This window comes from Acomys minous, assembly GCF_964271855.1.
Source record: "Acomys minous genome assembly, chromosome: 7".
In the NCBI taxonomy this organism is placed as follows: domain Eukaryota; kingdom Metazoa; phylum Chordata; class Mammalia; order Rodentia; family Muridae; genus Acomys; species Acomys minous.
In genome coordinates this window covers 96,071,221-96,193,116 of record NC_140488.1, presented here as the reverse complement: position 1 = coordinate 96,193,116, position 121,896 = coordinate 96,071,221, and the positions used below count along the sequence as shown (strand labels likewise).

The window sequence follows — 121,896 nt, the reverse complement described above, 5'->3', positions numbered from 1 at the left end:
TGGCTGCTCTTTTGGAGGACCCAGGTTTGATTCCTAGCACCCGCATAGTGACTCACAACTGTCTGTATCCAACAACCTTTCTTGGCCTCTGAGAGTATTGAATGATGTGCTACACAGACACACACTCCGGCAAAAAAAAAAAAAAAACCATACACATAAAATAATAAATGGCATTTTTAAAAACTTTATTTTTTTATTTTTATGTACACTTTGTGTTTGGCCTACATGTATGTCTGAGTAATGGTGGTCAGATCCACTGGAACTTGAGTTATGCACAGTTGTGTGCCACCATGTGGTGGCTGAGAATTGAACCCTGGTCCTCTGGAAGAGCAGCCACGTGCTCTTAACTACTGAGCCAGCTCTCCAGCCCCAAATAATACATTTTTCTGGCTACTAGATTGATTGTACATGACCAGCCACCGTGCACCAGAGAAAACAGTGAGATGAGAAAAGATGTGGTCATTGCCAATAAAAGCTGGCAGTCAACATTTTTTCTTTCTGATATTGATGCAGCATACATTAGCAAAGCCAGCCTTGTTTCCATTTTGAGACTCATTCCATTGACATAAATGAACTAATTTCCTCTAGGTTACGGCATGTCCCAAATGGTAGAATTTCTCATGGCCTTTGAATTCAGTATTCTGATAGCAGGCTTGAGTTTGACAGTGAAAGAGGTGCTGATCCCACCAGCCACTGTTTTCCTGCAGGGACCACAGAATCAGGGGTCCACCGCTCATTTCTTTAGGTAGGTTTGGCCTCAGCAGAAGGAACTATGCTTGGCTGGCTGGCTGATTCCAGTTTTTAAATCATTTTCAGAGGGAGGCATTGTATTGGGTCCTGTATTTACTGACTATTGCAAACTTATTTCTGGATCCTTCATGAAACATGGATATGTGCACCTTCGGGTTTGTGGTTCTTGTTCTCCGGCCTCCCTTTGTCCAAGTGCTGGGGTGACGTTTTCATTGCTTGTTCTCGGTACCCTTTGGCATTACCTAACAATTTCCTGACTCCGGCTCCTGTGAGAGAAGTCAGCGTCAGACGCTGGGCTTCACCAAGATATTTGCTTGTCCTTTCCAGCACAAAGCTCTAGAAACAAAAGGCAGGGTTATCACATGTCCCCAAGAGCTGCCTGGGAAAAGCAGGAGCAGCAGTTATCAGGGTTTTAGAGCCTTTCTGAATTTTGCCTTTGTCTCCGCATTCATTGCACTCAATCACATCAACAAGTGTTGGCTAAGTGTTGAGCGTGGTTTCCTGTAGGATTGTGTAAGGCCCTGCAGGACAATGAGTGCTTCGGGGGCAATGAGTCGTATAGTCATTTCTGACCCAGGAGCCAGAAAAAAAAATGTGACACAATTCGCTGCTGCCAGAGAGAGGACAACTGAGGCTTAGATCTTGCAGGCGCGCACCTTCGCTTCACTGTGGTGGACCCCAGGGAAGACAGAGCAGCCTAAATGGTACGTTTGAGTGGCCTGCAGCTATGCGGTGTCACATCCTACAGACTAGGTTCAGACCCATGTTGTGGGACCTGGAGTTTTTAAATATCTGGAGACCTTCATCTTAGTTAAAAATAATAGTAAAATAATAATAATAATAATAATAATAATAATAATAATAATAATAATAATAATAATAATAAATAACCACAAAATTATGAATAAGGAGGTGCTGGGCTGCCCCAGGGACTTGAGAGGGAGCTTGTAATTTGGGGACCAGAGGCTTTAAAAAATGGCTACTGCGTCACTGTGAATTCTTCACCTTGCTCAAAAATCTCACTCTGAGAATCTGCCTGACTGGATGCCCAGCCCAGCCAGCTGCATCTGGCTCTGGGCTCTGTCCTCTACTGATTTTCTCCACTCTTTTTGTTTCCCGTACGGCCCTTGCACGGCTTTTCATGTTTCTTTAGAACTACTCTAAAGGACAGAAATTTTAGCTGTACCTTCCTTTCTTTCTATTTTCGTCATGTCCTTTCAGCTACGACTGTTTGTTTTTAGCTTCCTGAAGTCTCCCTACATGAGAAATCATGAATGCTCATAATGGAAAGAGAAACGCACAAGGCAAATGGTCCATTTGGTCCCACAACCATAGAATTAAAAGGTTCTTGATAGCTACAGTGATTTCATTTTACTTTAAAAATACCACTAACAAATTGGGGTTTGTGCCCGTGCCTCTGAAACTCTAGTGTACTCACGAGTTACCAGCGTAGAGTGTGCTGTAGATCTGGGAAGGAACCAGAGTCAGCTGGGTTTGTTTGTTTGTTTGTTTGTTTGTTTTCGTTTTTAACTTACTCTTTGATACGTTTATACACGTATGTGAAGTATTTCAATCAAGTATGTATTTAGTTCAGCCCCGACTACCCTCCCTTGGTTCCCCTCTCACTCCCTCAGAATCCTCTCTTCTTCTGAACAGGTCTCCTTTCTGCTTCCATGCCTTGTTCCTGTTACCCACTGAGTTTAATCGGGTTGCTTGCATGAGTCTGGGGAGCGGGTTCTTTACTAGAGCAGCTTACCAGTGAAGAGTCTGTTTTCTAAGCAGCTCCAGGAGGTACTGGTACTATTAGACCATGGACCGCTCTTGGAGTCAATTCCAGGTATGTGTTTGGATAAGTGGTTATGGTAGTAGTGCAGCTGCACCACCCACAGGGCTGAATCAACCTGATTTGAAGGTATAGTGCCCAGAGATACCCCGTAACAAACCTAAGGCACAGGTGCTTGTTGACTTGAAAATACATAAAGAGCTTGGAAGCAGGGCACGAGAAAGGAAAATTTACCTCTGGGGAACACATCATTGTCTTCAATCTTCTAGCTTTGCTGTGGTCTATTTTTCAATGTAACTACAGAATGTTGTGGAGAAAGTGCATCTCCCAGGATGCTGGGCAGTACACTGCCATTTTCCCATGACTTCTTAAAACCCTTCAAGGCAGTTATTGTTTTTACACCATTTACAGATGGGGAAGCTGAGGTTAAGCAGGGTTAGGTAACATGTCAGGTTGCACAGAGGCAGAGCAAGGATTTGAACCCATCCATATGTGATACATTTATTTGCCTAGGCCACTGCACATCTAAACAGTAATAGATGCTAAACCAATACTAGCTGATAGATTTACCATTTTACACTTTTCTCCCAATAAAGATGCCCAGAGAAATTTCCATTGCAGGGGGCAGGGGGGAGGAGGCAAAAAGGAAGAGGTTGCTCAAAATAAGAAACGATGCCTTGGAAACATTCTGGAAGGCACAGAGGGTGGATCTTATGTGCAAAGCAAACTCTATCTCTAACAGAAGTAGTGCTGGAATTTTCTCTTTGTGAGAGTACAGTTTGTCTTGTGTTTATAAGCTTATCTCAGAGCAGTTAAAGTTTTGTCTTCCAAAATGCTAAGGATGTGAGTGTTGACATTAGTTTTTCTGTCTATCCCATGCCAAGATCAACTGTAACCCTCTGACCTGCACAATGTCGTGTGAAATTGGGACTCTTCTGGGCCCTACAAGGCTGAGAGCCAGCATCACAAGCTTTGTTCAGCCACTTCACCTGATTCCAAATTATACTTCTTGCTCTTGCTTAAGCTCACCATTGTATTATGTTCAGTTGTTTGGCAGAAAGATAAACAGGGCCAACCTTGGGCAAATATTTGACTATTAAAGTTGTCACAGGAACTTCCGGTTTCTTTTTCAGAGCCCTGCCCACTCTTTGCTTGGAGTACCTCCCTTCTCCTGCCTAGGCTTCCATCCCCACTGCCCACCCAATACATTTATCACTTTACTGTCTTATCACCAATCAAAATCAATAGCTAAATGACATGTAAAGGAAGGCAATGAAACAAGTAGAGGGGAAGAAACTGCTGCCTCAGCTTACCCTTTTCAGGACCAAGACCTTAAATACACCTTCTTGAACCATTCAGGGAAGAGTTTTCCATTGCCAGAGCTACTCCCTGGGCTCATTTAATGCATTGTAACTTTTCCTCTCTCTTGCTTCCCCCACTTTCACTCTCTGCCACTTACTCCCACTTTTAAGGCTGCATCCTTTTAGAGATATTCAAAATGTAAATTATAATTCATCTGCAGTTTCTCTAGCCAAGGATGAGCCTTGTACATGATGGACGAGCATCCTTTACCTCCATGCTGTATCCTAGCCTGGAGTTTTACTCTCGAACCCTGCTCTGAGGGGTTCGGCTGAAGGAGTATTTTCATGTCACATCTTTCCTAGAGTTTCTCATGAAGGCTCCCTGCATAAGTCTCATTAGACCCAGGTTTATGTCTAGTTCCCTCAACAGTGTGTCTTATTAAGGTGGAAGTAGCTTTGGTTGAACACAGAGATCTCTCTGTGTGTGTCTCTCTGTCTGCCCCACGGGTGTGTGTGTGTGTGTGTGTGTGTGTGTGTGTGTGTGTGTGTGTGTGTGTCCCTGTCTTTGAGACAGGATCTCACTGTATAATCTTTGCTGGCCTGGACCTCAGTATGTGGACCAGGCCGGCCTTGAATTCATAGAGATCCTCCTGTCTCTGCTTCCTGAATGCTGAGGTTAAAGGCATGTACCACAACACCCGGTTATTTCTGAGTATGTCCAGTGTCATAGTATGAATGTATCTAAGGCAGAACAGCAGAATCTTGCTCCCTAGGCTATTAGATCACTGCTTTGTCTGGTTCTGCATCTCCTGGAAGGACTGCCAGATGCCCCTTGGGCAAGAGCTGTGCACTTCTCTGCAGGAAGAGCCAGGTGCCTTAGGTCTCCAGGCAGAAAAGAAGCGCAGGGTCCCGAGTGAGGGTGGAACAAAGTCTGTGTCACATGGTCTCCGGTCCAACCAGGGGTGCTGGAAAAGGAGATTTTCGCTGCAGTTACTGCTCTTTTTATTTTTATTTTTTATTATAATTTAATTCCATTACATCTCGATTGTAACCCCTGCTTCTTATCTTCCTGTTCTCCTCCCCTAGACTCTGACTGGTGGGGTCCTCCTCCCCCACTATCTGACCACAACCTCTCAGGTCTCATCTGGATAGCCCCTTCCTCTGTGTTCCCACAGAGTCTCTCCATTAAAGGGCCATGATCAAATTGCAGACACCAGAGTTCATGTCAGAGGCAGTCCCCTGCTCTCCCCTTCCCTTCTCCACATGGAGAATGAGTTGTCCATCGGCTACATCTGGACAGGAGGTCAAGGTTCTCTGCTTGCAACGTCTTTGGTTGGTGCTGGTTGGTGCATCAGTTTGTGCAGGACCCTTGGGTCCAGATCTGCCGGCCTTGATGGTCTCCTTGTGGGACTTCTGAAAGCCGCCCCCTCTTTCCATCCCCCATCTCTTTTATACAACTCTTGACCCAGAGTTCTGCTGTGAATTCCAGGATCTGTTCCAATCCCCCAGTAGGTGGAGTGTCTCAGAGGACATCTATGTTGGGCTGGTATTCACTTATAAGTGAGTATGTACCATGCATGTCTTTCTGGGTCTGGATTAACTCACTCAAAACGATCATCTCTAGTTCCATCCATTTGTCTGCAAATTTCATGATTTCCTTGCCAGGTGGCAGCGGGAGCTCAGGTCTCTGAGACCAAATCAGGTGGCAACTAGGGCCTGGGCTGGTAGTCGCTTGAGGCACAGCCGAAAACTTGCTCCCACAGATCAGATCGGCACTGTAGCAGGCTTTGCAGCAGAAGCTCGCAGTGGCCAGGCAAGCAGTGACTCCAGCAGTTCTGCAGTAATTGCCTGGCCAACAGTTGAGTCAAGCATGGGGATCCAGGGATGAGTTCTTTGAGAAGAAAGGGAGCCCTGCTTTCACCCAGGGTTACAGCTCTGAATAAAGAGGCAGTCTCAGACGCACTTCAGTGAAGTAGACGGTGCTCATCTACTTGTATTTTATTTCATGTGAAAGAGGGACTTATAAACCTTGGGCAGTGAGGAGGGGTTTGAGGATGAATGTGTTTCCTTGGCTGGGACTTAGGACTCTGGCAATGCTCTATTTGCATACTGAAAGATAACAGGTGACAATCTTAGGTGACTGACCTTTGGAGTTATGTCACATGCTCCTGAGGCAGGCATGGAAACAAGAAAAGAGTTTTGTCCCACACTTTTCTTTCTCAGGATGACATTTTAAATATCAAGTTTGAGATTCCTGGGGTTTGAACGTGCCCTATCTTGCTAGTCCCATGCCACTTCCCCTGAGGGCACAGTCCATGACCCCCACAGATTTATGGTTTTGGCAAAGTTTCTTAAGATGTTAGAGGTCAGTATTTCATTAGTAAAATGATTTTGAGGGTTACCGTCTGGCTGTTTCTTGTGTTTAGGTTGAAGTCTTCCCAGGTCTGTGTCACATAATGACCATGTTCTTTTCTGTCACTGGTATCATAGTCAAGAACATAGACTGTGGAGCTAAGTGACCAGAATTCAAACCCCAGCTCCAACACATTTAGCAGTGTGACTTGGTGTTCTGTACAGTTCCAAGAATCATCTACAATAGCTGTATTTCCCATTTCAAATGAGTGTGTGTGTGTGTGTGTGTGTGTGTGTGTGTGTGTGTGTGTGGGTAGTTTCAAGACAGGATTTCTCTGTGTAGCCTTGGCTGTCCTGGAACTCGCTCTGTGTAGACCAGGCTGTCCTCAAACTCACAAGATCTGCCTGCCTATGCCTCCTTGAGTACTGGGATTAAAGGTGGGTACCTCCACTACCCGGTGAGTGTGTTTTAATTTGAGAACTTAGCAAGCAAAAGTAAAAACTTAAAATAAAAAACAAATTGCCAGTAGCAGATAGACAGAAGCGAGACATAGATAGATAGTAAAGCACCATCAAGCCAGGCTTTTCCTGCATTCAACAGAGACAAGTGGAATAGCCCAGTTGAAAGAGCAATCAAAGGTGACACCACCAAATTGGAGGCTGGCAGCATCTTGCAACAGATGCCTGGAGTTTCTGATTGAGTCCCTCCATCACTGAGCTCCCAGCTTCCCATTCCCATGGCAGGAATTTTTATACCGTGGGATAAACAATAGTAACCTCTGTTGGAAATGGTTTATCTTTTAGCTATTCTCAGGGACATGGGTTTCTTTCGGGAGTGGGGGTGGGGCAGACAGAGCCTCTCTGTGTAGAGCTGGTTGTCTTGGACTTCACTCTAGGCCTCAAAATCACAGAGCTCCACCTTCCTCTGTCTCCCAAATGCTGAAATTAAAGGCGAGCACCACCATTGCCCTGCCAGGCTGAGTTTTTTGTTGTTTGCAGTTTTTTTTTTCTTCTTTCTGTTACAGAGCCTAGGGGCCAGCCTGACTCAGGACAGGGAATTTGGAGGACACTTGGCAAAAACATGCTTGAATATGAGACCAAGGAGGTCAACTGGCTCCCAGGATCCATGTTTATTAAGCTTAAACAGCACCTGACAATTTATCAATATATTGTAATTCACAACTGGGTTTTTCTATTGCAGCTTTGTCACCTACAGGTAGGGACTGAAGTTAAAATATACTCTACAATGTGACTGTTATAGGATAGACATTTCACAAACTACCCTGGCAACGGATGGTTGTGCCAGGACATGCCTAATAGGATTGAGTTACAATAGCCTACTCCTAAGGTGTGTATAGGTGTGTCATTCCATCACCATCACCCTGGTGATTATAACCAACAAATAAACATTTCTCAGATGTTTAAATCATGCCTGGTATATAATGAGCTCTCCTTAAATGTTAGCAAGCATCATTAGTACTAAGGTTTTTAAAACGTACTTCAGGGTTCATTATCAATGTCTCCGTCATATAATAACTTTCATGACTTATTTTTTTTCTTTTGGCAACCAAAGAAGGGGTTAAACAGTTAAGAGTATATACTGTACTGTCTTGCTTCCCAAACCTGAGTTGGATTTTCAGCATTTACATTGGACAGCTCACAACTGTCTTAACTCCAGCTCCAGGGGGATCCTACCATGGCACCCATACTAACATGTGCATATCTATACACACACACACACACACACACACACACACACACACACACACACACGCAGGCACGCATGTATGCACGTACAATCACACGCACACATGCACACACACCATTTTAGAATAAAACAACTTTTTTTAATTTTTTTCTTCTTCAGGCTGTTTATACTAAAATGAATGAGCTCTATTCAGTCTGTCATCCCATATAGATCTTTTTGAAACCACAATCTGGTGCCCATAGCATGCCAGGTATTTCATTTCATTTAAGTGGCTTTATGCAAGAGGGCTGTGGCAGATCTCATTTCATAAGTCAGGACAGTAAAACTGGCTGCCTGGTCCAGCTGCCACAGCTGGCAAAGGACTGCTGCTACACAACAATCTTCTATATTAATTAGTCATGAAACCCATCTCACATATGTTTGTTGTCACTCAGGGTCATGGAGAGGTGACTTTTATTTCTGGAAGAGTGATTCAATGTTAGACACCCTGCAGGGTGGAGGTCAAGGATGTCAAGTAGAACTGCCACATTGCACTTACTCTCACAAGACTATTTCCTTGTGAATCTTGTTTGTTTGTTTGTTTGTTTGAGTCAGAGTTTCTCTGTGTAGCCTTGGCTGTCTTCGAACTTGCTCTGTAGACCATGCTGGCCTCGAATTCACAGCTATCTGCCTGCCTCTGCTTCCTGAGTGCTAGAATTAAAGGCATGCGCCACCACTGCCTGGCTTCCTTGTGCATCTTAAATAACCATGGTGGTCATGAGTCATACTAATTCAGCATGTAGCTTTTATGTATGTAATTAGTAACATGATAGTTACTGGTTTCGTTGTACTGATTTCTGCCAGGTTTTGGGCTTGCCTCCTTTGTGTGTAGTTTAATACACTTATGGAAATAGGCAGCATGGATTATTTGGTAAGCAAATTGATGTTTCTATTCTATGTGGGTGGTATTATGAGAGTCCAGCCAAATAGCACCCATTCCTGTATGGAAATAGATTTATGTTTAATACTAACTAGGTTTCGTGTGGCAGTGTATTATGAAAGGGGTTCCATTTATTCTTTCTTTCGATTGTGACATCCTTTTGATAATGGTGGTCATATCAGACATTGCCAGTCACTGAACAGGCACGTGAATCAACAGGAGTGCCTGAGCCCTCTTTAGCTGCTATCGTAATAAGAAGGAGACGTTGCATTTCTAAAAATTAATCCGTATCGAGTATCATTTTCTGTATCAAGTGGGACCACAAAAATGCTTTCAGTTTGGACCTCTGTTTAGCTGTAAAGAAGAATGAAATTATGACATCTGCAGAATGAAACTGAGACAATAAATGCCACATTTCTCTTACACACAGATTCTAGATTTAAATTTCTCTGTGCATATGCCACATTTCTCTTACACGCAGATTCTAGATTTAAATTTCTCCATACATGTATGTATAAGTATACACATACATATATATGTAGAAGATGAAAGAGTAGAAAGGAAACTATGAAAGAGGAGGAAGTGGTCTAAAGGAGGAGGGAACAAAGGAAAGTACTGCAGTGTATGTGCAGAAAAGCAAGAGAAGGTCGTACTTAGGGAAAGGTAGTTGGGGACAAATAAAAACAAAGTGTAAATGTGTGAAAATGCCTTAATAAAACTCTCTAAACTAAGAAAAGTTTTGGGTTTTGTTTTGTTTTGGTTGTTGGTTTGGTTTTGCTTTTTTTTAGAGACAGGGTTTCTCTGTGTAGCCTTGGCTGTCCTGAACTCACTTTGTAGACCAGGCTGGCCATAAACTCACAAAGATCTGCCTGCCTCTGCCTCCAGTGCACTGAGATTAAAGGTGTGCACCACCACAGTCAGCCAATTTATTTTATTTTTAATTATGTGAGTGTACATGAGTGCAGTGCCCATAAGACCAAGAGGATCCCACACCTCTGGGTGTAGAGAAGTCCACAGAGAGGAAAGAAATAAGAAGATGGAGAAGGGAAGGCCAAAGACTGGACAGAAACCATGATAGTTTGTTCAAAGAAACTGATCTGGTGATGACAAAAGTGTGACTCATCAAAAGGGATTCTTCATGTCTTCAAAAAGACCTGAGAGTCCGCCTTAGGGACTGGAGCCTGGAATGCCTGACCTCTGTGACTCGAATTTCACAGACACATGACTTCAAATGCTTGGTACACGAGAATCACACAATACAGACCACTGTGAACAGAATGTGAACCCATCTTAAAGACACTAAACATGCTTGCCTACATATCTCTCTCTTTCTTTAGCTTCCTTGAGTTTTCAGCTTTGTAGAAGAAGCATGCACCGTGTTGATTCTTACGTGAAAGAAAACATCACAATGGGCAGGATTAAAGGAACCATGATGCTGAAAGTTGACAACTTATACCTTGTCCTGGAGCAGAAGGCTTGTAAACTCTTAGAAACTTCCTGTAGAATGTAATCGGAAGCCTGCTAGCCCTCCTTTCTATGCCCTGCTCTTCCCTTCAGCATATGGAAGACTCTTTCTCTTACTCCTCTCTATAAAATGTCTCCGAGAGCCATCTCTAATGAGAAGTGTGTGAAAGTGCAGTAAACATCACAGTATGCAAATCATCGCGCTGTGCTGGAGAAGACAGCCTCTAACCCAGCCATGAAGCTCTGCTTGTTGAAAACAGTGCTCTGGTCAGATCTGCTAATTTGAAGTGATCCGATCTGCTAACTTAGTAGACGGCTTTGAGAAATATTGTTTTAGCTGAGCATTTATGAGAACATTGGCAAGCGCTTTTAATACTTTTAATGTACAAAGTGAGTATGATATGAAAGTTCCCTGCAACCATGCCTAGGGTTTGACTACCCCTTATCCCTGTGCTACATTCACAAAGGAATTATCCCTTTTTCAAAAAAATCATAAAACAATATGCAGAGCCAAAAGTGTGCGACGTTTTCTTCTGTTTAATGGGCAGGGATAGCTATAATCTGCCCATAAGTCAAGCAATGCTCTTGAGACTGTATTTGATAGTCATAGTCTCCTGACCTATGTACATAAATTTAAAGAGCTGCTTTTCTTTTCTTTCTTTCTTTTGATATGGAGTAGTTTACTATAATGGTAAGGGTATGAGAGAGAGAGAGAGAGAGAGAGAGAGAGAGAGAGAGAGAGAGAGAGAGAGAGAGACTTGAGCTGCTTTTCTTAATTCCCAAATTCCCACTTTTAGATTTGTGTGGTCTCTATCAGGAGGAGCAACTGGTGGTGATTTATTGAATCCTAGCCTGTGTCTCTTAGTCCTGGGCTCATAGGAAGGGCTTGCTGGCTAGTGACTAGCTGGGTTTGCTTCTGCGCCTGTGCGTGCTTCCGTCCTGAGAGAACAAAGTCTGTGCTGGTGCTTCCTGATCAAGAGTGTTAAGAGGATGCAAATATTTTCTCTTTTAATGCATGGTCCTGGCATAGTCAGGGAGAACATGAGGGGTGGTGCCTCAGAACAATATCCTTTTCCCTACAGCTTGAGAGTTAAAGTTAAGGCCCACAGGTAGACTTCAGCTCTACGGAGTCTAAGGTAAGTACATGTATCTTGAGTGCATCAAAGATAGATCTTAAGTACTGGGCACCTAATTGCAAATAATGCTGCCGTCTCACAAAGCTAAGAACGAGCTCTATCTCTGTGGCCCACGGCTCAACATCAGTACTTTCCTTTAAGAGACCTGATACCAGACTGAGGGCTAAAACTGTCTGCCTTAGTAGAAAGAGAGAGTCAATGCACCTCTTTTTCTCCATATATAGTCTAAGTTTTAATGTTTTCCATAGTTTGGGAATGAAAAGGTTTTCCTTTGTAAATGCACTCACTCTATTCTCTTACATCTCTTTGGATGCCATTTTGTTGCCTTTTCACCCTTTTCTTCCTTTGATTTAATCTTGATATTGTTAATCATACCTGCATCCTTTATGTCAGAAGACCCATCTGGGGTGGTGAATGTCCCTTACAATGATACTGCTGTTTAGTGGTGATTTGGATAATGCGGTGAAACTACTGGCCACAGGCATGGAGGGGAATTTCAGTTGATCAGTTAGTTACTTAATACATGATGAGCTTCCTGAAGGGCAGTTTACAGGATTTCACTATCTCCAATTCAATTCGATAAGTGGGTACAGAATGTTTAAACCATAGAGCCTGTTCCGATGAGGCAGTCAGGAGGATGGTGCGCAGATGACGACTTTATGATACAGAGTGAGACATGGGGTGGGTAAGAAGTAAAATACTGTAGAACCACATACTTGCAAAACCCAGAACAAAGGAGACAGAAAACAAGGAGGGGTGTGTGATCTAGTCTATAACCCTAAATCAGACTTGTTTATAGAAGTTGACAGTTTTATTCCCCCTGAACCTAGCTACATACTACAATCATTTCCTTTTCTTTTCTTTTCTTAAGGACGACGATATGGATAGCAAATCCATTCTAGAAGAACTGCTTCTCAAAAGGTCACAGCAAAAGAAGAAAATGTCACCAAATAATTATAAGGAGAGGCTTTTTGTTTTAACTAAAACAAGCCTTTCCTACTACGAATATGACAAAATGGTAAGGCTCTCCTTCCTTCTTTTGTGCTATTTATTATTTTTCCTAAGTCTCCACAATGTACTTGACTATAATGAAAGAATACCAAGTTTCTTAGCTAAGAGTAAAGAGAAGCTTGGATCAACATACTACACTGCCTCTCCTAAAATATTTATTTTTATTAAGACCAATCATAATACGTCTTTAAAACAGTAGTTCTCAGCTAAAGTAACTTGTATTTCTTGGAAGACGTTGGACAATGATTAGAGATATGCCAGCTGTCATAACTCGTTCTGGGGACAGGTGAGTAAACAACACTGGGATCCAGTGGACAGAGACTGAGGATGCTACTGAAATCCAATACAACTCACAGATCACACTTCATAGCAAGAGGTATCCATCCTCAAATGTCAATAACAGTGCTGAGCGTAAGCAATGTTGCCTTAATATAGTAGTGGAAATTGAGAACTCGCTTGTGGGGAAACCCGAAGCACCACTGAATAACTGAAGTGATGTGGACACACTACATGACCTTAAACCTTGATTTCTCTATTAACCACTGGGCAGGTAATTTGAAAAAAAACATTACATGATTCTCAAATCAGATGTTTAATTGTCACTCAGATACTTGCTTTTGGAGAAGCATGTGTGTGTGTGTTTATTTAAAAATATGATTCTAAACCAGGCATGGTGGCACACGCCTTTAATCCCAGCACTCTGGAGGCAGAGGCAGAGGCAGGCGGATCACTGTGAGTTCGAGGCCAGCCTGGTCTACAGAGTGAGTCCAGGACAGCCAAGGCTACACAGAGAGACCCTGTCTCGAAAAACAAACAAACAACAACAACAACAAAAAAGAAATATGATTATGACGGCCATAGAAGAGCAGAACATGTGTCTCCGTGGGCTTCCACATCCGTTAGCCTCCCTCCAGACATCAACTTCAGCTGTCTGCTTTTCCCTGCTCACCTTGACACACCAACGTGATATAGCTTGTGGTTTGTTTTTGAATTCAGAAAAGAGGAGGCAGAAAAGGATCAATAGAAATCAAGAAAATCAGATGTGTGGAAAAAGTCAACCTCGAGGGGCAGACACCTGTGGAGAGACAGTACCCGTTTCAGGTAAAAGGGGGGGGGCGGGCAGTTTCTTTACTATTTTCTATTATTAGGTCACTGTGCCAAGGAAAAGAACAGTATTGCAAAATGATCCTTTAAGACAGTGATAATGTTTGAGGAAGGGGAAGCCTGATGAGACCTACCTGGTCTGACCTGCTTGGGTCTATCCATCTCTTTTTATAAAACACTCCTCTCTCTCTCTCTCTCTCTCTCTCTCTCTCTCTCTCTCTCTCTCTCTCTCTCTCTCGTTACAGCAAGTAGGAAGCTATGTGGGATTAAATACCAACCCTTCCTTCCCTGATGCATCTCCCAGGAGGTGGCAAAATAGAACATCATAATACAGTGAGAGTAGCTGGGTATGGTGGCTCACGCCTTTAATCCCAGCACTTGGGAGGCAGAGGCAGAGGCTGTGAGCTCGAGGCCAGCCTGGTCTACAAAGCGAGTCCAGGACAGCCAGGGCTATTACACAGAGAAACCCTGTCTCGAAACAACAACAACAACAACAAAAGAAAGAAAGAAAGAAAGAAAGAAAGAAAGAAAGAAAGAAAGAAAGAAAGAAAAATACAGTGAAAGTGAGTGTTAAGATGCAGGTTGCTGTATATTCCTCAGGCTTTGCTCCTCACTCTAAGGGGTCAGGAAAATGTTCTGTTGGGGGTGACACTCGGGTTGAGAAGGGCAAATAGCCCTTAACTAGCAAAGATGGCGGAGGCAGCAGAACAAACTAAACGCAAGTGCCAAGGTACTGGAGGTTAGTCAAACAAGCGAATGAAAGAGAAGCCAGTGGTGCTGTACTATGAAGGGCTCTGCATACCGTGCTAAGCAACTTAGTTTACACCAAAGAATTCTCTTTCTAACACTTATTTGTTTGTTTGTTTGTTTGGTGTGTGTGTGTGTGTGTGTGTGTGTGTGTGTGTGTGTGTGTGTGTATACATGTCCCCCCATGCCACAGCATGAATGTAGAGTCAGAGGACAGCTTGTGGGAGACAGTTCTCTCCTTCCATCATGCAGATTCAGGGGTTCACAATCATTTCATCAGACTGGTAGCAAGCACTCTTATTCTGAGCCTGCCTGCTGGCCATATGGCCCCCGGAGAATTTTAAACAGTTTCACACTAGAGAGAGTGCCTTTGTGAAAGGCTTGAGTGGAGTCAGACCTGCTACAAAACTATCATTTCGTTGGGGAAAACTAAGGGAGAGGGCGCCCATGGAGGCAACCTCAAGTACATCAGGGACTCAGAGACTACTCAAAGCTATGAAAGATTTCCAGCCCTACAGAGTTCCTAGCCCACCACTTGCATTTGTATAGCCATAAAGATTCATCACAATGGGCTGGTGGGGGTGCATGCCTTTAATCCCAGTACACAGTAGGGAAGTAGAGGCAGGCAGATCTCTGTAGTTTGAGACCAGCCTGGTCTACACAGCAAGTTCCAGGACAGCCAAACCTACACAGAAAAACCTTATCTCACCAAAACAAACAAAAATCAAAATCACAACTTATCTCTGAGAATATTTGCTTGTTTAGTATGAAAAATGCATAGTCATATGTATCATATATAAATAAAAGGAAAAACTATTAAAGTAGGATAAGCCCAGCTACTGGGAGATCTTCCATAAGTGGTATGCATTGTTTTTCAGTTGTAAAATAAGCCCGATCCAGAAAGAGTATTGCAATTTTCAAACTGGGGCAGGTGTATAAACATGTGCATACAAAAGGGGGGAATGGGTTGTCCTGCATGTGGAGGCAACAGGACAACAGGTGTCCCACTCTATCACTCTCCACTGTATTCCCTTGAGATGGGATCTCCTAGTGATCCCGCAGCCCCAGTGATCCTCCTCTCTGTGATCGCCAGAGCGCTGAGCTTGCAGGCTTGTGAGGGAACACACCCTGCTTTTCTTACCCATCGAGCCATTTCCACATAGTGCGGAGTGCCTGAGAGGCCACATGATGTGACAGATTGACATAACAAAAAGACGTAGTTCTCCTTAATATAAACACAAACTGTAAACTGACAGAATATGGGGAAAAGATGCGTCATCCCTGGAAATATGTTTTAAGGGTACAGAAGTTAAACGTTTTCTAATTGTGAAGGGAAATATCTAGTGCTTAGAAAAATGGACCACAAGTCTAACGTGTTATAACACTTCTTGGTCCCCAGCATCCTAATGAGGCTGTGTTCACCACTGTCCCAGACTTCATCGCTGTAATTTTTTTCCCCAAGTGTTGAAGTGTCTGACATAAAATCAAATTGAGATATGGAAGGTTTTTTTAAATGACAGGTTTTTTACGTAATTTCAAACCTAATCTGTATTGTATGAGAAAAGCTTTATTTCTGATGACATAAAAATTTACAGGTACAGCAGATCGAGCCATAAAATACTTCTATTAAAATTCATTGTTTTCCTTTCCAGATTGTGTATAAAGATGGGCTGCTCTATGTCTATGCATCAAACGAAGAAAGCCGAAGTCAGTGGTTGAAAGCACTGCAAAAAGGTAACAAAAACGCTATCATGAAAGCTTGAGTTGGTTTTTGTTTTGTTTTGTTTTGTTTTACCAAGCTCAGGCAATGGGCTCTATTCATGCTTGCTTTTGCATTCTCAGTGTTACAGGCCGGAAGCCTGGGGATCACCCTAGCTTTCACACAGAGCACAGAGCTAGCTATTGTGTCTTTGGGCGAGAGTGGGGGGCTGAAGGGGGAGGTGCAGGCCAACTGGGCTCCCTGCTGTGTTTCAGCTTCTGCTGGGCCCATACTTCCAATGTTCAAAAACAGTGCTGATAAGTACTTCCGCCTCACCAGCTACGCTATCAATCACGTATGGCATGGCATTACATAAGCCTTATGACAACTCTATGGACAGAGGTACCGTTAGTCTTCATTTTTCACACAAATTTAAAAGACAAGAGCCAAATGCCACAAACCTTGGTAACAGGAATCTCAAAATTCAATTTCCTTAACCCAACTTTTAAAATCACTATATTGTAACCTAAGTCACTGTATTTTTGCTTAAAACTAAGAATTTGATGAAGATTTTATTTGTGATTTATTTTTTGGCGGGGGCAGCTGCAGGTAATAAGGAAGAGAATTGTTATTATTAATTTAGCACCATGCTGCTTTCTTCTACAGTCATTTTGCTTTCAAAAGGGTCATGTTGTAAGGATAACATGTAACTCGAATCCGTGGCTCTACTAGAGCAGCTTCAGGTTTTAAGATCCCAGACAGAGGAAGAGTTGGTTTTCACACTGAGTTTCGATGGTGGCGCTATCTCAATAGACCTCACGCTGCACACACCCATTCCACATTAATGCAAATACATCCTTTCTCACACACAGTTCTCCATTTTCCCTTTTTTGTGTAAGGATGGAGCAGTCTACTTTGCAGAGTAGTGAAGTGGTCTGTTAGGGAGAGAAGCTTTCCTCATGACCCACAATCACCTCTACAGCATATAAAACATCTGGGCCTCCATGGCCTGACCTATAAAAGGAAGAGAGTACTTCTTCTCTCCTATAGTAATTACATGTATTAGTGACTCTGATATATGTTAAAACATTCTCGTACACATAAGCCACTGTGCTTAGGAAGAGCCCTAAGGTTTTGCTTCCCAGCCATTCATCTTTTGGGGACCCTCCTAGAACTCAGTTTGCATGTAGCTGCCTCGTATATTCAGCTGTTGTCTAGCCCCTGTGTTTTCATTTGTGGGTTCATCTGGCAGGTGCTTTGTAACACACAGGGAGCTCGAGGCAGGCAGTCTTGGGATTGGGCAGGCTTTAGGGGATGACAGAGTACGGGTTCCTTCTAGCTTTCTGTTTTAACATTCTTGTTTGTTTGCTTGCTTGCTTGTTTTTCAAGAAAGGGTCTCTCTGTGTAGCCTTGGCTGTCCTGGACTCACTTTGTAGACCAAGCTAGCCTTGAACTCATAGTGATCCGCTTGCCTCTGCCTCCCGAGTGCTGGGACTTATAGGCATGTGCCACCACACTGTTTTACCATTCTTATGTTACTGGAAAGTTCTAAGTTGTCATATTAGCTCCCCACTAAAACTTTTGTTCATGCTATGTTTCCCAGAACTATGGCTCATATTCATCTCTATGTACCATAGACACTGGAAAACAGTACCTGTGTTTGTAAACAGGATTAAATAAAGTCAACCATAGGTCAAGAGGCAGAGCAAGCAACTAGTTGACAGGAATTAAACATAGAATTATTAAGGAAAAAACACAGGAAGTAAGAGGAAGTCAGGAGAACAGGTAGAGAAACACACAGAAAGTACAAGGGAGGGACATTCAATTTGAGAGGGCTTTGAGACAGTTCAGGAGAAGAGGCATAAGCTGAAGAGGAAAGTTACCTGGATGTTTTTCTGCCTCTCTGAGATAGCAGGCTTTCACCCCAGCATCTGACTCCCTAGTCTTTATTGGTAAAGTAGAATGATTGAGATTTTGTTTAAAAAAACAACAATCAAATATGAAATATATATTCAATTTCCTGATTTTGACAATTTGCTTTCTAGTTAGGTAATAGTCACTGTGTGGGGAAATGTTTCTGGGTGGTATTATCCAATCACTCTAAATTATTAAATTAATAATAATGATCAAATTTTGGCACAGTAATGATGTGTCTAATGAAGAGAAAGAAGAAAATACATTTTAAATTTAAAAAAAAGTTTTAAAAAAGAAAAAAAAGAAACAGCAAAATACTGTTAACAATGGTTAGCAAAATAGTTAACCATTGCAGATTTAAGGAAAGGGTGAAAGGAGGATATAGGGCACGGTTCTTGCAGTACCTTTGAAACTTTTCCAAATGAAAACCCATAGTAAGTGCCTGCTGTCAGAAACTTCTTTTTTCCTAAGGTCTAGTCCTACCCCAGACTACTTCTTCAACCAAAGAACATCTGGGGCTATAGCCCATTCGAGACCAATACATATGTATTTATAAAATCTTAATGGCAAGCTAGCCAGTGTATGCATTTTTACTAATTCTTTCATGACAGAATGACACATGATTATGCTATGGGAAGTTGGTGGTTATGCTGTGGTTCCTGTTCATCCTTTCGGTTTATTAACTTCCGAGTGAAAATCACCAGCGTCAGTAGATACTGGCTCTTCCCTCGGTTGCTGGTAAATGACATTGTCACTGTACTGAGATTATAGTATTTACTTACTGCACTGCTTCTCTTGGGCCAGTGTCTGCTTATATCTTATATCCTTCTTGCTTGTCCCCCAGAGATACGAGGCAACCCCCACCTGTTGATCAAGTATCACAGCGGCTTCTTTGTGGATGGGAAGTTCCTGTGCTGCCAACAGAGCTGCAAAGCAGCCCCTGGATGCACTCTCTGGGAAGCATGTATGTGTGACTCCCTGTTGGGCTGGGGGAGGTGGGGAGCACTAGGTTAAGCTTGCCCAATGCCAGATTAGTTTTCCAAGAGCGAAATGGACCATATTGATTGACATCATAGCAATACTGCTTTATGAATGCTAAGTTAAAAGTGAAATCTAACTTTACTGTCAATTGAATCATATGCCCTCAATAGTAATATATGCCTTTTTTCATTTCATGAGAAATGTTTTTAAAATTGAAACCATAACAAACAAAGAAAAAAACAAAGAGAAACAGAACATGAACTTGGATGGGTAGGAAGGTAGGGGAGAATCTGGGAGGAGTTAGGAGAGGAGAAAGAATATAATCATATATTTTATGAAAACATTTTAATAAAAAATTAAAAACATGACCCAGTAATACCTCTCATAATTCTTCTAGCTTAAAACAAACTCCTTAGAATTAAAATGTGGTGAGCATATCACCATGAATCAAACATCTAGTTTTCCCACTTGATAAGAAAATGAGAGACTTGAGAGATGCTCAGTGGTTAAGAGTATCATCTTCTCCTCTTCCGGAGAGGGTCTGGATTTGATGCCCAGCACTCACATGACACTTCACCATACTCTCTAACTCCAGTCCCCATAGGTCTGACGCCTTCTTCCAGCCTCTTTGGACACCGCGTGCATGTGGTATACAGATACATCCAAGCAAAACACTCATCTATAAAATAAACATAAAGGAAAGCTTTTTTTAAATCAAAGGCAAGGATGGTGGCATATGTTTGTAATCTTGTTACTCAAGAGGATGAGGCAAGAAGATCATAGTTTGAGACAAGCCTGAGCTACATAACAAGTTAAAGACTAAACCCTCACACACACACACACACACACACACACACTTACACACACACACACACACACACACACACACACAGAGAGAGAGAGAGAGAGAGAGAGAGAGAGAGAGAGAGAGAGAGAGATCAATTCTTTCTTCTTATTAAAAAACATTTCATAAAACAACCCTGCTTTTTAAAAAATATATAAGAAAAATTACAATTTAAATAACAGTTTTAATTATCAGATATACCACTATGATAATAGATATCCTTACAAGATTTGTTTAAAGTGATTGGTCATTCTGTAAGAGTGTGTTGATCTCCTAACATGTAATAAATGAGGCATAAATTGCTTATAGGATTTAGAGGAACTTGAATTTTCTTTTGCGGGGGGAAGGTGGTGGTGGTGGTGAGACACAGTTTCTTTATATATCCTTGGCTGTCCTGGACTCACTGTGTAGACCAGGCTAGCCTTGAACTCACAGAGATCTGCCTGCCTCTGCCTCCCAAGTGCTGGGATTAAAGGTGTGCGCCACCACGCCCAAGCAGAACTTGAACTTTCAATCCAGGCATTGCAGTATGTCAGTTGCTGGAGGTGCTATGTGAGCTGAGCATTACATGAGAAAGGCCCAGAATCAAGTCTAAGTTCAGTTGATGTGGTGTATTGTTCATGGGAACTGGCTCATTGTTCTGATTCCCAGTGTTGGGTGTTTTCCTTGGTTCTGTTTGCTTTTACTTTTCAGATGCTGATCTGCACATTGCAATCAGTGATGAGAAACACAGAGGCCCCTCTTTCCCAGAGAGGGTAGTAAGTCCATTTTAAATTATTTTTAAGTATAAAATGTTTGTACATATATGTTATTCTATTTGTCCTAATTCATCCTCTCTCTTCTCTCCCCCCCCCCCCCGTGTTCCCTTTCATATTCTTCATGTCTGTTTTGTGTATTTCATTACCCTGTTGTTTTCCCCTTAAATTCTCTTCCTCCCTCTTGATTATTCTTGTTCTTGTTTTATGATCTAAGCACACACACACTCTCACACACACATTATGAAGCCATACACACATGCACACATAATTCTAAATTTAGGTTCTGTACATAAAATAACACATGCAGCATTCGTCTTTCTGGGTCTGGCCTATTTGACTTCACATAATAATTTCCAGTTCCCATGTATTTCCCTGAAAATGTCATGATCTTGTTGTTCTTTACAGCTGAATAAAATTCCATTGTACATATGGATCACATTATGTATCTATTCATCTGTTGATGGGCAGCTATGCTTCTTCCATTTCCTATATATTGTAAATAGTGTAACAATAAATGCACAGTATACATGGATGTATGCTGCAGCTCTAGTTGGCTGCATGAACCTGGGAAGTGGGGCCGAAAAGTGTTGTAGCCTAAAGTCTCATGCAATAGCCAACTTTATGCCGAGCGCCAGACAATTTGTATTCTGAGTTTTTTCTGATAGTTAAGGAAGGCCAAATGAGCAAAAGTCACATGAGTTTAAGCTGTAAGGACAACCCATGCTAGAAAACTTCTTTGAACTAACAAAAGTAAGATGATGAGTAATATGAAATAAGCCCACTCCTATTTACTATATCTGGGAGGGGCACAAGAGCACATTTCAAGAACAACCCATGTTATGGAGAAACAGCCTACAAGACTTTTGCCTTGTTTCCTTGGGATTACGTCACAAGCTCTCAGAAGTCTCCTCACACAGCTTCATTCATGGACCATATTCCAACAGCTGTGCAAGTATCTCTGTGCTAAGTCAACAGTCTGAAAAATATTTTGTGGACAGGATATAGTAAATAAACCAACAGTTACCATATTCAAGACTAGAAAATATGGACTTCATACAAACTTCTCAGCAGAGAGAGAGAGAAAACTATCACTTATACCTATAGTTAGCATTAAGTAATTTTTCAAGCATAGAATCATTGTAACATTTTATTGTTTATTAACTACTAGATCTTTTGTCTAACCATTAACTAGTCACCAAAAAATTCGTATATGTGAGGTGAATCTTTGTGATGGCATGGCTCATAAAAGACAGTATTGCTTTTCTTACAAACATGGACACAAATACTTTGTGAAAGTGTCCTGGTGTTGACATGGCAGTCTACGGAACAGAGCATTAAACAATATAATTCACTCCCTCTGTTATTCTCCCCAAGGCATTTAATGCAACTCCACTGCCTCCAGATACATTCTTTGACAGACTCCGTAGTTTTTCAGTCACTGTAATATAAAAATCTCCCCAAGTGCCTGTCATTAGAACAGTCTCCAAAGTGAACAGATCATAGTGGCGCACATCTTTAATGCCAGCACTTAGGAGGCAGAGGCAGGTGTTTCTCTGAGTTTGAGGCCAGCCTGGTCTACAGAGAGAGAGACACACACACACACACACAAAGAGAGAGAGAGAAAGAGAGAGAGAGAGAGAGAGAGAGAGAGAGAGAGAGAGAGAGAGAGAGAGAGAGAGAGAGAGAGTTCCAGGACAGCCAGGTCTTCACAGAGAAACCCTGTCTCTAAAAATAACAAACCAACAATCCAATAGTAATAGTAATAATAACAGCCTCCAAAGTGTCTTCATCTGTTGCTGTAGCTACCTTATTCTAAGTTACAACCTTTTCCCTTTACCTTGCTCTGGTCTGTGTTAACTGGCAGCCTGCTTTGGGGCAGAGATCATGGATCTGCTGGACCTTCTGACACTTTCAGGGTAAAGCCAAGTTACAAGACTATAATGAAAAAGAGACATTTTACATAGCTATACATGGTCCTTTTGTGATCTGGTAGCGATAGCAGCTGTACAAAATTTCTTTATCTTATGAGAGAATTGTGTCAATTTACTGCTGAGGGGGCAGATCCAAAAGGAACTTATGATAGGAAAGATGTCTTGATACTCAGCTCTTATATTTGCCAACCCTCAAGCATTACATTGGGTTATCTCAGCTATTTTAGACATAGTCCCTTCAAGATGGTTTCTAGCCAACTTGTCTCCTGGGATGGAGCCTTTCTATAGGAAAACAAACAATACTTTGACACTTCTAGATCATGAAAATATATGCAACTTGCCCCTTCTTTCTTCTGTTGATAGCCATAGTCCTCTACTTTTAGGATTCCCAGGTAGATGGCAGCCTCTCCACATTCTAGAAGGTCTTTCAAGTGGCCTCCCGGCTCCCTAGGATGTCATCTGACATGGGCATCTCTCATCTACGGTGTGTTTTAAGTTCTGATTATTTTTCTCCTTCTGACAAAAACCTATATCAATTTCCTGAATCAACACAACTGACCAAAGTAACTCATGAAAAAAAAAAGCATTAGGTAGCATTCTTCAATTTCATGTCAAATCAGAACTTCAAAATGTGACATTATTTGGAAATAAGATGTTTTCAGGAATAATTGATAGCTAAAGGTCAGAATGAGATCATACAGGGCAAGAGTGGGCCATAAGGGCAAAGACTGGTGCCTTTGTAAGATAGGGAACACAGGGAGATAGATCACAGTGTAAGGACCTATGCAGACACTGGGGTTATAATACCACAAGTGACTCATGACCACCAAAAAACTAGGGCAGGCAAAACCTTCAAAGAGAGCATGGCCAGGCTAAACTTTAAATTGGGACATTTGGACTACAAAAGAAGTATCTCCACAATCTTTGCCTGCCAGACATGTGGCAATGTGTTATAGCAGCCCTTGGAAATAGGGTGGTTTGAGGCTTTTCTTTTGTGTTCAGAAACACGACCATTTGAGCTTGGGTATTTGCTGCAGTCCTTTGGCTTGAAACTCTCAGGTCTTGGGCTAAGAGGTAGCTCAGTAGTCGAGCACTTGTCCAGCATGCATAAGCATACAAAGCAAGCAAAGAACAGAGAGTCTAACAACAATGTCTAGACTAGAAAAACTTACAAAGACAAGTGCAGTTAATATTGCCCGGGGCCAGAATGGAAGTGGAAAGTCACTGCAAATGGCCAGGAGGCATTTTATAGGAGTATTAGGAATATGCTAATAATGGATTGTAATGATGGCCACATACTCTGATACATTTACTAACAGTCACTAAGTTCTACACTTAAAAAGCATAATTTTCACTGAAGTTTATTTCAAACAAATATAAGCATAGGATATAAATTAGGAGCTAGAAACCATCAAATCTTATCTCTTGTAAGGGATTTTTGTTTTTGAAAATGTTTAAAAAGAAACAGCAGATAAGTCAATGGCCAAGGTTCCAATTCCTTTTATAAAACATAAAATATTTTATTCATTCTTTGAGATTATATCCTGGGCTCCCAACGGCACAACTTTGTGTCCTCTTCTCATTTTCTTATAACCTACCAAGTTTAATTTGTGCTGTCACATACTCATGAGTATGGAGTCATCCACAGGAATGTAGTCCACCTACCAGGGACACACCCCTGAAGAAAATTGGCCTCAGTCCTTCAGCAGTCATCAATTGCCAACAACAACTTAGCTAGGGGTAGGGCCTTGTGAGCCCTTCCTCCTCCATGCTGAAATGTTGAGCAGCTTGTCTTCTGAAGGTCTTGTGCAGGCAACCCCAGTTGCTGTGTGGTCATGAGTGTAGCAGCCATGCCATGTCCAGAACACACTGCTTTGCAGCAGGCCTTCCCAACCTCTGGCTCTTATACCCTTTCTGCACCCTCTTCCTTAATGTTCACTGAGCCCAAGGCTGGCTTTAAATATAAGCTACTTAAATTAACCAAAGATCAAAGAGAGTGTCAGGAAAAATATCTTCTTCTCTCCTCTCCCTCTTCTCCCTTTCCCTTCCTGCCTTCCCCTTCCTCTCTCCCTCCACCCCAGCTCACATATGTGTGTGAGTGTGTGTGTGTGTGTGTGTGTGTGTGGTGAGAGAGAGAGAGAGAGAGAGAGAGAGAGAGAGAGAGAGAGAGAGACAGAGACAGAGACAGAGACAGAGACAGAGACAGAGAGACAGAGAGACCATAGTACCCAGTAGAGGACTTATTTTCCGAATTGTGGAAGGAAAAATAGCCCTTTAGTCATTCTACTCGGGTTGCATTTCAATACTTTTATAACGCATTTATGTTAGGAAAGAACCCTTCTTTGAATTTATCTACAATGGGATCGTTCATAACAAGTAGTTCAAGGACAGTAAATCCTTAACTCCAGATAAATTATATTCCTGAAACAAAAAAAATGAAAATACAATGCAAGAAAAAAAAATCAAATAATGCACACTTAGATACAAATGACTTCCTTCATCTTCAGCACTGGGCGGACAGCAGCTTCTCTGCTCTCTGCCTAATCCCTGACACTTCTGATTATACCACACTCATCTCTATCTCTCTGAACAATCCCTCCATGACACATACCATAATTTAGTTACAGTCAGCAGAATCCCTTTCACCATGGAAAGCATTCACAGATTCTGCAAGTTAGGACATGGACATCTGCGAAAGCCATTTTTCAGCCTATTGCAGCAACAATATACTTACTATTTTATCATTTTGATAAGTATTTTGGTAGTTTCTAGTTTTACCCAATTCCATTGATTCTACGGTGACCATTATTTCACACATCTTTGGGTTTCACTTCAATATATATAGCATAAACTGCTGGCCTATAAGACATAAACACCCAGCCTTACCACATTATGCAAGTGAGTTTCCAACTAGCAAAAGCATGAGTGAACAGTGAATGGTTCTACATCGTTATCAACGTTTAATCTTGTCCCTATGCCTCTCTCCTTTCCTTCCTTCCATCCTTCTTCTTTTGTGCAGGGACTGATGTATTTTGTTCCTGGATCTGTGCCTCATTTGTAATAGTATAAAATCTCTTGTCTTCCAAAGCTGAAGATTCCAAGGGCAGTTCCTGTTCTCAAAATGGATGCATCTTCCTCCAGTACCATTCTACCCCAATACGACAGCCACTTGAAGAAAGGTTATGCTTCCCAGCCAGCCATCAACATACGCTATATTCCAAGGGAAGACTGCCCTGACTGGTGGCAAGTGAGAAAACTGAAAAGGTAAAGCTACGCATTTTAGCTGGCTACCCGCAATATAGAACAAGCATTGCCCCATAGCCTCAGACCACAGCCTCAAAGCTGGTGGTGCAGCCCTTAGCTGAACTAAGGTGGTCATCTCCAAAAATATTCAGTATTCAAACTAGAAGAGTGGGGAAGCCAAGTGGCCCCCCTGGAGCTGATACAGATTTCAGTTATCCTATCTAACTTCCCTCAGGATAGCCTCAACATTTTAGTCTTTTACCTTTCTGGTCCCTCTTCCCCCAAAATAGCTGCACAATCCTAAACACAGAATGTAAAATGTCTCCCTTATATAAAAAAGGGAGTTTGGGGTAGGCTTGCTTAGTCGGTTTTTTTCAAGTTTTCAACCCAATGATGCTATCCAAACTCCTAATTGAAAGCACGTTGAAAGGGAGCGTATGTTTGGGTTCTGTACCATACCTGATGCTCGATAAATGTTTAACGGAATGGCAGCCAGATCAAGTGTTATCCTTTCCCTCTTTGCTGCCTCAGCCATCAGCCCCACCATACTGTCCACTGTCTGTCATCCTCACAGGGTAGTTGGCTTCCTTGCAAAGTGCTGCTGATGTCTGTCTCCCTGACACATTGGCTATCTCCTCTTGTGCTCTTATTCCTTGACTCTTCTCACCCTCATTATTTTTACTTAAAGCAAATGCCTTACTGTGCCTATGATGCAGCCGCAGAGTCATGTGGGACCTGAAAGAATGTAAGTGTGTACCATTGAATTTAAAGGTCTTTAAAATATAATAAGTTGTGGTTTTTCACTGTATGGCACAACTAGTTTCCAACTGTATTGTCTATACCTGATTGCTGAGGAAAGGGTTCCATTGCCCAGAGCTCTTATAGCTCTGGGCTGGCAAAATGACTCCATGCCTGACTACTGAGTTCAATCAGGTCACCTCTGGTCTGGTCTGATCTGATCTCAGATCTCCTTCAAGTTGTTGTAAGTTGTTCTCTGTCTCTGTCTCTCTCTGTCTCTCTCTGTCTCTCTGTCTCTCTGTGTCTCTGTCTCTCTGTGTCTCTCTCTCTCTCTCTCTCCCTCCCTCCCTCCCTCTCTCTCTCTCTCTCTCTCTCTCTCTCTCTCTCTCTCCCTCCCTCCCTCCCTCCCTCCCTCCCTCCCTCTCTCTCTCTCTCTCTCCCTCCCTCCCTCCCTCCCTCCCTCCCTCCCTCCCTCTCTCCCTCCCTCCCTCCCTCCCTCCCTCCCTCCCTCCCTCTCTCTCTCCCTCCCTCCCTCCCTCCCTCTCTCTCTCTCTCTCTCTCTCTCTCTCTCTCTCTTTCTCTCTCTCTCTCTCTCTCCCTCCCTCTCTCACACACACACACACTGAATGTAAAAACAACAACAAGGCTAAATAAATAGCTTTAACTTTCTTAATGAGAGGTTTTTTATAGAGGAGGAAGGCAAATGGCTCTTTTGCACGCAGGGGTGGGGGCTGGGGGTGAGTGGGAGGCTGTTTGAGCAGGTGAGGAGGAGGCATTTGAGCTTTTGAGAGCATTAAGAATTCTCTAGGCATTTCTTGAAACAAAGCCAGAGGAGGATTTCCTTGCCAAAGCAGCTTGTCCCTGTGAATTGTAGTCTGGGGGGAAAAAAGGGCTGACTGTGAAGGCAAACAGGAAATGGGGTATAAATTGTAGACAAAGAAATTTTTGGACTTTGGGAAGAGGTAGATGGTTCTTCATGCCCTTAACACTCAGAATAAAAGAGATAAAGTGATGGACGGCAGAGGACTATACAAATCTTGCTCCTCTCTCTGTGTCCAGATGAGTCACAAGTTCAAGATACTTAGCTCTAATCACACCAACAGAGAGGAGAATACTTAACAAATATGTCCACAGGACATGCCAAGCAAACCTAGTCAGGTTGCCTGGTGATGCAGGTTTTCTGCCGCTGGCGTAATTTCCATCAGTGATAGCAGTTCTCACTTGTTCAAGATCACTGCTTCTCTGGAAGGGGAAATTTCAAGTGAAATCAGTTAAAACCTGAAACAAACCCCTTTGTCCTGTAACATTCAATAATCATACATTTGTAAATGTACTGTCAACACACACACGCACACGCGCGCGCACACACACACACACACACACACACACACACACACACACACACACACGGCACAGCTGTTACCTCAAGGGGGATAAGAGTTTATTTTGGAGCCAGATATAAGTGTCAATGGCCAGGAGCACAAATTGAGGTCACCCCAAATTCCATATTCTAATGAGGTAGCAGTTTCATGAAGTTTTTATAGAAATAAAACACAAAGTCATTTAAAAAAATTTTTTTTCAATGGGTGGAAACATCTGGTAGCGGGGAACTATAGCAAAGTACGAGTGCCTGTTTGTAGGCCTCAGACGTTGCAAGAATTTAGCTTTGGGGTTTGTGGAAGCGGGTGCTTGTTAGGTCTCAAATAAACTGGAGACAAATGGCTCATTAGCATATCAAAGCAGATGTTGGTGAACTCTGCCAACTCTCAATACTTGTTGCTACTCTTAGCACTTCTCACCCCACCCCATCCTAAACCTCTCCCTCCCTAGGAGAAGCTTCCATTTCCCTTCCCCCAGCGCCTCTTCCCTGCGTTACAGCTATTTTGGCTACACCACTCTTGGTTGGTGGCTCCTCTTTTGCGCTCGCTCTCTCTCTCTCTCTCTTCTCTCTCTCTCTCTCTCTCTCTCTCTCTCTCTCTCTCTCTCTCTCTCTCTCTCTCTCTCTCTCTCTCTCCTCTCCTCTCATGGTCCACTTTAGTCTTCAGACCCTGTTCAGCCACGACTCTTCCCTCTGCCTGCTTTCTCCATTGAATCTACAATAAAAATCTTCTCCATACTATGGGAGTCATCATGTCCTTTTATTTCCTTTTTCAGTGGTCTGTTAAGTTAATACATTGAGAAAGGCTTTTACTGTCAGTCACAGGGATGATAGGTCAGGCACAGAGATGGACAAGAAATGGCTAAGAAGAGATAAGTCAAAATTATTTCTGGGCTAGGTGGGGTAGCATATGCTTCTGATCCTAGCATTTGGGAGATAGAGACAGGCAAATTTCTGTGAGTTTGAGGACAACCTGGTCTGTAAAGTGAGTCCAGGACAGCCAGGGCTGTTACACAGAGAAACCTTGTCTCAGAAAACAAAACAACAAAATTAGGTTCTGGACATGCAACGTTCCAATTTTTCCATAATCACTGATGCTCTGATCTGTTGGCCTTGCAGAAGGTTCAGTGGAAGGTATGACTGCTTTCCAGGAACTTTCACGTTTGCCTCATTAACCATGCATCTTTATGTGCAGTGAGGAAGATGTTGCCTGCAGTAACCAAGTGGAAAGAAATATTGCATATCACAGCACCTCAAAGATGTCATGGTAAATCCAATCAAGATGCTATTTTATACTCAAAATTTACTTCCATTTGCAGAAAAACTAACCAAATTTGAAATAAGTTTGCAATGAGGCTTTACATGCAAGCTAAATATAATCCAAAAAGGTCCATGTAATTTGCCTCTGAACACATAGGTGGATCTCATTGTGGGTTTGTTGGTTAAAGTTTTCTCACACTGATTATCCCTACTTATCACTCATGAAGTATTCTGGTACTACGATACCCTGGCTCAGGCACCTCTACCAAGAGAAAAGGCAAGGCAGAATAAATCATTACCCTCTTAGAATAGCTCTGTGCACATCAACAATATTTCAAAAACATTCTACTTTATTTGTGTGTGCATGAGTGTTTTTGCTGCATATATGTAAGTGTACCATATATGTGTGGTGCCCACAGAGGCCAGAAGAGGCCATAGGATCCCATGGAAATGGAGTTACAGATGGGTGCTGAGAACTGAACCAAAGCCCTCTGCAAGAGCAGGAAAATCTCTTAACCTCTGAGCCAGCTCTCCAAGTCCAGCACCAACATTTTAAACTTCATACTGTGACCATATTTGAAGGAATCTTCATGTGTTTCATAAGTGTGTTCTTATGAACAATCTAAACAACCTGATTGAGTACCCAGCAGCCTCTTGTGTTAAAGAGCCATTTTCTTATTGCACTGACTACAAACTCAACTTATGAGTGACTCCTTTTTCACTTTGTTGATACCTTTCCCAAGTGCAAAGGAGAAACCTAGAAGTCTTAAGTTTGTAATAGGTATAAAATAAGTAAGAGATGTGGTATTGCTATACTAGGCCTTTGGATAGTTTCTTGGTTTGCTTGTTTGGCATTCATGCTGTTTCTCAACTGTTCTTAAGGGGATTCCCTGAGTCAAGTTCATCTGAAGAAGAGGAAAATCTGGATGATTACGAGTGAGTGTGGAAAGTCTTCTATGTTCTTCTAAAACTAGAATTAGATAGTTTTATTTGATTCCTTGAAGGCATTAAAATAAATGGCTTGATCTTTCTCAGCAGGCTGTATTTACCTGGCTAAATTCAGGTGAGGCTCTGGACCATTTTTCTAAGTGGTAGCTGGAAGTGAACTTGGTCATTATCAATGAAGATATTTCCCCCTATCAGAAGCATCTAAACCTATTTCATATATTCATTGGATTTATCACATGCTCAGTATTTTCATTTTTTAGATAAATAATGCAATGTTTCTGTTCATTTGTTATTTGCTGAAGCCCTCTAATCAAGGTAATGTTTGAAAGCACTTACTGAGGCATTTGAAAGCACTAATTCCACATAATACCACACTGAGCTACTCAAGATAACAGCATTTATGTTTATAGAGTCTTATTCACAGGGTGACCTTATTATTTGGCATTCAAGTTGGGTTCCCTGACAGAGAGACAAGTTCCAATAGACATCTGGCATAAATTGATCTGTTATGGAAAATATTAAAGTTCTTTCCAAAATTCAAGATTTTTTGGCATTCTATAAATATTGACATTATTGTCTCCTAGATTTAAAAATTTGTGTTAAAGAAAAATTAGAATAATATAGTATTTTATATTTTGCAGATATTCAATATTCAAATCCCTTCTCAGGTGACTATATGCTATGCCTAAGGCTAACTGGGACAATGGAGGGTATATACCATCTCACCTTTTATATCCAAATCCATGTATTTATTCTTGAACCTTTCTTCCTTTTATTTACCCATAGGTATATATCCTAGATCAAGAAATTTTTAACTTTTTCTACTCACAGCCTTCCCCCTTCTTACCAGAGAAAGTTTTGTGACCCTAAGTATATAGAGTTATAAAATAAATGTAGAAACCAACCTTTTACTGACAATAAATCGTAAAGGATTTTATTTTAAAGCAATTTTTAATATATATATAACTTTGCCATTCATTAAAGTTGAAGGCAAATTTACTTGTTTATATTACATAAAGAATTAGACATTGGTTGAATATCAGATAATGAGGGAAGAAAGTTTTCAATGTTTTACAGAGTTGATTGATTTTTTTAAAAAAATATTTTGCATTATCTCATTTTATATGTATGAGTGTTTTACCTGCATGTATGTGTACCACTTGCATGCCTAGTACCCAGAGAAGCCAGAAGAGAGTCTGAGATCCTCTGGAACTGAAGTTAGAGCCAGTTGTGTGCCACCATGTGGGTGCTGGGAATTTAACTCAGGCCCTCTGGAAGAGCAGCTAGTGTTCTTAGTCACTGAGGCACCTGATCAATATTTTTGGTTTTATAGTTATCAGTGTTAAGAATACTACTTTGCATGGAGACATAGTATAAAATGTAAAATGGTTAGGGTCATTTTAGGAATTGTTGAAAAGTCTGCTCTAATGGTAAACCAAAATTCATTGAATAATTGTTTTAATGAAACTCCAATAAACAGTTCAAATAAAAATTATTAAAATGAAATAAAATGCAAAGAGAAACTGATTTGATATTCACATGCCAAGAAATATGGTAGAAAAAATTAAATCTTTGTTTTCAGTAATTAAACTACTATGTTTTTATGAGAGCAAAAAACTTAGCACATATAGTACAAATACTGTGATCCATAAAACACAGTAGCCTTGACTCTGGGATATGCTGTTTCAGATAGCATCTATTGGTGTTATGAGTCTGGCGAGACTCCCATTGCAAAGTGCACATATTATAGGTTCAAAACAAGGCTACAGTGAAGTTGTATGATACAACAAAAGCGAGCACTGTCAGAAATAACTGATTTATTATAAAATTAAATTTTCTTTGCTATGCTTTCAGGAACCTTTTACTATTGCCATGTCTGCGACCCGACCCCATATTCAATTATTCAATCCTACATGGGAGTCCCAATCCATGTTTTAAGAAGCTATATTCTGTTTGGTGGTGGTGGCAGTGCACGCCTGTAATTCTAGCACTTGGGAGGCAGAGGCAGGCAGATCTGTGAGTTCAAGGCCAGCCTGGTCTACAGAGTGAGTTCCAGAACAGCCAGGGTTACACAGAGAAACCCTGTCTTGAAAAACAAACAAACAAAAACAAAAACAAAAAAGAAAAGAAAGTTTTGGGTTGTTTGTTTGTTTGTTTGTTTGTTTAATCCCAAGTGCTGGGATTAAAGGCATGCGCCACCATGCCCGGTCCTATATCACATTTTTAAATGGCCTTTTGATTAGCTGTTATTAGATTGAAATGTGAGTTAAAAAGGAAACTATCATTAATTCCTCGTGTTCATTAAACATTTGTAAGGGTAGAGTTAAAAGGGGCTTCTTAAGATCAGGCCCATAATAGTGAAAAGTTGGTTGTCAATTGGGAAGAGGGAGCCTCAGATGAGGACTTGCCCTCCCACTGTGGCCATGAGGCATTTTCTTAATTGCTAATTGAGATGGAGTGGCCAGGCCACTGTGGACTGCACCATCTCTAGGCAGGCAGGTCTACATCATATAATAAAGTTGGCTGAGTAGACCAGCAGAAGCTAGGCAGTAAGCTGTGTTCTCCACTGCTGTCTACTTCAAGCCTCTGCTTTGCGTTCCTGCATCGGTTTCCCTTGATGATGTCTGTAACCTGAAAGCTCAAATGAACCATTTCCTCCCCAACTTGCTTTTGGTATTGTGTTTATCACAGCAACGTAAAGTAAATTGGGATATCCTCCTTCCTACTCTAGTTCTTGTTCACTGGGAGGACACCTTCTACCTTGCTTTTCTCCCACAAGCCTTCCTGGCCACCTTCACTCTTCTTAGAGCATGGCTTTTCTTTTCAGGTGTTACCTTCTAGTCAGTTCCTCCTGGTTCTCCAAAGCCCGTGCACCTCGTACCCTACTCATTCCGATATGTGACATTTTAGCCCAAGCCAGAGGGCCACAGACATAGCTAAACTCAAACAAGACACAGATTTTTGTTGCGCTTCGCATACAGAGTAAGACATGATGTTCCTAGCTCACTAATTAGAAGATCAAAGGTTACTTTTTTTTTTAAAGAAAAAGAATTCTACTTGGCTTTCCCACATATCTTTGCCTCCTGTCTGGATATCATCTTAGATGTTTATCACTTCCTGTTCTAAAGAAGAAATTTTAAAAGTATTTGCTTTGAAAATAGTTTATATAAAATGTGTTTCTATTGGGTTATTAAAATAAAACGATGGAGTTGAAAGATAAGAGTGTTTATCATTGGCCACCCTGTCTTTCCCATTGGAATTGTCATTGGTCTAATCTCTGGTCCTCGTCCAAAACAGTAAAATGTAAGCTAATTTACAAGTCACCAGGAAGTACTCTCGCAGCCTATACACAACTTGATATTATGTAGGCCTCACCCCAAAAGCAGAAGTGGGTGACAGAGACTAAGAATCTGTGTTTTGAAAATAGCCTTAGGTAATGCTAGCTAATAAATAGGTTTTAAAAAATCAATAATACAGGCTGATGCCCCATTTTATACACTCAAAAGTTGAGGGACAAATTGTATAATTTTAAAATTATTAATTCTCAAATCTAGAATTCTTTTGCAGCTGGTTTGCCGGGAATATGTCCAGGTCACAATCTGAGCAGTTACTGAGACAAAAGGTAAATAATAATATAGTCTTTCCCTTACATAACCCAAAGAATCTGTGTGCATGTGTGTGTGGGTGCATGCATGCATGTGCTTGTGTGTGTGTGTGTGTGTGTGTGTGTGTGTGTGTGTGTGTGTGTGTGTGTGTGTGTATTTTAAGCATGCATTCCTACTACTAAGCTACACCTCCAGCCCAAGAATGTCTGTTTCTGGCTGGTCCGAAGGTGAATGCATTTCTCCAAGAACCATTTTTGCTAATGTTTCCACTCACTATGGCATTGGCTGTCCAACCTTTGGGTTACTAGCATCTTCTGTTGTCTTATCTGTTGCTGTCTAATGAACACCACAAGGTGTAGGTGGCACTCTAGTTACTGAATGGCTTGCTGTCCCTTTGCCATGTACTTAAAAACCTTTCTTTAAAAACAAATAAGCCACCACTAAAAACAAACTTAGTGGCTTGAAACTGAGAGTTTGGATTTCTCACAGTTCTGTGAGTCAGCTGATCCAGTCGAATGTTTTGCTGATGGATGGCTGAGGATGGGTAGCCATGACTGGCAACTGGGGTGGCACATTTTTCCTTGTACAGCCTCTCCAAGTGTCTGGTTTGGGTCCTCTTCATCGAATAGAAAACCTTCAAAAAGGACAAGCTCAGCAGTGCAAGTACGTAGGGACTCTCTGCTTCGGCAGAGCTTATTCCTCATTGCAAGTCACATGACCCAGGCCAAAGTCAAAGTGGGAAGAGATATCACAGAATTACAAATAGGAGAGACAATTCCATGCTTCAGGGCTGGTAATGGAACCCATATGGTATCATATGCTAGGCATGCTGTCTTAGTTACTTTTCAATTGCTATGAAGAGACACCATAAGCAAAGCAACTTATATAAGAAAGTATACAGTTTCAGTTTCTTGGTGAAGAAGAATTGCAGCAGGCAGGCAGGCATGGTGCTGGAGCAGCAGCTGAAAGTTTACATGCTGACACAACAACCACCAGACACAGAGAGCCAAGTGGAATGGTGTGAGCTTTTGAAACCTCAACCCCTACCCCGAGAAGCACACATCCTCATCCTCCAAACAAGGCCACACCTCCTAATCCTTCCTAAACAGTTCCACCAACCCAGGACCAATCGTTCAAATATATGAGCCTATGGGAGCCATTCTCGTTCAAGACAACACACATACTCTCTACTACCAAGCTGTATACTGTTGGCCCAAGAAAAAATGGCTTAATGTGAGTTATCAATGTAATTATTTTCCTCAGCTGGCTTTCACTGCTCATTAGCATCTAAACCAGAGGATATACGATGTGATATGTACTTGATTTTATTGCTAATTCGTATGAATTTACCTAAAATAAATTATTTTGATCTCTGAAAATGGTACTTTGGTACAAGTCAGTCTAATAAAACAGTAAATACACAGATTATATTTTGAGATATACTCAACAGAATGTGATATATTTGTCATATATGCTTCCAAATCATATTTCTCAAACAAGGGAACATTAAGCTTTCATAAGTATAAAACAGAAAAAAATATTCAAGAGTTGCAAATTATCTAGAAAAGAAGAGTTCATACAGGATGAGTCTACAAAGATATTGATTTGGGTGAGGATAAAACTCAGTGGTAACACCCTGGGTCCAAAAAAGAAAAACAAAAGGAAGGGAAGGAGACAAAGAATTGAATGAGAAAAGGAAGAAAGCTAAGCAGTGGGACCCATCTGTGCCAACTGTTGCCTAACCTGTTCCTTTGGTGACCTTTAAAATGGATCTACAAAAAAAAATTTTTTTTGCCTACTGCCTATATAAAAAATCATTTTCAAAACCAATAAAAAGTATTCCTCCTTTTCAGGGAAAAGAAGGAGCATTTATGGTTAGAAACTCCAGCCAGGTGGGAATGTACACAGTGTCCTTATTTAGTAAGGCTGTGAAGTAAGTACAATATAGATTGATTTCTTTTCTCTTCTTGTGACTGTTGTTTGAAAACGATGACTGCTGAGTCATATTTTGAGATGAGACACCACTCTTGAACTCTGGAATTTGAGACCAAAGTATTTGTGTTGAATATGGTCATTAGCCATTGCCTTCCCACCCTCTACTTTCCAAAGGCTATGCTCTGAGTGACCCTTTCCTGTCCATTGCAGAGTGCTGTGAGGACCGCATACCTCCATAAACATTAATTGAAACAGAAGCCCAAATCCCTTCGAGTCAGGCCTGAGCCTACTAAGAGAACAATAAAAGATAGCAATAACACGGCTAAGCTCTCAACCCAATTGTCTGCTGAGCTAAGAAGCTTGCCCCAGTGGCCAGCTCTCAGTGAGCCTTTCCGGTGGGGTTGAATCAAGGTCACTGTGTTCTCTGAGTAGCTTTGATCTGTCCGTTGGCCTTTGCCGGTGACAGTTGTAGTTCAAAGTGAGATTTCTTATCCCATTTCAGACCTTTATTACATTGAGCAAATTTCTTAACCTGTTCTGAGCCTGAACTTTCTCATTTGAAAGGGATACATAATAAGGATTTTTCTTAATTTTTATTTCATGTGCATTGGTGTTTTGCCTGCACATATGTCTATGTGAGGGTGTTGGATCCCCTGGAAATGGAATTATAGACAGTTGTAAATTGCCAAGTGGATGCTGGGAATTGAACCCTGGTCCCCTGGGAGAACAGCCAATGTTCGCAATCACTGAACCATCTCTCTAGCTCCATAATAATGATTTTTAATGCATACAAAGCAACAAGGTGTTGTTTAAAAGAACAGCAATAGTTACTGCAGATTAGGCCTGTGAGCAATTGGTGTGGGCAGAGACAACGAGGGTGTGGATGGAGACAACGAGGGTATAGGCGGGTGGGGGTGGAGACAAGGAGGACATGGGCGGAAACAATGAGGGCATGGGCGGGGCGGGGCGGAGACAAGGAGGGGCGGGGACGGGACGTGGGCGGAGACGAGGAGGGGCTGGGGAGGGACGGGTCAATTACACCTGATAAAATACTTCTGGCATTCACATCAGTAGTACTTGTCCAAAGATTGTGTGTTCATTCAACAGAGAGCCACAGTATTTTGTTTTGTATTTTTGTTTTTCGAGGCAGGGTTTCTCTGTGTAGTCCTGGCTGTCCTGGACTCACTCTGTAGACCAGGCTGACCTCGAACTCACAGCGATTCTCCAGCCTCTGCCTCCAGAGTGCTGGGATTAAAGGCGTGCACCACCATGCCTGGCGAGCCACAGTATTTTAATTCACCAACCTAACAATGGCTTTGAGGCGGCCAAATGTGAACTAAAAGCCTAATTAAAGTGGTACAATTTTGTATTACTTAATATACGTAGTTTAATAAATTTGAATTACCATGGAAAGGCCTATGTTAGAATTACTAACCACTTGGATGTGCTCTATGTAGTCGTGCTAATGAATAAATATGGGTTTACCCTTTTAAAAAATGATTTTTATGTTCTATGAGTGAGATCATTTAATATGTATATTAGATTAAGATACTGTCTGGCACATAGTAATGTCAAACTAGGGAATAGGTATTGTTAACGGTGTTGCTGGGAAGAAAGAGTAGTTCAGCCTAACCTTGCATGCCCAACATTTGGGTGCATAAGACTTCCCAGCATCATCTCATCAAAGTCATCATCATCAGGAGGCCCCACCGGAAGCCAATTTTCTCAAGCCTCCAACTCTCAAGCCTCCCACCTTAGTGTCCCCAGTGCTGGATTATAAGCATGCACCTTCCAGAGTTGTATAAGTCACTTTCCCATGGGCTAGTATCTCTTTTATTCCTTGTAAAGCACCCCCCACACACACACACACAGAATATGTAGGAAAACTGTTTTCCTTTCTACTCTTTAAAGATAAGGAGACTGGGGTTCAAACAGGACTCTTAAATACCAGCCCATAAGACTGAATAAATGCCCATCTGAAGCTAGGCCACCACCAACCAAATAATGAAGCCATATCTCTTTATCTACTCGTGTGTCTGTGAAACCCTCAGTGTTTGGGGGACGGAGGCTGGGCTGACACTTAATTGATTGGACCATTTGAAAGAAATATTTCTTAACCACTAGATTGAATGACTTTTTAAGACATGTGCCCCATCCCACAGAGCATACATATGTATTTGTAATAGTTAGAAGACAAAAGTATTTTATTTTGAGAGTTCTTTTGCAGCATACCTCCTTCCAACTTGAAAAAACAGGGTGCATCTTGAATGACCAGACAGCATTTCCTAATACCAGAATCCAGAAATAGTAGAATAGCACAAATACCAGATTTTACACGGTCATCAACGGAAACAAATCTAAGAACTAGAGAACAGTATGTTAACTAAGTATCAAAATAGCTCTGGCCCTCTGGATAGAGTCAGATGTCCTCCTCTTTGAACTTGATCACCCCAAATTCGTTTTTTAAGTTGATCCTGTAGAAAAAAATGGAATTAAATGAAAGCAATATTTTTTAAATTTTTTTGAAGTTATAATTTAATTACAGAATTTCTCCCTTGTTCTACCTCCCTCCAACCCTCTCCTATATGAATCTCTGATCTCCTTCAAATGTATGGCCTTTTTTAAAGCAATTGTTACTGTATATATATTCATAAATACAACCTGTTGAGTCCATGCCTTAGGGTTTTTGCTGCTGCAACAAAATACCACAACCAAAAAGCAAGTTGAGGAGAAAGGGTTCATTTGGCTTACATTTCCAAATCGTAGTCCAGCTTTGGAGGAAGTCAGTACAGGAACTCAAGCAGGGCAGGAACCTGGAGGCAGGAGCTGATGTAGGGGCTGTAGAGGGGTGCAGCTTAGTGCCTTGCTTCTCTTGGCTTCCTTGACCTGCTTTTTAAAAAATATTTTATTAATTTATTCATATTACATTTCAATTGTTAGCCCATTCCTTGTATCTTCCCATTCCTCCCTCCCTCCCGTTTTCCCCTTACTCCCCTCCCCTCTGTCTGTGACTGAGGGGGGACCTCCTCCTCCTGTATATGCTCATAGGGTATTAAGTCTCTTCTTGGTAGCCTGCTATCCTTCCTCTAAGTGCCACCAGGCCTCCCCATCAAGGGGACATGTTGACCTGCTTTCTTACAGAACTCAGGACCACCAGCCCAGAGATGGCACTTACCCACCATGGGCTGAGCCCTACCCCACTGATCACTAATTGAGAAAATGCCTTATAGTTGGCTCTTATGGAGCCATTTCCTCTACTGAGGCTCTTTCGTCTCTGATGACTCCAGTTTGTGTCAAGTTGACACAAAACCAGCCAATAGAGCCCATATAATGTTACTTGTATATATGTCTCCAGGGCCAACTGTTTGGCATTGGATAACCAATTGTTGCGCCCTTCCCTGGGAGAACCACCTCTCCTGCTCCCAGCTTTACTCAGTTGCCTGGAGTTCTTTGTGTGGGGTTGAGGCCTTATGGGCTTTTCCTCATCCAGTTTGGCATGTTTACCAGTGTCATTCTGACATTACCAGGAAACAAATCTCACAGCAAACTCCCTAATCCTCTGGCTCTTACCGTCGTCTTTCCATTCCCTCTTCTTAGGTGCAGTAGTTTTTATAGGCATATCTACTGAAACTGGGAAAGCAAAACCCATTATGAAACGTCAGCAGCTCATACTGACACTACCAGCAGATCAGCTATTTGCAACACAGAAAAATACCCTTTCTTTTCCTCCCTTTTTTAAATTGAAATGTTTAACTTGGTTAATATTCTCACAAGAGCAATTGATGAACTGGACTCTAAAATCTAAAACAGGCATAATGTTCCTGACTAGCCTGAATCATTGTGCATGGACTCATCACAATATTCTAGAACTGGAGGAAAAGAAAAAATGGTTTGGTTTGTTTTTATTTGAATTCGTTAATTTATTTACTTACTGTATATCCTGACTGCAGTTTCCCCTGCCTCTTCTCGCCCCAGCCCCAGCCCCTCCCCTCCCCCTGCTGTCTTCCTCCCTTTCTCTTCAGAAAAGGGGAGGCCTTCCACACGTATCAACTAGTGTTGGCATATCGGAGTTGCAGTAAGACTAGGCACTTCCTCTCTGGTTTAGGCTAGAAGAGGCAACCCAGTAGGGGGAAAAAGTCCCAAAAGCAGGCAACAGAGTCAGAGAGAGCTGGGATGAAAGGTGTGTACCACTACCACCTGGCCCAAAAGAAAATGTGTAATGTGGAAAGTATGTGCAATGTGGTTACTGGCTCACAGTATGGTCTGACACACAGCAGATGCCTGGTAACAACTCGGGTTGTTGCTGCTTGGAGACAGCAATTGTAGATATTTAAGTATAGTATGGGCCCATGCTTTTCTTCGTGCTTGTCCTACTCCCAAAGAACTCTAGAGTGAGAATACACTCAACCTAATCATCTTTGCCCACAAAGCTTTCTCCCCATTATTATCTTAAAATGGAATTTATGTTCTCAAATGATCCTAAAGAACTTCGAGGCTCTTAGACAAACATAGATTCTGTAGATCTTTTTATACTTTCTAAGGGAATAATAGTATATGAAATTAATTTTTTCCAAAAATTATTATTATTACTTATTAACTCTGATGTGGGGTACTCATATATGGAGGTCACAGGACAATTTGTACAAGTCAGTTCTCTCCTTCCAGCATGTAGCTCATAGTGGCTGAATTCAAGTTGTCATGGTTGATTACAGGAACTTTTACTGGCTGAGTCATTTGCTAGCACCTAAAGTTGAAATTTTATTGAGCATATAATTTTGTATTTGCACAAAGGACATGCTGAATTTAGAGAGGATCCCTCTTCTATAATTACTGATTGTCAGGATGCTTTCAGAGAAATGCAGATGTCAAGTCTGAGTAACTTATCCTGTCCTCCTACTCCCACATTTGTAAATAGATTCAAAATACTTACTCACTCCTTAGTTCATCAAAATTTGGTTGCTTGTTTCAAACATTCTAACATTGTCTTTCTTCCTTACTAGTGATAAAAAAGGAACTGTCAAACATTACCACGTGCATACCAATGCTGAAAATAAATTATACCTGGCTGAAAACTACTGCTTTGATTCCATTCCAAAGCTCATTCACTATCACCAACACAATTCAGCAGGTAACTTACTTCAGTTGTTTCTTTTATGGGCTCCCACAGATACATGTCAATTGCCTTGGGTACCACTGATCCTCTTAATATTCTTGATTAATATGGTATTAAGAAATGAGGGGGAAATGCTATCAATCTCTCTGCTGTGATTTGTGGCTCACACCTCCTCAAATACAACACAACCCACTCTATAAAACTAGAAGTAATAAAGTTTTGAGTAAGTTGAGTGACTTAACAAAATTCTTTCTTGTAGATTATATATATATATATATATATATATATATATATATATATATATATATAATTATGTGTGGATATGCCTTGTGTATATAAATGCAGTACCCACAGAGGGCAGAAGATGGCATCAGATCTGCAGTAACAGATGGTTGAGTGCCACCTAATGTGGGTGCTGAGAACCAAACTAAGGTCCCCTGAAAGGCTGAGCAGTACAGTGAGTGCTCTTAACCACTGAACCATCTCTCAAGACCCCAAAGGAAATTTGTTTTAATACAACTATTTATTTCCAGGTCTTTTTCCTTGCCCATAAGAGCAAGTTGATTATAAAATTTAAATATTACAGAAATGTGCATAATTGGATGGGTAACTTCTCAGCACAGGATAGTGTCAATGATGACATATTTTTGTATATAGATACTAATGTTTGCTATATATAAATTACATATTCATAAACATTACAGTTTATAGAGATAAGGTCATTATCTGCGGAATGTTCAATTTGTTCTCCTTACTAGGCCTGCCTTAGAGGACTTTCCAAGCAAATATTCATGGCCTACCTGGTTCTCTTTAACTGCTATGTAGAATTCTATCACATTTTGCTGTAGTCCTCTGGTGAATAGTAATGGATCATGTTTTTACATGTTAATGGATATTTTACTGCATAGCACTGCACATTTGCTTAACTGATTCTCTTGCTAGTTTCTAAGACAAAGGTTATTAACATTCAAAAACTAAAAGCTGCAGAAGTGTATACTCCTACTAATAAATATTTCTTTCATATTTAGTATCTGTTTTTCTCTTAAAATATTATTTAAGTGATGAGTATCCTTATTTTCTGTAATAGTACTTCTGTGAAGGGGTATAATATATGTTGTGTAGGTGTGTGTGTGTGTGCATATGTGTGTAAAGGCTTGAAGTATGTGTGATTTTTTTTACTTTTTATTGATCCTTTATGAATTTCACATCATGCATCCCAGTCCCACTTGCCTTTCTGTCCCTTTGTGTCTGCCTTCCACCCTTGCAACCTCCCCCACAAAAAGGAAAATAAAAACAAAACAAGAAAGAAAACATTTCAGCATGGGAGCTGAAGCATGTCATGGTATGCCCCACAGTACATCCTTTTGTCCACACATCTTTATTTACAAATGTTCTTTGCAGTGAGTCATTGGTCTGGTTTGAGGTCTCTGACTTCTGTTACATTATCAATACTGGATCCTCACCAGGACTTCTCTTGGACATCCATTGTTGCCAAGTGTCATGGATCTGCAAGACTGGCTCCCTCATGCACTCCACCAGTTCATAGATGGGGTAGATGTTGGAGTGGGCCAACTCAAAGTGCTAGATCTGGACCTGCATGGTGGCTGAGTTGGTCAGCCTGGCAGCTCTCCTGAAACCACAACATCAGGATGAGCTCTCCAGCACTATCTCAGCTAGTTCACCCAATGCCACAGCCAGAGGCAAGGGATGGGTCCAACTCTCCTGCTCTCATGCCCTTTGAACTAGCTTTCCCATCTGCCCCAGTTGTAAGACTGTGGTGTTGTTGTTAGGAGCTATGTGATATTTTGAATGAGAAAGACCTCACAGGCTCATATGTTTGAAGGCACAGAGAATGGCACTATTTGAAAGAATTAGAAGGACTAGGAGGTGTGGCCTTATTGAGGTAGGTGTGACCTGGTTGGAGGAAGTGTTGAAAGCTACATCCTGATCCGAAGGGTTAGAGGAACCATAGCAACTCTCTTTGCTTCCCACCACCTTAGGTAATGAGTTCTTTTTCAAGAGTTACCTTAGTCATGGTGTCTCTACACAACAATAAAGCAGTGACTAAGACAAGGTCAATACTGGTGCCTTCCTCCCTACTCTCCACCTTATTTTTGACCAGCATATCTCACTGAACCTGGATCTCACTGATTTGGTTGTTCTGGCTGACCATCAGTCTCCAGGGATCTGCCTGTCTCTGCCTTCTCAATGGTACAATTAAAGATGGACACCATGGTGCCAGATTTTTACACGGGTACTGGGGATCTGAACTCACATCATAATGCTTGTGCTGCAAATGTTTTGCTAACTGTGCCATCTCCCAGGTCTGTAACAGTATCCATTACAGGCAATGACTTGGCGAATTTCCAACAGTGAGTGAAAATGAATCTTTGGCTCTGCATCTATGCAGTGCTACTACATCTGACTTGATTTCAGTTCCATTTTGGTTCTTGCATGTGTGTGTTTTTCAAATTTCTTCAATTGTTTAGCTTAACCATAGCAACTCTTCGGAAAGTAATTATATGAGCAATACCACTAAATGAACGATTGCATCTTAGAGGATACACAGGATAAAAAAAGATATTAAGGTGTTTATTTATCATTGTGTTTTCTAAATATCATTTCATTAAATCTTCAGTTTGTCAGTGTGTTTTATGACTCACACAATGGTTGTTATAGCTGTAGCTGCACATATAGATATTTCAAAAGAAGGTATTAATTTCTAATTTATTTTTAATTAAAAATTTTATCACAAAGACATTGCATTTCTAATAGAAATCATAAGATGCAAACTACTTTCAAAATAATCATAATTTCTCTTACACAAAGGTTGTATGTATGTATAAATATACATATATTTCTATATGGATATTCATATGCTTTTGAAAAATAAAAACTTATACTATGTGTGCTGGTATTTATTTCTGCTGATTAAAGGTTTGGTATTAAAAACATTTGATAAATATTTCTAAAAAGAAAACAAATACCTAAATAGGAAGGAAGGGAAATCACATGTGTGGTAGTTTTAAGTAGGAAACCATCTTAAAGTGATTAAAGCAATAATCATTTACTCTTTTCAGTGGTTTCTTTGAAGATACTATAAGCATGATTATTTTAATTCAAGTTTACCATACCTATATGTAAATGAAAATGGCTTGAAAGTTTAACATAAATTGCAAATAGATTTAATTTCACTATTACTTTTTAGGTGTAAATATATATGTTTATTATTCGAGGGTTTTCAGATTTGTGTGCTATTTATTTGCATTTGTAAATGTAGGACTGGAAAAATATAGTAACATATGAATGAGAAAAATTATGTAAAAGTTTCCATCTAGTACCTAGTCCCTATGGAATGTCACATGAAGTGACTGGCTCTTTTAGATTCTTGCATTAAATGAGTTTGCTGATTCAAGTCACTGAACATTCATCTGTACACTCATCATTGATTCACTTTCTGTATTTTAACTTACTGGGAGAATGTGAAGTGATTCTATGTAACATGATATGATGATAATGTGACAATATGCTGCTGATTCTATTGCAGGCATGATCACACGGCTCCGCCACCCAGTGTCAACCAAGGCCAACAAAGTCCCGGTGTCTGTGGCTCTAGGAAGTGGTATGGACACACCCTTGGGCTCTGAAACTCCATTTCCTACCATTTTGGGGGTTCAAACACATGTGATCACCTAACTGACACATGATGGATGACAGGAAGGAAGTCTTTGTTCAGACTGTACCAGGGGAAAATTTAGTCTAATTTGTTTCATTCATTTGTTTTTTTAAACTATCTACACAGCTTTAAAAAAAACACACACACAATTGTTTATTCTGACCAGCTATTGCCATTCGGCTCCAGCATCACTTGCCTGTCTTTTTTTTTTTTTTTTAACCTGGATGCTATGCCTTTTCCTATTTAGAGCCAGTTCTCAACTCTGTATTTGGGGTAATAACAGCCACGTTGATCACAATTTAATTTGTTTTTACAAAAAAAAAATCTAACAATGTTTTACCAACTTAAGAGCATTAAGCATCTTTTGACATTAATTATCGTCAAGACGCTCCCAGATGGCAACAATACTTCCTTTTGACTCTTTGTGTCAAGAACTGCAGCTGCATTGAGAGCAGCATTTTCCTGTGATGGTTTTAAAAGTTATTAACTTCAAACGATCTCTTATTTTTCATTTTGTGGATACACAAATCTCATTGCAGAACAAATCACTTTCAAAGTTATTGGCACAGCCTCTAAGGTATCTGCCTTCCTTCCTTAGGAATTTGGGAACTGAAAAGAGAAGAGATTACCTTACTGAAGGAGCTGGGAAGCGGCCAGTTTGGAGTGGTCCAGCTGGGCAAGTGGAAGGGGCAGTACGATGTGGCTGTAAAGATGATCAAGGAGGGTGCCATGTCAGAAGATGAATTCTTTCAGGAGGCCCAGACCATGATGTAAGTTTCTCCCCGGGAATGACAATGTTGAATCTCCGTAGAAGAACATTAACATTAGCAGTCCCTGTCCCTAACGTTTGCAAAGCTTGGCATATGTTGTAGATGTTGTACATATGTTGTAGATTTAGGAATGATATTTTGGCCTAACAAGCTGTTAAACAAAATCAGTGTTATGCTCCTAATTTGACAAGTAGACCTGCACAACACCTTGAAAGCCCATGTCTGAATTTAGAATATTTTTGATTCTATTGAGAAAGTAGACACTGGCCTATATGTCTTTAGATTCTCTACCCTCAATCATTTTCCTGCTCACAACTTTGTCCTGCGCTACCAAGGGCCTTAGTAGTTATATGTAGATACATCACCCAGTATATCCAAATTCCCTTCACAGCTCCCATAAACAACAATGCGTTAGTCAGTGGTATTGGTTAGGAATAGCATGGCTTCCTCTTGAAGGAACAAACTCAAGGATGGTCTTCAGGAGTCCTGGGGTGGGCAAACCCTTCACACTTAGAAACCCTTTCAACTCAGGCAGAACAGCATGGCTGGTCACTTTTTTTTTTTTAGAAAACTAATCAGGGAGGATCCAAAAGTGTTCTATCAGGGCCTTGGTGCAGAGATGGCTCAGACAGTAAAGTGCTGCCTGCGCTGCATGAGCTCAATCCTTTGTGCCCATGTTAAAAAGCTGGATGTGGTGATGCATGCTTGCAATCCCAGAGCTAAGGAGGAGGAGGAAGCAGGCTGATCTCTGCCATTCGCTCTCCAGCCAACCTTGTCTAACTGAGGAATCTAAGGTCTCAATGAAAGACCCTGTCTCACAGGCCAAGGCAGATGGCTCTGCAGGAGTGGCAGCCAGGGCTGACGGCTCTCCTCCACCATACACACATTCAATACACTTGAAATATGCAGGTCCTTTTATTGCTGTGAAAACCAAAGGCAACATGGAGAGGGAAGGATTTATTTGGCTTACATATCCCCATCTATTGAAAGAACTATTCAGCAGTTTACTGAGACATGCTTACAGGCAAATACTCCAGGCCCATTTCCTTGGTAATTTCCTTTCAAACATCAAAAGAGACAGGGAAGTTGCAACCATCCCTTCTAATATACCTGAAGAATTGTTCAGAAGTAGAGATGCTATATGAATACAAACCTTTGGCCAGGGCTGTCTTAATGGACATATCACTCCCTATTAGCAAGGACTCTACCCCACCCAGTACTTGCTTTTATGCTGTTTTCATCATTGCAAAAGAAAATTTTCTTTTTGTTTGGTTGGCAGTTTTGAGACCGAGTCTTACTTTGTAGCCCAGAGTGGCCTGAAAGTTACTGTGTAACCCAACTTAGCCTTAAAATCACAGTAACTCCCCTGTCTCATGTTCCTAAGTGTAGGGAAGACAGGTGTGAGCTATCATGCTTAAGTCAAATTAAGTTGTAAAAATTATTTTTCCCTATTCTCATTTTTCCCCAGAACTTTCAAACTATGCAGCTACTTCTGTCCTTGATAACTACACTGTTATATAAAACTAAAGAAATCTCCTTGGTGTCCCCCTTTCACCGAGCATAAAATTCTTTCTAAAAATTTTTCTCGGGTACATGGTATAGCCAGTGTCTCCTGGTGAAATATTAAAGTGTATCTTGTCATTAAAGAGTTCTATAAATAATCTGTAAAGCTGATCCAAGCTTTGGGGAGGTGGAGATAGCAACACTGCTGGGGCTTACTGCGCAGTCAGCCTATGAGGCTGGGCAAAGCTTCAGGCCAGTGAAAGACCCCTTCTCAGAGGAGACTGGTGGCCTTTCTGAAGATTACACCTGAGGTTGTCCTTTGGCCTCCACACACAAACATATATGTATATGCACACATGTGCGCACACACACAAGCACACACACAAGCATTTTGTAAAAATGAAAAAAAAGGAGAGAGAGAACAAGAAAAGATACAAAAAAATCATATGTAGTTTCACTTCCTTGAAAAGTAACCATTTAGGGGGAGTATTATTGTTGTTGTTTGGGGTTGTTTGTTTGTTTGTTTGTTTGTTTTTATTGGGTTTTCCAGACATGGTTTCTCAGTAGCCTTGGCTGTCCTGGACTCACTTTGTAGACCAGCCTGGCCTCAAAGTCACAGAGATCCACCTGCCTCTGCCTCCCGAGTGCTGGGATTAAAGGCCTGTGCCACTGCACCTGGCTAGCATCAACTATTTTTGGTGTTATATACACTTTTCAAATTATAATATCTTTCTACACATACCACTATCGTGATTCACAAGAGAAAAGGCGAGTGCCATACCTCCAGACTGAGAGCCCTGCTGAGTGGCTGCCAGATTTGCGAGTCTCAGATCTGAGGCAAAGCACTGTTTTCCTTTGTGCCTCCAAAGATTATTGCTTCCCCAAACAAGCTCCTAAGATCCCTGTTCTCTTTCTTTGTTTAGGTAGAAGGAATGAGACTCTGCTCATCCTTGCTCAGGCCATCTTGAAAAAATGAACTTTTTAAATCGATTCTTTTTTTTTTTTTTCAGGAAACTCAGTCATCCCAAGCTGGTTAAATTCTATGGAGTATGTTCAAAGAAATACCCCATCTACATAGTAACCGAGTATATAACGAATGGCTGCTTGCTCGATTACCTGAAGAGTCATGGGAAAGGACTAGAAAGTTCCCAGCTCTTAGAAATGTGTTACGATGTCTGTGAAGGCATGGCCTTCTTGGAGAGCCACCAGTTCATACATCGGGATTTGGTAAGGAGAGAAGGAGCCAGCTCCCAGGTCCCTGCTCAGAGAGAGGGCTGCTGGGACCGTTGACAAAGAGAAGGCCTTTGCTTTTCCTTTGCTCATTTGTGCCTCCCGTGAGCCTCATACTTTTGCCATCAAAAGACCACAGTCTTAGAATAAAATCTTTAAGAGGAGGAGAGAGCCATCAGAGTAAAATAAGGCTTGAGAATCTCCTCCACTACCTGTGCTGTGGTGTGAAGAACAGATGCAAAGACTTGGGCCAAATTAGTGTGTGTCAAAATAATTAAATGGAAGTTGACCTTTACTCTGAAAGGAACTTAGTGCAAAAGCACTTGCTACAATAACTGAAAATGAAAAAAAAATGAGATGGAAAGGAAAGTGTGTGTTTGGGTTGGGGTGGGAGTTCCTCTAACTTTTTGGTATTCATTGGCTTTTAGCTTTAGACATTTGCTTGTGCTGTCTAGCAAACAGACTGCTCACACCAGACCAATGCGTCCCATAAGTCCTGGGTGCAGCATGCATGACTTTCAAGCATCTGTGAATGCACACAGGAGCTAGTGGAAGACATTTTGGCTCTCCCCTTCGTAAGCTAGGATTGTGTTCAAGTATATTTTCTATAAGTGTGGATGCTTGGATGAACAGACTTAGGCAAGCACATTTTTAGTTTTGAAAAACTGAAAATTACAAGGAATTTTTTTTTAAGCCCACTTCAGAGCACTTGGGGTTGTGATGGGTTGTGTTGGATGTCACTGGGAATAAACCTGAAGGGAGGAAATATCTGACTCTGATGTCCAGAGATCCTTGTTTGCTTTTACTACTTGGAGATTTTGCTTTCCCTCCTAAGGCTGCTCGGAACTGTTTGGTGGACAGTGATCTCTCTGTGAAAGTCTCAGACTTTGGAATGACGAGGTAAGCCAGACAGCCTTTCTCTTTGGTGTGGCCGGCTATAGCATCAATGACCTCTAACTCATCGTGAGGTGTCACATTCCCATCAGTTGTTGTCAAGGATTTGATTTCAAACTGAGTGGTCGGCTCAGTCAATAGAGCGCTTGCTGCAGGAGCAGGAGTTTGGTCTTGGATTCCCAGCACGTCACATCACATCCGTGCACTGTGGTGTGTCTGTCACCCCAGCAACTGTGGGGGCGGAGAGTGTGTGTGTGTGTGTGTGTGTGTGTGTGTGTGTGTGTGTGTGTGAGAGAGGGGGGGGAGAGCCAGCCAGCAGTGAGGGGCCATATTTCAAAAAAGTAATTTGGAGAGACTGGAGAGATGGCTCAGCAGCTAAGGACATTGGCTGAATTTTCAGAGGACTGGAGTTTATTTCCAGCATTCATGTCAGGTGGCTCACAACTTCCTGTAAGTCCAGTTCCAGAAGAACCAACACCTCTTCTGGCCTCCTTGGGCAAACACACAGACACATACAAACACACACACACACACACACACACACACACACACACACACACACACACACACCACAGAGAGAAAGATAGCCCTTGAACATACACACAATTTAAAATAAATTTTTTTAAAAAAAATGATGATGTAAAGTGATTGAGAAAAGCATCTGGACCTGGGCGGTGATGGAGCACGCCTTTAATCCCAGCACTCAAGAGGCAGAGGCAGGTGGATCGATGTGAGTTCAAGGCCAGCTTGGTTGACAAATCAAGTCCAGGACTGCCAAGGCTACACAGAGAAACCCTGGAGGGGGGGCATCTGGCATTGACATTGACCTCTGGCTTTTGCATGCGCATCTATGAGCATACATGCATAAATCACACACACATATACATTTTGACTATACTAATTTCTTTGGGTGAGCCATTTTGATTTTATTTTATAATAATTCTGTTGGTCTTATTCTTTTAAAAAAGATTTTTATATTGTTATTATTCTTAATTATGTGAATTTTGTGTGCATGTGTCTGTGTAGGTATGAGCGCATGAACACAGGTGCCCACACAGGACAGAAGAATGGGATTCTTCTGGATTTGGAGTTACATGGGGATGTGAGCTGCCTGATATGGGTACTGGGAATCAAACTAAAGTCCTCTGGAAGAGCAATGCATACCCTTAAATGCTGAGCCATTTCCCCAACTCAGGCCTTATTCTTAAGTATAGCCAAAAATATGTACATTTACTCTTTGTTCCCCTCAAAGTAGAATAACATTACACATGCATGCTTTTGTAGACCAGGCTGGCCTTGAACTCACAGAGATCTGCCTGCCTCTGCCTCACTGAGTGCTGGGATTACAGGCGTGCGCCACCACGCCTGGCTTCATGAACAGCTTTTTATTTTATCATTTTGAACAGTTGCATTCTATTCTATGTATGTACATATTCTTCAACACGAGTATGTTGAGGTCATTTCCATTCTATAGTCATGATAAACATAGCCTAGAGGACATCTTTGAGTTTTTCTTTTTCTGTTTTTGATTTTTTTTTCCATCAGATAGTTTCATCTTTATTTATGATAGAAAATTAAGAATGGCTTATAGAATTCAGTAAATTGTATTGCTCCCTGGGAGTGGATGCTGTTCAGTCACCAAACATGATGCTGAAGGAGAAAATATACCATCTGGGAAAATCCTCACAGATTGAGGTTGAGGAAAAAAAAATAAAAGCAAATCTCAAAGCAACAGAAGCCCAGTTCTGTTCAAGTTGCAAATAGAGAAAAGACACAATCAGAAAGCACAAGCAAAAACCGTATCTTGAGTGGTAGAATTACAGGCAGTGTTGGAGTAGAGTTCTAAATCACTGTATGCTCACAATTTTGTGGGATTTGATAGTTATCAAACAATTTACATTCACGTTTTGCTATTTTCAGAGTTACACTTCCTAAATGCTTACAAATCACTAAAAACTGAGCTGCCATAATGAAAAGAACTCAAAGAACTAAATATCGTCAGGTGTAGAGTCTCAATATCAGGAGTTCACGGTCATACTTGGCTACATAATTCAAGGCCAGACTGGGCTACATGAGACCTTGTCTCAGGAAGAAGAAGGGGGATAAAAAACAAATTATCTAGAAAACCAAAGCATTCAGCTGGCCATGGAGGTCCCTCACCAGCCCGGCTGATGGTGGGCTGTGGAGGCAACAATGCCCAGTTGGGGGTCTTCCCAGTTTACAAGAGCATATATCTTGACGTCTGTGTTGATGTTTCCCCTACAGATATGTTCTTGATGACCAGTATGTCAGCTCAGTAGGAACCAAGTTTCCAGTCAAGTGGTCGGCCCCAGAGGTGTTCCACTACTTCAAATACAGCAGCAAGTCAGACGTATGGGCGTTCGGTAAGGAAGTGACCACACAGCACCTGGCCCCGTTTCATAAGTTGGCTTCCACAACAGGAAACCACAAGCACAGCAACAACCATTTAAAACAGAACCTTGAGCTTTTACAAAATTACACTCACCGTGTGAGACAAGCCAAGTGGTTAAAGAGGACAGTTTCCTTCCTGTGGTTCAGTGTTAAGAAGTCTTATACACTTTCAATTTTATATCATATTAGCATCCATGAAGAGAATCAAAAGATTTCGGGGCTTTTCCAATGAAACTTTCAAATAGTTTTTGTTTTGGTTTTTTTTATTTAAACAGGGTTTTTGTTGTGTGATCCAGGCTGGTCTCAAATTCACGATCCTCCTGCCTCCGTAGCCTCCTCAAGTCTAGGATGATAGGTGTGCACTACCTCTTCTAGCGTCAAAGAGTTTTGTGAAGGAATCATTAAATTTAAAATTCCAGTTTATTTGAAATCCCAAAGGTTATAAGTCAAATGTGAACCACTTGTTATGGGCATGAGTGTAACTATGGAAACTGTTGTGATGGGTCCCTTCAGAATTGGCAGTCTTTGGGTATCCCCAATGCAAACAGCAAACTTGACTGTGTGCTTTCTTTAGCGTTGTGTGAGTCCTCTTTCTACTAGTAAAATCAATACCTGGCAGATTCAGCTTAGATAAAGACATGGCTTATTTTGGCTAACAGTGTTGAAGGTTCCAATTTGTGATCAGACCCATTGCTTGGTCTATGATGACAAAGACAGGGACAGAGCAGAGAATATAAAAGAAGCAAAGCCGCTCCCTTGGTGACCAAGAGGAAGAGGAGAGACAGAGAGGGAATACTGGAATCTCCCTTTCAGGGCACTCTCTGCATGACTGTCAGGCCTCTTAAACATTCCACACCTCCCAAAGGCACCAAGCTGGGAGCCAAACCTCCAAACTACAAATAGCAAATATTGTATTTCAAATCATCTCCTCCCCTTGCTAAAATCAGCATTTTAGGTCAGGAGTTGGGAAACAACAGTCCTAAACTAAACAAGGTGCCCTGATTCTGTAAATAAAGTTCTCTTGGCTACAGGCATGCCCATTCATTGTCATGTTGTTTGTGGCTGATTTTGTACCACAACAAACTGCCACAGATACTATATGACTCACAGCCTAAGCTACTTACTCTTGCATATTTTTTCTTATAGGAGTTTGATAACCATTTATATTTTCTTAAAATACTTAGGTTAAAATTTACTCTGTTAAGGTAGGCATGACCAGATACACCTGTAATCCCAGACCGCGGGTACTTAGGCAGGGAGATCACAAGTTCTAGGTCAGGCTGAGGAACTTAACAAGACTCATCTCAGAACAACAACAAATGGCTGAACAGTTGAGTTGGCAGTTTAGCTCAGAGGCAAATATTTGTCTCAAGTGTTCAAGGCCCTGGCTTTGATCCCAAGCACTGAAAAACAACCAGACAAACAAACCAAAAACAAAAGAAGAGAAACTGAATTAAGGAGAGGTGACTTTGAAAAGGAAAAAAAATTCTTAGATTATGATTCTGCTCAATTGTCAGAGTTTTTTAAAAGTATGTTGACAGTATAATGACTATTTTCAACAACTGTCTGATGAGTCCAGGATAAATAAGCCAAATTATTACCAAGAGACAAAATATATTAAATATAACCAAGAAATATTCTATGCTTGCCTTAGTCCTTAAGTGCAATTTGATTTACCACTTAACACATGCAAGATAACTTGATAGAAGGAAATTTAAGTTACAAGTTTATTTTTCTGCTTCAAATAATTATTAAAAATAAACATTCCTGGGGCTGGACGTAGTGGTGCATACCTTTAATCTCAGCACTTGGGAGGCAGAGGTAGGTGGATCTCTGTGAGTTCGGGCTATCCTGGTCTGCAAAGAGAGTCCAGACCTACCAAGGCTACACAGAGAAACCTTGTCTCGAAAAACCAAAAAATAAAAACAAATAAACATTCCCTTTTGGAAAATATAAAGATAATCAAATGGGCACACAAGAGGAAAAAGTTACAGAGATAGTGCTTTTGTTTCACTAAGATAGGGCTAAGTTTGGCCCTTGTTGTAAAAACTAGTTTCATACCTATAGATTAACTAATCTGCCTATTGAATAATAGTATTATCATTCAATATTATTCAATTATTCAATATTTAATATTATTATTTAATAAGGATTCAATAGCTACAACTTGTTTTGAGCAAAGATAGCATTACCCAACTGGATTACCCATCTCATAAAACAAAACCGAGTTGCAGATGTTTCTTGGCTTTTTACAAACAGCAAATCTATAATTAAGTAATTATCAGGGTCTCTGAAAGCCCTTCTCAAAGAAGACCCTCCTTCCCCTAATTACTTATGCCTTGATACTAGCTTTGGAATTTATGTACAGCCTTTCGAAGAGGGAGCCTCACTCTTCTGTATAACTGGCTTAGAATTTGTGTTTAGAGAAGGAGACACCACAACACAGAAGACTGCTTTATTAATGATATTTACAATTGTCTTCCTTTCTGTATATGTTGGTTGTCCACAGTTTTGAACCTGGCTGATTGCTTAAAGCAGCAGTTCTCAACCTATGGGTCGCACACCTTTGAAGGGTCGAATGACCCTTTCACAGGGGTAGCCTAAGACCATGAGAAAGCATGAGATTACATTACATTTTCAATGCCCTGGTGCTCTTCCAAAAGCACGGTGCACCCACCGTATACCACTCAAGCCTCACAGCAACTCTAGAAGGTGCTGGTTGGTAGGAAGATCTGAGCTAGCTAGGAGGTGGTAAGGAATTGACCTGTCCTTCAAGTGGGAGGACTTGCTTTCAAGGGCTACATCTGAGTAACCCTAAATGTCACCACTCTCTTGATCCTCACAAACACCCCAACTTGATGCATTATCCTTTAGTCCACAATGTCTTCTATGAGCTAGAAGATTGTGAACATTCTGAAAAGGATGATAAGCTGTTCCCAAGGCAATAGCCTGTAGCTTTTAGCAGATTCCCAAAATGGTACCCGACCCATGAAAGATGACAGGCGAAGTGCAACTACAGTTGGTGGGATAGACATCCATTGTTTTATATTTACATTTCTACCAGAAGGTAAACTAACTGTGCAATGAACTTGTGCATAGCTGCAAAAGCAGAGAGAGAGAGAGAGAGAGAGAGAGAGAGAGAGAGAGAGAGAGAGAGAGAGAGAGAGAAAGAAGGCAAGGACTTTATCACACATAAGTTTGGGATGGTAGCTTCCTACACAGTTTGTTGTCAGTGTGAGTCTGCATGAGACCCCAAGGGTCTCTCTAAAGCAGCCCATGAACATTGGCCCCAAGGGGCTCCCACTGCTTTTGCCATTCACTGGTTTTCTAACAAGCACAGAGAGGTCTGAAGAAATTCAGGAACTCCTTAACTGTAAAAGTGATAACCCAAACCTGACCTCCATGCCCCATCCCTTTCAGGAGACCTCATTTCCCAGAAATCCCTAGCCCGTGGACTTCTGGTTCTGTGTTGTAAAGTTCCTTCCACAATCCCTGGGCGCTCTAACGCTGGTTCTCTTTCTTGTCTGTCTGGTGGCTGCCCCCGGATGCACTACAGGAATCCTGATGTGGGAGGTCTTTAGTCTGGGGAAGCAGCCCTATGACTTATATGATAACTCCGAGGTGGTTGTGAAGGTCTCCCAGGGCCACAGACTCTACCGGCCCCAACTGGCATCGGACACCATCTACCAAATCATGTACAGCTGCTGGCATGAGGCAAGTACAGCCCCTGCGCAGGCTGGAAAGACGGGTGGGGTGGGCAGGGGTGGGCAGCGCTTCAGCGTGGATGAAAGAAAAGGTAACAGCTACAGAGAAGTTGAAAATGGTCCTGGGTCATGTTTGCTTGTAATGTAAACAAGCAAACAAACAAACAAAACCAAACAAGATTGGTACTGACAATTTGCAGAACAGCTTACAGCATTGTTGTAAGAACTTTATGACCATTAACTCATCAGAAAACACCCTATTATTAATATGAATAAAACTGACAAGTAAGGAAAGAAGAGTCCAGGGAGGTTAAGTGACTTGCCTCAAGTCATACAGTTATTATAAAGGCAGGCTGACTGGTGCAGTGTCCTCACTTTTTTTTAATTTTTAACGGTTTTTGTTAACGGTTGGTTTGGTTTGGTTTTTCAAGAGAAGGTCTCTCTTTTTAGCCCTGAGCTGTCCTGGAACTTGCCCTGTAGACCAAGCTGGCCTTGCCCTCAGAAATTCACCTGCTTCTGCCTCCTAAACGCTGGGTTTAAATGTGTGTGCCACCAGTGCCCAGCTGTTTTTTTTGTTTGAGATTATAATATAATTATAATTATCCCTTGCCTTTTCTCCCTCCAAATTTTTTCATATACCCTCTCTGCTCTCATCCAAACTTATGTCCTCATTTTTAATTTATTGTTATTGTATGTATGTATGTATGTGTATGTATGCATGTATGTGTGTTTATATAGTCCTAAAGATAACCTGTTAAGTCATGTAATGTTACTTGTACATTACATGTTTGTTTTAAGGAATGACCTTTTGGCACTGGCCAACCAATTTGTGAGATCTTCCCTAGAGAGGACCACCTCCTTTGCTCCCAGCTTTCCTCGGTTGCCTATAGTTGTTTGTGTAAGGTTGAGGCCTCATTCTTAACAAAACTATGAAATGTCTCCTCTACTCAAAAATGCATGACAGAAGCATTTAATCTCATACAGAGACTGCACGAAAGGCGTCTCCTCCCTTCCCCCTTCTCTCTCTCTTTCTCCTCCTTCTTCTTACCCTCCCCTCCCCACCAATCCCTGAAACACCAAATAACAGCATGCCCTATAGGTAGAAGATAAAGGTGGCACACAAAGCAGATGTGGGCCTAAAATGGAGAAAATTCTGTCACAAGTGTCTTTGATGCTTAACCTAATTGGTGATATTAGCTCTGAGGTTCCACTACTTCCCTCACAGAGCTCAAAATCTTCTCATAGATACACACAGTGGGGCATGCTTGTGTGCGTGCGTGCGTGCGTGCGTGCTTGCGTGTGTGTGTGTGTGTGTGTGTGCTGAAAACATCCAGAAGGTTTAATTATGTACCCAAAATAAAAAGATAGAAAGGAGCATGGAGCTCAGAGAATGGGGAGCAGCTTCTTGAATGCATTGGTCTCGGAGCTGAATCAAGAAATCTCTTCAAAAGGCCCTTGGTATGGGAGTAGAGATGGTGCCAATGCATGGCCAGCTGAGAGCACCATGAGCAAAGGTGTGGAAATAGACTGTGGGCATGGGCTTCTCAGCCAGAGCTATTGTTGCAGAGGCTGGAAATAAATTTGGAAGCACAAGTCTGGTCGAGGTTTTGTCCCCTGCAGAAGAGGAAGAGGAGGAGGAGAGATTTGATTTTTACATGCTAGGTGAAGCCATTGAGCATTTGTCAGCCGTACAAAAATTAAAGCTTTAAAAATATTTATTTTATTTTATTGTGTGTTTCTTATGTATACTCTGAGCTACAGTCCAAACATACAGTTTTAATAATGTTTACCCTGTTGTTGGAAGCAACTCTTACTAAAAGGCCACCAAGAGATAAAGAGCCACTTTAATGGCATGAGAGGCCACACTAATATTATTCTACATTTCCATGCAGAATAATATTGATTTATATTGGAACTACCTCTTCTGTGGTTTGGTCTTTATATACTGGCACCACACTATTTTAATTATATGTTGTTATATAACAGATAAAGTATTGTGTGATACTTTGACATCATGTAGGCTAGAACCCTCATGATTTATTGTTCCTCATAGCTTCTGAGCCATTTTGCAAATACAAAATCTGTGAAATAAATTCATCTAAATTAAAAAGAGCTCATTCATATCTTTAAGATTGGATTTCCTTTATATTTTAACTGGAGAAATTCTGCATCTCCATGACACTGACAGAGGGAACCTTTTTCTTAATATATGTTCTAGTCTACATTTGTATCTTTTAAAGTTTCTCCTTAGTTGAGGGGTACATTGCTAAGGCTTTCATTTTGATATTGTTGATATTATAAATGACGTCTTCTCTTCCATTATATATTCTGACTGGTTACTACTGGCTTGGGAGGGTTGAGACAGGGTTTCTCTATATAGTCTTGGCTGTCCTGGACTCTCTTTGTAGACCAGGCTGACCTCAAACTCACAGAGATCCAGCTGCCTCTGCCTCCAGAGTGCTGGGATTAAAGGTGTGCACCACCATCGCTTGGCTTTTTTGTTTTGTTTTGTTTTGTTTTTTATTTTGTTGGCTATTGATTTTATTTGTTAATATTTTTTACCCTGACCACATAGCGAAATCCTTTATTGTTTGAGGGAATCTATCTCTAGATCTCTTGAATGTTCCAGCATATAATGGGTCTTATGCAAATAGTTTTCCTTTCTTAATTCTTGGGGCTGGTTTTTGCTGAGTAACTTCTACATGATCCTAAGAATAATGAGAGTAAAAGGCACCCTTGCCTTATTCTGAATCCTAGTAGAAAGTTCTATGGTGTTTTTACATTTCAAAAGTCACTGTCAATTAGTAGGCAGAGGCAAAGCTCTGTGAGTTCAAGGCCAGCCTAGTCTACATAGCAAGTTCCAGGCCAGACTAGGCTATTCAGTGAGACCCTTTCTCAAATGAAATAGAATGTCACTCACATTAGGACACACACACACACACACACACACACACACACACACACACACACAGAGTTTGTATGCACATACGCAATGTGTAGTGTTTGTGATGATGTTTGTGAGTGTACATATACTGGTGCCACAGTGTGTTTGTGTCTGGTTTCCTTACCATCCACCTTGCTTGATTCAGAATCTCTTCTTTGCTATTGTATACACTAAGCTAGTTGACCTGTGAACTCCAGGCATTCTCCTGTCTCCACCTCCCATTGTGCCATAGGAGGGCTACAATCACAGAGACTCATGCCATACATTAGACTTTTACGTGGGCTCTGAAGATTAGAATTTCTGGGTCAAGTGCTTTTACCCACTGAGTCATCCCCAGCCCTATATTATTTTGTCATTTTAAATTTTGAGCCAGAGACTCATGTAGCTCAAGTTGGTCTCAAATTTGCTGTACAGCCTAGGATGACTTTGACCATCTGATTCTCCTGCCTCTTCCTCCCAAGCCCTCAAATTACAGATGTATGCCACCACATCTAGTGCTGTGATCTGAAGCCAAGATGTCCTGCATTCCGGGCAAACTCTTTACCAACTGTATCACATCCCCAGCCCCTTTACCGTTCCCTTAAGTTATGACTTTCATCATCTAACATGTTGAAGTCTTCTTTTCTTTAGCTTCCAGAAAAGCGCCCCACATTTCAGCAACTCCTGTCTGCCATCGAACCACTTCGGGAACAAGATAAGCCATGAGGAGAAATTTTGGAAAGCTGATGGGAATGAATATAAATATTGACCAACTCTCTCACTGTTTTTAAGGGAAGTAGAAAGACATGATGTAATTCACCCAGTTCTCAATAGTGCTCTATGTGTTGTTTATCTGTTATATTCTCTACAAAAAACAAGGGAGGAAATAAGACATTTCTTTGAAACTTAGGTCAAGTCGGTAATTTTGTTTTTGCTTGTGCTGCTTTTAAAATACTACTTCCCAGCGTGAGGTGGAAGTTCACTTTTTGGGTTGCAGTTTGCAAAAGGATGTATACGGTGTGTACTGTGTGTAAAGATGGAACAGAATTGAAAAGATGATTTCTTGGGAATGCACTTTTTTATATTGGCACTAGTGTGGTAATTAAATATCCTTTCAAGAACAGAAATGTGTTCATTTGCCTCCATGTGGGAAATGTTTTGGGCATTTGAATTCTTGGTCTCCAGTTTATGGCAGTGTTTGGGGAAGGAAGATTTAAGAGGGTGTGGCCTTGATAGAGGAATTGCGTTAGTGGGAACAGGCTTTGAGAACTTAAGGCTTTGCCCTGCTTGTAGTCCCTGCTTCCTGCTTGCAGTTCAAGATATGAGCTCTCAGAAGTTGAAGAGGTGGCTTAGTGGTTAAGAGTACTGGCTGTTCTTCCAGAAGACCCAGGTTCAATTCCCATCACCGACACAGTGAGTCACAACTGTCTGTCAATCCAGTTCTAGGGTATCTGATGCCCTCATTTGACCTTCATGGGCACCAGGTAAACATGTGGTACAACAATTTATATGCAGGAAAAAACATTAAGGATGTGAGCTCTCAGCATCCTTCTCTATCTGCCATGCATGCAAGCTGCCTTTGCCCTGACATTTTGAGCTCTACCCCTCTGGAACTATAAGCCAAGAATAAAGTGTTCCTTCTAAAAGATGTGTTGGTCAAAGTGTTTTATCACAGAATAGAAAAACAGCCAATACAATGAATAAATGATCTCAAAGTTTTTGCATGTGTGAGAGCCAAGTGTAGAGTTAATTAAAACAGATTCCTTGGAACCACCTTAGGAATTTTGACGCTGCAAGTTTGAGGGCAGCCCATGAATTGGTGTTCTCCCTAAGCTCCCATACTGCTGAATTGCCCTGGGGTACCTCATTCTGTGTCAGGGCACTGATATAAGGTCCATAGCTCCATCTGAATGGTGCACTTTCTGCTCCATCTCCAACCTAAAACAATGGCACTTCATGTGTCATCATATACAGTGATATGTAACAATAGCATTGAACAGTGGGTTGGATGATAATATTGAGCAATGTGTTCTATGTTTCACACAGAGCACAATTTATTATGAGAGATGCTCAGGTAGAAATTAATACCATTTTCCTCCACATTAACCTCCACCATTATCAATCACTACTCAGTAAGACCATGGTCTTACTAGAATTAAGGCAATCTTACTTTCTAATGATTTTGATTTTTTAGGTGTTTATATTTTATTTATATATTTATTTATTTATATATCTTATTAATTTATTCATATTACATCTAAATTGTTATCCCATCCCTTGTATCCTCCAGTTCCTCCCTAAGTTGGGGGCTTTTGTCTCACTTGAAAGATAGTGGAAATTTCTACTTCCATCCTATATCTCAACATAGATACAAAAATAGTATTTTACATTTTTATAATTTTTATTCTATGTGTACCATAGGCATATACCACCCATGGAGGCCAGAACACACAATAAAATCATCTGAAACTGCTGTTAGAGGTGGTTATGAGCCACCATATGGGTGCTGCAAATCAAATCTGGTCCTCTAGATGAGCAGCCAGTGCCCCTAAGTGCTGATGCTCTTTCTTTTACTCACATCACCCGTTTCTTTATCTACCAGCAAGCTCAAGTATCTCCCTTGCTTATTTGTTTCCTGACATTTACATAATGATTATGTTATTTCAGCAGAGAACTGACTGGATAATGATATTCTATTTTTAACACGTGTATACAAATTTCAATGCCTAATGAATGAATAATGAAATGTCACTTTAAAAATAATCACTAGGACATCTATACATTCATTCCTTTATTTACTGTGTTCTGGGTGCCAGGCTCTTTTCTACTCAAGGGGGAAAAAACGATCAAGGGAGAGAACCCTCCTTCTCAACAGACTCAGTCAGATGTTCCTGCTCTGTTTTATGTGTACGAGTGTTTTCCCACATGTACGTCTGTGTACCACCTGTGTGTCTGGTGCCCATGGAGGCCAGAATAGGTTGTTGGATCCCCTGGAACTGGAGTTACAGACAGTTAGATATTGCAATTTGGAGGCTGGGAAATGAACCCAGGTATTCTTCGAGAATAGCAAGTGCACATAACCACTGAGCCATCTCTCCAATCCCTGTCCCGTGGATTTTTAACCTTTATTTCTGCCCCTCTGTTGAGATTTTCTCTTTCATTAACTTTATTTCTGATACACATGATTTTCTAAAAGTCATCTGTTTGTAAACAGTAACCCATACTGTTAAAGATGCAAACTATACAGAACTGTTTGCTGTGAAATGAAACCAAAGCCTTTCTTAGAAGTTTGATTTCAAAATCCAAGTCAAACAAAGATTTAAGTCACTGCTAGATGTCTTTGAAGAAAGTCAGTACACTTTTGACAGCCAGAGCCAGAAGAATAGTGCTTATGCTATTTTGAAACATGCATAATGGTTCTAAATGCAACTTAATGGTGTTTTGCAGCAATTATTCTTATAATCTCCAACCAGAAGTGTATCTATACACACTCTCTGAGAAGTAACAAAAAAGGACGCTTATGTGACAGAAAACATTCCCAAATGACCAATCAGAAGGGAATTCAGACACAGTCTTTGCTAGGTGGACTCCAGTAGTCTTGATGGGCCTTTTCTGATCTTCCAAAAGTGAGACACAAGCCAAAGGGTCTAGAAAATTTTTATTGTATGTGCTGAGCTAATAAAGGAAAAGATTCTAACATGGTAGATTTAGAAAGTTGAGTTTCCCAGTTTCAGTTCTGACTTGGGAGTGAGTATACAAGGAAGACAGATTGTATACTCTGTCTTAGCTTAGGTCTTACCTTTTAAAAAAAAGGTCTTAGCTAAGCTAAGGTCTTACCTTTTAAAAAAAATGTTTGAGACTATAGTTACATAATTTCCCTTTCCCCTTTCTTTTCTCCAAACACTCCCATGCACATCCTTGTTCCTTTTCAACTTCATAGCCTTTTTTCTTTGTTGTTGTTGTTGTGTGTTTTCCTAAATATAACTATCACTTACTCAGTCTCTATAATGTTGCTTGTATGTATATTTTCAGGGTCAACCTTTTGGTATTGGAGAGCTACATGATGTGCTTTAGCCTGGGAAAGACTATTTCTTCTGCCCTCAGCATTCTTTATGAACCTATAGTTCCTTTTCTAGGGTGGAAGCTTCATGAGCATTTCCCCTTCCATGTTAGCATCGAACACCACTGGTGGTGTCATCCTGTTCAGGTCATGTTTAGGCAGCCATATTGGTGAGACTTTATGCTTGTAGTTTCTGACATTTCCAAAAGGCACAATCTCACAGCAAACTCTCTGATCCTCTGGCTCTTACAATATTTCCTCCCCCTCTTCTGCAATGATCCCTGAGCCTAAGGCCCTACCTTTTACTTAAATAGAAACAAGTGAGTCTCAAACAAGGGAGAATAAGTCATTGAGAAACATCAGGGAAGAGCAAATCAGCACCTGCTCTTTCTAGCCCAATTACCCTCTTACTAACTCCACTACTTATAAAATAATTAAATTCCCAGGAAAGAAATACTTTAGGTTCCATAAGCAAATGTCCCTTGGATATCTGAACTCCAATTGCTCTTTTACATGTACATCCATGCTTCCTTATAGCCCACAGGTCAGCAATGTTTGCCTGCAAAAGGCTTAGTAGGCCAGAGCTTTCCTAAGTCAACTCTTCAGCTCGGCTTTCTAGCACAAAAACATCTTGGATAATATGAAAATTAGTGGTCATGGCTGTGTAGCAATAAAGCTTCATGATGGACAATGAAATGTGAAATTCATATCATTTTCATGTACCACAAAATTTTATTCTATTTTTTTCCCAACCAGTAAAAAATTACAATACTTTTTTTTTTTACTTTTGTGAGACAGGGCTTTTCTGTGTAGCTCTGGCTAGCCTGGAACTTGCTTTGTAGAGATCTGTCTGCCTCTGCCTCCTCAAGGCTGGGATTAAACGTGTATGCTACCATACTATAATATTCATGTTTAACTCAAGGAGATGGACATAATTTGGATCACATGGATGGGAGACTGGCAACTCCCATTGCATGTCCAGGCACAGGACCATCTTTGTTCAAGCCTCTATCCCTTCAGAGGATGCTACTGCATATGAGAAGGACTACAGCCTTCACTTGGTGGGTAAAATGAGGACTGCTCTGGGAAAAAGTTAAGCTGAGTGAGAGCAGTTTTTCTAATTTCCATATTACAGTTGGAGATTGTGTCAGGTGCCCATAGGTCCCTTTACCATGTTTGGAGTGGCTCTTTTGAAGGTGTTAGATGATAGACTTGGTTCTTATGAAGGTTACTTTTACACAGTGTTGAACTAAGGGACAGATTGAGAACTTTATAGAGTGAACATGCCAACTATAAGGCTTGTTTACTTATTTACTTTTCATTTTTCAAGACAGGGTTTTGTTGTATAACTTTGGCTGTCCTGGAACTCTCTCCATAGACCAGGCTAGCCTTGAACTCACAGAGACTCACCTACAAGGGTTGTTTAAATAATAGCTTGCAGAAGATCTTCCTGTTGTATTAAAGAAAACAGGACATATGCAAGATAAAAGGGTATCAATGAAATGAGAATGTAAATAAGAGAGAAATGCAATTCTTGGTTGCCCCAGAAACAAAATAGTAAGGCAGATGATGTTATGGAAGCTTGATTTGGTAGGCATAGCTCTCATGCAAAAAGCAGTCTTTCTTTGCTACCTGTGTATTATATAAATGCAAATATACTAAATAGCTTCATATGACTCAGCCTAATTTTGATGAATTGGTGACCCACCATTACTATAATCATATGAAATTTATTATGTACAAAGCCACTCTAACATTACACTGGTCTCCATATAATATGTCAAACATGTTAATATAGTTTTAATCAATCCTCTGGCATATGGTATTGTTACATCCAATAATGATAGGTTTTGGTTCCTAACCTGCCAGTGTATACAATCGGATTTCAAATATTTTGAACCGATTTTATAATTCCTTGGTCCAAGATGACAACTTTGTCCATAGAAAGAAAGCCAGAAATGACAGACACACAAGCACACAGAAGACCAGAGGAGTGTACAAATCTAATAAGTATTTATTGAGGTCTGCTTTGTGTTCAGCATTGCTCACACCCTGTGAAAGAATACAATTTCAGAGACTGGGCACAATATGAACATTCAGCTGGGATTTTTCCTTCACTCCACAGTTAGGGAATAGTGGAAGCAAGTTTCTATCAGGCATGTTCTGGATTCAGAGTTCTCTGTGCTAGCTGTGTGTTGTTAGGGAGATATTAATCAAGCAGTTTGAAAGAGAAAAGGTCATGTTCTTTACCTGATGTCTGGCTTCTTTCTCCTTTGAAGCTGTAGCGCCAAAGTATATTTCAAGTATTACTGTGAGCAAATTACTACAGTACTTGAAGTGAGTTAATGCAGAAGCTACAGAGCACAATGCCAGTGACCTGTCACACTTGGATTAAAGTGAACAGTGAGCACCATTCTCAACCTCAGCAGTTCCACCAGTTCACACTGGTGGATGCCATACCAAATCCAACCCTTGCTCCCAAGAAAGATACATCATTTTTATATTCCAACTCCAATTATCCAACACTTTCCCCATTATATTATTTTTGGACAGACTGTGAGGCCAAAGGCACATTTCCCTCTCTTACTCTAAAATAAACATCTCTATTAATAAACAGAAGAGATGTCAAGTCCTAAGGCAGAAATAAATACTGAAAGCAGTGTCAGTGAAGATGCCCACTCAAGTCAAATGCTCTTTGGACAACTTTTACTGAACAGATCATAGTTTTGATATCTAATGACATGTATATAATCTCATATTTTGTATACTATGAAGTTAACATTTGCATACAGTAAAATGACAAGTGTTTTTCTAAAATGAAGTCTGAACATCATCACTGTTTTGGAATCCTGCGTTACTTTCTCCTTTACCAATGTCCGTGGAGTCATAAGGATTCTCTTCTCTTTTTGTTTCTTTTTTCCTGTTAAGTAAAACAAAGTTACCTTAATAAGGTGATGTTAGAAAGAAACCTACACTGACCCAATGGATGACTATCAAAAAGTTTGATGGCACCCTCTCCTAAAGATGTTGAGCTGGAGAAAATGGGAACCTTCCTAAACAGGTGCGCTGTGGATGTGTTAATTCTGCCCCTAAGAGGGCAGGTCAGAAGTATTGATTAAAATTAGAAGTTCATGCTGATTTAAATCCAGCCTTTCACCTGCTGGAATTTGTCTTACAGCTACATTAGCATGCACAGGAAACTGCCTGTACAAACTCACTGTATTTTCTTTTCTTTTCTTTTTTAAATTTTAATTTTATTAATTTATTGAGATTACATCTCAGTTGCCATCCCATCACTTGTATCCTCCCATTCCTCCCTCCCTCCTGCTTTCACACTATTCCCCTCCCCTAGGTCTATGACCGAGGGGGACTTCCTCCCCCACTATATGGTCATAAGCTATCAAGTCTCATATTGGTAGCCTGCTTATTCTTTCTTTGAGTGTCATCAGGCCTCCCCACCAAGGGGAAGTGGTCACATATGGGGCACCAGAGTTCATGTATTTTCTAACAGACACAAACATTTGGTAACCATGGAAGAGAACCTTGCTACAAAATGGGCAATTACCATTACCAGGAAAAAGGAAAATGCTTTGCACAGCCAATCTGGAAGGATCTATAAAACATATTGAGTGGGAAGTAAAAGAAATCTGGAAATACCTCCAAAACCTACTAGACAGGAAATAAAAATATGTACATAGTTCACATATGCTAAAAACTGATAACTTTGGTTGAAAGGAAGGAAACTCAGAAGCAAAGAATGGCTAAGGGACTCTGTGACTCCTTGGTGTTTTGAAAATTTTAACCATGTGACTGCACTACCCAGAAAGTGTTTTGTGTGTATCTGTGTAGTGTGCACATGTTCATGTGTGTGTGAGTGCATGTATGCTACAGTGCACATGTGGAGATCAGACAACAACCTCCAATGTTGATTCTCAACCTCCACCATGACTGAGATAGGATCTCTTTCATTTCTCTGCTGTGTACACCAGGATAACTGGTCTGTGAGCATCTAGGGATGTTCCTGCCTCTGCCTTCCATCTCCCTGTAGGAGTGCTGAGATTACACACGCTTGCATTCTGCATGTGGTTTTCATATGGGTTGTGCAGATACAAACTCACGGCCTCATACTTGAATGGCAGGTGAGTTTACCCATCTCCACAGCCTCATTTTTTCAAAGTAAATTATTTGGTTGAATTGAAGAATCTGTATATTAAAGAAAACTAAATAAAACAGACTAATTCATGTAAAGATTCAACTGAAAGTATTTTAGTATGAACTAAAATAAGGAGTTTGAGTCACCCAAAGAGGAATGAAAATAATTAATAGAGTAGTAGTTTGAAGAACATCATGGGACTCATTCTTAGGTGACATTAAAGTTCAAACCCCATGTTAAGTCATGCTCCATGGATGAAGCAAGGCTCATCTGTGAGGACAATCCCTTACTGAGTTTCCAGTCTGAATGTGACACTGTGAATAGAATGCAGTTTACTACAGCATGCCAATAAGCTCCAAGCTAGGCGTCTAGTATGTGAGCTTGCTAAGAGGGTAAAGTACTGATAAGATCTGCCTTGTTTCTAAGGGACATATCATAATACTTAGGCAGATGATTGTCCCAATACGTAATTGGTCTATGTATATAACAGTTGCTATTTGTTGCAAATGTTTCCGTTACTGCTTTCTAAAGGGCACATACATGGAGGAAAGGACACTTACTTCTTTCGATCTTTGATCCCATTGACAATCAGGATAATGATGCCAACCACTACAATTCCCATCACAACGCCAAAAATAATCAGCCATATGGTGACAGGAGGCTGATAAGGTGGTTTAAGTGTTGGGTGAATCCCCAGAAACTCCAGGCTGTTATCATCCAGACTGAAAACATCATTGATACGGTCCCGAGACAAGCTATTTACAAAAACAAAATGTAGTAAAGAGGATGCTTAGACCAAAGAAAATCCTGTGGAGTTACTTCTTCCCTATAGCAGAGTTCCCAAAAGGGTTTAGTAAGGCTTATTATAATAATGTACAGCTAGAGCTGTATGCAGCAGTACATGCCTGTAAAGCCAGTGCTATAGAGGCAAAGGGGGAGGACTACACAAATTTGAGGCCAATTAGCTCTGCATAGCAAGATCCAGGACATCCAAGGGAGCATACCAATACACAGTCTTTTTAAAAAAGCCATTAAAATATACACTTAAAATAACAACAAACTTGAGGTAGATAGGGCCAATGGAAGGATACATTCTGACAGTTAGTTATGTGCCTTTCATACCTGGTAAACTGAATTAGGTTCATCAACAACCTTAATTCAAAGTTTGAATTGGAAATTTAGAAATAGCGGCGGGAGTGGAGAGATGGCTCAGTGGCTAAAAGATTGGCATTGCTCTTCCAAAGGGTTTGGTCCCCAGTATCCACATTGGGCAGCTCACAGGTGCCTATAACTCAAGCCCCAAGGGATCTGACACCCTTTTCTTGCCTCCATGGGCACTGCATGCACGCGGTACACATGCAAACATTCAAGCACACATAATACAATGTTAAGAGAATAAAATTATAAATTAATAGGCTTCATTATAAAAAGAATGGATTTTAGGATGTACAAATGGCTAGTATTTATCATGTATTAGTACTGCATTTTAAAGGCAAAGTTAGCATATTTGGCAAGAATTTCATTGCATCTAAGATGACTTAAAGACAGCCAGGTGGTGGTGGTACACACCTTTAACCCCAGCACTAGCAGAGGCAGGTGGATCTTTGTGAGTTTGAGGCCAACCTGATCTACAAAGTGAGTTCCAGGCCATTTAATTAATTAATTGACTTTACAGAAAAGCATATCTAAGTATCCCTTTTTAATAAATGAATCCTGTCCTATGCCCAAGTCTCTGAAGGAGTCTTCCAAATTAAAGGTATTGATATTTGGAAGCTGCAGCATGGAGTAGCCTGGGAAGAGACCTCTTCATTTTTCCAGCACTGAGATGGTAAGTGGCTGAAGCTGATAGAATAGAAAGGATGAAGATTGTTTAAAACAAAAAAAAAAAGTATAATGAGGGAACATTCTGGTTCATAGACTAAAGTGTCCAATATCAGGCCAAGCGTGGTAGCACATGCCATTAATCCCAACACTCAGGAGACAGAGGCAGAGGCAGAGGCAGATAGATCTCTGAGCTCAAGGCCAGCCTGATCTACAAAGAGAGTTCTAAGACAGCCAAGGCTAACACAGAGAAACCCTGTCACAGAAAACAAACAAACAAACAAAAAACAAAAACAAAAACAAAAGTGTCTGACATCACAACATCCTACTATAGGTGTAACTCAGAGGAGAAAGTCAAATGCCGACAAATAGCCAACTTAGAATTAGTCATAACTCCTAGTAACCTCAAGAGTGCCTCAAATCATTCTATAACAGTTGTTTCTAGAAAGGAAAGTTTGAGACTCCCCGAAGTTTATAGCTGGGAATCCAGGAAAAGAAGGCTCTTTCATGATGACCTCAGCCAGTGGTTTGTCTAAGGCTGATACTAGCATTTCTGAGGAGGAGAATCAATCTCTGGATGTGATTCACACACTTAAAAAAACAGGTCAGATTTTCTAGGCACACCCTATCCAGCAGGTCTGAGATCTGGTCGCAAAGGTAAATAGGATTCCTGGTGTAGCTCAATAGTGCCACCTAGTGAGTGGCCCTGGGTGCACTTCCCCCCCCCCCCCCCCCATGACAAAGGGAACCATCCATTTTCCATTCCTGTTATCTTGTTTAAAACAGCGGTGGCAAACTGGACAAATTATTTCTTACAGATTCTCACTGTTCCATAGTAAATCCCTCTCTTAGTGTGGGAGACAACCTACGTGAAAGGAACCTGATGTTTGCTTGCCTTATTTCCTGATTTGGGAGTTGAATAAATCTTTCATAATGTCCCTGTAACAAATGGTGGCAGTGTGTGCCCATTTCCTTTCTGCGCTTTCCAAACATGCTAGCCAAGCTTCCTTTAGCGAGAAATGACTTCCCTTTGCTGAGACCATTGTTAAGCTAGAGAGGCTATGAAATGAATGTCAACTGGAAACAGGTCTCAGACAACGACTAGTGAGAGGTGGTAAATATGCCAGCTCCCTCGGACCTCCGCTGAGACAACTGGGGTGCACATCTGACTGTTTCCCAGAGTTCTAGCTTCTGCCAATGGTAACTTGTTTGATAACTTGGAATCTGTCACCTTTCCCCCACTTCTCAGTCTCCTGTCCACAGATTTCCTGTCCACTGCCTCCTAAACAAGCTTATGCCTAAATCTTTGTCTAAGGACCTGCAGCTGGGGCAGTGCCCAAATGAAACAAATCCCTTGCTGTTGGATAATAGTAGAATTAAAACTCAAGTTTGTGCAGCCAAAGAGATGGTTCAGTCAGCAAAGGGCCTGATGTGCAAGCACGAGGAGTTGAGTTTTGACCCCCAGCACCTACATAAAGAAGCTGGGTGTGGTAGAACCCAGTACACGATGGAAATGGGGCAGGGGGCGGGGCAGATCCCTGAAGTTCACTTGCCAGCCTAGCTGAGTTGATTCACATTGGGTTTAGTGAGACACCTTGTCTCAAAAACCTAGGTGGTGACATGTCAGAAAAAGACAGCTAATATCACCCTCTGGCCTCCACCTCTGTAACCATGTCCCGAGCACACACCCATACGCAAATCCATACATATGCTACACAACAACGATCTCAAGTTTTGAGATGAGGTGAAACGTGTAAATGACTTTGAATGCTGCTCAGCACTGAGTGTACACTATTGTAGCATTAGCTAACACCTCCCCCAACCTTTATATATGGTTTGTTTGAAAGTTAAACATCTCAATGGTTATCCCATCCCATGTATCCTCCCATTCCTCCCTCCCTCCCATTTTCCCCTTACTCCTCTCCCCTATGACTGTGACTGAGGGGGATAACCATTGAGATGTAACAAAAATAAATTAATTTAAAAAAAAAAAGAAAGTAAAACATCACCGAATGGCAGCTTCAACTTCACTTCTGGGAATGACGTCAGACACATTTTTGGGTGAAGTGACAAAGAAGCTGAAGGAGACTCTTGGTTTCAAGTTACTCACCCATATATCTTCCACCCTGGGGAGGGGGGGAACAAACAAAAGAAACATTTTACTTCTTTCTTAATGAGAGAATGCAGTAAAGAAAGGAAGTCCTCCCCCTGCTGGTGGAAGGAGATTAGAGCAAGGCTTCCGCATGAGGAGATACAGGGTAGTGGAAAGATAGAACTGACCCAAAACCTTTACACTATCCAAAGCACATGAAATCAGTTGCACAAAAGTTGTAATACCCCCAACATCCCAGATATCTGTGAGTTCAAGACCAACCTGGTTTACAAATCAAGTTCCAGGACAGCCAGGGCTGTTACACAGAGAAACCCTGTCTAGAAAACACACACACACACACACACACAGAGAGAGAGAGAGAGAGAGAGAGAGAGAGAGAGAGAGAGAGAGAGAGAGAGAGAGAGAGAGAGAGAGAGAGAGAGAGAGAGAGAACAACAATGTCCATGCTATCTACAAGTCAAACCAAAAGCATCCTAAAAGAAAGTGACCCAAATTCCAGGATGCCAAATAAATTTTTGGACTGAACCCATGCAAGCAACCATAACTAAGATCAGTGGACCCCCCCCCCCCAAAAAAAAAAGAAAATAGAAAAGGAGGTACAGGAGTAGGAGGAAGAAGAAACGATTCAGTGGGAGTCAGATGTGAGAACTACAAAATACAGTATATACATACATGAAATTGTCAAGGAATTAAAAAAATAAGGTCTACTTAGATATTCTCCTTGATTTCACTTGAAGAAAGTTTAAGTCTGTCTCCTCAGGCTCTAGTGGGAAGGGGTTGTAGAGAACCTAGCAATTCAACTTACCCAAAAGGAACTGTTTGGTTTTTGATCTGTGAAAAGTACTCTCTCATGGCATATGCAACAGATGATCGGAACAGGTACATCTCATTGTCAGTCCACTCATACTGCGAATTCAGAAGAAAGACATCACTTGGTGGGGGCATAGAACAGAGGGAAATGAGGGAGTCCTTGCCGCTGTTCCCAGGATTCTGGCCATCAGCTCTGCCCTCTGATGTGAGTGAGCACGCATCAGCACTCGGTGGTGTAATGGTTTAACCTCCCTACTGACTCTACATAAAGAGATTTAGAAAGTGTGAGACCCAGGATTTTGTGTATCTACCCTACCACCTCCACCAGCAGCACCGGGATGTGCTAATGCTGCTGGTCTGGCAACCATCCCTTCTTCAGGAACCACGGGGCTCACCAGTCCTTTCACTTTGGTTGGATATGAATTGAAATAAAAACCCTGAGAATAGGTTCTTATAGATGGGAGACAGGCCAAAACTGTGGGGTTTGTATGGACTGTCTGTATTTTGTAGGCAACAAAAACTAGCTTTTCCTTATTTTGATAGAAAGCTCTCGGCTATTTGAACCATGCATGATAGCGCACACTGTGATGGCAGCCTTAGAGATGTAGAGGCAAGATAATCAAGACCCCAAGGTAAGCCTTAGCTACATAGCAACTTCAGGGCCAGCCTAGGATACAAGGTTGGGATCTCAAAAAAAAAAAAAAAAAAAAAAAGTCAGCTTCTTTGTTTGCACAGCCTGGTAGAAGGGTTTGCATTACACTGTTTTCTCCAGTAGCTGGCAGTAGAGAGCAATAAATGACACAGGAGCTTACTTTCTCCTTTCCCTTTCAGTGAAAAAGGGAAAAAAACACAGAAGCTTACAAAAGAATGTTTGCTTAAGCTTAGTTTTACCCAAATATGTGAAGTATGGGTTTTGTAATAACGGTATATAAATGTTATTCCTAGTAATTCTCTGGCTAGTACTTCCATAGTTTAAAAACATTGAAAAGCTAAATTCTTAAGATAACTCCATAACTCCAGTTGATGTCTACCATGAAATTACTTGAACTAGGCTGACCCTCTGGCCTTGCTGCACATGGGTACTGAAAGCACATCTCATTCAGTGATCGGCTTCGGAATGTCACACCGTCAAATTTCCATGGAAAGGGAAATTTCCATGCCCAGACATGAGAATTGAGAAGTTTCCTGATCTGCCAGGAGTTGATCTGCCAGGAGTAATTTCAATTTATTAGGCCAATAAAGAGCTAATAAAAGTATGATAAAGATAAATACTCTCTTGAGCCTGCAATGCACATTAAGAAGTAACAATGTCGCTGGGCATGGTGGCACACACCTGTAATCCCAGCACTCGGGGAGGCAGAGACAGACGGATCTCTGTGAGTTCGAGGCCAGCCTAGCTTATAAAGCAAGTCCAGGACAGCCAAGGCTACACAGAGAAATTCTGTCTCAAAAAGCCAAAATAGTCAAACCAAAACAAACAAAAACTAAAGACTAAACAAAAATAACAACAACAGAAAGAAAGAAATAGCAATGCAAAATCAGAGTTGAGAATCAATGGATTTATGTTTCTATAATTGCTTTCTGATAGCCTGTTCTTTTCTTATGAGAGGCAGAAAGGCAGTGGGTCCTGATGGGAGGAGAGCTGGGTTGGAACTGAGAGGCGTACAGGAAGGAGAAACTGCAAGCAAAATACAGTGTATGGGACCAGAATCTATTTTCAATAAAAGGGGAAATTTTCTTTCTTATTTTTTTAATTTCTTACTGCTTATGTTATTTATATTTTGGTGTCTTGTTTATAAAAGTATAGCAAAATTATTTTTCCAGTTCTGAGAACTATATACCGTCTCAGGAAATGGGAAGGTAGAAACTGAATCTTTGTATCTATACAATAAGACAGTGATTTTCTGTAGCACATTGGACTGTTTTATCCCAGTGTCTCAGGTTCACTTCTAAGCCTGCAAAGCTGCTGACCCCATCTACTGAGACAGCATGGCCTCTCCTCTTTCATAATCAAAGCTATTACTGAAAAGGAGACTATTGGGAAAGAGGAAGAGGAAGAGTGAAGGTGTGTTAGGGAAAATAGTAAATAAAAGGGTCAATTGTCCTCAAAGTAAATTATGTAAATATATGTAAATCTTAAAATGAAACTCATTTTTGTATAATTACTACATACTAATAAAACTGTCTTTTTTTTAAAAGCTTGAACTTCCCAAGGGGTGGATCAAATGAGATGGGTGTTTAGGGGTGAGTAATAACTAAAGGTATAAATAATAAGGTTTTCTATAAAATATTTTGTTATCCTAAAGCGCATCTCTAAGTCAATGGTTCTCAAGTGTGGCTGTACTTAGAACTTCTGGGAGATTTAAAAAACTCTTTAATTTTTTAAAATGTATTTACTTTGTGTGCATGAGTGTTTTTCCTGTAACATGTGCATGTCTGATGCCTGATGTCTATGGAAATCAAAATAGGCCACAGGAAACTGGGCTCCCAGCTCCAGGGGTTCTGCATAGTTGTGAGCCACCATAGGGGTGCAGGGAACCAAACCTAGCTCCTCTGCAAAGGCCATAAGTGTTTTAACTGCCGAGCCAACACCCCACGTCCAGTCAAAAAATTCTTCATAAAGCTGAGATTAAAAGCATGTGCCACCATGCCTTTAATCTCAGCACTCAGGAGGTTCTCTGGGAGTTCAAGGACAGCTTCATCAACATAGTGAGTTTGAGGCCAGTCATAACGGCACAGTGAAACCCTATCTCAAACAAAAGAAAACTCTTAGTTCCCAAATCTTGGTGTCACACTCCAGAGCAATTAAACCAGTGTCTCTGGAGGGGAAGCTCATGCACTCATATTTTGAAAACTTCCCAGGAAGTTCCAGTATTGAGCCAAGTTTGAGAATCGGAGTTTCCCAGTCACTGTAAGCCACATGGAGGGCTTATAAAAAATGAGGGTCTTGATTTAGCATGTCCAGGGCTGAGGCTTGACAAACTTCCAAGTTTGAAATTTTTTTCCATAAACCATACTTTTAATAAAAACTAGGATGTAAGTGATTAAGAAAATGAAACCAACCCAAAACCTAAGAAAAGAAACAACCCCTCATCATATGGCCAGATGACCATTCCCTTAAATAAAGTCATAATGGTAAGAGTCAGTCAGGAAGATGGGTGTTTGATAATTAAGGATCAATACAGATGTGTCTGCACAGATCTTCATAACTCATTCAAGATAACAAGTGAAAAGTAGATGTTGCCTATCCAATAAGAGATGGATTACAAAGAAAAAGAAGGAAGGGAGGGAGGAAGGGAGGGAAGAAGAGAGGGAAGAAGGGAGGAGTCAGTTGAAGGCCAGAGCTGGGGTTTATGGTTTAAGAGAACCACGCAGTCTCTCTTTATTAGACCACAAGGGAAGAAAATGCACAAGAGAAAAATGGAATCACCATTTAGAATTATACTCACTGCATCTTTTCCAAGAGCTGACTTTAGGCTTATCCTCACTTTAATGCTTTGGGCGGCATCTGATTAAAGAGAAATTTCAAACAGCTGGTTTAGATAACAGGCTGACCACACATTTTTCTTTCTCTTTCCAGGATTGCGCTAGGGTGACAGCAATTGGATTTTTTTTTTTTAAGGCACAGACACAGCTTTTATAAAATGAGAAATGATGAGAAACTGGTAACTGCTTTCTGAGAGGACCATATATCACGGCTTGATGTGTACACGGAAAGCATTACAGGCCAAAAGAGAGAGTCCCAGAGAATGCTTGGGATTCGGATACAGCTGAGGTGAGAAGAGAATGGGAAGTGGTACTGAAGCGGTAAAAGCCACTTTGGAGATGGCATGGCTCTGCACAGCATCATCACTTATGCAGATAGCCAATTGTAACTTGTTCTCTAACAGAACAGGAAGTAAAACTGGAAAGAACCCGGGAAACGGGGTTCAACCGAGAAGAGCCAGGAGACGATTCTGAAGGACGATTATGGACCATGTGAAGATAGGAGTGTGTACGACTCCAAGGGGAAGTTTCTAGGGAGGAAAATGGAGGCTGAAAAAGTAGATACATTCTACTAGTTGGTAATAAAGAACTGCTCAGTTCGATGGTGAATTGTGTATGCCAAAAACTGAGGTGAATAGAAACTGACACAGACAGGCCACTTAAGAAAGGCCTTGGCTGTGTGGGTGGCCAGACATAACTTTCATATTAAATCTTTACTGAGACAGTGAATAGTGGAAGAGTAGGTAGGAGAGAAGTTCCAAGATTGACTGATAACAAGGCAGCAATGGAAACAAGGTTTTAGAGATAGGAAAATGACTGTAAGAAAGAAACACACAATCTAGCTGATGACAATGTTTGTCTCAGAAGAGTGGCCTGGCTAGGATTTTGGGTTTTTTTTCAACTTGACATGGCTAGTGTTATCTGGGAAGATGAACATTAATTGGAAAAAAAAACTGTCTCCATCTGATTGGCTAATGATTGCTGTGTGAAGTCCCAACACACTGTGGGCAATGGCACTCCTGGGCAGGGAATCCTGGGAAAATTCAAGCTGAGCAAACCATGGAGAGCAAGCAAGTAGGCAGTGTTCCTCTGTGGTCCCTCTTCAGTTCCAGCCTCCAGATTATTGCCTTGAGTGCCTGATGCTGGACTACAAGGTGGAAGCTGAAATAAACCCGTTCCTCTCCAAGTTGCTTTTGGTCACGGTCCTTATCACAGCCATAGGAAGCAAACTAGGTCAAAGGGGAAGAGTCAAGGGCAGTAGGAGAGTGCTATGCTCTCACTGTGGGCATGAGCCTAATAGGAACACTTGACAGTTTGTGGCACGGTCTAAAAAAGAGGGAACACATATTCAGCTGTGTCACAGCCCCTTCAAGGCTATAGCTAAAGGACACAAAGAGGAGCAAGCAAGAAACAATGCGCAATGTTGGTGCAATCAGTGAACTCACATGGACTCCAGTCAGTGTTCCACCCTACAAAAGAATTCCTGTTCTGCAATTTCAGCCACTCAAACAACGGCGCAAAGTAATTGAGCAGTGGTCTCACATCCATATTCCTTGCGCCTACCACATTTTCCAATGCCAAGGTCCAGGGTTCTGATCTTCCAAGACGCAGCATATTGCTACATGAAAACAGACAGACAAAATGCCGGTCATTTTTGAAGGGTTTCAGATGGGCATAGCTTTGCATCTCCATACTGTATACTTCTTTTCTTGGAATTAGCTAGATTTTCTTCTGGCAGATTAGAAAAATAAGGCCCATTTTCAGATAAATCCAAGCCTCAATCTCTCTTTCCTTCCAATTGCTTAAGAGAGAGGCTTGTAGTTATCGCATAGAGACAGGAGGTAGCCCATTCCGGCATCTCAGGATCCAGTTTCCTGTCCCATCCCAAACTGAACATTTATTTCATGGTTGGTTGGAGAAATTCTGAAGTCCCCATTTTTGGGGGTGGAGTGGGGACGAGGCAAGTAAATTAAATTAAATCTAGGCATGGAAACTAATAATATGGGGTGCTAAGAGTTTCAGCATTTTGAGACATTTCTTACAGCAACTTCTGTCCAGCTTCAGTGGAATTTGAGATGTCACATTTGTGCAGTGGGCCATTAAATTTAGCTGCTTGACAAAGGGCTTCTTGAAACTGGAATTGATAAATGGTCCTTGTGTAATATCTGTACAAATGACAAAGAAACAGACAAAAGAAGACTCATGTTTTGTTGCTGTGGTAGAGTCACAGATCCTGGAGAGTATTTAGATTTCTAACCCAAGTAATCTCAGAGGTAATGGTGAAAAGTCTTTCTCTAGCAGGGATCTGCCATGAACTCTTCAGATGCACTGCACACTATTTGCAGTGCATATATTTGATGGTAGAACTGAGTTGCTGCTCTGCCACAGCTTAGTCACATTTGCATTGCTGTCACAGACTTATAGCCCTTTCCTATAAGGTTCTGTCAAACTGCTGCTTATACCAGGTAAGTAATATTCCCATTCTTACAAATACAGAAGGTAAGGCCTACACATGCCTGCATCCAGCATTCAGGAGTGCAAGGCTAGCCTGAGACCTACAATAAGTCTCTGTTTCAAACAAAAGACAAAATAAACAACAATGATAAAATACTCTTTCAATTTATAGTAAGCTCTGTTAGGGATAAGAAGATGGACTAAAAGTGTTTTTCTTGTTGTTTTTGTTTTTGTTTGTTTAGGTTTTTTGGTTTTTTGAGACAGGCTTTCTCTATGTAGCCTTGGCTGTCCTGGACTAGCTTTGTAGACCAGGCTGGCCTTGAAATCACAGTGATCTGCCTACTTCTGAAACTAAAAGTATTTTTCTGCTTCACCAAATGGTCCTGTTTGCTGGTTGTTGTGTTTTTACTTTTGTTTTTTATTTGTTTGTCAACTTGACATAAACTGGAGTCATCTAGAAAGAAGAAACCCCAATTGAGAAAATGCTTCATTCAGATTGGCCTCTAAGCCAGTCTGTGGAGTATTTTCTGGTCAATAATTGGTGTGGGAGGGCTCAGCCCACTGGAGGAGGTACTACCCATGGGCAGGTGGTTCTGTGAGGTATAAGAAGGCAAGCCAAGGCAGCCATGGAGAGCAAGCCAGTAAGCAGTGTTCTTCCACATACTCTGCTTCAGTTCCTGCCTCCAGGTTCCTAACCTGCTTGAATTCCTGCCTTGGCTTCCCTCAATGATAGACTGTGATTGGGAAAAAGGTAAATCAACCCTTTCCTCTCCAAATTGCTTCTGATCATAATGTTTATTGCAGCAATACAAAGCAAAGTAAAACAATCCTTAAAAATGGGCAAAAGATCATATATAAGTTTATTTAACCCAATAAAACATGTTGCATTAATTTGAATTGAAACTAATCATCTACATTAAGCTTGGGGTAGGAGAGAGATAGAAAGGCCTTGTAATTACCCCCTCATTGAGCCCTATTTATGGTTTTGCCATTAGCCCCGGGTATCCTTTAAACCACAGATAGTAAACAGAGAGGAGAAAACTGTCAATTACCGGATGAATGAGTAATCATTAGAGACATGGAACAGGGCTGCAGGGTCACAGTATGTTTCGTCATGAGGCAGAGGCTCCACCACACCCATGATCTCTCGCCTTGGGAAGAAAAGGGAAGTATACATTAGTTGAGGGTAGACCATCATAAGAAGGGAGATCTGAGCTCAACTAGAGGAATTTCACCTGACAGTAGTATTTCTATGGGAACTGAATGTCAGTTGAAATGAAAGTGTCCTAACAATCAGAAAGCAAAGCCTCTTGTGTGTTTTCCCACATTGCCTTAATTCAACCAAAACATACCATTGAAAAACAGCTATCTCTTCAAGACACGGAGTTAAGAACGTCCATAAAGTACATTGTATGGCTATAAATATGCTGTGAAAACCCTATACATCCCTGTCAGAAGTCACACATTATGTGCTCCCGTTGGACCAGAATTTTGTAAAATTGAAATCTTATTCTCCAAAGCTAATTCAAATGCCTCCCCTTCTGTGAAGCCTGCCACTCACCTTCCAATGAAGTTAACCCCTTAAGCTCCCTCAGCTTCTGTGTCTTCTTTTAGGAATGCTTTAATCTCTTGCATTTTATTAGTACTTATTAGTTATACAAAATAATGGTGCTTGTGACATTTCATACCTGTAGGTAAGGTACTTCTTTCATCATCAACCCCTTATTAGCATAGCCTGTCACCTTGCCACTGTTTCTCTTCCTATACCTCTGAACCCTCCTACCTTCATGTTTTATCTCTATGGTTTTCTTTAATACTTGGCCACATCTCTCTCTCTCTCTCTGTGCTGTGGTTTTTCACATGTAAACTCCCCCTTGCCACTGAGACATGAGCTCTGAGAGGATACGGCTGTGTCTTAGTCATTTTTCTAGTTCTAGTGCTAAGTACTGTGCTGGAACGCTAAGGAGAGGCTTTAGTTCTGACTGACAGATTACCAAATTGGCAATCAATACATTGATGCTTTAAAAGTCTGATTCCATGTTAGCAGGAATTCAAAAGTTAGCCCAGTCAGAAAAAAAAAAAAAGGTAGAGAAGCCATGTAGCCTTTATTTTGGACATTACTTAAAAGGACTATCGTTTTGTCCTTTATTATTGAGATTTTTGTAGGTGACTTTGGCTCATCATGGACAGCTTCACTTATACACAAGCGTTAATACCACCCCTGGTTAACCACATTTCCTGTCTTACCTCATGGAAAAAGACTCTTGAAACAATATCCTGGGAGATGATTTCAGGAAACATGAACAAAGGGGTGAGAAAGAAAAACAGGACTCCTCCCAAAAGGATGTGTTATCAAGCATCTGAGTACTATAAGTGATGTGAACTGGTTCCCCCCTGAGGAAGTCTGGGACTCTGTAGACAGTACTCATCACAGGAGCTAGTCCACAGGAAAGCGGAGGAGCTAATGTAGTTAGCCCAGTAGCCCATGTGTTACTGCTTGAGGATTGATGGGGATGACCTTAGTCTCTCAACCCCTCTTGCCATTCATGAGTTCAGGTAACCTTCTAAGACTTCCCCTCAGGCAATGAAATAGAGATACGTGTGTGTGTGTGTGTGTGTGTGTGTGTGTGTGTGTGTGTGTGTGTGTGTGTGTGTAGAGGGCAGCCACATGCTTTTAATTAAACAATAAACCTATAAGGAGACATTTTGCTGGTTGCAAATTCATTGACTTACTTCATCTCCCACCACTTTTTCATCCACTGCTCTCTGGGAATTTCGCCCTTAAAGACCATCCACCTCCACTTCTCTAACATGTAAGTAAACGGTAGCGTTCCAACAATTGTCAGCGCTTGCTTGAGGAGAAAGTTTATTTCTGTTTCTGGAAGTAAAATGGAAAAGGTTGAGTGTTCAGATGGAAATGAAAGCAGTTTTCTAAGAGAAATTGCTTCATCTCAAGCTCATCCTCGAGATGGGCTTACTTCAGGATGGTTAGATGAGAAATATTGGGAGTGGACATTACCTTCCCAGACGATGGATTTGAAATAGGACAAAGCCCAGAAATAGAACAAGTAAGTAAAAATCCACAAGTTAACTAATCCTTATTTTTTACTAGTTTCAATTGCCGTCTTTCAACATCCTCTTATCAGAGGTAATTAGGGCAATTTCATCTATTTCCCAGTCATGCTGTTTATTCTTGAGAGCTCCATACAGGCAGTGACTGTTAATGTCTCATTCAAGACTGTGTGTGCAGCCCAGTGTCTGCTCTATAATGCTCTCTGTGAGTCCTTAGTAAATAAGCAAACATTAAACAGATGTGGGGGAACCTTGTAAACCAGGGCGGGGAACAATTTTTGTCAAATATTGTTCTTTTGCACAATAGGCTGGCTACATAAGTGACAATAATGAATTGTACATTTCTGAAAGAGGTCTATCAGCCATAGAGTGCTTGCCTAATGTGTTTGAGACCCTCAGTTCCATTTCCAGCACTGAAAAAGAAAAAGAAAACAAGCTAGAAGAAAAGAGTCTCAAAAGTTTCACTATTGGACAATGATGTTTGTAGAGATAGATAAGTTTGCTGTAATGTAAACATGACTTATACATATATCATAGCATCATGTTACTCTATTAACGTGTACAATAGTTATGCTTTTATATATTTGCTAGAAATAAATTTAATCCCAAAAAATAAATAGACATCTCTAGAGGGTATCATCCACTGGATAATCAAAAGTACAGTGTTTTTTTTAATGGACTGATTTCTTCCTTAGCAAGAATATTAAATGCTTTTCCAAGCTATGTATATTCATTAGCCTAAAATTAGGGCTGGCCTCCAGAACAGCACAGAAGATTGCTCAAATGTAAATACAGGGACTAATATCTACTCTGTGTATCACTATATCTTGAGGGGAAAATGCCTCACACATAGTAGGTGCTCAATGAATTTCTTTAGAAAAATAGAGAGGCAGGCATGATAGCTTATGGCTAGAATCCTAAAACTTGAGAGGCTGGGATAGAAAGACTCCTGTGAGTTCCAGGATACCCCTGGCTACAGAGTAAAAACCCTTTCTTCAAACAACAAATCATGCACACTCCAAAATAGAAAAGAAGTTTAAGATGAAGAAAAGGAGAAAAAGAATGAAGGAATCTATTGGTTTAATATCATTCATTCACAAATCAAGGCCAGAGCCAAGCTAGTACTTTCCTTGTGTGATATCCATCATAAGAAACATACTGATTTCATCATTTTTGCCTATTCTCAAGGCAGATGTAAAAAAACCCATAAAACAAAACACTGTCTGTTAATTGGCATGAATAAATCATATTTTAAAAGTAAGAAGCAAGTATGGTTACCATAAACTGCCTTTCCCATGTTGCTTTCTTTCTTCATCAAAAAGCACCACTACTGGTTCTAAACTACTGTATCTGGGTCAATGGTGACTATTTCAGACATGATGATGGGCATTTATTAGCTTGCTACCAGGCCCTAAGAGCAAATTGTGCACACAAGGATGGAACTCATGGCCTTGACTTCATTGACTAGATGTTTCATACAGGAGAACCAAGCCTTGTATCAAAGTGCTAAGTAAGTGCAGTGGGCTACAAACAATCAAAAAGGCATGAAAATAGGAGGGAGATGTATTGGAAAGAGGAGAAGGGAATAAGAAACTAAATGATGAAGAATAGGAGTGAAATGCACTTTCATATATGCATATATGTAACATGAAAAAATAAATAAAATAAGATAATTACAGAACCTAAAAAACTAGTGAAAAGAGGGGTGAGAAATTCATGAAAAAGTGAAGGTTTTAAACTCTGTCTTCCCTTTGCAAAAGCCATAGCAACCTCATTGGAAAATCTGGCACCCTGAGAAGTTGGCGCATTTCATCAGGTCTTGAAAGATGGGCTGCTCCGGGCACTGACATTGAGCGATAGCATGGATCTTTTGCTTGCATTCCTTCTTTGTAAAATTGTTTCAGAATGACCTGTTCCCACTCTAACATACTGGGGAGGTTGTTTGTTTGTTTGTTTGTTTGTTTGTTTTGAACCTAAAATCACAGTCGACTGTTCAAAATTCAGACACTGATTAGCTTCATGACCTCAGACAAACCATTTAAATTCCGTGGGCTACGTCAGCATCTTCAAAAAGGTCCAATGAGCTTCTATTAGATCACCCTTAGATCATTCCTTCAATTATCTCAGTCTCTCATTTAAATATACAAAATCATAAGCTGGCATATTCTAATCCACACTTAAATAAAACTTTTTTTTGTTACCAGTAGCAAGTCCCATAAACATTTTTTTTACCTAGGTGGCATAAAGCAAAACAAGTATTTTCTTATAGAGCATAATATATACATTTCCCCTATCAGATTACCCCCAAAACAAGCCAATGGAAATTGTACCACTATCTTCTTGAAAATTAGATGGCAGAAGACCAAGGGATTTCAGATGCTCGGGGGTAGCTGCAGAAAGTGACATGATTTCCCCAACAGCTTCATGGAACCCTTCGTTGGCTCCATTTCTCAGCAGGAAAGGTTGTATGGCATATGCCATGTCATATTGGATGTGTCCCATCTCATGATGGGCTGTCAGGAAGTTGTCCATTGTGACCTTTGTACACATCTTGATTCTGCATAAAAGTGGACAAGATTAAAATGACTCTTACTTAATTTCCTTTAATCACTATAGCAGAGTTTTGTGGGGATTGGGCCACATAAAGATTTATTCATCATTGATTTTTTACTATTTGCCTCTTATGCACCAGTTACTCAATATAAAGTGAGGGGCAGGGTTGATAAAAGTGACCTAGTGCACAACAGTAAGTGAATACAGGCACGGTCTTCTAGAAGCACCACATATAGCCAGGACAGGGAAGGGGCTAGACATTTAGAATTGGGTATCAATTCATGTCGCACAAGTAGATATGATGACCCAAGAAACAGGATCAGGGTGTCAAGAAAGAGGGCCAAAGCCAAAGCTGTAGGAGGCCCAAGTACCTACGATTTTGGAGAACATAGACTCGGGGTACATAGAGAAAGCACTATTAGAGACATCATGGAAGTCTGGAAGATAATCACCATATAGAAGTGAATGAGAAATGGCATTTAAAGGCAAGAGGTAAATTGTCTAACTGTGCTGTGACTCAGTGAGAGCAGAACTGCATTTGGCAGCTATGGGGTGGTCCTTCTCCACTTGGCATGCTTATGCTCACTCAGATATGAGTGAGTGTTATATTTCAAACGATTTCCAAGTGCATTTTCCTATTATTCTGCTTGTGTATGTTGCCCTTGCACACTCTTTAGGGACTCACCAGTGTTTAAAATGAGGTCAACCTCCTTTACTCACCCCAATATGACCACAACTTGCTTTCCTAACTTATTTCCCTCTACTCTTTTTTCCTGACAATTATAATAGCTGTTATCTATTTACTATCTACTGCATAGAAGATTCTGGACTAGGAAACTTATGAATGCACTCTCCTTCTTAAGCTTCAGTGGAGAATTTGGACTGGTCACCTACAGCCTGCTGTCTGTTTTTATAAAGCTTAATTGGCACATAGCCCCACTCATTTGTTTATAGGTTGTCTGTGGCTGTTTTCATGCTACAACTGCATGAAATGTTGATGGCTTTTTCCTCTTTGATTATACAAAATCATACTCAATGTAATTCTTTGACATAATGTTGGATACTTTTCTGGATTATTTTCCCTAGAGGCAGTGCTGTGGAGACAGATGATAAACATTCAAGAGCCCACAAAAAAAGCAATTTTGCAGTTGCTTCATTGCAACAGAGGTTTTCAAAGCTCGCACTCTTTACTGTCTTTAGTACTGGTCTCCACTCTAATGGCTGTTTGTAGGACCAGGCCTCATTCCTGTGGTTCTACAGGATCTACTATCCTTCAGATGCCTGAATGATACCTATTAAAAATCAAAAGCTCACATAGGATGTGCCTCAAGGAGGGATTTTCTTTTCTTTTTTAAAAATAATTTATTTATATTTATTTTATGTGCATTGGTATTTTGCCTGCATGTATGCCTGTATGAGGGTGTTGGATTCTCTTGAACGGGAGTTACAGACAGTTGTGAACTGCCATGTGGATGCTGGGAATTGAAGCTGGCTCCTCTGAAAGGGGCTGGAGCCAAATCTCCATCACAGATTGCATTCTTATGTGCTTTGCTTGTCCCGACCTGTCCCTTCATTTGCCTTTGCCAGTTCAAGTCAGGGAATGAACCCAAGGCCCAAGCTTGTAATCTGCATATTAGAGTTCTGCTGTATAGATAAGGAAACTGAAACCCAAGATTGCTCAAGGTTGCCTAATCATTACGTGACTCACCTAGGATTTCAAAGCCTATTCTCCTTCTGCCACATCATAGATTCACAGACTATCCTGCACGCAGTTTTGTTTTTCTAGTCTGAACTTGCTGACTTCAGCACGCACACCAGGTCCTGCCTCTCTATATCTGCTGATCTCTCTGTTCTTCCAACCTGCTGACATCCAAGGAGTTCATGCCACCTCTTCTTGCATTTCAAGATCGATTCCTAAGCTCCTCCCAAAGCCTCTGTCTGATCCTGTCTCCCAGTTCAGGAGTGGCCCGTTCTTCTCTCTCAACTAATAAAGCATTTCCTGTGTCTCTCTTAGGGCATACACTATTGTCTCTCTTCTATTCCAATGTACTATTCACTTGTCCTGACTCACAAGAGTGGGTGACAGGGAGGAAGACCAATGTGTGAGTCATATGTGCATCAGTTGTAGTTCTCAACAGCGAACCTTTCCTAACAGGGGTGCCACCAAACCTGTGACCCTGAGACTCTACTGAGCATACACATTTTCAAGTAAGGTATGTTCTCAAGTAAGTGCCAGTCAGAGACTGTGGGTCATCTTCTCTTCCCAGGTGAGACGAATGCTCTCCTGTGGACTCGCAGCTTTAGTTTGCAGATCCTTAAATGGTATGCTCAGAGAAGCACGGTGACTCCTGCATTCATTTTCTCATTTAGTATCTGCACCATATCAGACCAACTACCTGAAGTCTCCTTTCCCCAGATCCCAGGCTGTGGGGTGGCAGACCACTTTGCGGCCATCTCCTGGCTCAGTCAGCATGGAGTTTTCCCAGAATCCTTGAGTCATATGAGGAAGGCCAACAGAAACAAAGAACTTCTCTGCCTCTTTAAATATCCTTTCTGCATCCCAGCCCTGGGGGAGAAAACATAGAGAACAATATTGAATCCCTGTACTATAATAGAAATTCTTTCTGTTGAACACATACATTGACATAACTTTTCCAAGAGACAGATGGGCCTTTGAGTGTTTATCATCTGTCTCCACAACATTGCCTCTAGGGAATTGACAGAGAAAAATATCAGAAATCACGTCAAAGAATAGCATTGAGTATGATTTTGTATAAGCAAAGAGGAAAGAGCCATCAAGATGTTTAACCAATGAGACTTTTGTAGAATGGAAACTGTGCAGACACCTAAATTATACTCAAAGCAATTATATGGCTATTATGAAATATAATAAAATAATAAGTGAAAAAATAAACTATACAAACCACATAGTTGGTACTGCTCGATCTTAACGAAGAAAAAGATACACAAAAATATTAACAATAGACTAAATTATATGTGGGGATTTTTTGTCCTTATTCTTGAGTTTTTTGGTGTTATGGACTTTTTCTCCCCAGTCCTATGAGGCAATACAAAGGCCTAACATACATTAGACAAACACCTCACCTCCAAGCTACATACTTGATCATCTTTACATTCCAAACACAAACAAAAAAAAAATAATGGCCCATTTGCTGAAGACTATTCAACTCAAGCCAGCAGTCATTGATTGAACTTCTTTAGGGGTCAAGACCCTATATTAGGCTCGGTGGATGAAATGAACAATATATAAACATGAAGGCAAAGGCATCTGAAACCAAAAGTCTGGTTGTGGCCTAGAAGCCAGTGAGTATTTCAGCTTCACCATAGCATCTGAACTCTCAAGAGTGTTTCGAAACTATATGGGGACAACCATAGGCATGTGCCACCTGAAAAATTCCTTTATAACAATGTCTTAGGAGACAACCAAGCCAGCCGAGGCAATGAAGCCCATCCAGCAAGCAAAGCTTGAGTATTTAATACATGGTGCCATGAATCATTTTCAGTAACAGAAGATTTCTTCTGATCTTGAATATCAGTCATGTTTAATGTTTCTCCAATGTCAACTCCAGCAATAAGAAACAGAATGTGAGGGTAAATAACATTATTGTCATTATTGACTTTTAAAGGCTTAATGTCAAAATATTGGTACTGATTATTATGGCACTTTTAATTTGAATTCATAGTTTACTGATACATAAGAACATAAAAGTAACACATGTTTGGGGGGTATAATGTATGTTTTCTTTTTAAAATATATTTTATTGATTTATTCATATTACATCTCAATGGTTATCCCATCCCTTGTATCCTCCCATTCCTCCCTCCCTCCCAGTTTCCCCTTATTCCCCTCCCCTATGACTGTGACTGAGGGGGACTTCCTCCCCCTGTCTATGCTCATAGGGCATCAAGTCTCTTCTTGGTAGCCTGCTATCCTTTCTCTGAGTGCTACCAGGTCTCCCCCTCCAGGGGACATGGTCAAATGTGAGGCACCAGAATATGTGAGAAAGTCATATCCCACTCTCCTATATATGTTATATAATGTTCAAATTAGGACATGTATATCTCTTTTCTCATTTACCATTTATTTATGGAAAATATTTGATTTATTTCTTTAGCCTTATCAAAAATATGCAGTATATCATCATTATCTGTAGTCACTGTACTGTGCAGTAACACATCTAAATTATTACTGTTAAATGATGTTAGTCTCGCTCCTTACATGCCTTAGCCTCAGCTAACCTCCTTTCTACTCTAAGTTTCCATGAGATCAGCTTTTGCACTCCTACATATGAGTGAGATCATATGTGTTGTCTTTGTATGTCTGGCTTATTTCACTTAACATAATACCCTCCAGGTCTATCCATGCTGTTATGAATGACAGAAATTCATTCTTTTATGCTGAAAAGCATTCCACTGTGTACAGGCATCACATTTTCTTTATCTATTCATCCCCATACAGACATTTAGTTTGTCTCCATTTCTTGGATGTGATGAATAGCATTCTAATCAACGTAGGAGTACTGTTGGCACTTCTACATACTCATTTCCTTCCCTTTGGATATAGACCCAGGAGTGGATTTGCTAGATCATGTGGCACTTGCATTTTTCATGGAAGTAGCTGTCTGTTTTCTCTAATGGCTGTACCAAGTTGCATTTCCAAGTTAGTGTGGAAGGGTTTTCTTTTTTTTTTATTTTTTATTAATTTATTCAGATTACAACTCAGTTGTTATCCCATCACTTGTATCCTCCCATTCCTCTTACCCTCCCGTTTTCACCCTATTCCCCTCCCCTAGGTCTACGACCAAGGGGGACCTCCTCCCCAACTATATGGTCATAGGCTATCAAGTCTCATCTTGGTAGCCTGCTTATTCTTTCTTTGAGGGCCATCAGGACTCACCACTAAGGGAAGGTGGTCAAATATGTGGCATCAGAATTCATGTCAAAGTCAGTCCGTGCTCTCCACATAACTGTGGAGATTGTCCTGTCCATTGGCCAGAGCAGAGTTGGGGTTTCATGTTTACTACTTGTATTGTCCTTGGTTAGTGCAATAGTTTGAGCAGACTCCCCTGGGTCCCAATCCACCTATTATGATGTCCTTCTTGTAGGTTTCTAGGACTCTCTGGGTCCTTCTATTTCCCCATCTCCTATGTTTGTCTTACCTAGAGTCCCAGTGGGATGTCCTTACATATATCCCAATCTTCTGGTAAGTGAATATTTCATGAAACATGCATTTGGGTCAGTGCCCAATTATATGTGATTATATACTATGTGAGTCTTTCTGCTTCTGGATTAACTCACTCATTATGATCATTTATAGTTCCATCCATTTGTCCACAAATTTCAGGATTTCCTTGATTTTTATAGCTGAGTAGTATTCCATGGTGTATATATACCACAGTTTCTTTATCCATCGGAAGGGTTTTCTTTACTCCACATCCTCACCAGCACTCAGTGGTCTGGGATTTGTGTGTGTGTGTGTGTGTGTGTGTGTGTGTGTGTGTGTTTTAAATAACCATTTTAACTGGATTGAGGTCATCTTACATTTTTGTTTTGAATTACATTTTCATGATCATTGATGATGCTGAGTACTTTTATGGAACAGTTGACTGTTTATATGCCTTCTTTCAAGAAATATCTAGTGAGGAACATTGCTCATGGTTTAATCAGGTTGTATAAAGGTTTGCTGTTGTATTCATTATACATTCTAGACATTAACTCTTATCACATGCACATGTTTTAAACATTTTCCTGTGTTCTATGTGTTGTTTTCTCTTGTTGTTTCCTTTGCCGTACAGAAGCCTTTTACTTTAGTCTAATTCTGTACAGAAGCTTTTTCCTTTCACCTAATTCTGTCTATTTTAGCTTTCGATTCCTGTGTTTTGGGGGTCTTGACCAAAAATTCCTTACCCATTCCAATGTCTGGAATCATTTTGCCTCTTTCATAGTCTCAAGTCTCATAACTACGTCTTGAGCCATGTTAAATTGATTTTGGCAAAGATCCTATTTGGTTCCTCTACATTTAAATTTCCCAGAAATGACAGTTATTGAATAGGATGTTCTTGCTCTACTGTCTGTTCTTAGCACTTTTGTTGAAAATTGGTTGGCTACAAATATGTGGGTTTGCTTCTAGGCTTTCTATTCCATTCCAGTGAATGGTCTGTGTGTCTGTTTGTTTGTTTTGTTGTTGTTTTGTTGTTGTTTTGTTTTGCTTTCCGAGACAGGCTTTCTTTGTGTAACAGAGCCCTGGCTGTACTGGACTCACTCTGTAGAGAAGGCTGGCCTCAAACTCACAGAGATCCACCTGTCTCTGCCTCCCAAGTGCTAGGATTAAAGATATGTTCCACCACTACACCCAACCCTGTGTGACTATTTTTAATGATTCGGCTTTGTAGCTTGTTTTGAAGTCAGAGACTGTAACATCTCTTCCTTTGTTATTCTATTCAAAATTTATTGGATTATTAGGGGGAGGGAGCTTTTGGTGCTATATAAGTTTAAAGATTGTTCTTTATTGTGATATTCTTAAGTCAAATAAACAAAACAGCATAGCCTGGTAAGCATACTCAACAATTTTTGAAGAGTAAACAGATAGAAAAACAGAAGTAGAGAGAAGACATTAGAAGTTTTGAGTTAAGCCAGGCACATGCCTGTAATCCCAGGAGGCAGAGACAGACGGATCACTGTGAGTTCGAGGCCAGCCTGGTCTACAAAGCAAGTCTAGGACAGCCAAGGCTAAACAGAGAAACCCTGTCTCAAAAAACCAAAAGAAGAAGAAGGAGGAGCAGGAGGAGGAGGAGGAGGAGGAGAAATAGTTTTGAGTTGAGTACTTAGTTGCCTCTGACTACCTTTGTGACTTCCGGTGAGTCATGTATCTAAGCCTGTTTTGTAGCTTATAGTATGGAGCCATCACAATACCTTGCCTGTCACTTTCAGAGTTAACAGTAGGAAAGCAGAAACTATGTAGTCAGTTTGGAAGGCAGTTACGCTTACCACTGTACAATATACATGAAGCCACTTCAGAAAGGATAAGGGTTGATGTCATGATGGCCATCCGCTGCTACTCAATGGCAAAATGGGGCTAGAACAGCTACAAGAGTTGAGGCTTTGCAGATTTGAGCTGTTATTCTACTGTGAACTTTCCCCAGAAATATGTTACATATGTGAAGATCATCATTGCATTAACAGATGTAAATGAGTTAGCAAAAAGACATTCAGCAAGCATACATAGTTAATTATTGTGTGGCTATCTGAGGACATTTTTAAAGGCAAATGGAATTGTGGTCATTCATTCTAATCAGAAATGTAGAACTTAAAATTTAAAGACATCTAAAAGTCTAATGTGATTCCAATGATGGAAGAGATCACAATATAATTATATCAAAATGGTAGAAAAGGGGTGATTTAAAGCATTCTAATAACAGTGATTTATAATATCCAAAGTAAGACTCCTTTTCCTGTTCATCACTGTTCATAGAGATTACAGACTGATTACATAGTAACAATTGACTTTGAAAAGTGTGATGTCATCCAGTTGATGAATCCATATCTTATTGCATATAGGAAAAACCAGGTAATCTCAATTTTGAATGCCTTACAAGATAAGTAGAGTTTCTGTTATTGAATGTACATGAAATCATTGACATTATAAACTGCTTTTTCATGAGGTTAAAGATCAGATAGTTTAGTCTTACAATTAAAGTTAATTGTTTAGGGGTTAAGATGTTTTAGATAGATAGATGTTTTATGTTAATAGGATGAGATATGATAGATATTGATTTTCATTCAGAATTTTAGACTCAACAAGATAGAAAAGATGTTTACTTCAAGTTTGTTAAATACAAATAGCCAAATCACTATTAATATAACCTTTACATAAGTTCTGATTGTTTCATGGTTCCTCCTGCTGTAGGTAGTTTGTTTTATTTATTTGTAATAATATAAATGTATCTGTTAAAAAAGAAACAATAAAAATGGAAAAAATACATAGGAAAAAAGAAAATTACACAGAAATAAATTTAAGTTAGCTTGGATTTTTATCAACATGATTTCACACACAGGATCAAAATGGAGAGATGAATAAATGAAAAATGCAGTTGAGACTTCTTAATGTTTTATGCCTTCTTTTTCCTACCTGTGTCCCCATTGCATCAGTGACATCTATGTTTGGCTTCTGTCCATAGGGAACTGTCAAAGGGTATAGATTTGTCCAAAATCTACCCCACATATCACCTGTTTATGAAAAGAATACATTAATATTTGATAAAAGCAACCAAGATACAGATCCAATCTTTCACAGTGTGTGAGGTTAGCTGGGCAAGGCAGCCACTCAGTATTTGTAACCAGTCTAGATTCTGCATTCATTTTTCACTACTTCTGTTTCTCCCCTTGGTCCTTCTCTTATACTAACTTTGCAAAATTTTCTTCTCTTCTACCTGTAAAATAATAAGTGTACAAGAGATTATGTAATTTGGCAAAGCTTGCTAGAGAATCTCCAGAACTTCTCCTACTATGGATTGCTACTGGAAGGTACAATTAAAACTGGACATGATGGTGCATGCCAGCAAGCTCAGGACTTGGGATGCAAAGAGAGGGGTCTACATGGTGAGACCCTTTCTCAAACAAAGCAGAATAAAATAAAACATATGGAACATCATAGCTACTACATCTTAGATTTATAAAAAGCCATCATGCACACAAAGAAATGCTGCAAATGCAAATAAAACTATTAGTAGTGCCTAGTGCAGGTCCAAAAAGGAGCATGTAAGTTCATCAGTCAAACGTTTCTTTTAACTGATAGATAAGTTTTACTTTTAATAGCAAAATAGCACACTTAACTAGGTAACTAAGCATCTCCATCAGTGTGAAGTTTGATTCAAGTCCAAAAATCTTAAAAGGGAAAATGGATCCAAAAACAAAAGAAAGCAACACAAAATAAAACATTGAAATAGCAAGAGATTAGAACCCTGGCACTAAATATAGGGGCAACATAATTACATTGAGAGCATCCCAAGGAATTCATTTATTAATAAACAGTAATAATAATTGTATGTACACACAGGCATATATGTACCGTAGCCTACATGTGGAGGGGATGTAGACAATTGTCAGAGGACAGTGTTCAATAGTTGAGTCTCACTTTCCATCGTGGGTTCTGCAGATCAAACTCAGGTCACCAGATTTGGCAAGATTTAACTTAGAAAGTTTTCTCTGCTGCCTTTCATCCCATTGAGCTGTTTCACTTTGATCATATAGTACTTAAATCCCAGGCTTAGTCAACCAACTTGAATAAACACATTTTAACCTAGAATTCTTTCTTGAATCCTCTTAAATAGAGAATAGATTTTAAAGGTCACATTCACGTTAAATAGAATAGATTAGATAATGATTTTAAATGGACTTTTTTTTTTTCAAAACCGGGTTTTTCTGTGTAACAGCCCTGGCTGTCCTGGACTCACTTTGTAGACCAGGCTGGCCTCGAACTCACAGGGATCTGCCTGCCTCTGCCTTCCGAGTACTGGGATACAGGCATAAGCCACCATGTCCTGCTTTTTTTTCTCTTCCCACCCCACACCCTGCTCTTAAATGGACTTTCTGCTGATGTGTTTTAAAAAGTGTTTCTGCACATCTCAAATGCTTTAGATTGAGCCTCACTCTAAAAAAAATAAAAAGCTTTAATCATGGAAATAATTAAAAGGACAAAGAGCACAAATGACTCCTGTAGTTCCTTACCAAGCAGATGAGCAGGGAGGCATCCAGTACGATTGATATAGGAAGGGTAGGTATCCATCAACTTGGTCCTCACGTAGGCATGAAGATGTTCATATAATGGTTTGATCTGAAAAGCCCAGGAAGAAAGTTTTAAACCAAGAATACCCAACTTCAGTTTGCAATACACAACTCTAGACAGAAGAGCCTTTTCATGCAGGACAGTTTCTTCATCTCTCAAATGTTCTGGAGCATTTGAGAGCATTCCTTCCTCACAGATATGGACTCTGACTCAACCCACTGCATAAGTTAGTATGAGAATTTGGAGGAATGCAAGGTCCAAGAAGAAAGTTGATGCCAAAAATAAATCACTCTAAGATATTACTATCTTCTTTTGTCATTAGGACTCTTGAAAAGAAAAGAAGAGAAAAGAAAAGAAAAGAAAAGAAAGAAAGAAAGAAAGAAAGAAAGAAAGAAAAAACTTCATCAGTCAAAGGCTGGTGAAACTCTTGTCCCAGTGGTTGTGAGGAGGGGAGCAAAGCCTCTGGTCTTTCTACTAAGAAGACTAGGCTGCTTGCTCACAACCTGGAAGACCTGTCCTTCTTATAGTCTTTTTTTTTTTTTAAATACGGAGACATTTATTAAATGACTATGGGGAGAGAAGGAAGAGGGGAAAGGGGTACCCCAGACAGAGAGAGAGAAACAAGAGAGAGACAGGTAAGAGATAAGAAGAGGGAAGAGAGGGGAGAGAGAGGGGAAAGGGAGAATGGGAAAGGGGAGAGAGCTCTTATAGTCTTTCTATTGATAATTACGGGACAGTGAGGAATAAAGAGAGGGAAGCAGAACAGTTCTGATTGTCTTTAGGAGCTGCCCACAGTTTTCTAAAAAAATATTTTCCAAGGGCTGAGAATGTAGTTCAGTTAGTAGAGTGCTTGCCTAGCATGCACCAAAGCAGCCAGGCGTGGTGGCGCACACCTTTAATCCCAGCACTCAGAAGGCAGAGGCAGGGGGATTGCTGTGAGTTCAAGGCCAGCCCCTATCTTGAAAAACAAAAACAAAAAAGCACCAAAGCTGAGTTCAATCCCCAGCATAAATCAAGCATGGTGTTGAAGACTGTAATCCCAACTGAGGAGGTAAAGGCAGAAGGGATCAAAAGTTCAAGGTCATTCTTAGCTTAGAGGCTTGCTTGGGATGCATGAAACCCTATCTCAAGAAACCCTCAGTCACAGTCATAAGGGAGGGGAGTAAGGGGAAAATGGGAGGGAGGGAGGAATGGGAGGATACAAGGGATGGGATAACCATTAAGATGTAATATGAATAAATTAATAAAAATTTTAAAAAGAAATCTTTACAACTTCTAATATAGGATAATTCTGTGAGAGCTAGGAATGCCAATTTCCATTTTTTAAAAAAGCCCTCATTGGGCTTGGTGGCACACGTCTTTAATTCCAGCATTTGGGAGGCAGAAGCAATTAGATCTCTGTGAGTTCGAGGCCAGCCTACTTTACACAATGAGTTCCAGTACATCAGGACAATGTAGAGAAAGCCTGTCTTAAAAACAAACAAAACAAAACAACTTTGTTATTCAGTGTTTGATAGATATCCCTGAGAAGCCTGGTCTTTTCTGGGGAGGGGTGAATCTAGAGGACATGGGAGATGGAGGGTTAAAAAAGAAAAAAGTAAAAATAGCTTTGGCTATTGGCTATTATGGCTGCTTCCTCTTTACTGCCCTGCAGGTCCTCTGTTACCTCTGCGAAGGTGCGCTCCACATCTTCAATCAACTGGTTGCGGTCATAGTTGTAGCCATCTGCTCCCTCTGCTTCATAATCCCCTCTCCAATAATCCCCATAGTCTTTATAATCTGGTTTTTTTTTTTAAAGAAAAAGGGAAGCATAAAGGAAATTAAAAAGTGGGAAATACAGTTTACGTAGATTAGTCTTGAGGGGAGAATTTAAAATAAGATCTTAAGGATTATCTCATTTTCGTGTTGCCAGTCTAAGTGTCAACTCCAAAGAATGCAAATGAAAAGCAAGACTTGCTAACTCTGTTAAGTGGTTATTCTTTATCATCTTCATCAGGAGTTTAAGTAGATTATCTAGTTTAATAAGCCCAGAAACCATGGGATATTGTCACCAGTCTAAAGCCTCTTGTGCTGATTGACAACCTGTGCTTTTTAAAATATATTCTATAAATTCTTTGACAAGTTCACACAATGTACTTTATCATATCCATCCCTCACTGCTTTCCCTAAATCTTTCCAGATCAGAAGGATGGGCAGAAATAAATTTGAAGAGCCAGAGTTCAAGGAGGAGCCGAGTGAACATGGCAAGACAGCTGTAATCCTGGACTCAGAGTAGCTGTGGTTGTCTGCACAAGACCTGCACAACCTGTGGTTTTTTTTTTAAGAAATGAAATTCAGTGTGCATTTTCAGGTCATACAACATAATATTATGGTACATATGTAGCATAATGTGTATTATAGGGAAGCAAATTAACACCTCATGTAGCTACCTATTTTTTTGCCTTATGACAGGAGCAATGATAATATATTCATTTATTATCCTGAATCCAGAAGGCTATTTTTCACTGTAGTCCTCATATTCTAGATGTGATCTTTCATTTTTAATTATCTATTTTTATTTTATGTCTTGTTCATCCTGTTAGGTCTAAAGCTCCCCTTCCCCCTCAAAATAGCAGTGCTGGTGACATTGTGCTAGACAGAAGAACTTTAGCCAGGTAAACAGAGGGATTATTAGCAAGAAAACAAACCTAAAAGTAGTTTCTGTTCACCAGAAAAGCAGATCTTCTAAAGTGAGTTCCTGTTCGCCAGGAGCCACCCTTAATCCTTCAAGAACCTCCCCACCCAACCCCGTAGCCTTTCCCCAAAGGTCAACCACCTTGAGCAAGTGCACCTAGCTCCCAGTCCTTCTGGACAGCCTGTATCTGCTCAGCACCCCACCCTGCTGACTATTGTATAAGATCTGCTTGCTTTTCTGCCAATTTGCTCTCTTCTCTCTGCCCCACTCCCAGAGATGGCCTTGGCAGTTTGATCTCCAGTAAACTTTTCTTTCTACCCTTTGAGTGGTCTAGTTCAGTAGCTTCTCCATGCCATTACGTATGTTATCTGCTACTTAGAATTGTTTGGCCCGTATTTTCCCATTTCCTCCCGTCACCCCTTGCAATGACAACTTTTTTCTCTTTCTGTATAGTTAGTTGATCATTTTACTTAAAGATTCTGTATTTAAGTTAGATCATGTGGGGTTTTTTTTTTCCTGTTGCACTTATCTCATTTAGCATACTACCATCCACATCCATCCACATTGTGGCAAACGGCAACTTTTTAAAAGCTAAATATTATTCTATTATATAGTATCTATCTTTTATTATATGTATACATACACATTATATGGTTTCTTTATCCATTTGTCTGTTAATAGACACCTGATTTGTTTCCCCATTGTGGCTATTGTTAGTATGCTGTGATGAATGTTGATATCTGATATGCCCCGAAGAGGAATTACCAGACCATATAGTAATTTTATCTGAAATTTCTCTAGAAACCACCAGACCATTTTCCATAATGGCTGCACCAATCTACATTCCCACCAATGGCATATGATTGGAGTAGTAAAATCATTTGTCCAAAGTTGTATGGCTGGCAAGGGGCAGAAATTTACTCTTAATTTCCAAACTCTTAGTCCCTACTCTCTGCATCATTATTTTTTAAATGTGCAATTGGTCCATAAGTTTTTATTCCTGCTTTTGTTCAGGGCCTTGTATTTTCGGATGCCACCACTTCGTATCAGACACTGTTATAGTGGTCCTGTGCTTGTTTGAAAATTATATGTATACAAAAGCACACCTCCATGTTTTGTTTAGTATTTAGCCATCAAGAAACACAAGCTTGTATTGAAGTTATAGATAATAAGGTTTGCAAATGTTTCTAGTGGTTTTTGGTTTTATATCTACATTGTTAATGTATGACCAACAAGATGAAAAATAAATATTTGCATGGAAAGATATATGGACATTATTAAAACTGGATAATAAGCTACTGTCTGAAACTTGCTTAAGACTTGAGAATATGGGTTTAAGTGACATGGAAGAAATTAGAAATAACAAATGGGAAAAGATGTTTTTCCTTATTTGACCCCAGGGCACAGTGAACCACCAATGAAGTTATTCATAATGCTTATTGTTTCAACAGAAGTTAGAGGACATGTAAATCTAGATTCTTATGACTTACAATTTCAGAAAATAGAATCGTCACCTGAACTAATTAGAAGATGGTGTTTTCTTTCTGAGCTATCACCCTGAGGTAGACACAAATGAACTTTGAGAATGAACTGTGACCAAATGAGGGTTTTGTTAAGTGGATATTGTCTTTGTCTCTTATCCGATCTGAAGAGTACGATCTCCACTCAGTGCCAACATTCTCCTGGGCACCCTTTGGGGCCTTAGGCCCCCATGAATAGTTAGTAATTCATAAATCCTAGATAATTCATTTGAGATCCCATAGTTGAATCTCATCCATAAGCTCTTTGAACAATAGAGATCCAGTGTACCATTTTTTTTTTTAATGTCCCAGTAGCTTCTTGAGACAGGTAACCTAAACCTTTCAGCAAATGATTGTTAATTTGGGGGCATCCAAATACTAGAAGGCAAGCTCGGTCATAAGTCAGAAATGGTCCTACAACAACCCCTTTGGGGAGCATCAGAACCAATAGAGCTGCAGACTTACTGTTTGCTCTTGCCATCTCATTTTTCAGGACCACATACTCTTCATATAATGGCCTCAGCTGCTTGCCGGCCTCAGCCCTCCAGCCTTCCCAAGCCCAGAGCCTCTCGTTGTAGTCTGTGCTTGTTGCCATTATGTCATCCAAACCTGTCATTCCAAAGGAAAATAAACACAAACGCGGGATATTTGAATTTATAATACAAATAACTTGTATTGACAATTATATGGACTTTAAAGTATTAAAAAAGCTGGCAGGCATCCAAGTCATTAAATAAAATGTCATGGCTAGTGCCCTTGTGCTTATTAGGAGATCCAAATGCATCTGCAAAGGGGGAGAAAAGCACTGAAGTAATTTAATTATTGGCTTAATTAAATTACTTGAATGTAATAAAAGTTACCGTGTGTGGGTTCTTTTTTTTTTTTTTTTAATTAAAAGGATATCTGTGAAGGCTGTAGATATGGCTCAGGGAATAAGTGTGCTTCTTCCCAAACATGTGGACCTGAGTCTAAAGCTCCAGAACCCATGCAAAACTACTACATGTTGAAAGAGAGTGGGAAGGGCATATAGGACAGTTTAAAGGGAGGGAAGAGAAGGAAGAAATGCAATTAAGTTACAATCTCAAAACCAAACAACACTAGGCATGGCCATGGATGCAACTGTAAGCCCAGTGCTGTGAGGAACAGAAACAGTTCCAGGTTTAATGAGAGAGCTTGTCTCAAGGGAATAATAGAACAGGATACCCAACATCTTCCTCTGACCTCCAAAAGTACACGTGAATACACAGCTGCACGTGCACACACACATTCATTCACATGTACACACAATGAAAAATACAAATCTTTTTAAAAGGAGAATATGAGCTGAAACAGTTTAGAATGGTACCATCTGGATACCAGCAAAACATTGTGTTGTTGTTAAAGATTGCTGTAGCAGGCTGGGGAAATGGTTCCATCAAGAAAGAGTTTGCTGTACAAGCATGAGGGCCTGAGTTCAAGTCCCAGAACTCACATTAAAAGTCAGGTGTGAATCTGGGTGGTGGTGGTACACTCCTTTAATCCCAGGACTAAGGGAGGCAGAGGCAGGCAGATCTCTGAGTTCAAGGCCAGCTTGGTCTACAAAGGGAGTCCAGGACAGCCAAGGCTACACAGAGAAACCCTGTCTCAACACCTCCTACACCATAAAAAGGTCAGGTGTGGTGGTATATCCTTCTGATTCCAGTCCTGAGAAACAGAGATGTAAAACTCCCTCAGGCTTGCTGACAAAAATTAATATCTACTTGGTGAATTCCTGTCCAGGGAGAGACACTGCCTCAAAGAAAACTGTTAATGGTTCCTGACCTTACCCTCCCATGTGCACTTGCACATACATGTATACCTGCATACACATGAATATATATATACATACATATAGAGAGAGATATATACGTAAAGACACACATATATCACACATTTTAAAAGTCTATCTCATTTTTAAAATCTGGAATATAAATTTCATAATTACTACTGAAAAAAATAACCTACCTGGTTCAAGTAATAAACATTCTTGTGGATTCTTTGGGTCACAAACTTTTCCAGTACTGTAAATGGTGCTCATAGTGTTCAGAATTGTGTTCAACTGCAAATTAAACATAATAAAAAGTAGTAGGCATGGAAAATGTGCTATAGTGGGTGGTAGCATAAGGAAATCCTCTTGGTCATGAGATCCTTTTTAATTCTTTTTTTTCTTTTACTTAGAGTAGATTCTTTTCTCATACAATATACCCTGATTATAGTTTCTACTTCTACTTCTCTCTACACCACCTTCCCTCTGGAATTTATGCCTTGTTTGGACACAGCAACCCAAGAAGAGGAAGAGTCCCAAGGACAAGTGCAAGAGTCAGAGAGCTACTTGTTCTCACAGTCAGGAGACTTAGTATCATAAAAACACTAAGGTAAAAGCTGTAATATATACAAAGAGGACCCAATGTAGACCCATATAGGTCCCATTCTTGCTGTTTCGGTCTCTGTGAGCGCATACGGTCATGGGATTTTTAAATACCTCAAATTACAGCAATTCATATCCTCTTTGCCAAGTGTGCTCTTATATGTAGAAAACAAATAGCTTGTGTATTTTTCTCTACTGTCAACTAGCACAGAATCTTGAGAGCTTGTGATAAATATATATGGATTAACTAAAATAAATATGTCTACCCAAACTCCCAGCATCATTTCTCACATAGGCAGACACTTCAGTTCTATTTTATTTAGCATTTACTAAACCTCCACTACGTTCTACACTCTGATCATTCTGAAATAAACAAGCCTCTGACCTTCAAAGACTCCAAAGTCATAGAATAATAAGGCAGCCATGAAATGAGTCACAATAAAAGGCGTGGAAGATACTGTTAATTGTTAACAAAAGGTGAAGTGGTCAGTGATGGCACATGACTTTAATCACAGCACTCGGGAGGCAGAGGCAAGGGGATCTCTGAGTTCCAGGCCAGCGTGGTCTACAGAGTGAGTTCCAAGATAGCCAGGGCTAAAACCAAGAAACCCTGTCTCAAAACAAAAAACAAAAAAACAAAAACAAACAAACAAACAAACAAAAACCTGATGTGGCATGTGGCAGTACTGACAAAGGATTGTGGGAGTGTGGAAGAGGGACTTATAACCTAGAAATTTAGAAATGGCTTCAGAGGGAACGTGTTCTTACAGCTCCATGTTCCAGAAGTATAAATTGGTCAGGCAAAGAAACAGAGAAGGTGGACCCTAAAAAGGAACAAAGGTAATCCCAGCACTCTGGAGGCAGAGGCAGGCAGATGACTGTGAGTTCGAGGCCAGCCTGGTCTACAAAGCGAGTCCAGGACAGCCAAGGCTACATTAGAGAAACCCTGTCTTGCAAAACCAAAAAAAAAAAAAGAGGAACAAAGGTGTGAAAGGTAAGCCATTTTTAACAAGAAGTAAACAGACAAAAACTCCAGTGACAGTACTCAGTGAAGGAACGGAGGCCACAAGAATGGAGAGATACGTGGAATCCAAGATTACAAGGGTCAATCAGTGCCAACAATAAAGAATTTAAACTTTACCCTGTAGGTAAAGGGGAGTGAAGATAACTGGGTAGAGCCAAGCTGTTCAAAGGCATCAGTAGGTTCAGGCCAGCAAAAGGCTTATTTCCACTTTGAGAGAAATACAGGGATGGAAAGACTAAATGTCTATATACCTTTTTGTAAAACTCAATGGATCTATGGTATCTAAGCATGAAATCAATGAACTTACCCATGTGTTGATCTATGATGGGTTGGAAACATAGGCAGAAAGGAGGAAGAAGTAAAAGACAAGGAGGGAGGCAAGGAGAGGAAAAAAGACTGATTCTCTCATACAAATCATTTAAATGCTAGATTTCTCCTAACACCCTCATGTATTATTTTTTAGACTCTTTTTCTTTTTTTTTCACATATACATTTATCTCATTACACATAAATACAATAAACTACCTACAGCAAGAAGAACCACGAAACAATCAGGAATTATATTAATGTTACATTCATAGTGTTTTGGCTATCTGTATTGGACAACCTTGAAGAAAACATCTCTCCTATCTTGGTGAGCCTAAAATTCTGAATGTAAATCAATATCTATCATATCTCATCTCTATCAACTTAAAACATCTATCTAGACCTAAAAACAACTTAACCCCTAAACAGCTAAGCTTAATTGTAAAATTAAACTATTTGATCTTCAACCCCATCAGAGACTTGAAAATGAATAAATATTATTATTTCACTCATACTCATTGTCTTGAATACATGAGATAAATTCCATGCTTAAAACTTCCACAAGATCCCACAGTCTAATCCAATACATCTATCTTGGCACAAAATCCCTCATGGTCTCTTTTTCTTCCTGCTATTTTTTTTTTGAGGCAGGGTTTCTCTCTGTAGCCTTGGCTGTCCTGGACTCCTTTTGTAGATCAGGCTGGCCTCGAACTCACAGAGATCTGCCTGCCTCTGCCTCCTGAGTGCTGGGATTAAAGGCATGCGCCACCACGCCCAGCTTCTTCCTCCTATTTCAATCTTCTCTTCTTCCTCTTCAGGCAACCTGAACTCCCTCCTGTTCAAACAATTCAAGCTTTTACTTGCATTTACGTGGTTTTCAATCCTAGCTACACGTTAGAATTACTTGGAGATCTTTTAAAGCTACAATATCTAGGATCCACATAGACTACAGTAGGCTGTCTACATTCAAATGCGCAAGAGTTCTCATGGAATCCTTGTTTTAAAAAGTAGATAAAGAAACATGGACAGGACAAGATAAGGTAGATTAATAACTTGGTGGAAAAATTAAATCCAAGGAATGTAGAATAATAAATATCAACTTGTAGAAACAAATACCATATGGTTTTATCTCTGTTCTTATCATGTACTTTTATTTTTATAAATGCAGATTAAGACATACAGAGTTCCAAAGGACAAGCAACTGAGAAAGAAAACTTTGATGTGAAAGAGCTGAATGTTTTCGATAAAAATATTTCAGTAGGCTATATCAGGGGTCTGTTGTGTGTTTTTATAAAGCTTTGTTGGAAGACAGCCACATCCATTCATCTATGTATTATCTATGGCTGACTTCCTGCTCTGATGGCAGAGCTGACTTGCTGTGACACAGACAATATGGCCTGCAAAACATAAGATATTTATTTTATGCCGCTTTACAGCTTGCTTTCAAGTGTGCTGGCCCTTGAACTGGGGGGCATGGGATGAGAGATGGTATTTTAGCAGGATAAATATAAGGATTCTTGAAATCATCTCAGGATAGGATGTTTTCAAAGTGCCATTTTACAGCCTTGCTGGCACACACAAAAAATGGGGGACTTCATTAAAGGTGGGATTGATATGAACTAACCATGGCATTTATCAATAAGAACAAACAAAAAAGAAAATTGCTCTAGCATCACCTAGCCTGCCTCAGTCAGTATTGACCACGTTGTAGAAAATATAGAAAATGTCCTATTTCTGCTTACTTCTGTGCAGATCAGAACCAGAGTGTCTTCTTTAACCCTCAAAAAGATTTTAATTTGAATCATAAATTTTACAGTCACTCTACCTAGGCACAGAGCTGGTGCTACTACTTTTGCAGATAAAGGAATCATGCAAGTGGGATATGAATGTGAGTTGCTTCTCAAACATTTCAACTCTTGAGATCACGACTGAAATGTTTACAAACAAACCTGCTTGCTCTTGTCTTCTGGGAGTGCTGAGGACCCACTCTGCTGAAGGGCCTTCAGTTGACGCTTGATGATGAGGTTCTGGATTTCTTGTAGAGAGAAATTGTGGGCACTCTTAGACTGCTCTTCATAAAAGGCAGACCATTTGGCCGCAGCCTCATTCTGAAAAATAAATAAAATAAATTGAAGCTGGACAGAAGATATAGTCCAAAGAACATCTGGTGAAACATCTACTACTTCCTGTATGGCTTAGTCCTTTACTTTGCTGAGGGTCAAGGTTTAGGTTAAAAGTAATCAGGCCACTCTTTGGCCACTTTCTTTCTGGCCCAGTGCCTAGTTTTCCCAAGGGTCCTGTCCCAAGAACTAGAAGTAAATTCTCACAGATAATTCACACTGTGAGGCCTCCGAACTTATGGCCTTGGTGCTGTGACGTGGGTAAGTTGGCTAAAGATGCAGGGATGGATGGCCTAAAAGGAGAACCTTGCAGATCTCAGAGTGGACAGACACAATGGGAATACAGTCCCCTGTGACCATCAGAGCCATGAGAAATGAAAACCAGATCAAAGAAAGCTCCTGGGTGCCATGGTTTAGTGCAGGAATTTTGGCCTTAAATTGCTATCTCAAAGGAAGGCTTCCTGGAACAGGGTCACTTGGTAAGGTGATGGCTTGCAGCAGCATTAGTCAACAAACAGATGATGATTCTGCGATACACCTGCCTCCCAGCAGCCCCATCTTAACAATAAGTAGAAGGATGGGCTTCTCCAGACTTCTGTGGTGCAGTCTTCTCTCAATGCACAGCTTTCACTTCTACTTCTCAAGAGATAAAAGGAAGAACTGTTTTGTACATGCTGTTGTTTGGGGCTGCACAGGAAGAGGTGGCACGTGAGCTCCACTCCTGGCTTGAGACTTGGGACAAATAATCTCTCCTGGCTTCAGTTCTCCTACATGTTTAAACAATCCTAACAGTGTGACTTGTGACTAAAGAATTCTCGTAAGGATTAGAACAATTAACAAATAATAAAGTGCTCACCAGAGGGCCTGACACATCCTAAGCATTCAATAGATGCTGTCTCATTGTGTAGAGAGAAAAAAAATCATTGTCTTTACGTTGTATATGTATGTACGAGTAGGATGCATATCTGGAATGCTTTCTCAAAGCAGCACAAGTATATAATAACACATGTGCCACAAATGAGTCAATAGGTTTCCATACTTAAAAAGCAAAAATCAAACAGGGGTCCAGATTATTCAAGTGTTCATAGAGGAGATGAGACTTAAGTAATCTTGATTTAAGTAGGAGTTAGGTGGCTTTAGAATGCTTTGAAAACAATTTGCCTCCTTTTGGGTTTAATCAACCCCATATAGTGGAAAAACATTGTGTCACCATATTTATGCATTAACCAAGGGTCCTAGCAAGGTATTGGAGCTGGCAGTCAACCCAACATTATTCTATCCTGGAACCTATGATAGACCGACTCTGCGACAGCTTTCAGGATGACTGCCTGCTAAATGACCACACCCATGTGTGATATCCTCTTTCATGAGAGTAGACTTATGACTTGCTTCTGACCAATCACATGGAACAAAAGTAGCAAGATGTGTATATTTACATTATGGAAAGCTGTCATTTGTATCTTGTTAGCGGGCCCTTTCTTTTGTGGACTGAAATGCATCAAGGTACAGAGTTATGAGCTATCCCATGGAAAGGGCTACATGGCAAGAAACTGAGGCTAGCCACTAGCTAACATCTTGCCATAAACCAAGAGCATCAGTTCAGCAGTGTGCAAAGATCTCAATGTTAACCCTGGCCACACCTAGCTTAGCAGTGAGATTCGATCAACTACTACTCAGGCCTCAGATGAGAACACAGCTCTAGCTAGCACATTCAATGCATCCTGATGAGACCTAGAAATAGAACAAGCATGCTTGGACCCCTGATCTACAGAAATGTGAAAGAAATGTGTATAAATTGTGTGTGTGTGTGTGTGTGTGTGTGTGTGTTATACACTATGAGACTTAAAAATTACTTTACCTTAACTTGCATTTTTGTCTCTCCTAAACAACGCTCTTTCCCAAGCTATTCTTTTACAGCTTATTTTACAGTTTATCTCAATTCCTCCCCATAAGGCTCTCAAGCCTAAATAAAATAGACACCCTAGCTGTTATGCAGAGACTCAAACTAGTTCATATGCACCTAGGGAGTGGCTAATGGCTACATGTAAATTATGGACCTGATTGATGTATGTATGAAGCAATTTATATTGTTCCACATCTTAAAGGAACAAGCTCAAATGAAGAAAGTAGCTTACCACACTCCCTCTGTGCAAAGACAGACAAGAAGAAACTAAAATATCCAATCTTTGGTTTGGTTTGGTTTGGTTTGGTTTGGTTTGGTTTTTTGAGACAGGGTTTTTCTGTGCAGTCCCAGCTGTCCTGGACTTGCTTTGTAGACCAGGCTGGCCTCGAACTCACAACAATCCGCCTGCCTCTGCTTCCCTGAGTACTGGGATTAAAGGTGTGCACCACCATGCCTGGCAACAGCCAACTTTTCTACAGCCACCCATAGGGGTTTGAACACATAAGGGTTTTTGTTTTGTTTTTAAAAGAACAATCAGGGGGCATTCACTCTCTGACTTGCATTTATAACTGTAATGAATGCCTTATTTCTATCCCAGGAGACTTCCTTACAGTTCCAAGAACTACAAGTATAAGTTCAAAAATAAATTCTAACTCTATATGTAAATTAAATCCAATAATTTCTTTATGGTTTTAAATGTCTTCATGATATTTTCTCTCCTTAAGCCATAGGTCTAGTGGCCCCTACTCAAATTGTGATCATTTTATTTAAACAATAATTTAGACAAATAACACATATTTTTTTATGTAAACCTAAATCTTTGTCTGTCTGTCTGTCTGTGTGTCTGTCTCTCTCTGTCTCTCTGTCTCTGTCTCTCCGTCCCTCCCCTCCTCCTGCGTGTGTGTGTGTGTGTGTGTGTGTGTGTGTGTGTGTGTGTCCCTGCACGCGCATGCACACGTTATGTGCTAGAAAGGGGACTGTGACAGAGGAAAAAGCCATGTTAAGGGAGGAGAGAAGGGAAAATAAAAAAAGAGAGAGACTATGACATGAAAGCGGAAGAAGGCCCTATGGTGGCGGGTAAGACATAGACCAGCAAAAGAGGAGCAGGAGGATGGAGTAAGAGAGTAGGGGCTGACTATGAGCAAAGTATACATGAACATGCTACAATGAATCATCTTACTTTGCAGGTTATCATTTGAAAATTAAGTTAAAAGATAGTGAATTAAAAAACATTTTGGATTAAGGAAAACAAATATAGTTATCCATGTTATTATAATTATACAGAATTAGTGTTATGTAAACTTAGTATTTCCCAGATAAATCTTTATGACCAATATTTATTTGTTTTCAAAATTCTAAATCAGGGCTTCATCCTTTAATCAAGGCTGATAAATTATATCACCTGTTCATTCTTAAATGCAATTTTATTGGTAAGCCACACATCTGTTCATGCCATACTGTTTGTGGCTGCTTCTGCCACCCAACTGCAAGGCTTGGTGGTTTTGAAGAAACCATAAGGCCTTCGAAGCCAAGAAGATCTACTGCTCAACACTTAACTACCAAGATTGTTTATCTCTGCTGTCAATGAAGAGCTATCATAATTTTTAAGGCCTGTGAAGTATTTATATGGTGAAATATGCAACTATTCCGTTGAAAAACTGTGTGACACACAGATGAATACAGTTTCTTCTTGTGATAAAATGCAAGATATAAAAACACTGGCACCTATTTCCTCTTTTTCTAGAGGCCACCATCCCCTGAATGAAGCTAAACCATCACCATTGGTAACCTCCTAACCCTGAACCCATGGCGGTTCTCTGAAGCCAGAAAAATAAAAAGCTGCAGAGAACCTTAGCATCTCTCTGAGACCTTATAGTCCAACCACCTCCCAGGCAAAGCTCTACCCTCAAGCCCCATATGCTGCTCTGGTTTCCAGATACAGCCCTCAAGGTTTCATGAAGCTCAGAGGACAATGCTGCCTTGGTCACTTTTTCCAACATACCCAGAGACTTGCAAATGGAAAAAAAATGTGTCCTATTCAACAGATTGTGTAACACAAGTTATATGAATCTTGTCACCCCATCCTAGAATTCCAAAACCTTTCTGTATTTTGCAAGAGAGAGTTGACGTTTTAAGTTTTTAAGCACTTGGAAGCAGTTTTCCTTTTTCCTGACTCTTCTCTTCTGGAGGAGGAGGATGCTCAATCCTGAATCCCAGTTTCCTTGCATCCCATGCCTGCTATATTTGTTGTGAAGCATGGTGTGGAGCCTTTAGAAGCAGGGATTAACTCAACTGTGTTTCCTTAGCTAGAGACTAGCTGTTTATTTAGCATGATCAAGCCCTGAGTTCCTCTGGAGACAGGGATAGGGAAGGAAAATGGGTATGCCCAGAGACTATATTGTAGAAAAGCTGAAGGGCCCAATAGATCACCAAAAGGATAAACATTGCCCTCCTATTCTCTATAAAGAACTTTGGATTTGAAGGGGGAAAAAAAGACATAGTTGGAAGGCAATCTTCAAAATGCTCTTCAGGGACATGGACAGGAGCCGGGGGATGGCTGCCATAGTTATTGCTAAATACTTACTCTCTCTAGGAATAAAACGGTCCAGAGACATTGTGTGCTGCTGGAGAGCCACTGACCTTGTTCTTAAAAGCCAAGCATGCATGTTTTGAAAGTGTTGTTAGGAGGCCCTGATTTCTCCCTAAAACATTGGATCTTTGTGTGCAGGAAAGTCAGGATTGAGTTGAATTAGAAATAAAAAGGAGTTTTTGAGGGCCTAGGAGATAGCTTAGAAAGCAAAGCTCTTGTCACGCAAGCATCAGGACCTGACTTTACTCCTGGAACCTACGTTCAGGTTTAGTGGCCCCCACCTGTAGTTTCAGCACAGGGGAGACGGAGCCAGGAAGATCCCTGGGTTTTCTGGCCAATTAATCTAAACAAATGGTGAGGTCTAGGTTCAGCAAAAGACTCTGTCGCAAAAATAAGGTGGATAGATCCTGGGGAGGGACACCCATGGTTAACCTTTGGACACACACACATGCACACACACTTCCACAGTCATACGTACACCTATGCCTTTGAGGCAGATTTACAAAAAAAAAGCTTCTTTCAAAAATCAAACTACAACTGGGCGTGGCAGCACATGCCTTTAATCCCCATGCTCAGGAGGCAGAGGAAGGCAATGGATCACTGTGAGTTCAAGGCCAGCCTGGTCTACAAAACAAGTCCAGGACAGCCAGGGCTACACAGAGAAACCCTGTCTCAAAAAAGCAAAGCAAATCAAACCACTGTAAACAACAAAGAAAGTTTAATGCCTAAAAAAGAAGTAGTGCCATCTTTAGTTGCTGCATACTCAGTATGTCTTGTGAAGATTTGTTGTGCAGCATGTTACAAGAGTTTGCACCTATTGTTTTCCTGAATTTCTGAACTAATTGGAAGCCTCTTTTGTTTTTCAAACAAAAGCCTTTACAAATCAGCTTCTGAACTAACCTATTAGTGCAGAGACATAGAAGCAAATAGAAAAATAATCTTTCCTGGGAAACATTTCCAACTGTGCAAATAGTAATGAAATTTTCAGTTGAAGATGTTAAGTGAAAGTGAACTGAATATAGCTAAACTGTGTGGGATGTGCTATATCAATTAATTATTATCCTGGTTAGGTTTTTGTTAACCTAACAGAAGCTAGGGTCATTTAGTAAGAAGAAACATCAATAAGTTAATGCCTCCGTAGACTGGCCTATAGGCCAGTCTGTGGAGCATTTTCTGGATTAATGACTGATGCGGAGGGGACCATCCTACTATGGATGCTGCTGTTCTGTCACTGGGTAGGTGGTCCTGGGGTGTCAAAAAAGCAACCTTATCAAGTCACCAGGAGCAAGCCAGTAAGCAGCATTCCTCCATGACTTCTGCTTCTTTTCCTGCCTCCAGGTTGCTGCCTTGAAGCTCCCCTGCCCCTGACTTCCCTCAATAATGGACTATTACACAGACAAGTAAGATGAAATAAACCTTTTCCTCCCTAAGTTGATTTTGGTCAGTGTTGTATCACAGCAAGGGAAACCTAAGACACTTTAGAGACCCAGCTTGTTTATTCTTCAATGATTTCTGTTGAAATTGTATATTATTTTCTTACCAGTTTTTATACAAATCCACTGGGGAATAGGGTGATCTTTGCTTTTATTTCTGGGCCAGGAATAACATCATCTTAAAAAGTCTCACAAAAAGACAAGATTATAGATGGAGTTAGCCACACACCCCACAATGGCAGGGGAAAGTAGGGAATTTCAGAACCCCATTTTGAGCCAAAAATTTTTTTCCTTATCCCTGTTTTCTGTTTTCTGCTTCTCTCTAAGTAAGCACCTTTCAGGACATTATATGGATAATGTTTATGGCTTTGTTTTATTTTCATGCATGCTCTCACAACTCTAAGTAACACATACTATGCCAGATCTGTGGCCAGTAACTCCAACATCCTGACTCCTGAAAGTTACCTTAGAAAATGGTACAAAAATATTTAGTTGACCTCGGTAATGTCACCATGATAGGACATGAACACACAGTCTACAGTCTACCTATATGCCATACAGTCTAATTTCCAGTTCTGTATGAATTATCTATTATAATAATAATACTATCTAAGAAACAACAAAAAGCCTCAATGGCATGACGGTTTATTATTTATGTGCCTAAAATAACTTGGAGTTGGCAAGTCTGCTGATCTTGGCTGGATTTCCGTGCAACTGTGGAAGTTGCCTCCTGCTTGGGCAACTACTCCTCTCTCATTTATAGTTGGCTAGTCTAGGCAGGTTCTCTTGGCAAAGACAAAGGTGTGAAGGACGAGCCCCATTGTTCAAGCCCATTAAGCCACTGCTTTCTTCGCCCTTGCTTAATACAAATCAAGACAAGTGATGAAGGACACACTGACTGAACCTGCAGTGGGATGGGACTGCAAAGTGACATGATATTATTATAGGAAAGGATGAAGACTTGGATCCATCAATGCAATGGCCCGTACTTCCTTAACCCAAGGTGGAGCTGCAACCCATATGTTTGCTTAAATGCTTTGAAAGCCTCGTTAGAGTTCTCAATGTCTCACATTTTTTAGATTAAAGTTTTACAGGTCTTATCAGCTTCACCACCTGTAGTGTAAATAGTGCTTCCTTCTATTTACTCTGAATTTCTCTCTGATGTGCTTTCAGCTGTATTGCTTTTCAGGTAGAAAAAGATTGAGCCAATACAACTGTCAACATCCTATCTTTTCTTGCTCCAGGTCACACTTTTCCTTTAGGGAAGTTTTCTGCAACCCACAGCCATCTCTGGCCCCTCTAACTCATTCTGACTATTCTTTAGAGGAAGAGCAAAAATCCACTTCTTTCTTTCTTTCTTCCTTTCCTTCTTTCTTTTGATTTACATCTTTACTCTAGCAGTATGTTTTTAATGGCTTAGAATGATGTTCTCTCTTTCCCTTCTAGAACCATCTGTAGTCATGAAAATGTATTTAGTTAATTTCTTCAAGAGACAATCCGATATGACTTCTAGCTTCTTTTCTGATCAGAAACTATTTCTTATAGTTCATCAGCTCCCTGAAAGAGCCAACTTATACACAATTTGAATTTCTCAGGCCAGGTACAATTTATGCAATTCCATAATATATGACACCTTTTGGCTGTAAATGGTTTTTTGTTGTTGTTGTTGTTGTTATAGTTAGGATTATTCTTATCAAATACTTTCCTATGTATTAGTGATATTCTTAAAACCTTCTTTGAGCATTTTATAGATATTTATTTTATGAGAGAGCTTTTTTCAAAACTCACATAACCTCCCTGAAGCAATAAATGCATCACACAACTAAGATCAGAAAAACCTAATGACCTCAGACCTCAGTGGTGAATGCAAGTCTTTACTTGTTTTCAATTAAGAGCCAGTTATTGCTAAGCACATATTAAACCCCAGGAATTCCAAAACTATTTCTTTGCTCTGTCCAAGAAGTTTATTTGTCATTAACCCCTAAAAATATAAACTATAGCATCAGATAGTCTAATTCAAGCAAAATCACAGTTTCTAATTCTGCAAGTCAGTGCATATCTAAGGACAAGTGTTGATCTACAATAAAACAGACTAAAGTCAGTAGTGTGCAAATTTATGGGAACACATTTTCCCCTTTGCCCAGGAAAGGCCTGCTGTGAAAACACACAGACAAAGGCTGATATTTCTTAATTCTTGACCCTGAATTCTCCACTGACAAGGCCAAGAAGCAGGCAAAGGAAGGAACATGATGGCTTTTTCCCAGAAATGTATTTCCCAGCAGCTGTTCTATGAATTTCAGAAGTTCCTCAGAGCTTCCATCAAATCAGACCTTTCTGGGGCAATTTTTCTTCCAAACCACCTGAGCTGAGCATGTAGCTCAGTGCTGAGCACTTACCTGGCATTCACAAGGTGCTGAGTTACATCCCCAAGCCACACATCAAAAAACTAAAAATACAAACTGCACACTTGAGACACCAGTGAGACAAACCCAATGAATAATATTTTTTATGAAGTTTAAACTAAATGCCAGGAACAGCATCCACTTACACACACACACACACACACACACACACACACTGAATATTTTCTAAATTCACCATTCCCTTATATTATATTATTAATACTATGATCATAATTTTATTCAGTTTACATCTGAGTTAAATGAATATAAAGGAATTTAAGCAAGCTCTGCTATACTAATAGATCAGTGCCTTGCTCAGCCATCATCAGAGAAGCTTCCTCCTGTAGCAGATGGGAACAACCACAAAGACTGTGCTGGGCGTGGTGGCACATGCCAGCACTCGCTCAGGAGGCAGAGACAGGTGGATCACTGTGGGTTCGAGGCCAGCCTGGTCTACAAAGCGAGTCCAGGACAACCAAAGCTACACAGAGAAACCTTGTCTAAAAAAACAAAGAAGAAGAAGAAGAAGAAGAAGAAGAAGAAGAAGAAGAAGAAGAAGAAGAAGAAGAAGAAGAAGAAGAAAAGAAAAGAAAAGAAAAAAGGAAGGAAGGAAGAAAGAAAGAAAGAAAGAAAGAAAGAAAGAAAGAAAGAAAAGGAAAAGGGGAAAAAACCAAACCAAAACAGAGACCCACAGCCAGATAGTATGCACAGAGTGGGAGACCTTAGAACACTCAGTCCTATGTGGGACATCTCTAACAAATCCCTCTCCTCAGAGCTCAGGGAACCCCGAGGAATGAAGAGGAGGCAAAAAGGGTGTAACAGCGGGAGAGGATGGAACACATCAAGGCACAAGGCACTCTAAATCAACAAGATTAACACACATATGAACTCACAGAAACTGAGGGAGCACACGCAGGGTCTTCTGCACAGGTCTGCACCAGATGTGGTTCTAGGGCTGAAGTGGACACATGCTCCCACCTCCGACCCAGAAGCCATCTCTAATTGATAGCCACTTGTAAATAAGAAATTAATTTTCTCCAAGAGAGACTCACTGGGGGAAACAAATACTCTTAAGGGTAGGCCGCATGCCCAGCAGTAGATGACCAACGGAAAACAAACTCAGTGGTCTCTTTGCAGGTTCCTTCTCTCCTAATACTTTATTGGGGCTTTTCCTTTTTGTTTTGTTTTTTAAATTATTTTATCTTATTTTTTATTAGAGTCTCCCACCCATCTCCTCTCTCTTTCCTACAGGTCCTTTGCATATATATATTACGACTTCCAGTTTAATGTTTTTATGGACTTCCTGAGAATACAGGTGAGTGAGTTTCTATGGCTATATCTGGGTTTTGTGCTTCTTCTTCGGCTCTTCTGTTTGTTTGTTTTGTCCTAATCTGATGTGTTAGTTTTTTTCTATCTTCTTTTATTTTATTATTATCTCTTAGAATTCTGTTTTCTAATGACAGACAGAAAGGGGATGGATCTGATAGGAGGGGAGATGGGAAGGAACTGAGAGGAGTAAAGGAAGGACAAATTGTAATCAGGATAGAGTATATGAGGAAAAAAGTCTATTTTGAATAAGACAATTAAGACCTTCGGCTTTTAAGATTCAAAGGACGATCTAAACTCAGGCTGCTTGGCTCAACTTCATCCTTGCTGTATTATGGTCACACTCCTGTGTTCACTCATTGCCCTTATAGCGTAGCGTATCTCAGTAATGTCCTGTAATACCTGTCCACTGCCTAGCATATAGGAGAATCTCAACACATGAAACTAGGAGAGAACAAGAAGATGAACAATTCCGCCCTCCAATTGCCTCCCCCTGCAGGCAAACCCACACGGATTCACCCAAGTGCTTTGATACACCTTTCAGCACTTTCTGGCAAAGAGGATATGGAGTCTCTTGTCATTTTTCTTCAACTTAAATGTTATTTTTTTTCCTTTAAAGGGTGCACACTTTTCTCCAGTTTAAAACATCTGATGATTTATACTCTTCTATTTCTAGTTTTTGCTCTAATCAACCTGTATAATTAAAAATGATAACATCTTGGATTTTTTTTTTTTTGCACTGTGCCACTGATCCAAACCCCGTCACCATATAATCTCAGGGATGCTTTCAACAAACATCATTACATCTTACTCTATAATGGGACTTCTGCATATGTAGGTCCTCAAAAAAACAATTATGTACCTCTTCAAAAACCCTAACTTCCTCCTGCACTAATAATGATGTCTTCCTGTTTTCCTAAATCCACAAGTATCAAGATTTCTTTTGGTATTTTTGTATACTTGATGAAGCATATATGAGTATTATTTAGGGTTTTTTTTTTTCCACGAGTGAATAAACTAAGGCTGGGGCTGGAAAGATGGCTCAGTGGTTAAGATTATGTATTTCCCTTGCAGAAGATGCAAGTTTGTTTCCCAGCATCTATGTTGGGTAGCACACAACAGCCTGTAACTCCAATATCTCTGACCTCCGTGGGCACCAGTAGTCATATGTGCGCATGGCGCATGCGCTCCCACCAACCTCCACACACAAAACTTTAAAATAATAAAAATAAGTCTTAAAACTAAAAAGTAACTAAGACCCAGACTGCGATTAATGAACTAAAGTTTACTCAGCTAAAAAGTGGAGGAGTCAGAATTTGGGTGTCAGTAGTTTAGCTCCAGGCTACCTAGCTCCAAAGCATGACTTTAGTCTCACCATGAGCCATTCAGCTGAGAAAAACTACAGAACACATAGACACCCCCAACAGAAATCAAATAAAAACTGAGGAGAAAAAAAGGTTACACTAAAGAGAGCAGGAGTAAGACCAAAACGTGAAATCAAATAAAAGAAACCCGTTTGGCAACATTCGATTTTCAGAAAGTATCTTTGGCTTTCTTGAACTTTAAAAAAGTGGGGTGGGGGTGGGGAAATCGTAGCATTTCAAAGGAGACAGCCATTCTGACATTCACCCTGTCCTATGGATGGCAGTAATTTAAACACACAGCACCCTGGGCATTTGAAAGAAACAAAGCTACCGAGCTACAATTTTGAAGGAAAGTATTAGTGGAAGAAAAACGACATGAAAGTCTTTTTTTAAACAGTTGCTCAATATTCCACCACTTAAATATATTTAAAAGGCACTTCAGGATCTGTGAGAAAAAAATATCCTAAGCCCTTACACTTGTCAAACAAAATATGCTGCTTTCCCAGAGTAGGCTGAGATTGTTCAGGACTAGTTTAATTATAGCTTCTCTTCTGTGACCTCTGGAAATTCCTCAGAGCTCTGTGACAATGAAAGGAAGAAAGAATTCCCGGGTCCAGTTTCACCTAAGCCATGGTTACCTTAATTACTAAGCTGCTGCCTTCAGTAAACCTCCACTTGCATTTTTCAGTTAATGTGTCATTTGTAGTCCCCGGATAGTCTTGTTGGCATTATAGGCTAAAGAAAATTATTGACTTAATAATTTACAACATTTCCATGAATGCTTAGCACCCTGAGTATGAGAACAGAGATGGGAGCTTTATCAAACATTTTCACTTGTTTCTAGAGTCTGGGCAGAGAATTCATTCATAACAATTTTACAAATGAACTCTAAGGTCATTTGTATTTAGTCATCTGGGACACTAGGATCAGTGCTACAGAGGCAACCATTCATCCTTACACTTCAGAGATTTCTATGATTTCCCTATCCAGTTTTGTAGGCAGTAATTCTAATTTTTAAGAAACAACCAATATCCCCTGGGTAGCCTTAAGAACTCACCATCTTTTGGGCATTCTCTTCCGTAATATTGGTGTTATAATTCCAAGAAGCAAGTGAACTTTGATAAGACAGGTCTTCAGCTTTCTGGTTAAAGCTGTCTAAAAATGTCTTGGCCTCTTCCTCGATGGTAAGCTGAGCAGTAGGAACAGCGAGAAGGCTGAGAAGGAGCCAGAAAGAGCTTGACATCTTTCCCCGTGCGCCAAGATCTCATCCACTGAGCAACTTTCCCTAGAGTAAAATCTCTTCATGAGTTTTTCTCTCTCATCAGCCTTTGAACTTGGGTTGGGCACTGAGAAGGGAAGAAAAAAAAAGGCAGAAGAAGAAACAGAAGAGAACAGTAAACAGGCTGCTGGACCAATATGAAGTTAATCCTGGAGAGGACAGATATGTAAACAGATTTTTTTAGAATGATTTTTTTTTAAGTAAACTAAATAAAGGCATGTTATTCATTAATCCTAGAAAACCTTAGCTCTGCTAACATTTTATGGCCAAATCAAAACTTGGACATTTGGTTAATATGTTCCTTAAAAGCTCTTAGAAATACACTGAGAGGTCCTGTGATTTTACAATAACAAAAAGGGCTAGAATCAGAAATCATGGGAGACATATTGGAACTTTTAACCTTTTCTGACAATTATATCAGTAAATTATCTCCTCTCCTCCCTCCCTCCCTCCTTTGGTTTTTTGAGACAGGGTTTCCAGGGTTTCTCTGTGTAGCCTTGGCTGTCCTGGAACTCACTCTGTAGATCAGGCTGGCCTCGAGCTCACAGAAATCCACCTGCCTCTGCCTCCTCAGTGCTTGGATTAAAGGAGTGAGCCACCACTGTTCAGCCCCATTCTCTCTATTAATGCCAAGCAAATGTTCACACACACACACACACACACACACACACACACACACAGGCACACACACACATACACACACACACACACACACACACACACACACACACAATCACTTTCTAGGTTAACAGCTTCCCTTCCAAATAAACAACCTTGACTTTGTCTTTATGGAATTCCTCAAAAAACAAACAAACAAACAAACAGAAAACAATTTTCAGTCAGGTGTGGTGGCACATACCTTTAATCCCAGCACTCAGGAGACACAGGCAGGCAGATCTCTGAGTTCGAGGCCAGCCTAATCTACACAAAAAAACTTTATCACCAAGAACCAAAACAATTCTTTTAATTTCTCTGTCCATTTAAGAAAGTATAAGACGTGCCAGCTTTAATCCCAGCACTCAGGAGGCAGAGGCAGGTGGATCTTTGTAAATTTGAGGCCAACCTGGTGTACACAGTGAGTCCAGGACAGCCATGGCTACATAGAGAAACCCTGTCTCAAAAAACAAAAAAATTAAAAGAAAGTATAAGACTATTTTCCACTATATGGGTTTAGCCTTCCCAATGTGGCCTTCACAGAGTTTCAAGCTGTCATTTTCTATGTCTCAAGAGACATGTTAAACTCTAATTCTGTGGCTGACTTCATCATGCACCTCTTTTCCCTTTCACTTACCTGCTTAAAACTTAGCTGAGATCTCAAGGAAGTAACAGTGGCTCCCATTATGAAATCCAAAGTGTATCCATGTCAAGTCCTGGGCATCCATAGGCATGGGATTGTGGCCATATGTACTCCAAAGAGATTTTACTGTACTGATTGTCCTGTTGAAATTCAGCAGCTGGCTCCGTGTCCTCATTCCAAAGATGTATGCATGGCATAGATAAAAGAGAGGAGCCTCTTTAAATGGCAGGGCTCATGGGCCTACTTGGTTGTGATTATGAAACCTTCACACAAAGAAAACGTTTCTCCATCCAGAAAAACAAGTCTTCCAGGTTCAGAAGAAATGGTAATAACCAAGGCTGAAAAATAATTCCACTACTTTACTTTATTCCAAACTTGGGCAGACAACTGTAGAATAGGAAAAAGCAGTAATTGCTCAAAATGCTTTGTGTGGTAATATTTTATTTAAACATCACAACATACCTATGGGCAAATATTTACATCACCACTTATGGACTGTGAAATTGAGCTTAAGTAGCTAAACCTCACTATATTAATAAGGGATGGAACCAGGCCATGAATCCGAGCTGGCTGGCTCTAGAGTACAGGCTCTAAGCTAAGTTGTATGCTAAGAACAAGAATGGAGCCAAACATTGCTAAGGGAGAAGGACTTGTATCTTTACTGAAGATGACAGAGGCACCATCTAGTTCCACCATATCAAGTGAGACTCGAGATAAAGCAAGTGGCAACTTTAAATAATAATTTTCTTTTAAAAACCTCAAAGATGACAGGAGAGGAAAACTGGTGCAGATGTGCCAGAAAGACTCTTTCATACATGAGGAATTTGAAATCTTACTTCTCATAGGCTTTAGAGGAAAAATAGGCAACGCAATGGGGAGCAGGGTGTGAGTCTCAGAATGAGAACTTTGCATGAGAAAAAGCTAGAAGGAACCTCTATTCAGGTGACCTCCTGAATGAAACGCTTGGGGTTAGGATGGAAAACAGAATAGTCCAAATTCAGTTAATTGAGACAGCAAAAATGATTGTCACACAATCAAATTAAAATTTAGAAAGCAAGATATAAAATCCAAGTTAAAAGTAGATGGACAAGAAGACTAAGACAGAGGTGAGGCAAGAAAACAATGGAAGCCAGGAAACTCTGAGCAGCACGGAAATGGTGGAATTGTATACAGTGATGCTTTACAAAACCTGGACTCTGGGTGGAGCTCTGAGTGTGGTATGAAAGAGTGGGTGGATGGAAGGACCCGGAGGGGTCAGGAGCCCCACAGGGAGACCATCAAGGCCTGCAGATGTGGACCCATATGCACCAACCAAGGACAATGCATGCAGAATACCTAGACCCTCTGTTCAGATCTAGCCAATGGACAGCTTATTGTCCAAGGTTGAGGGGAAGGACTGCCTCTGACATGAACTTTGGTGCCCAAGATTTGATCACTCCCTGTTGGCAGGGAGGCCCTGTGGGCCTATAGAGGAAGGGGATGCAGGCTATCCTGATTCCTGATGAGACCTGATAGGCTGTGGTCAGATAGTCGGGGAGGAGCCCCCCATCAGAGGTCTAGGGAAGGGGAATAGGGTGGAAAAGGAAGGGAGGGTGGGAAGGGGAAGATGTGAGCATGGAGATAACAATCCTCATGTAGTATGAGTAAATTATAATAAATTTAAAAATTTTAAAACTCAAAAATTGGTTATGATGGCCAACAGCAAGTACGCACTGAACTTCTGGAATTTGGGTTCACTCTTCATTGAGAAGTTAATGACGCTCTGTTACCTAGAAGTCTTATCTCTGAGCCGATTCTGAGAATAGAGAGAATCCTCTGCAGATGGAGGGCACGTGACCCAAGAAAGCAACTGGTCTCAAAGAACATATTATCTTTATGGAAAGAGAGCCAGAAAAAAAGGATGAGAAGATTAGACACCCAAGAAAACTATTCTAACTTTTTAAAATGTTTGAGTTGGGGGTATGGTTGATAAAAAGCAGAGAGAAGAGTTTGATCTTGAGGCTTAACAAGGTTATAAAATATAATTTTTATTATGTGACTAATAAACACTTGGAAAATGTCTATCTGATCCATAAGGAATTTTCTAAGAAAATGCAGGCTCCCTTATTTCCTTTCTAATGAAAGCATAAAATCTCTTTTTCCTATAAGAAACATTCCAAAGAATTTTTTCAAAAATTTCATTTCAATAAAGGATTTAGCAAAATGTTAAGTTCTATGATTAAGACCAAATGTCCTTGAAACAATCACATGGTACAGGATTGGGCAGTTCTCTGATGTCCTAACCAAGAAGAACCCCGATTTAGCTGGTATGCATTGGCTACCAACTATGGGCTCTTTATTAGTCTAGATATTATGTATGTATGCACTTATGCATAAGGCAGAAAAGATTCCCATAGGTATTGTATTATATGGTATTAGGGAATAGAGCACAACTGAGTAGTTTGTGATAAATACTATGGCTTACATTAATCAGAAAATGGGAGAAAGGAAGCAAGAAAATGAGGGAAAGAGATTTTTTTTGTTTTAAAAAGGGGGAGGGAAATGTCTCTGAAAAGGTGTCATCTGAGCAGAGGTCTAAAAGGATGCATGAAAGCCATCTGGAGGAAGACTTTTCCAGATTGAGGTAGTAGCCATCCACAAAGGGTGTAGGCAGACCTCGAGAACATCAGAGGCCTATGGGACTAGATGTGTATGGACCTGAGAAGATAGCTTTGTCTCACACCAGGAGGGCCTTAAAAAAAGTCATCGTTGGTTTTTACCCTTAGGCATGCAGGAGGACAATGGAAAGCTTCAAGTGGAGAAGGTATATGACAAAAGTCTTTGCATGATCTGGCTGCTGCTTAGTGAACAAGCTGAGCTGTGTGACTTCAGGTCTTTAATAGGCTAGTACCTGGTACATATTTCTTTACTGCAAAGCTAGTGGTCTCATGGAGATGTTGCATTTTATGAATTCATACATGAGTAGTGAGAAAAGCTACTGACGATGAAATCAGCAGTGTAATAATTAGTGAACTTCCATACTGAAATATCTAAGCAACCTGTCCATCAGACAATCTCTCAGGGACATTCGCTGCATCTGTGGTTGGCTGACAGTTTTATCCCAGTGTCTGTTTGGACCCTGGTCCTGATTTGTTGATTTATACTGGCCTGTGCTAAAATAAGAGGGGAAAAGCCATCTGGAGAAGAAGCAGGTCCCTCTGTGGGAAAACAAATGATTCAGAGAAAGTCTGGTTGAGCCTAGCCATGCAAAACATGCCAGGTGCTCTGATGGTCTAATAGCCAGGCCCAGGTCAAAAGCTTCCTCCATACAGAAAGAAGAGCACTGCTGTCCTGAGGGAGAAAGGGGAATCATACACACAAATGGCTCCCTCCTGATACTTCCAGAGACTACCATTGTGGTTATACTTGCTTTGCACCAGGCTTTGAACATAAACTCTTCACCATATAACATTTGCAAATGGGAATTTGTGAGACCCTTGTTACAACTAAGGAAACAACTTCCTAGTGATCTCATAACAGATCTAAATTCCCACAACCGACAGGACTTGATTCCAGGCTGTTAAAGATAGATGCCTTCTCTCTGTTGAGTTATAGCTTCAGTCACCTACTAACTTCATGTGTCTAGTAAGTTCTCATCAGTCTGGCATGTTCTCAGAATAAACAGGCCCACACAAACAAAACAGGAATCCGAAGTTTTGACTACACCAGTTTTAGGCTTCAAACCTATTTAAAGTGGAAAGCTTTCTAAGGCAGAGTCTGTGCGTATTCTGCTTTGCTTGGGCATTACTTTGTGTTGTATTATTTTGTCAAGTTTTTTTTTTTTACTTTCATGAATATTGTGTACTGGCTAGTCCATACTGTGGACCTCTGGGCTCTACATTCAATGACTCCAAGTAGTTTTATTGCTGATAATTCTGCTGTCGCTGCATACTCTGGGTTCACATGGCTTCTTGGAGTATCAGCTTTTAGTAGACCCGCCCAGCACATACCTCCCTGCTTTTGATCTGCTGTCTACTAAGATCTCAGTGGAAACTCAATAATCTTGAGCTTCTGTCAGGAAGCTCTCTTTGCCTTGGTTCATATCTGCGGGTGGGTCTTCAATCTTCTAGAACAAAGTACATAGACTTTGAGATCCAGGTTTCCCTTACTGCTCAACTTTCTATGCACTTCCAACTGAGTCCCAAGCAGTAAGGTTGCCAAACAGATAGAGCCAAGCCTTCTTCTACTGTGTGATGCTGGAAACTTTAAAGAAAGAGGAATATTTCCAATAACACCTTATCATAAAATTGATTGAGAAATGCTTCTGACGGGAACAAAAAGGGGGATATTAAGAATACAAAACCAAGAGAGATTGAAAGTTTATATAACCAAGAATGATTCACACTTCATGCAATTGTTTTTGGCTACACATTAATCCCATACAGTAAGTTGATAAGATCTTTAGAAAAAGAACAAGTTGGTTCCTGCCCACCCCCCTTCTTGCTCCATATTAAGTTTCATAGTAGACCATTCCTCCTACAGATAATCTCCATTAACTGACTTGACAAATCTTTTCAACAGGAGTCAATTTTGTACAAATACACTGTGCTCCTGGAAAGTTGTGCTGATTATAAGCTCCTGAAATTTGTGATTCTGTCTTACTTGCCATAGTAACACTAATTTATTTTCACATTCAGACTACAAAGACAGGGGAGTCACAAATATCAATTTATGTCTAGGACCTTAACATCCTAAGTTTCTAAAAATCTACAGCTCCCCAAAAACCTGAGGCTTTATCCTACATGAAACAGGATTCATGACAAAGTTAAAAGAGAAAAGTGACATGATCTCATTTACATTTGAGAGAAACCACATTGGCTGCTACTCCAAGAATATACCCTATGTAAGGCGAGACTATGGATAATTTGGCAAGAATGCATTCATCAAAGTAAGGTATGACAGGGCCTTGGTGTTGGCAGTATTGGTAACATAATGTTAGATTCTGAATGCATTTTGTAATTTAAAATAAGAACAGTCTGGCAAACTGAAGGATCTTCAGTCTTTAAAAACTAAGCAAGGAATCCGGGTGTGGTGGCACACGCCTTTAATTCCAGCACTCAAGAGGCAGAGGCAGGTCAATCTCTGTGTGAGTTCAAGGCTCCTCCTGGTCTACAAGTCAAGTCCAGGACTAGTCCCAAAAAACAGAGAGAGAGAGAGAGAGAGAGAGAGAGAGAGAGAGAGAGAGAGAGAGAGAGAGAGAATGAGAACTAAAGTAAAAAGATCAAGGTTGAGATCAATTTAGAAAGAGAAGATTGCTAGTAAACAGGTTTGCAGGGAAGATTAAGAGTCTGGTGGAGTTTGGGAGATCAGTTGGAAATGCAAGTGAAGATGCTGAGGAGACAAATATGAAGTCTGGTAGAAAGGTCAGGGATGGAAATTTAAATCTGGTGGTTACCAACTAAAGGTGGTTAATTAAATATACCTTGCCAATTAAGACCAAGTGGTCCTAGGGCATTGAAAAATTATTACTTAGTCCAGACTTAAGAGAAATCAGATACACAAATAACACAAATAAAAGTGGTGCTCACCTTTAGTTCCAGCCCTTGGGAGGCAGATACACATGGATCTCTGAGGTCCAGGCCAGCCTGGCCTATAGATGGAGTTCCAAGACAGCCAAGGCTACACAGAGAAACCCTGTCTCAAAACAAACATGAACAAACAACAAGTAAGAAGCAAAGCTGATGAAACAACCCTCCCTAGAGGTGTCATCTGTAAAATAAGCATGGTGGTGATGTGTGGGCATTTTAAGAACTTGACCAAAGTAGCAATTGTCCTCACTAGTTTTCAGTCACATTAGGACTGTCTTAGGAGCACAGAGATCGTGAGTTGTCATAAGATGAATATCCAGGAAAGGCAACTAACAACTAACATAAAATATAGTCAAATTTAAGAGATTTAGAGCCAATGCAAAGAAAGGCTTCAACGGTGGTGAACATTCAAAAGACAGTAAAAGACTCATTTTTAGAGCCAGATCCTTTCTCTCAGCTAAAGTTTAAAGGTGACTAAAGAATTTTCCATGTTGGTCAATGCTTCCTAGTTGTCTCTAAATATCCTAGAAAAGCCTTCGCTTTTGTTGGCTTCCATCCCAGTCTAAGAGTCACGCTTTCTGCTCCAACTGGAAATGTTCAATGGTAGTTGTCTTCTTGACAGACTGTGCCTGGAGACCTTATTG

General features: G+C 40.5%; 2 protein-coding genes across 4 annotated transcripts; one reads left to right on the top strand and one right to left on the bottom strand.

The window, feature by feature from the left end:
* Positions 1–1,092: 1,092 nt before the first annotated feature.
* On the top strand, positions 1,093–59,364 carry BMX (BMX non-receptor tyrosine kinase). 3 transcript variants are annotated; one of them, XM_084790761.1, is made up of 20 exons: positions 1,093–1,454; positions 12,285–12,431; positions 13,421–13,525; positions 15,928–16,009; positions 18,733–18,852; positions 20,407–20,468; positions 25,491–25,666; positions 26,334–26,390; positions 28,957–29,028; positions 29,904–29,957; positions 33,537–33,591; positions 35,428–35,507; positions 40,510–40,637; positions 44,170–44,244; positions 44,897–45,068; positions 47,582–47,798; positions 48,637–48,701; positions 50,961–51,079; positions 54,664–54,821; positions 58,386–59,364. In XM_084790761.1, the coding sequence occupies exons 1-20, from the start codon at positions 1,452–1,454 to the stop codon at positions 58,458–58,460; spliced, it is 2,022 nt and encodes a 673-aa protein (XP_084646887.1). In that variant the 5' UTR covers positions 1,093–1,451; the 3' UTR covers positions 58,461–59,364. The 3 variants fall into 3 exon arrangements, with proteins under 3 accessions (XP_084646887.1, XP_084646886.1, XP_084646888.1); XM_084790760.1 differs by having other exon boundaries at positions 20,407–20,471; XM_084790762.1 differs by lacking the exon at positions 26,334–26,390 and having other exon boundaries at positions 20,407–20,471.
* Positions 59,365–63,785: 4,421 nt separating this feature from the next.
* On the bottom strand, positions 63,786–115,922 carry ACE2 (angiotensin converting enzyme 2). Its single transcript, XM_084788987.1, has 19 exons — positions 115,680–115,922; positions 114,167–114,455; positions 101,921–102,079; positions 98,239–98,332; positions 96,721–96,864; positions 93,728–93,840; positions 92,004–92,109; positions 90,406–90,503; positions 84,653–84,822; positions 82,034–82,260; positions 79,365–79,509; positions 77,684–77,782; positions 76,220–76,342; positions 75,623–75,795; positions 74,141–74,199; positions 70,687–70,787; positions 69,778–69,894; positions 66,508–66,702; positions 63,786–64,714 (listed from the first exon to the last, which is right to left on the bottom strand). The coding sequence occupies exons 2-19, from the start codon at positions 114,350–114,352 to the stop codon at positions 64,606–64,608; spliced, it is 2,418 nt and encodes an 805-aa protein (XP_084645113.1). The 5' UTR covers positions 114,353–114,455; positions 115,680–115,922; the 3' UTR covers positions 63,786–64,605.
* Between the last annotated feature and the right edge of the window lie 5,974 nt (positions 115,923–121,896).

Coding starts and splice junctions, on each gene's coding strand:
- BMX (XM_084790760.1), top strand. Junction 18,853..20,406: donor ATGCACTCTCTGGGAAGCAT/GTATGTGTGACT, acceptor TTTACTTTTCAG/ATGCTGATCTGCACATTGCA. Junction 29,958..33,536: donor GAAAATCTGGATGATTACGA/GTGAGTGTGGAA, acceptor ATTCTTTTGCAG/CTGGTTTGCCGGGAATATGT.
- ACE2 (XM_084788987.1), bottom strand. CDS start 114,352: ATGTCAAGCTCTTTCTGGCTCCTTCTCAGCCTTCTCGCTGTTCCTACT. Junction 102,080..114,166: donor AAGAGAATGCCCAAAAGATG/GTGAGTTCTTAA, acceptor TTTATTTTTCAG/AATGAGGCTGCGGCCAAATG. Junction 77,783..79,364: donor AAAAAGTGGTGGGAGATGAA/GTAAGTCAATGA, acceptor TTTCTTCCCAAG/GCGAGAGATCATGGGTGTGG.